The sequence below is a fragment of the Malania oleifera genome, chromosome 1, assembly GCF_029873635.1.
Source record: "Malania oleifera isolate guangnan ecotype guangnan chromosome 1, ASM2987363v1, whole genome shotgun sequence".
In the NCBI taxonomy this organism is placed as follows: Eukaryota; Viridiplantae; Streptophyta; class Magnoliopsida; order Santalales; family Ximeniaceae; genus Malania; species Malania oleifera.
The window spans coordinates 53,073,778-53,217,956 of record NC_080417.1 but is presented as its reverse complement, the minus strand read 5'-3'; the positions used below and the strand labels follow the sequence as shown (position 1 = coordinate 53,217,956).

At 35.6% G+C, this 144,179-nt stretch overlaps 3 protein-coding genes across 3 annotated transcripts; 1 reads left to right on the top strand and 2 right to left on the bottom strand.

The window, feature by feature from the left end:
• Window positions 1-47,200: 47,200 nt before the first annotated feature.
• Window positions 47,201-126,764, top strand: LOC131154277 (serine/threonine-protein kinase STY8-like). The gene is made up of 16 exons (XM_058106951.1): window positions 47,201-47,645; window positions 48,042-48,156; window positions 54,266-54,363; window positions 54,544-54,663; window positions 90,832-90,886; window positions 91,921-92,031; window positions 100,868-100,918; window positions 119,979-120,145; window positions 120,219-120,326; window positions 121,567-121,640; window positions 122,184-122,359; window positions 124,816-124,911; window positions 125,809-125,889; window positions 126,027-126,080; window positions 126,157-126,288; window positions 126,375-126,764. Exons 1-16 carry the CDS (start codon window positions 47,452-47,454, stop codon window positions 126,453-126,455), a joined length of 1,713 nt encoding a protein of 570 aa, XP_057962934.1. The 5' UTR covers window positions 47,201-47,451; the 3' UTR covers window positions 126,456-126,764.
• A 467-nt stretch (window positions 126,765-127,231) lies between these two features.
• On the bottom strand, window positions 127,232-130,738 carry LOC131162612 (proline-rich extensin-like protein EPR1). Its single transcript, XM_058119248.1, has one exon. It carries the CDS (start codon window positions 130,736-130,738, stop codon window positions 127,232-127,234), a length of 3,507 nt encoding a protein of 1,168 aa, XP_057975231.1.
• A 397-nt stretch (window positions 130,739-131,135) lies between these two features.
• LOC131162536 (protein IQ-DOMAIN 20) lies at window positions 131,136-135,934 on the bottom strand. Its single transcript, XM_058119175.1, has 2 exons — window positions 135,710-135,934; window positions 131,136-131,318 (listed from the first exon to the last, which is right to left on the bottom strand). Exons 1-2 carry the CDS (start codon window positions 135,932-135,934, stop codon window positions 131,136-131,138), a joined length of 408 nt encoding a protein of 135 aa, XP_057975158.1.
• Between the last annotated feature and the right edge of the window lie 8,245 nt (window positions 135,935-144,179).

Below are 144,179 nucleotides of genomic sequence, written 5' to 3'. Positions count from 1 at the left end.
TAGAAGAAAGAATAAGAAATAGAAATGCACATGAAATGAAATGCTAATGCCTCCTTCACGAAAACACCACAAAAAGTTAAGGACGCGACACATGTTTTCCACGTATGAAGATTCTTCAACCGTTTAATACCTCAGATGTATTCACATCAAGTTTGTGAATAAGTTGATCTAGGGTGGTCTCAGTTGGACATGGCGAGTAGGTGAGAAGATGTTAGGGCGAAGGACCCAACACCTCATAGATAGGCTAGATCCTTGTCAGACTAGTCCACTCTATATACTTGGCATTTGTTCCTTTCAATATGTGGGATGTTTGATCGTGACACTCTTCCTCACATATGACGAGTGGACTCATTCCTTTTAAGTGTTCTTAAGGGTATACCAGTTAGGCCGAGTCAAAGAAACCGTTCTATAGGTGTCCACTGGTATCCTAGGTATACTGAGTCACACACATCACACATCACACACACCTCGAGATTTTACTTGTTTAAACTCAAACTTATATGACCACATTAACTCTGAATTGTACCGCTGGTTAACTTCATGTGAGTATACTATTCTTAATTGCTATATAAACGATGAAACTTACATGAGTGACGTGCTTCGGAGTTGTGTGCACTGAATATGAACGAGCTTGTGTGAAATTTAGTTATATTCATGTATGTGAACGGTATGATCGTGTTGCATGGGCATTAATTTCATGTTTTCTAAAGTTTTTATTTTTGGATACTGCTGTTGAAATTCATTCACGTCATTTGCTAGAGACTAGCAAAACGTTAGTTGGGGAGTGTGATTACGCGCTTAAACTGCGTAATTAGGCATTTTAATTCATGCATTAGGGTTTATATTTTAAATTAAATGCCTAATTACTCTCAATATTTTATCAAGATGTCCTATTTATAATCTCTGGATTTTATTAAGCAATTTATGAATTTTTGGCATTTTTTTTATCGCAAGAAAATTATCGGTAAGCTTAAATCGGCATTAGTTGGTAATTCACACATAACTTATCCGTACGAGCTCCGATAAAGATGATTTGAAATCCTAAAGAAAGATGAGAAAATTATCTACAACTTCTGTGTTTTAAGCTTTTAGAGAAATGGACTCCAAAAGAGTCAAAATGGGCCTCATTCACAGAGAGAAAAATGACAAAAAAAAAAATAAATAAATAAAACAAAAATTGAAACTTGATGTGACCCGGCCATGCAGTCGGGTCGGGTGTTTTTTATTCAGGACTCGTGGCTGGTAGGGTAGCCCCTCCCCTCCCTATTTAATTTTCTCTTTCTCTCTTGATCTGGCAAGCCCCCGTGTGCACCCTTTTCTTCCTTCTTCTCTTCCCCTGCTTCCTCTCTTCCTCAATCCTTTCTCCTCGGCTCTCCTTCCTCTCAAACACAGTCCTGAGCCCCTGCTTCTCTTCTCTCTCTCTAATCCCTCATTCTCTATTTCCCCCTCCCTCTCTCTCTCTCTGTTTCTCCCCCCTTCTCTATCTTGCCCTCTATTTTTTTTTTCTCTCTGATCTGTTACTGAAAGTCCCCAGCCGAAACCATCCTCCTCGCTATCTAAAGCAGCCACAAGCCGAAAGAGCTCCCAGACCAGTAGAACTCCATCTTCTTGTCTTTTTTAATTACGTGTTAAAGTTACCATCTTTAGTTTCTATTCCGAAGTTTAACGTGTGGTTCGATGTCTACTTGATTAAACATAGGGTTTCCGTTTTTATTATTTAATTCAATGCATGTTAGGATTAGGGTTTAATTTGCGTGTTCATTTAATTTTGTCAAAAGAAATCTCACACAATCTTGAAAATCCTGATCTAAACTGAGTTCAGTAACTTTTTAATTTCGATTGGAAAAACATAAAATTTGATATTAAACTGCATTCCTTGAGGAGACGATCTAGCCTTTGGGCTGAATATTACACGATAGAACTCTTATACTTGGGATAGCTTTCGAGCTGCTCATTTTTCGAGTGGGTCAAGTTCATCGAAAAATCTTTTAAAACCTAAAATTCCCTGGCTCTCGAGATTTCCTCGTCGACGAGCACAAGGCACTCATTGACAAGGTTCTGCTGTACTACCCTTCAAATTTTCTTTCCTTCTTTCTTTTTTATTTATTTTTTTTCTTTTTTTTTTTATTTCTTGGGTTCGAGTTACTACATTCTCCCCTCCTTATAAAATTTCAACCTCGAAATTTTGCTAACCAATTATTTTTCACCAACCCAAAAGTTCATTAACTAACCACATCCACACAACTCAATATACTTTAACATGTGAACATTTGCATCACTTAAAATTAAATGAAACGTATTATTTATCCCAAACATAAATACGTTACCTGTGCCTTTAGCAGTATCTGTCTCAGTCAGGGTAAGTGTGTAAACATGCGCTGGTCCGCAGCAAGGCACCGGGTTGTTCCTCCGATTCTGATCAGGAGCGAGTGCATTGTTCGGCAGTCCCCAACAATCTCGGGTGATATGATTGTATCTACCGCATCTAAAGCACATAGGACCCTTGCCCAACATTCTCCCCAATGCCTCTAATTACATCGAACACATAGTGGGCGTGATGAACTCCCCCTATAGTCTTTATCAGTCCTATCTGACCTCTAGCCCAAAGTATCTTTGTCTCCTTTTCATGGACCATGTCTAACATCTGCATTGAAGTCGGGAGGCATGGATCCCTTCCTTTACTCTAACACCTCTATACCTCTCTGTAGGCTCAACTAAACTACAATGGTTTTATCCACCAGCTATGAAAAGTTCTGTATCTGCAAGACTGTCACGTGCTCATGGATCCTCTGTTTTAGACCCCTTTCAAACCTCCTCGCCTTTTGATATTCATCTAGGACCATGAAGGGAGGGAAGCAAGAAAGCTCCACAAACTTAGCAGCGTACTGCTGAACAATGAGGTGCCCCAAAGTTAGGTTGAAAAATTTCTCTGCCTTCATATTTCTGGTGGCGGCGGGGAAATACCGGTCATAGAAGACCTCCTTGAAATGACCCCAGGCCATCCCCATGGCTACTACTCGCTGCTCTTCTAACAACTTCACCGCTAGCCACAATCGCTCAGCCTCTCCTCTCAGCTTGAAGGTGGCAAAGAGAACCTTCTACTCCTCAATGCAACTTAGCACTGTCCGTATCTGCTCCATCTCCTGCACTTGAGTCTCAACCATCATTAGGTTAGTGCCACTCGCAAAAGTAGAGGGTTTCAGGTGAGTGAATTGATTGATCAAACAACCCTAGTTCATAGGTGGGCAGCTAGATCCCTCGGGGTCCCGCCAAATCTCTTCCCTGACTTGCTGAGCTAAACATCACAGCAGTCTAGAGATTTCAATCTCGTCCCCGCCGGAAGCCTCTAACTCATTCTCCCCTCCAACATCCACATCTTTATCTCTGGGCTCCATCTTGAAGATAGGACAGAGGCAAGTTTAGAATTTCCATATCTTAACATAACTGGTAAAGTTGTAAAGCAAGGAACTAATTTAACTTTCAAATCCTCAATTTAAATATCAAACACCCAAATGACCTCAATTATCTTATCCTTCGAGTTCAAATTTCAAGTTCCAATTTATCGGCTCAAAAACATCACTGTCGATGGATTTACAGTGGTTTTCTAAAGCCAGCTACTGCTATAAAAAAACATAGAAGACCATCAATGGATTTCTGCCCTGAGCTTACGAAACAAAACTCTAAAGTCCTAACAATATCCTGATCTACCTCGTTCCTATCCTTGCCCTAACTCGAACCTATACTTTAGTATTAATCCTCCTAAAGTCTGCAAGACCTAACAACCTAAAACGCTCTGATACCCCTTTGTAATGCCCTGAACCCGCCAGGTGGGGCCCAAGATGTTATGAGACCATTCTTCAGTCTTTGATACCATAATACTAATCACGCAGCAGAAAATAACAAATAACTACCTCAAATAAAATACCAGAGTATTATCTAAACATCCCAAAAAGTGCATCCATCCGTCCATATTATATCTCCAGCATTTAAAACATAAAATGTTTTTACGACCACCCAAAATTACCAAAATTCTAATCCCTGCCCCCGGAGTTTTCTATGCTCGATCACAAGAAGGACTTGAAAAAAAAATTGATAATTCCTTGGGGTGAGACACTTCTCAGTAAGGATGGAATAAATTATAACAGTGTGTGGCAAATGAATTTTAGTAAATATAAAATATAATCATTTGATAACCAACGTCAACTAAGAAAATGCATACCAACTATACTCACAAATACATAACTAATATTTATAGCGAAAGTTCTCGAGGATTGGGGAGATTACACACCCATACATGTAACGCCTCTTTGCTCTGATACCGTTTGTGACCTTACCTTTTAATTTGGGTGTGGCTACAACTGATACTGATCAGGGCACTCACCTTATTTAATAAGCCTTCGGGTGGAGAGTTTTACTTTGCCATAAATATTTATGCAGTTAATTTCACACACATTTATCACACACATCCAATATCATCATAGTCCAAAGATCCACCTATTTACGTATCATACATCATATCAGAACACATCAACATTCACAACACATTCATATCGCATGCTTGTACTCACGCCCACTGTAAACAATACATTTCAATCACATCCACATAGAATACTACACTCATATTACACTTCTATACTTCACTTTCGGTGATTCTTAGGGCATCCCTCCCCACTGTTCCCTCTACGTGCGTCCCTCCCCATCGTTCTCAGCACCTACTTCACTTCTGTCATGTTACACTTTCACATTGACCTACTTGTATTAAATCAATAAAACAACCTCCTCATGTCACTGCCAACATTTTAACCCCTTTCTATAAATGACAATATAATGACCTCCTCAAATCCTGCTAACGTTATATTGTGATTTATATCAAGGACAATATAATGAACTCCTTAGGTCTACCAACGTTATATTGTGAAATACCCAAATAACAACACAAAACAAATCATTCAGACACATCAATGCATTCACAACACATTTAATATGAAAAGTTAATCTTATGCCACACTGTTTTTCCCAAATATGATTTATATTCAAAAATCATCATTTTTCAATTCCCTAAACCGTTCAGAAAATCATACTTATATATATATATATATATATATATATATATATAAATTTACATACCCAAATTTAACCAGTTCAAAATTAATAAAAAAAACTGTTATAACTTATTCCCCTTACTTGTTCCTCGAAGTTTTGCCTAAAATGAATTGAAAAACGAAACCCTATATTCCAAAAATCCTAAGTTAATCAGTTCAACCTCAGAATGTCTAATATCCTAACATTTATAAGTCTAGACAGTCAAATAACTAATTAATCTAAAAAAAACCCCTTACCCTAGTTTTGGAGTGGTGCCCAAGAACCTCAAATCACAATTTCGCTTTGATTAACTTGGAGAGAATCACTCCTAGAACCTCATGGTAGCTTCTGATCGTCAAATCAGGCTGCAACCGGGCCAAAATCAAAGAGAGAAGGTAGAGAGGCCGAATCCCTAGAGAGAGAGTGTAAAGTGAGGAATTTTTTCACAGATTAAAATGATCCAAGGCCTATTTATAGGCTAATACTCATTGACGAGTATAAAAGGTTCGTCGACAAGTCAAAGAAGGACACTCGTCGATGAGAACAATGAGTTCAACGATGAATCTTTTAAAACCTGAATTCCCTACCTCTCGGGATCTCCTTGTCGACGAGCACAAGGCACTTATTAACAAGGCCCTATTATGCTGCCCTTGAAATTTTCTTTCTTTCTTCTTCTTCTTTTTCTTTTTTTTTTCTTTTTTTTTTTATTTTTTTTTTCCTTTTTTTTTCTTTTATTTCCTGGGTTCGGGTTACTACATTTCCTTTCCCACCTTCGCTACCAGGTGAAGTCACAACCTCTCTCCGTTTAAGGTGGAGTTCGTCTCTCTAACGAGAACAACCCTCTCACTAGACAATGATTCACAATACATGAATCATCAAAACAAAACAACCAAAGCAACAATTGGTTGTACAAGAGAAAGCTCCTCAAATGAGCAGATTAGTACACGTTAGAATAAAAAATACTTCAAATAAACAATATGAAAGTTGAAGCTTGAAAGTATATCACCAAAAATCTGATTTATAAGTGTAAGTTTTGAAAGAACAAATCAAAATTTCTTTAGTTCACAACAAGAACACAGCAGTAGTATAACCAGAAAAATGTGCATGTCATTTTCTTTTCCGTAGTATGTTCTTCTTGCCCTAATGTGCAAGAATATGTGTTTAAATAGTGCACTAGGGTTTCAAAACATTTCCCTGAAGTTTTCTTTTAATTTGGAAACCAATCAAGCAAGATTTGGAAACAATATTAGCGATATAACTCGTTTAAACATACGCATCAATCAACTATACTCGAAGGTTCAGTTGCCTGTGCTCTTTTAAAAATAGCGCATTCTGAAAGTCAGAATGGGGTTAGTTGACTGTGCTCGATAAGTCAGTCACCTATGCCTATTCTGTTTGCATATTTTCAAACTCAGTAGCACCACAGTCGCCTGATGAAGTGTCATCAGTCATCTATCCTTTCAGCAACACTTTTTTTTTTCAATATTTTTGGTTCTAAACTTAATTTTACATATTGGAAAACTTAATTCGGACTTTGAGAAAATATTTTCCATGTAATCTAATTCTAATGACATATTGTAGAGACTTGAAATAATAATAATAATAATAATAATAATAATAATAATAATAATAATAATAATTGGTTTGGTGCAAGACCAAACTGTTGACAATTTGGTGGAGCTTAGGAAAACCGTCGACAGTTTTGTCTAGGGCAGTAACCTATAAATAGAACCTTAACTTTTTTTTTTTTTTTGGAAGTTTATCTCTCTCTAGGGCTGCAGTTTCTCTCTTTCTCTCTCTTCAATTTTCTCTTTGAATCTCAACCAAATTGAAAGACAAACACCGTTTTTGGGTCCTAGCTCTTATCCTTAGCATTTTAACCAAAGTGGATTCGTCGTTTGGGCATCGTAGGAACCACTGCAAAAATCAGAAAAGGGGAATAGATTATATTAGTTATTTTGAACTATGAACCGATTAAATTGGTGTATATGTATACAGAAATGTTATATATGATTTTTTGAATGAATTAGGCATATGAAAATGAAAATTTTTGGTTATTATATACATATTTGGGGAAAACTAAAGTGAGTAAGGGTAATCATCTCCTTTTTCCTATACAACCTATAATATGAGTTAAATAAAATTATGAGATGATCATACCCATGTTTTTAGCAAAATATATTTTCCCCGGGTAGTTAATTATATTATGAATTATCACTTAAATCGTGTGGCATGAGAATGGCTATTATTGTATAACTAAATCGGTGGTGTTTATGGTATTATATAGACAAAGCTATGGTTTTATTTAGAGTTATGATATGACAGTTTTATACAAAGTTATAGTATGATAGATTTATACAAAGATATAGTATGATTGTTTTATATAGAGTTATAGCATGACAGTTTTATACTGATTTACGAATATGGCAGGTTCATACTGATTTGTGAATATGACGATTTTATACCAAATTGTGAAAATGAGATCATGTTACTATATTATTTTATAAATTGTATTATATGGTTTAAGAACCCTGATGGACTAGAGACGTAAAGGAAGCTTGGTACCATAGCAATAGAGATACATTAGTGTAGCCACACTGTTGTGAAAGTGTAGGAGGTTGATAGTCGATTTGGTCAGAGAAGAGTAGAGTACCCCCTAGAGTCCGGACAAACTGGGTAGGCAAATCGTACTTATAGATATAGTATGTTTGACTTAGCCAGGTGGTAGGTCAGTCATGGCCAAGACCAGTCTTCGAACCACACAACCCGATCATGTGTGATTAATACATGATATTATATGATTATCCAATCATGAAGGTTCTTTTATGCATATATGTAGATTTCTGTAAACAAAGAAATTAATTGAGATAAAGCATGTTTTGAGAAGAAAATGAACATTTTCAATTGTATAGGTGTGAGTTATAGTTATAAATGTTTTTTCATTCGAGTTAAATTAAGAGAGTATATTTTCTTACACTAAAACTCATATTAGCCACACACTAGTAATAATCTATTTCGTCTTATTGAGAAGTGTCTCACCCCAATAATTTTAACATTTCAGGAAATCCAGGGAGCTGAGCTTAGGGGCTCTAGGGCAGGACTAAATAGTTTTTGTTTAAAGTAAGAGTTTGTGTGACACTGATCTATATATATACTTTTGTATATTTTAGAATGTAATATTGTTTTTGGGAAATAATGATGTAATGGTGATGGTTTAGAACTCTGGTATAGTTTTTGAGGTTTGATGTCTTTCCATTGCATGTTTTATATTGAGTAATGGACGGGTCTACCCGGTACCCCCTGCGGGTTCGGGTTGTCATATTTATGGAATCAGAGATGTATGCATGGAGAATAGCACTCCGGGCCCCACCAAGTTCGGGGCACAACACAAATCCTAGCAGCTTCAATCATTCAATATTGCAATTTGAAGTACTTACATGAGACTTTCATCTTATTATTCTACCTAAGTCTTCACATTGAGAATCTTTAATATGTCTTCTGAGCTTTATGCACTGCTTCAACGAGTTTCATGTCCCACATAACTTTATATCCTTCATAATTTATGACTTTAAGTGTTCAAATCAATTAAGCTCTTCAAGTATGCTCATAAAAACAGTTAAGTCCTTAAACTCAAACTTAAATAGACATGTTAAGTAACCTTGATTTGTTATCATCAAAACGAGATTAAGCCTTATTAGGCCAAAAAGTTCAATTTCTTCTTGTTATGATCAAATTTGGATTTATCTCTCTTAATTTAATTTTTTCTACTTACATCTTAGATATCTTGCTAATCTTTGCTGATTGCAAATTTTATAAGTTTGTTATAGATTTAGCTCAATGCCCACCTCGCCATCATAGACCAGACCTTCATAAACCACAATTTTCATCTTCTTTGCCAATGCCTAAAAGAAGTGAATGAAGATTCAAAGCTACCATCTACAAAGGCCGAATCAAATTGGATGTATCCTTTAGAGAAATTTGTCATTGACGTTAAACAAAGCTTCAAATTGTTAGAAAAATAATACAAGAAAAAATCTATTAATTTAATTGTGAAAAAACATATACTTATCATTAAGTTGAGGCATGAAATGACCACTATCTTTAAAACCTATTTCACTCCTATGGAGAGTGTCTATTTGTGCAAACAATTGCTATGCACACGACTGATCCAATGTTAGTCAATAAGTTCAATTCTATATGCACTCACAAATACTAAAATTATATGAGTTGTAGTATTCAATTACCCAACAAAGTAAAAAAGAAGAGAATAAAGAATAGAAACGAAAAAAAAAATACAGAAGATAATGTAATACATTTTCTGGATTGGAGTAAACATTTTATAGGCAAAAACTAAATAATAGCCATAATAAATACAAAAAAATAAGTAAGTTTAAGCTTAATATTCTAATCAAAATCGATAAAACAAAAATATTAAAATTATATATTTAACTAAAATGAAATAACTATAATTATTCAATGTCTCATCTTTAGGATACCTATAATATATATATATATATATATATATATATATATATATATATATATATATATAAAATTTGAAGCAACCAAATACCAACCCAAATCATTGAAAAATATGACTTCAAAATGCTACCCAAGGATCTCACTTGACAATACACTTTTTATGACATGTTTGGTGAGGAGCACTTCAACATTGACCAGAATATGCTTAATTATAATCAATCATTTTTTAAGTCCTTGATCTTTAGTGCTTAGTTTTTGACAACATCCATAATTTGAAGTTTTCAAATTTTAGATATGTGACCGAGGTTGGCCGATGGGAGAAACAGTCTTGTCCTATTTTATCTAAAGGGGTTATGCCCATTCTTCTTTATCAATTTAGCTTTATTGGTGTAACACCCTAGAAAATACCTGCTGATGTAATAATAATAATCATAATAATACACCATCGTGACATCTCTGATACCATACTTTTACATTCCCATTTTTTTTTTCATTTTAATCACAACACACACACACACATAGAGATATATATATAATAACATAAATATTACATCTGCCCATTCACTGCCCGCGGAAGCAAAAATAGACCTATCCATAACTGTACATACCAGAGTACTACCTCCCGACCATTACTATACCATCTCCTCAGTCAGAACTATAATTCAAAACTCTAAACATTTATATACACAGATCCAGACTAACACTTACCCTATCTGTAATATCTATACCCCGTCCTTGAGCTCCTAGGTCTGGGTACCTGGTGATCCTGAAATGTTGAAATATTAACGGGATGAGACACCTCTCAATAAGACGAAATAAATTAGTGTCAGTGTGTGGCAATAAGTCTACATATATAAATGTATGATTTATCTCTTAATTACTGAAATGACATAGCAATTTACACTATACTCATACCTATACAATTTCATATCGTATATTCTTTTTTAGCTCATAACTTGGCTTAAAAGCCCTATATATATATATATATATATATATATATATATATATATATATATATATATATATATTACAAGTCACATGATGTGTACATGTATAAATTAATTGTTGAGATTGGGGTGTTTCGTACCGCCATCCCCCAATCAGCTATTCATATTCAATTCACAATTGTTGACTCTACAAGTCCAATCTTGTTTTGATAATGACAAATCACTTGGTATTTGATCTGTGCATTGAGTTTTTGTACAGGACCTATATTAACCATACAGGGAAAGATAACAAGTTATGGATGCATTCAAGTAAAGCCTACAAATCGTGGAAAGCATCTTGGAACTTAAAGAGTATAAGAAAGAGTATGAGAATCAAGATGCAAGCAGCAAAGTTCAAGAAACTCTTGGGAATGGATATTTAGAGCTTATGTATTTACATTGGCATATGATTTATTTTGAAGCTCATTATAACTTAGAATAGTTTTAAGATTCATGCATTTCATGCACATCATTAGGAAACTCTCATGGACCTTGAAATGCTTTCAAAATCATGAAAAATATATTTTATGAAAGACCCAAGAAAAGAAGCCAAGCATATTTTTAGTTAGAAATGAAAATTTGAGAGAATGGTGAGTTCGGTCACCTGAACTCAAACCTCAGTAGCCTGAAGAATTTCTTCGGTTGCCTGAAGATTAAGTTCAGTCGCCTGAAGAATTAAATGGAGATGATAGAACCTAGCCGAGGCTCTTCGATCGCCTAACCTTGGAACCTCAGGCGCCTGAAGTTGACAGTTTAGGAGCCTGAAGTCGAGTTCGGTTGCCTGAACTCACAGGAAAGCCTAAAAATCAGCTCTTTGTTTAAAAGACACACGAAGAATATTGTTGATCCAATGGCTGAGATTAATTCTAAGGGTAATATAATATATATTATGAATATCTAAACCCTAGAACATAGGCTAAGGGACACAACAAGAAATACATACTTCTCATTGCAAGATTTGAACCCTTGAGCCGGTTTTCTGCACTTCAATCTTCTTCCATATTTGTTTGGGAAAATCTCTACTCAAATCAAAAGAGCATTCATTCATCCAACTAAACTTTGATCTAGTATTAAGGTTTGATCTGTCAATTTATCATTTTTTTTCAAGAATCTCATACCTCTTTACTTGTTCATCATTAGAAAGAAGTTTTGATCTTGAGTGTGTATTCACATATAAAAACTGAATTTTGAGAAGATCATGTTTTGAGAAAATCCTGTTAGCTTGGTTGATTGATTTGAACTTCAAGAAGTAGATAAACACATATTCATATATATTGTTCATTGGGCTTCTTATTGAAAAACCTATTTTGATTAAATACGAATTTGTGTGTTGACACATAGCATACATCAAACGATTGTATCGTTTTTCATACATTCTTGAGCTTCAAGTTTTATCATATGTTAATGTACTAGAAAATTGAATTGTACTCACAAGCTTTTGTTTAGAAGCATTTTTTTGAGTGTTATTTTCAGATTTCATTGTAAACACGGTTCGGGTTGTGAACCGGGTGTGAGGAGGAAGTTGTACCTCTTGTGAGCAGCGGATAAGGAGGGTGTTGTACCTCTTGTGAGCAGCGGTTTGTAAGGGAAGCTCCATCCCACTTTAAGGGGTAGGGTTATTAGTGAATCCTTGAGTGGTTGCTCAAGGCGAGGACGTAGGCCAAGTCGGCTGGACCTCGTAAAATCGCGTTTGTCATCTCTCTCCCTTTTACTCTTTATTTTCCGCATTGTATTTAAATTGAGGATATTGCATGCATAGATAGGATTGCCACACTCACACAAAATTGAGCAACTAGAAGCATTTGGTGAACTTATAAGAAGTGTGTGAAACAAAAACTAAGTGGTTTAATTTTTTTTTAATATCCAATTCACCCCCCCCCCCTCTTGGGACTACACCTTAATCAACATTTGGTATCAGAGCGGGTGTACATAGCTGTAATTGTTAATTTGTAAAACGATCACATGATACACATTGGTGTAACTCCATTTGGTGAGGGACACTCATCCACTAGACCACCCATTTTTCTGTGGTGTAAATTACACCTATTGGAAACGTAGGATGAGCATATATCTACTGAATGTAGATTGGAAGGTTTGGAAAATTGTGACTAAGAGAAATCACATTCCCATGAAAGTAATTGATAAGATTAATGTACCTAAAACTGAAGATGAATATACTGAAGAGGATTGGAAGTTAGTTCAAATTAATGCCACTGCCATGAATATACTCTTCTGTGCACTAGATGTCAATGAATTTAACAGGGTATGGCATGTAATTCAGCTAAAGAAATTTGGGAAAAATTAGAAGTTACATATGAAGGCACTAAGGACGTAAAGGATAGCAGAATAGACATGCTTACTAATGAATATGAAGCATTTAAAATGACGATTGATGAATCCATACAATCCATGTACACTAGATTCACACACATCATTAACTCTTTAAATGCTCTTGGAAAAACTTATCCCTTTTATGAATTGATCAGGAAAATACTCAGAGGATTACCTCCAGTGTGGGAAGCAAAAGCTACTGCAATAGCTGAAGGGCGAAATCTCAAGGAGATGTCAGTGGACGAACTCATTGGATCACTCATCACCTATGAGCTGGCGATAAACGAAAGGAAAAAATGAACAAAGCAAAGCTAAGAAGGTCACTGCACTTAAGGCATCATCAAGCTACTCAAGTGAAGGAAGCGATTCCGAAACAGATGATGACATGGCCTTGCTAACAAAGAAGTTCGAAAAGTTCTTAAAGAAGAACAAAAAGTTCAATAGAAAATTTTGGAACTCTAAATCAGAAAGAGGAGAGCAAAGCATGAAGAAAAAGAAGGAGGATCCACCAACATGCTACAATTGCCGAGAAGTTGGACACATCAAGCCCGAGTGCCCCAAACTCATGAAAGTTTCCAGGAAAAAGAAGAAGGTGCTGAAAGTCAGCTGGGATACACACAGCACTAGCAGCTCAGAATATGAATCCAGCGACGATGAGGTTGCCAATCTGTGTCTAATGGCACATGATGACTTTGGGGGTACTATCATCTCATTCATCATCTTCATACTACTCTAGTGAATCTGAAAATGAAAATGATATGATGTCATATGATGAACTGAAACAAGAATACCTATACACTATTAAAATACTTGAGAAGAAAACAAAGAAAATTTTTGAGTTAAGAAGCCAAGTCAAAGAACTTTCAAATCTTGTTGAACACCAAAATGAATCTCACACATCTTCCATGAAGGATAAAGAGTTGAAAATTGAGGAATTAGAAAAGGACTTGAGAGACAAATTTGAAATTATTTGTAAATTTACCAAAGGACAAACCAACTTTGAAAAGCTCTTAGGATGTCAAAGAAATTCTCTAGAAAAAAAGGGCTCGGTTTTAATGGTAAAGAAAATATAAGGAAAAGACAACTTTACATGGGGTATTTCACAAAAGAATCAAAGTCATTTGTTCTAACTAAGAATCATTATAGATATACTACATGCTTCAAATGTAGAAGGTTGGGTCACATACAATTTGATTGCCCGTTCAAAAACAAAGATGTAAAAATTAGGAAAGTATGGAAGATTAAGGGTGAACCTAGCACTAACCCTCCTGGACCCAAGACAATCTGGGTACCAAAGCTAGTTGTTTAATTGTATCTTGCAGATTTGCTTAAGAACCACTTCTTCAAAAGATAGATGGCATATGGACAGCGGATGCTCACGTCACATGACCGGAGACAAATCAAAATTCACATCCTTCACACTTAAGGAAGAAGGGTTTGTTACCTTTGGAGATAATGCTAAGGGAAGGATCACAAGTGTCGGTAAAGTCGGTAATGATTCCACACTCATTATTGATGATGTTTTATTAGTTGAAGGTCTAAAGCACAATTTATTGAGCATAAGTCAACTATGTGACAAAGGGTACGAAGTATCATTTGAACATGATAAGTGCATAGTCGAACACAAAATTGATAATAAGATACTGTTCATTGCTAAACGACATAAAAACGTATACACCACAAGTTTTGATAACCTAACTTCACAAAGTGTAACATGCATGTCTACTATGAATGAAATAAGTTGAATTTGGCATAGGAGACTAGGACACACAAACATGGATTTAATTTCAAAATTAGTTATGAAAGAATTAGTTAAGGGACTACCCAAGAAAAAATTTGTGAAAGATAAAATCTGTGATGCATGCCAACTAGGAAAACGAGAAAGAACAAGCTTTAAGAAGAAGAAAGAGATCTCTACTACTAGGCCACTTCAAATGCTGCACTTAGACTTATTTGGACCAAACCAAATTCAGAGTTTAGGAGGAAAATCATACACTTTTGTCATAGTTGATAACTTCTCAAGATACACATGGGTACTATTTTTAGGTCATAAAGATGAAGCATGTGAAAATTTTATTAATCTGTGCAAGAGAGTACAAAATGAAAAGGGATACACAATTACCAAAATTCGAAGTGATAGGGGTAAAGAGTTTAAAATCAAGGCATGGAAGACTATTGCAACTTATTAGGAATTGGCCATAATTTTTCAGCTCCTAGAACACCACAACAAAATGGCGTAGTTGAAAGAAAAAATAGATCTATACAAGAAAGGGCTAGAACTATGCTTAACGAACATAGATTACCCAAATACTTCTGGGCCGAGGCTGTGAATACAGCCTACTATGTACTAAATAGAGTTCTAATTAGACAATCACTTAATAAGACTCCCTACGAGTTATGGAATGGCAATAGACTAAACATATCATATTTTCATGTTTTTGGCTGTAAGTGCTTTGTGCTTAGAGACAATGAACAATTGGGAAAATTCGATGTAAAATCTGATGAAGGTATCTTCCTAGGGTATGCCTTAGATAGTAAAGCCTATAGAGTATATAATAAACGAATATTAATGGTCATAGAATCTATTCATGTAGTGTTCAATGAGATAAATCCCTTCTCCAAAAGAATTGATGAAGATGAACCTGAATTAAACAAGGAACTAAAAGAACTATCAATTGAGAATGATTCAGAAAAGAAAATTGAACTTAAAGAACCATCCATTGAAATTGAAGAAACTATAGCTGAGGTGAATGCACCACCCAGAGAATGGAAATACATAAAGAATCATCCCATAAATCAAATAATAGGTGAACCATTACGTGGAGTATCCACTCGCTCGTCTCTTAGGAACATGATGAGTCATTGTGCATTTTTATCACAAGAAGAACCTAAGAATGTGAGTGAAGCTATAAAGGATGAATCTTGGGTGCTATCCATGCTAGAGGAATTAAATCAATTTGAAAGAAATAGAGTGTGAACGTTAGTTCCCAGACCAGAGGATAAGTCAATCATAGGGACCAAATGGATATATAAGAATAAGAAAGATGAAAATGGAATAGTTGTGAGAAATAAGGCTAGATTAGTAGTTCAAGGATATAACAAAGAAGAAGATATAGATTTTGAAGAAAAATTTGACCCTGTAGTTAGGATGGAAGCCATACGAATATTATTAGCATACGCAGCTTTTAAGGATTTCAAGCTATATCAAATGGATGTGAAAAGCGCATTTTTAAATGGCTACATAAACGAGGAAGTGTATGTAGAACAACCCCCTGGATTTGAAAACCATAAGAACTCAGATCATGTTTATAAACTAACAAAGGCCTTGTACGGTTTAAAGCAAGCTCCTAGAGTTTGGTATGAAAGGCTAAGCGATTTTCTGTTAGAAAATGGATTTACGAAAGGAAAGATAGATACAACCCTGTTCATAAAGGCAAAGAAAGATGATATTATCCTAGTGCAAGTATATGTAGATGACATCATTTTTGGCGCTACCGATAAAGAATTGTGTAATGAATTTGCCAATACAATGCAAAATGAATTTGAGATGAGCATGATGGGTGAACTAAATTTCTTCCTAGGACTTCGGATTAAACAAGCAAATCATGGAATATTCATAAATCAATCAAAGTATATTAGAGACCTACTCAAAAAGTTTAACATGGAAGACAGAAAAAATACTAGGTACACCTATGAGCACTTCATTGAAATTAGATAAAGATGAACAAGGTATACCAGTAGATGTCAAAGTATATCGTGGAATGATAGGTAACTTGTTATACCTGACTGCCAGTAGACCAGATATAAATTTTAGCGTATGTTTGTGCGCAAGGTTTCAGTCTGCTCCAAAAGAGTCTCACTTGCTAGCTGTTAAACGTATACTTAGATATTTGATAGGAACTGTGGACATTGGGTTATGGTATCCTAAGCACACATCATTTGAGATTCTTAGTTATTCAGATGCTGATTATGCGGGTAGTAAAGTGGATAGGAAGAGCACTAGTGGTACTTGTCACTTCTTAGGACACTCCTTGGTCTCTTGGTTTTCCAAGAAACAAAATTCAGTCGCTCTTTCCACAGCTGAAGCTGAATACATAGCAGCAGGTAGTTGTTGTGCTCAAATGCCTTACATGAAGCAACAACTGAAGGATTTTGGATTAAACTATGAAACAATTCCCATAATATGTGATAATACGAGTGCAATAAATATCTCAAAGAATCCCATATTACATTCACGAACTAAGCACATAGAAATACGACATCATTTTCTTCGTGACCATGTACAAAAAGGGGATGTAAGACTTGAATTTGTATGCACAGATGAACAATGGGCTGATATATTCACAAAACCACTTTCAGAGGATAAATTTATACAAATTAGGCGTGAATTAGGTATCACGCATAGTCGAGAGGTTGCTTAGAATCGTGTTAGATGATATAATTCAGGGGGAGCAACATTTCTTACGACTAAATCACTTGGAAGTGCATATTATTAATATTTGGTATCAACATTTTGACACATTCAAAACCTTAAGATCTCTAAGGGCAGAAGAACATAAGGTTGCGTCTACTCATACTTTATTTGTTTACACCTTTTTGTTGATGTCAAAAGGGGGAGCAAATCTGGAAAAGGCAAAAATAATAACATGGAAGCATATTTCATATTTTATTTGGATTCAGGCTAAACACCTTGTGTATGAACATGAGCATATTGTCATTCGTTGAATATTTGATGCATTAATTGAGGGGGAGCCTTTAGTTGGGCGTAACCCATTATATATTTTTGCTCGTACATTTGTCATCATCAAAAAGGAGGATATTGTTGACTCTACAAGTCCAATCTTGTTTTGATAATGACAAATCACTTGGTATTTGATCTGTGCATTGAGTTTTTGTACACGACCTATATTAACCATGCACGGAAAGATAACAAGTTATGGATGCATTCAAGTAAAGCCTACAAATCGTGGAAAGCATCTTGGAACTTAAAGAGTATGAGAAAGAGTATGAGAATCAAGATGCAAGCAGCAAAGTTCAAGAAACTCTTGGGAATGGATATTTAGAGCTTATGTATTTACATTGGCATATGATTTATTTTGAAGCTCATTATAACTTAGAATAGTTTTAAGATTCATGCATTTCATGCACATCATTAGGAAACTCTCATGGACCTTGAAATGCTTTCAAAATCATGAAAAATATATTTTATGAAAGACCCAAGAAAAGAAGCCAAGCATATTTTTAGTTAGAAATGAAAATTTGAGAGAATGGTGAGTTAGGTCACCTGAACTCAAACCTCAGTAGCCTGAAGAATTTCTTCGGTTGCCTGAAGATTAAGTTCAGTCGTCTGAAGAATTAAATGGAGAAGACAGAACTTGACCGAGGCTCTTCGGTTGCCTGACCTAAGAACCTTAGGTGCCTGAAGTTGACACTTCAGGAGCCTGAAGTCGAGTTCGGTTGCCTGAACTCGCGGGAAAGCCTAAAAATCAGCTCTTTGTTAAAAAGACATGTGAAGAATATTGTTGATCCAATGGCTGAGATTAATTCTAAGGGTAATATAATATATATTATGAATATCTAAACCCTAGAACATAAGCTAAGGGACACAACAAGAAATACATACTTCTCATTGCAAGATTTGAACCCTTGAGCCGGTTTTCTGCACTTCAATCTTCTTCCATATTTGTTTGGGAAAATCTCTACTCAAATCAAAAGAGCATTCATTCATCCAACTAAACTTTGATCTAGTATTAAGGTTTGATCTGTCAATTTATCATTTTTTTTCAAGAATCTCATACCTCTTTACTTGTTCATCATTAGAAAGAAGTTTTGATCTTGAGTGTGTATTCACATATAAAAACTGAATTTTGAGAAGATCATGTTTTGAGAAAATCCTGTTAGCTTGGTTGATTGATTTGAACTTCAAGAAGTAGATAAACACATATTCATATATATTGTTCATTGGGCTTCTTATTGAAAAACCTATTTTGATTAAATACGAATTTGTGTGTTGACACATAGCATACATCAAACGATTGTATCGTTTTTCATACATTCTTGAGCTTCAAGTTTTATCATATGTTAATGTACTAGAAAATTGAATTGTACTCACAAGCTTTTATTTAGAAGCATTTTTTTGAGTGTTATTTTCAGATTTCATTGTAAACACGGTTCGGGTTGTGAACCGGGTGTGAGGAGGAAGTTGTACCTCTTGTGAGCAGCGGATAAGGAGGGTGTTGTACCTCTTGTGAGCAGCGGTTTGTAAGGGAAGCTCCATCCCACTTTAAGGGGTAGGGTTATTAGTGAATCCTTGAGTGGTTGCTCAAGGCGAGGACGTAGGCCAAGTCGGCTGGACCTCGTAAAATCGCGTTTGTCATCTCTCTCCCTTTTACTCTTTATTTTCCGCATTGTATTTAAATTGAGGATATTGCATGCATAGATAGGATAGCCACACTCACACAAAATTAAGCAACTAGAAGCATTTGGTAAACTTATAAGAAGTGTGTGAAATAAAAACTAAGTGGTTTAATTTTTTTTTAATATCCAATTCACCCCTCCCCCTTCTTGGGACTACACCTTAATCAACAACAATTCATCACATACATTTGCTATGATACATATCAACATTTTTTGCATGATTTAGGTGTTTCGTACCGTCGTCCCTCAATCATATATTCATAATGTTGACCTTATAGGCCATATCCCATTTGATAATGACAAATATCTTTATATCTCACCTATGCCCTGAGTTTGTGTGCAAGATCAGTCTTACATTATATGGCGGCGCATGGTGACTTAAAGGAAATGAAGACCTAATTACTTTAATTTGTATTTAATGTTTTAATCATTTTTTGGTCTGTAATATATTATGGTCTGTAATAATGCATTTGCATGCATGATAGGGTTTAAATGCTCAAAATGTCATAGACTGACCGTTGGTAACCAAACCTGACTTCGGTCGACCGACGCCAGATTTTCGGCCTTAATTTAAAAGCCTAAGTCGTAGACTGAATCTTGGTCCCCAAGCACCTTATGAAAAATCCCCTATAACTCAGAAGTTATACTTATGTAGGGGTGTACGAAAATTACCGAAAAAACTAAAAATCGGACCAAAACCGAAGCGAAACCATAAACGGTTTGGTTTTTTGGTTTTCGGTTTCGGTTGCGATTTTCAAAAATAAAAATGTTCGATTTCAATTTCGGTTTCAGTTTTATGTTGAAACTGAACCGAAAAAAATTGAAAAATCGATTTATATAATATATATATGGCTAGTAAATGTAGCATGCAATATAGCCACATAACCACTATAGAAAATAAAAATCCTCAATAAATTTTTAAGAACTTTATGAAAAATAAAGGTTATTTTTGTTAAAAGTGCCCAACAGATTTCATTTTGTTAAAATTATGAGTCCCTATAAAAAATTAAAATGCTCAAAAAATTTTTAACAACTTTATGAAAAATAAAGGTTTTTTTTTTTTGTAAAAAAAATCGGTTTAAACTGAAAAACCAACCGAACCGCCACATTTTCCATTTTCAATTAAAGCATAATTTCAGTTCGATTTCAATTTCAATTCAAAAATCGCAAAACCAAAAATTTTGGTTCAGTTTTCGGTTCTGGTCAAAACCGAACTACACAAAATCGTGTACGATCATAGTGAACAAGGGTGACATCAAATAAAAATTAGAACCTAAAATGACCATTGAAAGGGTCTCGGTCGACCGAACCACTGTTGGCTAAGGAGATTAAGCCTCGCTCGACTGAACTTGTGCATTATAAATGCTATGGTCGACCGAACCGTACGAAAGTCAACATTTTGACTTCGTACGGTCAACTGTCCAGTTTTGAACACAGTGTCCTCGGTCAACCGAACCGCCATGTGCCTAACACCCCGTACACTCGGTCAACCAAATTTTTAGTTCTCTTTGGCCACGGTTGACCAAACTATAAGAGTAGCGGACCATCCTCTATGTTGGACGACTGAACCTCAAACGGTTCAAAATCGCCTGAATACAGTCGATCATATTCTCAGTTCAAAATCTTCACGGTCGACCAAACTTAGCAATATGGTCAACTAAACCATGAATATAGTTGACCAAAACTCTCGGTTTGCCATATTTTTAACCGCAGTAACTCGCTCTAAATAGGGGTTAATTGTTAATTAAACATTTCAAAAATTCCATCTGTGTCCCTAATGGTCTAAAATTAAGGGAATTCTATATATAGCCCTCATTTGTTCAGATTAGCACACAATTAGCAATATAATTAGACAAAAATTCTCTCTAATTTTTCCTCAGCCTACATTGCACATTTTTCCTATCTTCAAGCCTATACTTCATACTCTCATATATTTTTGCTTGAAAAATCTTTTCAAAATCAGGGAGTATTATTTGCTTACTCCTTTCTTGCAAACAAATTGCAAGTTAGAGGGAGTTTGGTTTTTTCACTTGCTGTGTGCCTACTTAGATTTATTCTTGAAGCTTGCTACTCTCATTTTCATGTATTGATTAATATTTTTCTTGGAGAGTAAAGCTACTGTTATTTCTTAATATATTTGATTGATAAATATCTTTTTGAAAGGAACTCTCATTAGCTTTTGAGTCTCGACATCTTCATTGCTAAATTAGAAAGTTTGTTTTTCGATAAAATACTTTTGAGCAAGCTTGAACCCTAATCTCGTTTGTGCTTATACTTGAAAAATATTGTGTTGAGATTTTCTTTTTGAGATTCAAAGTTCCTTTGATATATACTGATTTTATTTGTCTTGAATCAAAGGTAATCTCACTCACGTATACACACATATATACATAGTTATTGAGAGCTGAAATAGTGTTTTAGCATATCACACTTAAGCATTAGATCTTATCATTTATGAGTGCATATATTTTAGATCATAATATTGTACAAATCTGCTTGTGTTAGAAGCATCGAAATTGTACATGAAATTATGTTGATTATCTGTTGTATTCCAGGTGCGGCCTGAAGAGGTGATAATCTAGCCAGCAAGGATTGATTGTAAAGGTTGAGGTCAGCCCTGGGAATTTGACCTAGCATTGTATTCAATGTCACTCCACCCGTGAAGTGAGCTTTAGTGGAATCCTTAGGCTTTCGAGCTAGAGGCGGGGACGTAGGAAGTATTGGCCAAACTCCGATATCATATCGCGTGTTCCCTTATTTTCTGCACTTCAATTTCTGTATATGTAAATTATTATTTATTGTTTTGATTATTTTATATACATGGTTTGAATGGTTGGGAAGTACTAAGATTGGATTATTTGATTAAATATCCACTCAGTAGTTTTTTTGTGATATTGGGAAAAGCTTAGACAGACCCAAGGTTGTGTATTAATGTTGTTGGTTTAGCTGAACCTAGGAAGAATTTATTAAATTTCCAATTCACCCCCCTCTTGGGATTACACCAAAGTCATCACTTACTATGCTCTTATGGAGTTTGAGGCGTTTCGTATCACCGTCCCTCAAACCAGCCAATCATCACATACATTTGCTGAGTTTGAGGCGTTTCATTCCGCCGTCCCTCATACCTGCCATTTGTACTACTACCATGATGAACAACATTATGTTTTGGTGAACGTTTTCGTCGTATAGTTATATTTGCAATTGGGGTTGTCCTAAGTGTAATTTGTGCGTTATCATTTTTGTTATTACATGTTTCATAGTTTAAGATTATATTTTTCATGTTTTATAATTTGTCTGATTTAGGTTATATAATTTGTGTATAAGGTAAGGATTTCTAAATGTATTCGTAAGTAGTCCAGCTACAATTTTCCAATCATCCGCATGAATATAACAATCTATCATGCCACAGCTCTTGTATATAAAAACACTGTCATGTTAATGCTCTATATTAAACACTTTCTATAACTCTATTAAATTTTATCATATCATATCTCTATATAAAATATTGTCATATCACAACTGATCACGGCACTGGACTGGCTATACTGATTATGACACTGAGCCGACTATTTTGTCACGACACTGGGCTGGGTGTATTGATCATGGCACTAGGCCAGCTATACTGTCATAATATACCAAACAATATCATAATGTCTATAATATTCACAACCTTCTAAAATTGTTATCACACCATGCTTGTTCTGTGCAATCATAACATAATCCAACATACTTATATACACAGTAAAAATATTTATTCTCATGTCACACAATTTGAATAATAATTCACAATATAAAAACTGTCTGGGATAACTATATTATTGAAAATAATGGTATAATAAACTCCAGAGATTTAGTCAATCCCAAGATACCTATTTCCCACAAATATACTTATAACCATAATAATCCAAAATTTTCATATGCCTAACCATTCAGAAAATCACGTATAACATTTTGATATTTAAAATATCAATTTTAAACGGTTAAGCTACTGAAAATAAGTTGACCTAATTTATTCCCCTTACCTGATTCCTGGAGAAATGCTCGCAGGGATCCTAAAATAGTCCCTACGGCATTTGCACAAATCCCGGTATTCACACACCCTAATTTAATCGTTTCAACCTCGGAATAATTACTATCCTAACATCCCTGGACTCACACGCTTCGCTTAACCGATTAAATTCTAAAGAAAACGCAGTTATGATCCACTTTGCATATTTAAATGTAATTTCTAACATATTTAAAAAAACACCAATATATTCAAATCCATGCAATTTAACCTAATTCCAAAATATTCCTTAAAAACTCTATTTAATCAAATCCCAATAATTTAATTTAATCCCGGGAATATTTACAAAAATCTAATATAATCCAATCTTATAGTTTAATTTAATCTCATGAATATCTCAAAAAATCTGATATAATCAAATACTACAATTTAATAAATAAACCGTAATTTTCATACCCATAAAATTACTTAGAAATTCATATACAATATTCCAGAATTATATACCATGATTTAACAAGGTGAATTTCTAAAATAACTGACATAATTTTTACTCCTCACCTTAACCTTGAAGTGGTGCCTAGGATCCCCAAATAAAAAATCTGCTCCTATTAAATTGATGAGGATCGAAGTGAGGACCCTATGATGATGTCTGATCATCAATTTTCCTGAATATTGGGGAGAAATTGAAAAGATAGAGTGAGTTTATCTTATCCTAGGAGTGGTCCCTACGACACCCTAATCACAAATCCACTCCAGTCAATATGTTGGTGGTCGAGAATGGAACTCAAGGATATTTTCCGTTCTTTAATCGGTCGAGAATTAGGGAAGAAATTTAAGAGAGAGAGAGAGAGAGCTGGGCGCAGCTCTCTGTTTCAATCTTCCTAATTTCTTAGGAAGATTTGAGATGTATATATATATATATATATATATATGTATGTATGTATGTATATATAATAATAATAATATTATTATTATTATATTATTATATTATATTATATTATTTATTTAATAATAATTTTTAAATTAATTTGAGGTTGGTGTTGCAAATGCTTAGGAATAAAAGGTTGTATGCTAAACTAAAGAAGTGCGAGTTCTAGCTGGAGCAGATTGCATTTTTGGGGCACGTAGTGTCTAAAGAAGGTGTATTAGTGGACCCGAGTAAGATCGAAGCAGTAGTGGACTGGGCGAGACCAAAAAATGTTCAGGAGGTCAAAAGTTTTCTGGGTCTTACAGGTTACTACTGTCGGTTTGTGGAAGGGTTCTCCAGTTTAGCAGGTTCTTTGACGAGACTCACGCGGAAGAACGTGAGGTATGATTGGACAGATGAGTACAAGTTGAGTTTCTAGGAGCTGAAACAGCGATTAGCTACTGCTCCAGTTTTGACTCTTCCATCGAGTGAAGGTAGCTTTGTTATTTATAGTGATGCTTCGAAAAAGGGTTTTGGCTGTGTTCTAATGCAGCAGGGCAAAGTAGTTGCTTACGCTTCTCGTCAACTCAAATAATATGAGAATAACTACCCGACGCATGATATGGAATTAGAAGCAGTAGTGTTTGCACTAAAAATTTGGAGGCACTACTTGTACGATGAAATATGTGAGATTTTTACCGACCATAAAAGTCTTAAATATTTTTTCACCCAAAAGGAGCTTAACATAAGACAGCGCAAATGGCTTGAGTTGATTAAGAACTATGACTGTATTATTAGCTATCACCAAGGAAAGGCTAATGTGGTAGCTGATGCTCTGAGTTGGAAGTCTGTGGATGCGTCTGTTTCGGCAGTGGAGGTTCAACATCAGATCTGTATGGACCTAGAAAGGTTGAATTTGGAGATGGTAGAAGGAAACCATCAGACTGTCCTTGCTAGCTTGGTGGTACAACCAACTTTGCAGTAGAGGATCCATGTGGTGTGGAAGGAGGATCCTGAGTTAGTTAAGGTTATGGAAGGAATTCAGAAGGGGTTGAAGTCGGATTTTAGTGTCTCTGGTGATGGGATATTGAGATTTCGCGGTAGGGTTTGTGTACCAAATGAGACTATGATTAGACGGGTCATTTTGGAGGAGGCACATCGTTCACTCTACACTGTACATCCTATTTGAGGGAATCTTTCTAGTGATCCAACATGAAAAGAGAGATCGCCCGTTTTGTCGAGTAGTGCCTGACATGTCAGCGTATCAAAGAAGAACATCAGAGGCTGGCAGGATCACTTCAGCTACTTGACATCCCTAAGTGGAAGTGGGAGCATGTTTTGATGGATTTTGTGACTAGTTTACCTATGGCAGTGCATGGGCAGAATGCTATATGGGTTATAGTGGATCGACTGGCAAAGATTGCACATTTCATTCCAATCAGAGTCAGCTACTCTTTGATTAGGCTGGCAGAACTTTATGTGCAGGAGGTGGTACGACTCCATGGTGTCTTTATTTCTATTATTTCAGATAGGGATCCACGTTTTACATCTTGTTTCTGGAAGAGTTTACAAGATGCCTTGGGATCACGACTGACGTTCAGTACGTCTTTTCACCTGCAGATGGATGGACAGTCAGAGAGGACTATCCAGACGTTAGAGGATATGTTGCGAGCTTGTGTACTGGATTTCGGTGATAGTTGGATACGATATTTACCGCTTGTTGAGTTTGCATATAACAACAGTTATCAAGATAGCATAGAGATGGCACCTTATGAGGCTTTGTATAGTCGTCAGCATTGATCTCCATTATACAGGGATCAGGTAGGTGAGCGACAGATATTGGGTCCAGAACTTGTTCAGCAGACCTTTGCAAAGGTCGAGTTGATTAGGGAAAGAATCAAAATAGCTCAGAGTTGACAGAAGAGTTATGCTGATACTCATCGACAAGAGTTGGAATTTGAGGTAGGAAATATGGTATTCCTGAGAATTGCTCCAATGAAAGGGGTGATGAGGTTCAGGAAGAAGGGGAAGCTAAGTCCTCAGTATATCGGGCCTTTTGAGATCCTTGAAAGGATAGGTTCGGTTGCTTATCGAGTGGCTCTACCTCCAGCACTATCCAGAGTCCATGATGTATTTCACGTGTCTGTACTGAGGAAGTATGTACCAAATCCATCACACGTACTAAGTTACGAACCTCTAGAGATTAGTGATGCCTTATTATATGAGAAAGTACCAATGCAGGTATTGGATCGGAAGGTGCAGCAGTTACAGACTAAGGAAATACCTCTCATGAAGGGGTTATGGCGTAACTATGCAGTGGAAGAAGTTTCATGGGAATTAGAGTCTGAAATGCGCCAGAAGTACCCGTAGTTATTTGATAATACATAAGTACATAGTAGTGTAGATGGTATTGAATAAATGGTATGATCTTCGAGAGAGTTTTGTATGTGTATGTCATCTTACGATGTATATTTTTGTAACCATGGTATTCCTCCACCATATGTGAGGGTATGTAATGAATTTGGGCTGAAGTCGCATTGTAGGTGACTGTCGACTCTTTTGTAGAGTGGAATTATAAGAAAAGATTATGTTTAGCAACGGTTAGTAAATTTCGAGGACAAAATTCTTATAAGAAGGGGAGACTATAGAGACCCAAACCCGTATAAGCTGGGTTCATCGACGAAGGGGTCATGTTCATCGATGAAGTCCTTCAGAGCCTCGTCGACTAAAACAGAGCCTCGTTGACAAGCAAATACCGAGCGGGTCAAAGAAATATCTGAAATTGGGCTCAGCAACGAGTTGTGTGGCAGATTCATTGACGAAGATGCCGCCTCGTCGATGAGTTTGACTCGGTCAAAGGCCCTATAAATATCCATTTTGGTTGCTTAGAAGCTAAGTTTCTCCCAAAGCTCTCTCCCTCTCTCTCTAAACGAGTGAAAATCTTCTCTCTCTCTCTAAGATTCTTCGTCGTTCGACGTCTGTTTCTAAAAATGGAGGTTCCTGCATGGATCAAAGGAGGAAGTTCAACAACTTTAGCAGATCGAATAGTTGTTTTGAAGATTTTTGGGTTTTCAAAAAAATTGAGGTAAGGATCTAATTTAAATTTCGATTGAATATTTCGATAGTAGTCGAAATTATAGTAAGGTTATGTTTTGTGGTTTTTAGTTTTCAAGGATTCCAGGTTGTCGGTTTGGATCATTTTCGTACGTAATTTCGTTTCAAGTTTAAGGGAAGGGGAATTTGATTACAACAACATTCTTGGAAAACTAAACTGCTAAAAAGTTATTGTATGCTTATATGCATGATTTAACTACTTATTTACTAAATTACACAGAGTAGGAATGCCAGTTTTTACGATTTTTCGATTTTTGGTAAAAATATGGATGTTGGCGTATGGTCTCCAAACATTTCAAAACTTCTTTATTTGTATTATTATGTAGGTAGGAGATGCCTGAATCTCTTATTTTTATTTAAATGGTGTTTATTATAATATATGCTATATAGTAGATTTTTGTTTAAATTGGTGTGACATGTGGACGAAAGAGAACTTGTGAACATTTGATATTATTGATATGGATTATGGAAATGGAGTTCCAACTTGTTATACTGAAAATATGGAAAACAGAGGTCAATTATACACCGAGCTATATATGTAAAAAGGGTAAACCTAGAGGATATGTGTCAGTTTATACCCAATGTGATTATCTGAATTTGTAAAAATACTGGAATTGCACAGGTTACTATATTTTGTTATAAATTGTATATATAATACTGGAATCACAGTTTGTTACCAAAATAAATTAAAAAAAACTTCAGTGATGGGGTTGAAAAATACTATAAACTATTATAAGCACGATTCCAATGCTAGCAGTACAGTGCAACCACACATGAGGGATCAATGCGGGTACTTAAGATAGTCGGCCTGCAAGGAGTTTGTAATTGCTGGTAAAAATAAACCAGGGGGTGGTCGGACTATAGTAGATGCTTGGCATTGTCTATACAAACAGGACATTGTTAGAGGTATCGGTGCACAACTCGTGCCATGGGGGTAAACATGCAAACTTGTCATACCAAGCTGGTAGTTGTTCTGATATTCATATGCATGATTTAAATACTTGAATGTGCAGAAAAGCCTATATGTTATAGTATTATAAAGAAATGTTCCATATGTATGATTTTTTATGAAAATATGCATATATGCAGTCACACATTGTTGTAATACCTTCTTCCTTACTGAGAAGTGTCTCACCCCATTATACAACCTTTGTTTTCAGGTCCATTAGGTCATCGGTCCTCATAGCTAGAGGGACCTGGGGGATTGTTTTTGGTTTAACTTACGTAAGCGTTCAAATCATGTATTAAACTTAGATGAAGTTCCTTTTTGGAGGGTTGTAATGACAGGTTATATTCTATGTCTGGATTTATGTACTTGAGGATATAATAGTAAGCTCTGGTATAAGTCTAACAAAAATCCCAATGAATTTTTATGTTTTTCCGTAACATTTACATTGTAATTATGTATGGTTTACATCCGTATGTCCCTATTAGGGCGGGTTGTCTATGTATCTTGAATAGGTACAGGTATTTTGTATTTGGGTTAATGGTGCTGGTTCGTATAAAGGGTCGGGTCATTACATGTCCACATAGTCTTTTATTAATTCAAGATATTTCCTCTATCTCATATTTAACTCCTACTGTACGAAGAAGCACTTAAGACTGTTGTGGTCCATAAAAATCTTGCACTTACCATCATACAATTAGTGCCTCTAAATTTCAACGCATATACCACTGCCACTAATTACAAAACATGTATGGAATAACTCTTCCCGTACTCCTTGAGTAGCCGAGAAGCTTATGCTACAACCTTCTCCTATTACATCAAAACGCATCCAAGCCCTATCCAAACTACAACACTGTAAAACACAAAATTGTTTTCCCCTTAAAGAATTGTTAGTATTGGTGCAGTGATGAATTGTTGCTTTAGCTCCTAAAAATTGTGTTCACATTCATCTGTTTATTCATACTTCACATTCTTCCTTGTTAACTTATCAAAGAACCTAATAACTTAGAAAACCCTTCCATGATTTGGCAATAATACCCTATCAAGCCCAAGAATCTTCTAATCTCATGAATGTTCTTCAGTTTTGTTCAATCCATTGTCATCTCTATCTACTCAGGTCAACTGAATATTCTCTTGTCTTGACCTTCACCTGATGGTACCCTGTTCGAAGTTTAATTTTTGGAGAAGACTTGTGTTCCCAAAGTTGGTTAAACAAGTCATCTGTACAGAGTAGTGGGTATTTGTTCTTAACTGTCACCTTACTTGTTTCTCTATAATTGATACACATCCTCAACGACCCGTCTTTATTTTAACAAAAAAAACCAGTACTCCCCATAGTGACACACTGGGTCAAAGGAATTCTTTATACATTGACTCCTATATCTGATCCTTTAAATCTTTCCAATTTTATTGGAGTCTTAGAGATTGGTGTCAAGTTATTTTCCAACTTTAATTCCTCCTCCTTGCACTTCCTTCAAACAGGTCAGGTACCTTTGGCATCTCTCCAGAGGTGGCCTCCTCGCCTAATTAGCTAACAACATCTGTGGCGAGGCACACACGCACAACTCAACAAATTTGTACTCCTACTTCCCTCGTGGCCGGAATACCACTTCCTTCTTATAACAGTCAATATTGGCATAATTGAAAGTTAGCCAGCTCCTCCCCAAGATTATGTCAAATGCATGCATATCAAAAACCATCAAATTAGCAAGTAGCGTTGACCTTGGAATACTAATTGGATAATCCCTGAGAACCCTTGTACAAAAAAACCATAGTCCCCATCAATGTGACCATAGATAAATCTATATTTAACAGCTAAGCTTCCTGATAGCTTTGGTGTATTCCCAAGAGGGGGGTTAATTGGAATTTCAAACTTTCATAGGTCAAATTCAAATCACAGTTAGTATTTCCCAACCTAGGGTCTTTCTAACCATCAACCAATTCAACAGAATTCAAACTGAGCAAGAATGTAAAGCAATTGAAGCAATCTCAGTATTTATGAACCATTCACCATAATTAAAATGACAACAATCAAGTGCGTAAATTTAAGTGTGGAAATTAAATGCAACATAAGAAATGTTGTCGTGGTTCAACCAATACTGTCTACATCCTTGCTTTGACTCACCAGCATAAGGATTACACTACAAGCTCACTTAATGAGTGGAATGACACCTAATACAACCAGATCAATTAGCATAGGGTTGACCTCAACCTTGACAACCAGGTCAATTAACATAGGGTTGTCCTTAACCTTTACAATCAATCCTTAATTAGGCTGGATTACCACCCCCTCAGGCCACACTTGGAATACAACAGATTTCATAATACAAACAGTGTACAAAGTGTATGCTTCTTCAACAATTAGATTTGTACCAATGTCAATCAATCAATGCACATCAATAGTATAGGTAAATGTAAGCTCAAGGATGGGTATCTTTGTCCAAGCAACAGTCAACAAGATATGATAACAAGTATGCTCAAAAGTGTTCTAATCAAGCTATATCTTTGAAACAAGTTATATCAAATTTCAACAACAAATCAAAGTTTCATAGATGCTAATCAAATAATCAAACTACCTCAAAAGTTTCCTTTAATGAAATGAGTACAATAGTAGTTTGAAAAATATAATAGCTTATAGGAAATATTTTTGCACAACAAAAACAAAGCTATAGGAATCTTGCAATCACAATGCAAATATCCTTAAGCTTGCTAGTTTATCCCAACACAAGATTTATAAAGTTCAAATCTGTGATTTATCTAGTAATCACAAGCACAATTAATAAGCTCTCACACTACTAAGATGTATCAAGGGAATGAATATTTGAGAGTATTTGAGCAAAATAGGATTTTGAAATAGAGAGGATTTTGGTTAATTATTTTTTTCTAATCTCTATGTAATCCTCACAAATGAACTCATATTTATAGACAAAGGCCAAATTGTGACCGTTTAGGACATATAGGGAGTTATTAGAATTGCTTTAAAACAATTTACCAAAGTTAACCCCATTTAACAAACTTTTAACCTTGGTAAACAAATGTCCAACCCAAGAGCACCGGTCGACCGAACTTAAGTTTCGGTTGACCAAGTGACAGAGTTCGATCGACCATGCAAAAAATGAACTGAGAGTTCGGTCGACCATGCAAAAAATGAACTGAGAGTTCGGTCGACCGGACTAAGTGTCTTAAAGGCAATTTTCCCAAATCTGCATTGTTCAGTAGACCAATCTATTTTGAACTATGAAGTTCAGTCGACCGAGCGGTTGGAATCTCCTACGTGGGGGTTCGGTCAACCAAAGCATTACCTGTATAAATCAGGTCAATCGATCGAGGAGTCAAAACATTGACCCGATGGGAGTTTGGTCGACCAAGTTGTATGAACTTGGCAAGGTACGGTCGACCATACTATGGTCAAAATGTTGACCTCTGACCGGTCGACCAAATCCTTTTATACATTCCAGTTCGATTGACCGAACATGCATTTTTAATACATTTCGGTTCTAATCCCCTTATACATTCACCCTATTCATATAGACATATTTGTTTATGCATGCATGTGGGTCCTAAGGTCATTATAAGTCTTTTTGAGCTTACAATTTAACATATATGCAGGATATGCAGATAAATATTACAGATCTTTTCTCCTAGTTACTATTACAGGCCCTTATTGAATTAAAATGAATTACAATATGAAAATAGTCTTAGGGTCATTATTTTCTTCAAGTCCATGTGCATCATATAGAAACCTCCAATTGATCATGCATACAAACTCATCAAACATTAGGTACCAAGGTATTTGTCATAATCAAAATGGGATCTGACCTATATGGTCAATAGTTTCTCCTTTTTTGATGATGACAAATACCTTATACAAAAGTGGGTATAGCCAAGAAAGGCTCCCCATTAACCTATGCATAAGGGAAATGTAAAGATTTTAAATGTTCAAAAAATTCAAACACATTTTCCTAAGGTACTTAATTTTTCCTAACTTCACCCCCTTTTGGCAACAGCAAAAAGGGCTATAATAAGTTTAAAACAGATAGGTAAGGCATGGAGTATGAAGCATTTAAATACAAGATATGATTGGGAAGGCGTTTTTGAGAAATTTTGACAGCATGCTGTTTGAACATAGATCAATTCCCAAAACAATCTATAAAACAATGGCCTGATTGAGTTTAAATTTACAGTTATCCACAATAGCTAACTCAAACAATCCAATATGGATCAAATCGGGAAGCTCAATCATATCTTGTTGAAAACAGAAACTTTAAAGATCATGCAAGCCATAATTTTCTAGTGTTAGCATTTTAAGCATATTCATAATTTAACCAGATAAAAAAAAACAACCATATAAAAATTAGGGATCTCATAAATATAAATACAAGGATCATATGGCAAATAAATGATAGTGGTAAGATAGTCATATATTAATTTAATATGTTTAGGAAAGCATTTCATTTAAGCATATGTCACAGTGACGTTCAACATACATCTAAGTTGAGAATATTGGAAAGTATAGCATGATAGGAATTTTACATTTAGATACTCCCCCTTTCAATTTATAGCTTGGATGAAATAAGCTACTTATACTCATCAAGATTGATTTTACAAAGTATGTCAAGAGTATAAGCCACTCATTTTAAATTTCTTAAAGTAAGTATACCTGTAAGAATTAATTTATTCTTCTATGCAACCAGTAGAGCTATCCCTATGGATTACATATGCAAGGGAAGAGATATATAAAGGCATAGAATGATACTCATAACCTAGATCAAATTCATTAAGCTCTTTTCCTAGGGATGGAGCTAAGCTCCTCTAAAAGTCTAATGATTATGCTAGGATGGAGATTAATTTTCATTTAAATTTCACACATCCTTTCAAAATGTTTTAATTTGTATTTCATTATAATCATCAATGTACTTGTTTTATTTAAACAAATTTTTTAAAATTTCAGCAGCATTTTATCTAAAAATGTGATTTATCCCATAAAGAATTCTACCAATTTCAAAGTATTTAAATAACAGCTCCAAATGGTTCAAATTAAGAATGAGCCAGGTGCAGACATTTTAAAATCCAAAAATAGATTTTTCCTGCACATCCAATATCATTTTAGAAAACATTTTAATGCTTTTGGGGAAATGTCTACCAAAAATCCGGCAACATGCAGTTTGTAAACAGGACATTTCCCAAATTAACCTGCACAAGAAGATTCTCAAACAAACAATATATCACAAGTTTAGAGCATACAAGAACCTAATTATCAACCAGCATGCAATTTTAGATCCACTACATCCCCCATGCAGAAGGCATTCTAAACTAAACATGCAAGTAGGTAGTCAACAATTTATACATATATCATTCATCATAAAACATTAATGAAAAGAATAGAGAATGGAAACCGAATATATGCATAAAATCACATGATCATGAGAGCAAACAACACACATCAATAATGAACAACCAATGCTCCCCTTAAGCTAATAACTATAGATAAAAGTAACTCCACATAACCCAACTATCGGCATAAACCAAAATGGATAGTGGGTGTAAGTATGATGTAGTTAGTGAAAGAGAAATAAAGGTAATGTAGGCAGATTATAGATACAGACTAGAGAATAATAAGAATAATAATAATGATGATTTTCGATCCTGAAGGATGCTCTTCTGGAGTCTATATGTCGCCTCCATCATCAGTGCCATCACCCAAATCGAGGTCAAAGTCCATCATCATCCAATCTCGATCATCCTACAACTCATGGATGCGGTCATTTAGCTCACTGAAATTAACAGCAATGACCCTCTCAAGCTCCCTATACTTGTTTTCTGAAGAGATGGAGAACTCCCTGAACTCATCCCGAAGAGCTGAGTATTAAGCACTAGATAACAAAGCCATATCCCTTAGCTCCCTAATGTTAGACTGAATGGACTGAGTAACCTGATGCTATGAATCTCTGTACTGCGCAAATGAGTCCGTAAAACCAGTCATGACAGCCATCAGATCAGTATTCGTTGGCTACACTGGCTGTGAAGGCATCTCCTGTGGGGCTTGCTCGTGAGTTGCTGCTCCCCTAGCACCTGTGGGCAACCACATGTTTCCGGCCAACTCATACCCCATCAACCTCATGATAACTGAGGAGAGCATATCTGCATCCCTCCTTCTCCTTAGCATGACCACATTGATAAGATGACTTCCATCGCAAGAAATAGCCTATTCAGAATTCCTCCATACGGCATAATAATCCTCTGTCCAATTGTCTTAGCCATCATCCAACATATCATCAAACTAGGAAGATCAAGTTTCTTTCTCACAAACAGACACCACATAACAAAACAGTCGAGGAAAGAAACATGGACTCTAGATCCTGCCTTAGGTAGAATATTGTATGTGATCAAGTGATGAACTATCTTTGCCTCTAAGGTGAAGGATCTGTAGTTCAACGGGTGATTTGGACTAGCAGCAAGTGGATCAGTCATAGTCAAGTTTGCAAAAGTCTCAATAGTGTACTCCTGTTCATTTATCTAGGAGGTCATAGAGTCAGGGCACTCAAACTCACCACGCCCTATATCTAGAGTATTTGACAAATATTCAGCATCGAATCTAATATCAGTATGCAAAACCCTAGAGTAATACCCATTCTCATCATTGCCTAAGTTGGCGTAGAATGACCTAACATATATGGGATAATCTCCGCTAGGCTAATATGTGATAAAAGATCTCCACCCCTAGTATCAAAGCATGTCCATAATGTTGCTAAAATGTTGTTCCATAAACTGAAGGTCGAGAATCTTACCTAGTATAACTTCCTTGGGGGCAAAACTCCCTCATATATATGATCCTAGCACGCTCTGACAAAAACCAGCTATCCTTCGCGTAGGCGACATCCTAAGCATCAATACACTCATCTGGTCATGCCATGGATGTAGATGGAAGTGGTTTTGGTGCTGGATAGAGAATATGGGTAGTTTTCAAGGAAACAGTGGAGGAGCTCTTAATTTTTTTTATTTTTATTTTTTTATGAAAATGAGTCTTTTTACGTAAGAAATATATATAGATCTGTGAGGTTCAGTTCGGTCGACCGATGTTTAATATTCTTCCCAAAACGCTTATGTTCAGTTGACCGAGAGTATTTTGACCTAAAATGGATGGTCGACCGAAGAGGATTTGGTTTTGAATTCAATTGACCAAAGTGGATTCGGACAATCGAAGTTCATTAGTTCAAAATTCATCGGTCGACCGAAGAGTCAAAGTCTACTATACGGTTGACCGAAGAGGCTAGTTCATTTGTGGATGGTTGATCGAACTCGGTCAAATTTTCAATTTTCACCAAATTTTGACCTAAACTTTTCTTTAAAAGGTAACGCATAGCATTTCTACTTAGGGGGGGATCAATTTTGAGGTCTTCTAAGTTTAACTACCTCTCAAGCTGTCGGTTACATCTACCCCACTGAGTCCTATCTTATAGTTTAGTTTGATTTCCTCCTTCCTCTCTCTTGAGGAACTGACTACTAAGATTACTCACATCATTTCCTTATTTAAGCCTTTTGCACTTTTACACAAATAAGAAGAGCTAATGTGTCCTGGGTACCAATTATGTACATACAAACATGTTTGCTTATTTGTTCTATTTTGTTCAGAAGAGACGTTTGAGTTTTTATAACTGTGAGATTTGGAATATGAACCCTTTTTCAAAGATTTATTTCTTTTGATTCCTAAGGGTTTATCATTCTCTATTTCTTCCTTTAAAATGATAATTTTCAATATTTTCTTTATCTTTTTCTTTTCTAAGGTGGCATGATATTTTCTTAGATCTTTTAATTGTTTTTCCAACCTTCTATTTTCATTTTTCAAATATATTTTCTTTTTAGATACCTTAGGTAGAAGCTTATGCATTTTACATAAAACATTTTCTAGTTTATTATTCAAAAGCATACTTCCATCATGAAATACATCACATGATTCATTACAAAATTTAACACAATCATTACATGAATCATTGCATGTGGCAATTATAGTATCATCAGTATATGCATTACCATCAAAGCAATCATTAGAGGCAACTGCTGATTCAACATATGATATATCACAGGCTTCAGCATAAGAAACATCACATGTATTATTGCACAAATCAATGAATGAGGTAGAGTCAGAATCATATACCTCATCATCTACCAATGCAATTTGATTATGATTGTGGCTCGTAACATTTGGAGTGGCAGTCTCCTTTTCCTGAGTCACTCCATACTTCCTTTCGAGTTCAACCCAGATTTCCTGTGCACTTTTACAAACCACAAACTCAAGCAAGATATCATAATCTAAAGAGCAATATGATAAGTCCATGACATGTGAATTTTCTTGCATGACATTATTATCATTTTCAACCACAGGTATGCAAATTCCTTTATTAATCACCTGTTAGACCCTCCAATTCACAGATTTAATAAATATGCTCGTTCAAATTTTCCACTAGGTGTAATTTACACCGTAGAATAATGGAGGACTAGAAGGTGATCGTCCCTCTCCGAATGGGGATACACCAATGAAAGTCATTGCGAGCTGTTAAGCATAGTGCAACGAGGCTCTGATACCAATTGATAACTTTGGTGTATTCCTGAGAGGCGGGTGAATTGGAATTTCAAACTTCCCTAGGTCAATTTCAAATCACAATTAGTATTTCCCAACCTAAGGTCTTTCTAATCATTAACCAATTCAACAGAATTCAAACTAAGCAAGAATGTAAAGCAACTGAAGCAATCTTAGTATTTCTGAACCATTCGCCATAATTAAAATGACAACATTCTAGTGCGTAAATTTAAGTGTGGAAATTAAATGCAACACAAGAAATGTTATCAGATTTCGGCCAATACTGCCTACATCCCCGCCTTGGCTCACCAGCACAAGGATTACACTATAGGCTCACTTAACAGGTGGAGCGGTACCTAATACAACCAGGTTAATTAGCACAGGGCTGACCTCAACCTTGACAACTAGATCAATTAACACGAGGCTGACCTTAACCTTTACAATCAATCCTTACCGGGCTAAATTATCGCCCCCTCAAGCTATGCCTGGAATACAATAGATTTCACTATACAAACAGTGTACAAAGTGTATACTTCTCCAACAAGAAGATTTGTACCAATGTCAATTAATCAGTGCACATCAATAGTATAGGTAAATGTAAGCTCAAGGATGTGTATCTTTGTCTAAGTAACAGTCAACAAGATATGATAACAAATATGCTCAAAGTGTTCTAATCAAGTTATATCTTTGAAACAAGTTATATCAAATTTCAACAACAAATCAAAGTTTCATAGATGCTAATCAAATAATCAAACTACCTCAAAAGTTTCCTTTAATGAAATGAGTACAATAGTAGTTTGAAAAATATAATAGCTTGTAGGAAATATTTTTGCACAACAAAAACAAAGCTATAGGAATCTTGCAATAACAATGCAAATATCCTTAAGCTTGCTAGTTTATCCCAACACAAGATTTATAAAGTTCAAATCTGTGAGATAAAACTTAGCCAAACTCCCCAAAATCAATATCAAATAATCAATCAATACTATGGGAGTATTAATAATATCAGTATTCACAAGCACAATTAATAAGCTCTCACATTGCTAAAATGTATCAAGGGAATGAATATTTAAGAGTATATGAGCAAAATAGGATTTTGAAATAAAGAGGATTTTGGCTAATGATTTTTGCTAATCTCTAAGTAATCCTCACAAATGAACTCTTATTTATAGACAAAGGCCAAATTGTGACCATTTAGGACATATAGGGAATTATTAGAATTGTTTTAAAATAATTTAGCAAAGTTAACCCCGTTTAACAAATGTTTAACCTTGGTAAAAAAATGTCCAACTCGAGAGCACCAGTCGACCGAACTTAAGTTTCGATTGACCAAGTGACAGAGTTCGGTCGACCGTGCAAAAAATGAATTGAGAGTTCGGTCAACTAAACTAAATGTCTTAAAGGCGATTTTCCCAAATCCGTGCAGTCCAGTCGACCAATATGTTTTGAACAATGAAGTTCAGTCGACTGACCAGTTGGAATCTCCCACGTGGGGGTTCGGTCGACCCGAGCATTGCTTGTATAAATTTGGTCGGTCGACCAAGAAGTCAAAATGTTGACCCGGTGGGAGTTCGGTCGACCAAGTTGTATGAACTTGGCAAGGTACGGTCAACTGTGCTATGGTCAAAATGTTGACCTCTAACCAGTTCGGTCGACTGAATGCTTTTATACATTCCAATTCGGTTGATCGAACATGCATTTTTAATGCATTTCAGTTCTAATCCCCTTATACATTCACCCAATTCATATAGACATATTTATTTATGCATGCATGTGAGTCCTAAGGTCATTCTAAGTCTTTTTGAGCTTATAATTTAACCTATATGCAAGATATGCAGATAATTATTATAGACATTTTCTCCTAATTACTATTATAGACCCTCATTGAATTAAAATGAATTACAACATGAAAATAATCTTCAGGGTCATTATTTTCTTTAAGTCTATGTGCATAATATAGAAACCTCCAATTGATCCTGCACACAAACTCATCAAACATTAGGTACCAAGGTTTTTTTCATAATCAAAACGAGATCCGACCTATAAATTCAACACTTTTATCACACACAATTCGACATATTCCCAAGATATAGATGAGTGTGTTGCCCTAAAATCAAATAATACAACAACTTTATTTGGCAACAATAATAAAATATAACCTGTCACCACGTCATTTGTATTTTCTGCTTCTCCCAATGTAAGATAATTAGCCTACATCGGGGTGGTATAAAATATAACCTGTCACCATGTCATTTGTATTTTCTGCTTCTCCCAGTGTAAGATAATTAGCCTACATCGGGGCAGTGTTCCTCTGATAGTCATCTTGAGATGCCTAACTATATTCCCAAAATTGCCTAATAAGGATTGCGTGGATTGGCTGCGCATGACAATCTCATGCAATGTGGTTGGGCCGCACAGATAACATACATTCGTCCCATCCCGGCATTCCCCCAGATGTCTCCTTTTACACCTAGGACAAAGAGGGTGTAATGGATTACCCATCCCTGCTCGATTCCACATCTCAAATCTCTAGCCCATATTATTTTTGTTTCTTTTCCATGAACTCTTATTCGTATCAGCTTGGAAATCAAAAGGCACAGACCTCTTCCCTTGTCTCTTTACTCCTGTGCCCCTCTGCTGACTTGCCTATGCTACAGTGGTTTTATCCACTAGCTCTGAGAAATCTCGCACCTGCAAAATTGCCACCTGCTTATATATTTCCTGTCTCAACCTCCTTTCGAACCTCTGCACCTTTCTAAATTGATTAGGAATCATATATGGAGAGAAACGAGATAGTTCCACAAACTTGGCGGCATACTGCAGCACTGTCAGATGACCCTGAGTTAGATTCAGAAACTCCTCCATCTTAGCATCCTTGACGGAGGTGGGAAAGTATTGGTCAAATAAAATTTCTTTAAAACGGTCCCAAGTCAATCTAAGGGTACTGACCTCTGTTCCTCCAAGAGTTTCACCACCAACCACCATCGCTCGACCTCACCCATTAATTTGAATGTAGCATAAAGAACTTTCTGTTCATCAATGCAGCGTAGCACTATCAGTATCTTCTCAATCTCCTGTACCCAATTCTATGCAATAATTGGGTTGGCACTTCCTTAAAAAGCTTGGGGATTCATCCGAGTAAACTACTCTATGGTGCAGCCCTGATTAGCAGGTGGGAAACCTTGTCCCTTAAAGTTTCGTGTAATTTCTGCCATGACCTGCTACACAACACTACGCAGTACTAAATATGAATCACTGCCACCCCTGCTAGATACCCCCACGTTACCACTACTCCCAACATTTGCATCGTTATTCCCTGGGTCCATCTTGAAAATAGGACAGAAAGCAATCTTAGAATTCTAATACCTTAACGTTACTAACACAAATATCCAATTAAGAAAATAGTTAAACATCCATGTTTCCAAGGTAAGCCTTAATACATAACTCAGTCACAAAACCGTCGATGGTTTGTACCTATCACATAAAACCGTCGACGGTTCAACCCAAATCCCTTCACCATCCTCCTTCCTATATGCCCTTAGCCATTTTAAGGACCAAACCTTGAATCCACAGAAATTATGACCTATAAAAATAACTAACATCTTAAGTTCCAGTCCCTTTGCTCAAAAACAAAAATCGTTAATGGTTTGCCATAATTTTCTTGAAATCGTCATCTCAGGAAAAGCACAGAAAGACCGTCAATGGATTTTTTCCTCCAAGCTACAAGACAAAACTTAAAATTTTAACTTACTTAGGATATTCCATTTCACTATACATCCTCTACCAAATCCACCATACAACACATAACCTATTCCATTTCTATTCCCATTACACTAATTCCTATACTCCGGTAGTATTATCCATTAAAGTCTACAGAACCTAACAACCTAGGTTCTGATGCCACAAATGTAATGCCCTAGAAAATACCTGCTGATATAATAAAAATAATCATAATAATACACCATCGTGACATCTCTGATACCATACTTTTACATTCCCATTTTTTTTTTCATTTTAATCACAAAACACACACACACACACACATATAGATATATATATATATATATATATATATATATATGATAATATAAATATTACATCTGCCCATTCACTGCCCGCAAAAGCAAAAATAGACCTATCCATAACTGTACATACCAGAGTACTACCTCTCAACTATTATTATACCATCTCCTCAGACAGAACTATAATCCAAAACTTTAAATATTTATATACATAGATCCAGACTAACACTTTCCCTATCTGTAATATCTACACCCCATCCCTAAGCTCCTAGGTCTGGGTACCTGGTGATCCTGAAATGTTGAAATATTAACGGGGTGAGACACCTCTTAGTAAAACGGAATACATTAGTGCTAGTGTGTGGCAATGAGTTTATTAATATATAAACGTATGATTCATCTCTTAATTACTGAAATGACATAACAATTTAAATTATACTCATACCTGTACAATTTTATATCGCATATTCTTTTTCAGTTCATAACTCGGCTTAAAAGCCCTATATATATATATATATATATATATATATGTATATAAATTACAAGTCACATGATGTGTGCACGTATAAATCAATTGTTGAGATTAGGGCGTTTCGTACCGTCATCGCCTAATCAGTCATTCATATTCAATTCACAATTCATCACATACATTTGTTATGATAGATATCAACATTTTCTGCATGATTAAGGCGTTTCGTACCGTTGTTCCTCAATCAGCTATTCATACTATGCTCTCGCTGAGTTTGAGGCGTTTCGTATTGCCGTTCCTCAAATCGGCCAATCATCACATACATTTGCTGATTCTGAGGCGTTTCGTACCGTCGTCCCTCATACTTGCCATTCGTACTACTACCATGATGAACAACATTATATTTTGGTGAACGTTTTTGTCGTATAGTTATATTTGCAATTTGGGTTGTCCTAAGTGTAATTTGTGCGTTATCATTTTTGTTATTACATGTTTCATAGTTTAAGATTATATGTTTCATGTTTTATAATTTGTCTGATTTGGGTTATATAATTTGTGTATAAGGTAACAATTTCTAAATGTATTCGTAAGTGGTCGAGCTACAATTTTCCAATCATCCGCATGAATATAACAATCTATCATACCACAGCTCTTGTATATAAAAACACTATCATGTTAATGCTATGTATTAAACACTTTCTATAACTCTGTTAAATTTTATCATATCATATCTCTATATAAAATATTGCCATATCACAATTGATCACAGCATTGGACCAACTATACTGATCACGACACTGGGCCGGCTATTCTATCATGGCACTGGGTGGGATGTACTGATCACGACACTGGGCCGACTATACTGTCATAATATACTGAACAATATCGTAATTTCTATAATATTCATAACCTTCTAAAATTGTCATCAAACCATGCTTGTTTTGTGCAATCATAACATAATCCGACATACATACACAGTAAAAATATTTATTCTCATGCCACACAATTTGAATAATAATTCATAATATAAAATCTATATGGGATAACTATATTATTGAAAATAATGGTATAATAAACTCCAGAATTTTTCTCAATCCCAAGATACCTGTTTCCCACAAATATACTTATAACCATAATAATCCAAAATTCTCATATGCCTAACAATTCTGAAAATCACGTATAACATTTTGAAATTTAAAATCTCAATTCTAAACGATTAAGCTATAGAAAATAAGTTGATCTAATTTATTCCCTTGAGTTGATTCTTGGAGAAATGCCCGCAGGGATCCTAAAGCAGTGCCTGCTACGTTCGCACAAATCCCTATATTCACACACCTTGGTTTAATCAGTTAACCTTGGAATAAGTACTATCCTAACATCCCTGGGCTCACATGTTCCCGTTGACCGATTAAATTCTAAAGAAAACATGGGTATGATTCACTTTCCATATTTAAATTTAATTTCTAACATATTTAAAAACACCAATATGATCAAATCCCCGCAATTTAACCTAATTCCAAAATATTCCCCTAAAATTCTATTTAAGCAAATCCCAGCAATTTAATTTAATCTTGAGAATAATTCCAAGAGTCTAATATAATCCAATTCTGCATTTTAATTTAATCATAGAAATATCTCCAAAAATCTAATATAATCAAATACAACAATTTAATAAATAAACTGTAACCACTCCAAAAATAATATGCATGGAAATGTAAAAAAATTTAATTAAGATTAATAATTAATTAATTAATTTAATATTATTAAATTGAATTAATTAAATCAAGAAATATTATGGTTATACATATATAAGCATATGATATAATATAAAATTATAATGGTTAAAGTATATATATATATATATATATATATATATATATATGTATATATTGTAATCTAAAGCTTCTTTAAGATGCTTTTCAGAATCCAAATTCAATTTGGATTGCAGCACCTCTCTCCAGTATTCTTTCTCCGTATATATATATATATATATTATATATGTATATTGTAATCTAAAGCTTCTTTAAGATGCTTTTCAGAATCCAAATTCAATTTGGGTTGCAGCACCTCTCTCCAGTACTCTCTCTCCATCCCAACTCTCCTTCTCTCTCTTCTCACACCTTTCCTCTCTCTCTCTCTCTCTCTCTCTCCTCGATTTTCCTGACCAAATGTGCACCGATTGGAAAACTGAAAACACCCCCGGATTCCATTCTCCGCCACCGACATTTTAACTAGAGTGGATTTATCGTAAAAGCGTCGTAGGCACCACTCTTAGGATAAGGTAATCTCTCTCTCTCTCTCTCTCTCTCTCTCTCTCTCTCTCATCAATTTCTCTTAAATCTCCAACCAAATTGACGATCGAACACCACCACGGGGTCCTAACTCCGATCCTTGTCATTTTAATCGGAGCATATTTTTAATTTGGGTTTCCCAACCACCACTCCAAGGCTAGGGTAAGGATAGTGGCATTATATCCATTAATTATTTTTTAAAGTTTAATTAGTATTGGGAGTGGGGGCCTAGGAAATGTTAAAATAATTGTAATTTCGGGGTTGAGTTAATTGAATTAAGGAAAATAAGGTTTTAGGGTTTTGAGTTTCGAATGCCGCGGGCGTGGATTTAGGGGTTTTAGCAGACCTCTTAGTAAGCAGGTAAGGGGAATAAATTATAACAGTTATTTTTGAAAATTACTGGTTGAATAAATATGTGAAAAAAAGCATATGATATTTTTCTTGAGATTATTATGATACGAATATCAAATAAAATTGTGTGGCATATGATTTCTGCTGGAAATGTGTTTGAAACTGGGTTAAATGATTTGTACTGAGAATAAAGAGACTATAATATATATGTTGAAATATTTTATGCAAAAATGAAGATAATGGAAACCAAATATGTCTTATATACTGAATGGTGATGATATAAGATTTGAAATATGGGAAATGATGAAAAGTGGAATACATAATTGTTTTATTAAGAACAATGAATTGTGATATACCAATGTGTATTTTACTTAAAAATAATGGAATATATATATATATATATATATGTATGTATGTATGTATGTATGTATAGAAATGTTTTCTATGATAAAAGAGAAAATAAGAAATATCGATATGCTTTATTGAGAAATGTTGAAATACATGAAATGAGATCTATACTATTATGAGATGGAATGTGTATTGATATGATGAGAATGAAATAGAAAATTGTGAGAATATTTCTGATGTGATGAAATGTACCAACATACTGAAATATGAATATTGAAATGCGAAAAATGAGAACCTTGATGGACTGGAGTTAGATAGAGAGCACGGTACCGTTGCTAGCGAGGTGTTAGTGCAGCCACACGATCTTGTGGAGAGCATGGTGTGGCAATCAATTGAGCCAATGAAAAAAGTAGTTTTGCCACCTGGCGTCCAGACCAGGAGCGAGCGAGCCAATCGTATTATAGACAGACAACTTCCTTGTTTTAATCTAACCGGATAGGCCAACCGCGGTTAGGTTCAGCTTTCGGGCCGCACAACCCGGTCAAGAGAGGAAGCATGACGATGTGAATATCTTCACGGCAACCATGAGTTACAGACAAAATGTCTATTTGTTACTGGTGGACACTCATGAGCTAGTTTGTGAAATGAAAATGAGAAATGAAAGAGTGTGAGTTTAATTGCATAAATAATTAGGGCGAAGTAAAACTCTTAGCCTGAGGGCTTACTGAGTAAGGTGAGTGTCCTGATAAGTATCAGTTGTAACCGCACTTGAGTTAATCAGGCAAGGTTACAAACAATATCAGAGCAGAGAGGTGCTACATGTATGAGTGTGTAATCTCCCCTATCCTCGGGAACTTTAGCTGATAAATATTGGTTGTATATGTGTAAGTATAAGAAATGGTAACATAGCTTTTGAACTTATATTTTATGATTATGAGTATATGTTGGTATATTTTTTTAGATGATGTAATCACTTAATTGAGTATATTATGATATAACTAAATTCATACTGCCACACACTAAGAATAATTTATTTTGTCTTATTGAGAGGCGTTTCACCCAAATATCTAAACATTTTAGGAAAATGTGACAGACTAGTAGATAGAACTCCGAGATAGAGGGGAGCTGGTACCTTGGTAGACGGGGTAAGTGTTTTGTGTTAGGGATATGTTTGTGTAATCCCCTAGGGTACATTATGGATTTTTTTTTTGGGATATGTATGGATGTATAGAACTCTGGTTATTTGTATTCTAGATGGTTTGTAAATATTGACTTTCGTTGTTAGGTTTGTTTGTATAAGATAAACTGATTACTTAGTACCCATTTCAGATCAGGTTATGTTAGAATGGTATTAGAATTTTAGACATGTCAGATGTTTGATTAATATTTATTATTTATTTGAGACGAAAATGAAGAAAAAAATGGTATGAAAATCGGGGCATCACATATATAGTAATTTTCATACCTATAAAATTACTCAGAAATCCATATATAATATTCTAGTAATTATATACCATGATTTAATAGGGTGAATTTCTAAAATAATTGAGATAATTTGTATGTACTCCTCACCTTTGCCTTGGAGTGGTGCATAGGATTTCCAAATAAAAAATGTGTTCCGATTAAATTGATGAGGATTGAAGCCGGGATCCTATGATGGTGTCCGACCGTCAATTTGGCTGAATATTGGAGAGAAATTTAAGAGGGAGAGAGTGAATTTACTTATCCCATGAGTGGTGCCTATGACGTCGTGATCACAAATCCACTTTAATTAAAATGTTGGTGGCAAAATTTGGAACCCAAGGGTATTTTTCATTCTTCAATTGGCCGAGAATCGAAAAAAAAATTGAAGAGAGAGAGAGAAAGAGTGGTTGAGAAGAGAGAGAGTTGAGAGAGTGTGATGAGAGAGAGAGAGCTGGGCGCAACTCTTAGTCTCAATCATCTTGATTTCTCAAGAAGATTTGAGATGTATATATATATATATATATATATATATATATGATAATAATAATAATATTATTATATTATATTATATTAATATATTATATTATTTAATTAATAATAATATTTTGTAATTAATTTAATTTTAAATTATTATTATTATTATTATTATTGGGAATCACTACAATTGGTATGTTGCATCAATTATTATTGTGGAATTATGTCCTGAGATTATGCTCGCACATAGACACAATAAATACAAAAATTAGAAAAAAGTTAAAGGGAAAAGAAGAACACGAGTTTTTGTAATTTGATAATATGCATACATCCATGAAATTTTTTTGTAATTTTCACTATCAATGAAAAACTTGTCTTACGATTTCAACCTTTGGTTCCAATATTTATGTATTGTCTTATATGAAAATCATAAAATACCCTTATATGATATACAATTACATTACATCTTAACTCAAACATACTGTACCGTATCATGGGGATCCCCCAACTTATCTAGTTTAAATTGATGTGGAGGTTTCGTGTATTCCAATTTGTAACAGTTGTTAAGTGTATATCTTTAGGTATGAGTCATAACTCAATAAATATAATAAGCTAAAGACCCTTATTTTAATCTAAGCTAATCTGATTATTGAACTAAACACGCCCTTAAAAAAATTTCTAAATGAGTTGTTTTTCTAAACAAAATGTTGCTAAGACAGCCCGAAGCCAATCGTTTTAATTGCCGCGCCGTTGGGCTTCCTAAAAGCCAACGACAAAAAATCGCTGTCGGGGCCAATATAATATTCCCCGTCCAGCATGCCGTCCAGATACATCATCATGGGCCCACAATTCTATGGGCCCTCCGCCAGCGTGGCAATCCAGGATCCCTCTCTTGAAGGTGTAGGTGTAAGATGGCCCACAACTCCCCACGACCAAGTGCCAAGTACCAACCCTCGCCGTCCCTGGGCTTTCTCGCTCTCTCCCTCTCACTCGCTCGCCTCACTCTCCATTTTCCTCACAAATCGCCGATGCACGGGTGATCGATCCACTGTTCTCGATGATTCGTCTGTGCAATCTTCTCCATGGAGGCCTTCGATTCTTGAGGTGGTGACTTCTGCGTGTGCATATTTCTATATGTAGATATAGTTGGTGGTTCTTCTGGTTGATCTTTATCGCTGTTTTTGCAATGGCGATGGAAGATAACGAGAGTTGCGGTAGCAGAGCTTCGGATTCGTCGCCCAAACAGCTTCGACAGCACAGGCAGAAGCTCGAGGTTTACCACGAGGTGCTTCGACGAGTCCAGGAGTCCGTTTATGAAGAGGCCTCTCTCCCTGGTTTTGATGAGCAGCTGTGGCTCCATTTCAACCGTCTCCCTGCCAGGTACGCTTCTAAGCCCTAGCTTTCGCCCTTTGGCCCGGAATTTCCTATTCTTTTTAATATTTTGATTGTTTGATTACTTAATTATGGGGTCTAAGTTTGGTTTTGATGATGCGTCTCGTTGATGAGAAACTGGAGGAAATGAACTGAAAAGGAAAAAACGTTTGAAGTAATTTAGTTTCCGTTCTCGTGGTGCCGTAGAAAACAAAAAAAATTAGGTTAACTAGAAACTATTTTTGGTTCCAGAATTTAAGATCGAAGTTTTTGGATTGAATTTGTGTTTTTTGTCGCTGCAGTTATTTGATTTTGAATTAAATGCTTGAATTGAACTCCACGTGGTATGTGTGCACGATTGTGAGTGTCTCACTTGTGTCGAGGTATTTGATTGCTATTGTGCAGATATGCGTTGGATGTGAATGTGGAGAGGGCGGAAGATGTGCTTACGCACAAGAGACTTCTGTATTTGGCGCAAGATCCTGCTAATAGACCTGCATTTGAAATCCGCCTTGTGCAGGTTAGATCCTCAATCAAGTCCTCAACCACTCATTTCCAATTGTTATTAGCTCTGTTTTGAAGTTTTTTTTTCTTTTTTTTTGTCAACAAAGATGCTCTGCAGATGTGTGAAAGTCACTTTGACGGTCTTATATAATATATACAGCTGTTTGTCATTGTCCATTGCCTACCTAAGATCAGCTCCATGATTCAGTTTAGAATCGTTTATTTATTTAACCTTAAAATGGATGATAATTTCTGTTTAAGAACTGTTGATATTTAGTGTACTTTAATACTATGTTTTAAATAGCAGCTGCAACTGCTATTCATGCAAATACATTTGCGGTATGAAGCAAATAAATAAAAAGTAATGATAAATCAAATCAAACTATAATGAACCAAAATCACAAGCCACTTTATTTTAACAGTGAAAAAATCACTTTATATATTAATAATAAGAATTCACAGAATTTCTTTTGTCTTATTCTCCCTGTGATAAGCGTATGTATTTTCCAAATTATGACAAATCCAAGTCATTAACTTTTTATTTATTAAGATATGCCTTGTAACAAAGTTTTAGGGTTCCAATACTTTTACATACTTGAGTAGAGGTGGGAATAAAGATTATAACCATAGCACTGCAGCGGACCACTTTTCTGCTATGTAGTGGCTGGCTGGCTGCTATAGGTCTTTGTAAGGTTATTATAGACTCATAGCTGCTACAAGGCTGTTACAAAAATTATTATTATTATCATGATCATCATGATTGTCATTGTCAATACATACTTTTGTTGTTGTTCGCCGCCTCGACGCATTCCCTTCTCTCCCTAGCGTTGGCCCACAAAGAAAGAAAGAGAATTTTATACGTTTTCTTCCTTCCTGTCATTTTTCTTTTTGTAAATCAATCCCAGTTAGCTATGCAAGGAGGAGAACAGGAGATTATGATGAGGATGACAATGATATAGAGTTTATATATATATATATGTGTGTGTATATTCACTAGTGCATTAGTTAACTTTTTGAGCTGAACAATGTTTTGATAAGCAAATATTTATTATGTTAATATTAGTAATTTGGTATTTCCTCTCTATATTGTTCAAATTCGGCGTTCGTTTCTTTTGTTGTTTTTGTCTTGTTCAAGTTAATAATTTATTTTTTTAACTATAAAGTTTGTTATTGTAACTTTAAAATGTAGGTTATACAATCAAGGTCTTTAAATTTTGATTTCAACTAAAATTTCGAAGCTCAAAAAGTACAGAAATTTTGATGGAAATTTTGATTTTGATGTCAATTTCAATTTGAGAAAAATGATAAAAATTAATAGTAAAGCATGGAGTTCTTTTATGAAACTTTAGAAATGGTTAATAGACGCAATAATGTAAGTTCTAGGACTAATGATAACAAAATTAATCTTGTGTATGAGGTGCAGTAGTTGTAATATAACATATTCATAATATAGTATGTGTATGGAACATATTCGGTTAATACAAATGAAATTCCTTAAACCAATTAAATATTATTTATCATACAAATAAATATAATTTAGGCATGAACATTACATAAAATGTTGTTGTAAGTTTAATTTATTATATAATTTCAAAAACCCTAGTAATAATCTTTTGTTTCCATAAAAAAAATGAGATTAATTAGGATAGAAATTTCACTTTCTGTCCAAATCTTACATTTGACTCGCAAGGAAATTTCATTCTATAGTTAAAATTTTAAGAAGTTTCGCTAAAATTTCGAGATTTTAATATATTTTGGATGATTTGTTTAAATTTCGATGGAAAAAAAATTGCGTAAGATGGAAATTGATTGCCATTTTGATTTTGAGGGGTGATGGAAAGTGGAAATTTCAACAAAAATTTCAACAAGTTTGTGGCTTTAAGACCATGTGTACAATATAAGCAGCTGAGGTTGTACAATTTAAGATTTTGGTCTACATTTATTATGTTTTGTTACTTTACGTAATAAATAATGGAACTCGTTTAATTCTATTACGTCTTATGTTCTTAATGGATAAATAGGCACATATGATTAGATTTTTTGTATCGTGCTAAAAGCTAATATAGTTTATTTCATTAGTTTATTTATCATAGATTAATTTTTCTATCAATAGAATTTGAAAAAAAAAAATTTAGAAGAATTTACTGCCTTACTAAACAATGTGAATAACATTAATTAAAAATGAAAAATACATTAAAAATATTTTTAAGAAGGGCTGATGGCTTAATGCAAATATACCAAAATAGATAGGGTAAATCATGGGTATCAAAATCTCGATCTGGATCGTGCTATCCTTCAATCCTACGATCCAAACTTGCATAATCAATTCGGGTCTTAGGAAGAATCTTAAGCAACTAGGATCCCAGTAGTATCCTATTTGGATCGTTAGGATCTTAGGATTGTGATTCTACTTGGGATCCCACCAATCCTACTTGTGCAATGGAATATGGATTTTTCCTATTTAGGATTTTAAAGAAAAAGTTCTATATATATTTTTATTGACCCTAACACTCTACTTTTACAATAGACACAAAATTTGGTCTAGTTGTCCTAAATGCATTAGGATTTGGGCAATATAATGAGCAGGACCTAGGATATGCTCTATCCAAGTCAAAAGAGCACCATGCATCTCTTGAAAGCTCTATTCCGTTGAAATTGTAATCTCTCTAAGTGCTTAGAATTCTTAATAAGAAGATCCCGAGTTGTGCCCCGTTTTTGTAGTTTTTAACTTTCTCTTCCTCTTCTTCTTCTTCTCTTATTATAAAAAATCCAAAGACCTATCTATTTTTTGGAAAGCAACTAGCATATAGCTTTCTTTTTCTTCGTTTGTTTTTGACTGACAAAAAGTTCTTCTTTCTTTAACAAAAAGCTTTTCTTTATCTTCTTTTCTTCCTCTTCTTCCTCTCTTTCCTTCTTCTTCTATGGTTTGATGACAAAACCACCTAAACTGAGAAGCTTGTAGCAAAGAGCCAGCTGAAGGCTTTGAGATCAGCAAAGAGCTTCAACAAATAGGGAGTTGTACAGTGGGGCTGAGAGCTTTAAGTTGAAAGCTTGTGGCAGTTCTGCATTATCTTTGTAGTTTTTTACTTTCTTCCTCTTCTTCTCGTATATTATAGATAAGCTAGAGACCTATCTTTACTTCAAAAGCAAGGAGTATATAGCTTCTTTTCTTCTTTTGTTTTCAACAAACAAAAGGTTATTCCTTTAACAAAAAGCTTTTCTTCTTCGTCTTCTTTTTCCTCTTCCTCTTTCTTCTTCTTCTTCTTCTTATGGTTTGATGACAAAACCACATAAACAGAGAAGTTTGTGTTAGTTCACTAAATTAAGATTAGCTATTTCTTTCTTTTCTCTTCATACTTTTTTTACTTTCTTTTTCATTACTATTATTGAATAAACAAGCTAGCAATAGTCTACCCTTTATAGAGAACTTTGCAACTCAGACTCTCAGATTTTTTTAGGGTCAAATCTCAAAACTGTTGAAGAAAAAACCTACATAGGTGCTACCTAGCATGCTAGCTACATTCCTGAAATTTATTTCAATTTCTTAAACTTATTACCAACTTTTTAGGCTTATTTTATTGAGAGTTGTCATAAAGTGTCAAATGCACAAGGCCTTAAATTTTGATTTCGACTAAAATTTTGAAGCTCCAAAGGTACGGAAATTTCCATGGAAATTTTGATTTTGATGTCAATTTCAAATTGAAAAAACGATGGGAAGTATTAGTAAAGCATGGAATTCGTTTATGAAACTTTAGAAATGGTTAATGAACATAATAATGTAAGTTTTAAGACTAATAGGTTATAAATTAAATACATTTGTGTTGTGTATGAGGTGCAATAATTGTAATATAGTATGTGTATATATGTAAAATATTTGGTTAGTATAAATTAAATTCGTAAATCAATTAAATGTTATTTATTATACAAATAAAAAAATTTAAATATGAATGGTTAGATAAAATGTTGTAATTTTAATTTTTCATATAGTTTCACAAACCCTTGTAATAATATTTTGTTTCAATAAAAAATAAGATAAATTAAGAAAGAAATTCCACTTTGCGTCTTAATCTCACATTTGAATTCCCAGGAAGTTTCATTATAAAGTTAAAATTTTGACAAGTGCTGCTAAAGTTTTGAGATTTTTGATAAATTTAGGATGATTTGTTGTATTGAAATTTCGACAAAAATTATGTAAGACTGAAATCAACTGCCTTTGATTTCCAGGGTAATGGAAGGCGGAAATTTGGATAGAAAATTTGACAATTTTGTGAAAAATTTAAGACCTTGCAAATATTTAACTTTTAAATTTATTTCACATTGTAAGTAGAATCTAACGATCCATGATCTGATCCTACAATCTGTTCCTGTGGACCACCCCAACAATCCTCTTTAGAATCCTGATTTTAATGACCTACTTGTGCGTGCTTGAAAAAATTTGAGGCTGTTGCACTCACTTCCTGCCATTTGATAACTGCTACTCCAGCTTTCCACTACATTCATTACCATTATGCTCTCTACCAAAACTGCTGATTGTTCAAGAACAAACTTTTTAGTTGCTGAGTTCTGTTGAAAACATGCATCTTCATGCAAATAGCATAGCAATGAGCTTGTAAAAAAACTTAATCAGTCATTGAAAGGGCCTGGGAGGGAACTGAGAAATGTTGCTGTCTCTTTTCATATTTCGATTGGAATTGTTTTGAATGTATTGTGCTCCACTGGCAACCTCCTTAATTTTATGGAGTTGGTTAAATTTGAAGTTGTTGTTTGCCATGTGGGATGGATGGGATTTTGAGATGTGCAATCCTATTTTTGTCATGAAACTTTGCGCCATATTTGGGTTTGTGGAAATTTATCTTGATTCAATTGACTCCGTTACTAGTTTTTCTGCCTAGCCCAAAAAAAGTTACTGGGTAATCTTGAAGGGTTTAAGCACTAACCACTGAGTGCTTGCTAGTGGCATTGAAGGGTTTAAGCACTAACCACTGAGTGCCTGCTAGTGGCATTGAAGGGTTTAAGCTCTATCAACATGTTCTAAATCCTAAGCCTTTTTCTATGTCATTGTTATCACAACTGCATGGCATAGTTGCTGTGGTCTTCTTGTGTCATTTAGGTCTTCCATGAATTTGCTCAAATTTAAAAATTTTAAGTTTTGTTTTCATCCAAGTTTTAATAATGTTAAATGCTGTATGCTTGCCAGCGACCTGGTATAATCCCCCTTTCATTAGTGTTTGGAATATTGGAATCTTTGAGTATGCATTGGGATATTTTACAGGAGGTTATGTGGGTCTATGCACATTGATGGGACTTCTACTCAGGCATAAAGGTGATCAAGCATGTCTTTTATGGAATTTTTCTAAGAATAAATTTTTTATAGAATTTTAAATGTCCCATTAGGATTTCTATTTAACTTGAGGAATGCATTTTAGTATCTTCTTGACATCCTTTTTTTGGATGCACGTGCCCCTTCTAGAATTAAGCATTCAATACTCCATCATATGGCTATCTTGAGATAGGGAATTGTCAAGGTTTGTAGGCATTGTTAAAGTTTTATTTTGGAGATCATTTTAGAATCCCTACTTATGGCATGTCGTTTGTGGGACGTTTTTTAATTTCAGGTATCTTAATGAATTGAAGTTTAGAATCTATCATATAAACTAAAAAAGAGTCATATCTCAACTGAAAAAACCTATGTTTTTTTTAGTAAATGTGATTTACAATATTTAATTTTCCTTTAGTGAGTTAAGGCAAGAAAACTTGTAACTTGGGGAAAGGCATTGTCAACTTCATAGGGAATTTACTGTATAAATTTTTACAGGAACATAGAACTTTCTTTTTGAAATTTAGTGAGTGCCATTTCCTTGTCCTTCTCAATGTGTTCTCCCTCTCTCTCTCTCCCTCTCTCCCCAGCTTCCGTTTTGGATTTATTTTTTTGCACACCCACTTTTGTTTTGTTTTGTTCTGTTCTGTTCTTATTTTTTGGGAGGGAGAATGTGGGGGGTGGGTAGGGTTTGTTATTTTGGAATAATAAATGTGCAGTCAGCTATGCTGTTGATTTCATTCTGAGTACTATTTGTCTAAATTTTGATGCATGTGAATTGCACTCTTGTAATCTGTCTCTCACACAGGTTCATCCTTCATCCTCTGGAAATTCAGTTGATTCTTGCCATATAGATTCTCCATTGAAAGAAGATGCTCAAAGTTCATATTATTTTTGCAAACAAGGGTATGTCTCTTTGTGGTATCAGTTGTATAATTGTTTACTTCTTATTCAACATTCATTGATTTCATTTTCTTTTTGTTGGATTTTCTTGCCCTTATTCCTCTAATATTTTTAAATCTGATTTAATTGATTTAGCTCTCTCATGTTGATCTCTCTCTCTCTCTCTCTCTCTCTCTCTCTCAGTGTCCATCCGCCGCCTACTTTTGGATCATCACCTAACCTTGAAGTTTTTGCAATCCAAGACTCTGGATATAACGGTGAATATGGAGACCATGCTGCGAATTCCACTTCAAGTTTTACGCGGTAAATTTTTGGCAAATTTGGCATAATTTTTAATTATGAGGTTTATTGAAATTGCCCCTTTGTTCCCAAAAGGATGACCTCATTTTTTTTTGAAAGAATAAATAAATGAATTTTGCTCTTTGTACCAAGTTGTGTTAGAAAAAATTCCTCCTCTTTTCATTGCTTTCCCCCCCTATTGTATGCATGTGTTCCCATTGACATATGCATACGTGGGTAATTATGAAGAGCCTTCTTGTGTGTTAGACTTTTATTAGTTTAATAACATTTGATCAATATTGTAGTTAATCAGACAAAATTACAGGATTGTAATATGTTTCACTATGAGTCTGTGATGCTGGTTATTTAATATTGCTTTAGTAAATTATTAGCTATCATCTCATTATTTTTTTAATTTCCTCAATTTCAAGATGTAAAATTATAAAACTCAACCAATTCATAAAAATTATCCATTGAGAGAAATTTTTAAAGATTATGAGTGTGAGAGGGAAATTTGATTTTAGAAAGCAGAAAAAATAATAGTTATTCATACGCCTGATTTATGTGAATTTGTGAAGCTAATTTATTTATGATGCATGGTGGTATGATAATGTGAGTCTTACTTTCAAATTTGTTCAATCAACAAATCTGCTGTTAGATTCTAAGAATACTAAGTCATTTATGTAACATCTTAGCAAGGGCTAATTGTTAAGTGAAAAGGGGATGATGACAAGCATATTTTGTTAATTACCTTCCTAGGTTTCTTTTCAGTTGCCCACAACTATACCTGTCCTCTCCTAACCCATAAGCTTTTTGTCCTTAGGAATTAGGATACAATAGCTGTACCTTAAACTTCTAATATCTACTCTTTGAGACTACAATGAAAAAACGACATGATGTTATAGAAGATGAAGTAAATTTGTTACTATATTATTGGATTGGGCTTCAATCTCAAGTGCTTATTAATGGTGTATGCATGTGTTCATTGTGTTATAGCAGGGTTTGCTCCTTTTTTTTGTTTATTTTTTATTTTTGGACACTCCTACTCTCTCAGCAAGCTGTTGTGCGTTTATTCTCAATAATGATCTCCAATAGTTATGGTGGAGGATCTCCATCAGATAATAATTGAAATCAGAGGCAAGTCTTTCAATATGCAACTAGAAGATGCTGGTTGAGCTTCTTTATTTTTTTAAGTCGTGTTGGAGCGAAATCACCATGAATTGATGGATCAGGGTCTTGCTGGTCTGTGTCTGGTGGTTTTTTGAAGTGTCTTTCATCAGCTTTTGTCCATTTGAGCAATTTGGAGCAGGGGTGGAGTTTAAATGGAAGAGAGCGTTCGGGTTTTATTCCTAGGCATCTGAAATGTTCTCTATTGAGGGATTTTGCTGTAGCTTTGGCTTTGTATCCCATTGTGGATCTGGTGAAAGTTAGGAGTCTGGAGAAGTAGGTTGGTGTTTGGCCAAATGTGAAAAGAGGCAGTAGAGTGGAATGATGTGGTGAAGCATGTGTTACATGCATCATCTTTTAAGAGTGGCGATCTTCATATTAATTGTGGCCGTTAAATGTTTTTCTTTTGGCAAGCATTAGATCGTTGGAGAGAAAGATGGTTGGCGACTAGGGCTTTAAGGTGGAGCAGTGTTTGAAGAAGAAGGTTTGGCACTTTCGGGCTTGTAACTAGGGTTTATTGAGTGGGCTGGATATTTTATTGAAATTGATGAATAAAGCTTACTCATTTTTGAGTGAGGTCCATTAAGTTCTCAGGATGTGTTAACAAGGTTCTTCTCAGGCCCAACAGAAATCAGTTAAAGCCCATTCTGGGGGGAGCCCTTTTACAGTAGGCCCATGGTGATAGGGTTAATAAAAAAAATTCCAGGCGTATAGAATAGGCATTAGGAATTATGGGGGGTGTTTGTATTCTGCTGGTCAGGTTGTAATGCAGTTGGAGCAGCTGGGTTCTTGTCAGGTGTCTTCGTCCTCTTCATCATCAAAAGGCAGCTCTCCAGTAGGATCTGGGTCAGGTCAAAGGAATGGTGTTAATGGTAGGAAACCCCATCAGTCTCTGGGGTTAGTTGGGGATGGTTGCTTTAAAAGCGAGGATTGTATTGTGGCTTTCAAGACAAATATAGCAGCAGATATCTTTTTGTTGTGAACAAGTTGGAGGAGTATTTTTAACATGCAATGGATGGTGTTCAGGATTTGTCATCTTATCATGCCAGTGTGAAGAATAGTCTTGTAGCTAAGGGAACTGTGGTTAAATGCAATGTTTTAATAACTGGACCAGAAAGCAAATCGGCAGTCTAATTACTGGATAAACCAGTTCAACCAATCCGGATCAATCCGATGATGTTAGAATGACACCATAATTATATTATTATTTTATTTTTTTAAGAAAAATAAAAAATACCAATCCAGATCAATCCGATGATGTTAGAATGACATCATAATTATATTATTATTTTATTTTTTCTAAGAAAGATGAAAAATCGGAAAACCTTTAAAAAATATAAATAAAACCAGTAATAATGGCCTGCAATAAGGAGGAGGAGGCAAGCTCATCAATGGCCATGAGATCGCCATCAAACTGTCAAAGCCTGGTTTGAAATTGGGGCAAGAGACTTGAACCTGGTTTGAGACAGGATCTGGGTGGCCGGTCAAAACCTTGGTTTTGTAAAAGAAGGAGGAGGAGGAGGAGGCAAGCTCATCGATGGCCATGAGATCGCCATCAAACTGTCAAAGTTGCAAAGTTTGAAATTGGGGCAAACTGTCAAAGGGCAAAGCTTGAAACTGGGGCAAGAGACTGAAGCCTGGTTTGAGACAGGACCCCTGGGTGGCCAGTCAAAACCTTGGTTATATAAACCTGGAGGGCAAGAATGAAGCAAAGAAAGGGAAACATGAGTGAGATAATTTGAAATGCTCAGTAAATTATGGTAGAAAGAAGTTAAAGATGATTGTGTAACTCTCTCTCTCTCTCTCTCTCTCTCTCTGTTTTATTCAATGCTAGAACATAAAAATGAATGCCTGGGGCAAGAGACTTAAGCCTGGTCTGAGACAGGACCCCTGGGTGGTCGGTCAAAACCTTGGTTATGTAAACCTGGAGGGTAAGTACTTCATGCGGGATTTTTGTAAGGATAAAGCGAAGAAAGGGAAACATGAGTGAGACAATTTGAAATGCTCAGTAATTTATGATAGAAAGAAGTTAAAGAGGATGTTTGTTGAACTCAATCGTGTAATTCTCTCTCTCTCTCTCTCTCTCTGTTTTATTCAATGCTAGAGCATAAAAAAGAATTCCATATTACAATTTTTCAAGAATATGCAAAGTTCATGCCATAAATTCAACATAATAGAAGCAGAAATAAGCAGAGAAGGAAACAAAAAAACAGAAAACGCAGTGGCAGAGCAGCTCTGACTGAGAACTTCCAGAAAAAGACACTGTCAAACCAGATATTCCAGATAATAGAGTTGCAGAAATGCCAAGAAGAAGAAATACTTGCAGGAAAAAAATGCAGTGGAATTTCTAAATAAAACATAGAGAAAAGGAAAATCAAGTGGGGGCTCAGAGCATCTCTGACTGGAAGCAGCAGAGCAGTCTAGAAGAAGGAGAAAAGAAAGAAGAATACTGGGATCAGCATATTTGAAAATTCAGGAAAAATTATCAGAGTTCCCTATAAAAACCGAAAATAAATAAAGAAAGGGGTAACAGCTACTCCAACCGAGAGTAGAATAGCATTAGAATCACTGATTTTGGTTGATCAAGAAGGAAGAAGAAGAAGAAGAAATTTCAGGAAAGAGTAGCAGAAATTCCAAAAAGAAAAAGACTGCAAAGAAAAAAAAATAAAAAGAAAAACATGGGGGGAAGGGGAGGTGGGGGTTGGTTCGCAGCTCTGACTCAGAGCAGCACAGCAGGCCAGGAGAAGAAGAAGAAGAAAGACGAATACTGAGAGCAGCACGTTAGAAATTTCAGGATTAACTATCGGAGATTCCCTAAAAAAAAAACAGAAAATAAATTAATAAACGAAGGGGGTGACAGCAGCTCTAACTGAGAGCAGAAGAGCAGCAGAATCACTGATTTTGGTTGATCAAGAAGAAGGCGAGGAAAAAGAAAGGGGAGAGAGAGTCCCAGAATCATGTGTTTGATCTAGTTGCACCTGCTTTGGCCTATTCCCAGGATGCTTTTGTTGTAAAGTTAGATGAAATTAGGATGTATTCTCAAGAGGGGTGAATTGGGTTATTTAAAAATTGATTTGTGGAAATTTAAATACTTCAACCCTTAACTATGTTATCTTCCAATTCAACCAAGATTTCTATTTAGCTATACAAGCTATGCAAGGAAAGAGTCCTAAATATGTATGTGAGGATCAATGCACAATCTGAATTTACAATATGTACTAAATGATTAACACACTCAATTTGGCCCTTTATTTAAGATATATCTTTTAACTAGAATCAACAATGTATTCAAAAATAAACTCAATGATTCAATTATGCCTCAATGATATGATCAATGTCAAGATCTAATTTTCAGCGACTTACAGTATTTTCTTTCAAAGCAGATTTTGTAAAATACTTGCTTAACTTCAGCACATACACTTTATTCAGAAAATAAGTTTACAAAATGTTAATCCTCACATCATTTACTTTCAAACTCAAAGTTGTAAGCTTTTCTGGATGTTCAAATCAATGATTTAATCATACAACTGATATATATTTGATTTCAAACATAATATGTTCAGCTAGTTCAAAATATTCAGCAAGGTTCTTCTTTTCAACAAGTTTTTAAATAGTCCACACAATCTCAAGTATTTATCAAGATTCGATATTCAACACTATTCAATAATCAGAAAGATGATGATGATGAAAATAGATTCAAGTACGCAGATTATATCTTGCATAAAGTAAAGAGAGCAAGGAAGAAGAAGCTGAACACCGTTGTTCTTATAAGGTTCGGCCGCAGCCTACGTCCTTGCCCTAAGCAACCCGTTGTGAGGATTTCCTTTACCAACTTCGTTACCAGGTGAAGTTACAACCTCTCGCCCTCAAAGGTGGAGTTCGCCTCTCTAACGAGAATCTCTTCTCGCTAGGCAACAATTCAATACCTGAACCGTCAAACAATACAACAAACAACAAAGAATTGCTTGTAAAATGAAAAGCTCCTCAAATGAGCAGATTAGTACTCGTTAGATCTAAAAATAATACTTCAAATAAACAATATGAAAGTTGAAGCTTGAAAGTATATCACTAGAACTAATTCAAACGTGTGAGATTTGAAATATTAGATCAGTTTTCTAACAGAACTCAGCAAGAACACAACAGCTTTTCAGAAGAGTATGACCAAAAGAATTTTCAGAGTTTTTGCGTGCCGTTCATGTACTCTCTTACCCTAATGTGCGAGAATAATACGTTTAAATAGTGTACTAGGGTTTCAAAAACTTTCCTTCGAATTTTCTCTCAATTTGGAAACCAATCATGCAAGATTTGGAAACAAAATCAGCGATGTTAAATGTTTAAACATAAGTATCAGTCGCCTTTCCTTGAGGGGTCAGTCGCTTGTGCTCTTTTAAAAATAGTGCATTCTAAAAGTCAGAATGGGGCTAGTTGCCCGTGCTTTTTAAAAATAGTGCATTCTGAAAGTTAGAATGGGGTCAGTTGACTGTGCCCGATAGGTCATTCGCATGTGCCTATTCTGTTTGTATATTTTCAAACACAAAAGCACCATAGTCGCCTGATGACTTAACATTAGTCGCCTGCCGTTTAAGCAAAACTTGTTTCTCAATATTTTTGGTTCCAAACTTAATTCATATATTGGAAAACTTAATTTGGACTTTGAAAAACCATTTTCCATGAATAAAATTATGTATCTAAGTCCAATGACATATCCTAGGAGCTTCAATCAATCAATATTGAGTTTTGAAGTACTTACATGAGACTTTCATTTGACTATTCTATCTAAGTGCTTAAGTCTTCATGTTGTGAAGCTTCTAATATGTCTTCTAAGCTTTGTGCACTGCTTCAATGAGCTTCATGTCTCACATGACTTGAACTTTCATGTTTATCATGTCTCATAGCCTTAAGTGTGATTATCCATTCAACCTCTTCAAGCATATCCACTTGAAACCTTAAGATCACTTAAGTCCTCAAACTCAAACTCGCATAGACATGTCAAGTAACCTTGATTTGTTATCATCAAAACGATATTAAGTCATGTTAGGCCAACAATCTCCCCCTTTTTGATGATGAAAGATAAGGAGTAAAAATGAGAAAGCCTTAGAAGACTCCCCCTTACAATAAGCATACCTTTAACAAGTCATACACATATATCATAATATTTCAAGTGTTTAGAATATCATGCTTTCAACATTCATATTGTCGGTCGCGGACAATTAAGATTGCTACAAAATAAAAACTTTGGCAAGAAGCAAGTGAAAAATATCACATTAAACGACAAAGCAAATAATCCCAACAAATAACAAGATGAGGGAGAGAGAAGCTCAACACAGCAATTTTAATGTGGTTCAGCTCCAAGCCTACGTCCACGCCTTAGCACCAAGTCAAGGATTCCCAAATCCACTAAAGAATCTCCTTTCAAGCCATAGAAGCCTTTACAATAAGGGTAAACAACCCAACTGCTTACCAAGAGCCTCAACCCAGGTGCTCACCAAGAATCACCTTGACGAAAGCTCACCAAGAACCTTCAAGATACAAAATCAACAACATATGTAAAGATTACAAGATGATGCTCCTTCTTGAGTTGATGGTACAAGTAAAGCCTCACAATACTCTCTTTCAGCAAATGATATGTAAACAAGAGTAAGGAGCAAGTGAGCTTGAGAGCAATTATGAAAACCTAAAATGAATGCTCAATGAATATTCACAACAACTAAAAATGATTAATCAATCTTCAATGAATGCTAAAGGCTTATATTTATTGCCATGAAGACGAGCATGTCGCTGGCTAGCCGTTGGGCGTTAATGGAGAAGAGACAAGGCAAAAACTAGCCGTTATCGCGCATTTATTATAATCTGCTTGAGGCCATTAGTCGATGAGTCCATGGACTAGTCCACGAGTCATACACATGCATTAGTCGACGAGTGCCTTGCTATTGTCGACGAGTCTTCTTTGTAGGTCTCTGACCGATCTCGGTATCTCTTCATCAACGAGTCCCCTATTCACGTCAACGAGTCACCTTCATACACTAGACGACGAGTCCCCTATTCTCGTCGACAAGTCACCTCTGCAATCTCAGACAGGTCTTGGTATATCTTCGTCGGTGAGTCCCCTATTTACGTCGACGAGTACCCTTCATAAACTAGTCGACGAGTCTCCTGTTCTCGTCGACGAGTCCATTTGTTTTACTACTCAAAAAATCTCTAAATGTACTAGGACAAGTTCAAATGACATGTGTACTTTTAATTATGTTCCAACCTTGTTGAAGTGTAGTTTTTACCCAATGTAAGATGTCTTGTTAGTAAAACTCATTTTTGAAACTCATTTTGACATCTTATGTAGTGTGTGACTTGGTATGCATGTGTTAACTCGGTTATAAAGTTCTAAGCTACTATGAACTAAATACATATGCAATTGCTAAGCTCTTACAATGTATTCCAGAACATATCACACGCACAAGATTTACAAAGTAGTTCCTACCTCTCACACAACCTAGCAATCACACAAACATTGTAAGTTTTCATATATGCTTTGCTTGGTTGTGCCTCGGGTGTTCCATGCGTTGAACTTTGATAATGACTTTTTGCTCGTTGCTTCTTCAATATATGTCTGAACCTTGTGCTTACTTGGATGTTGTCCTGTCTACGTGAACTGGACTCGATAATATTGATTAGATACCTTGAGGGACACCCATGGGTTGAAATCATCAAAAGAAGTTAGAATGAGAAACCTTAGCCACTAGGGCTAACATTCTCCCCCTTTTTGATGATGACAAACCATTGGTGTTCTTTTGAAAGATTTTTTAAAAAATGCTCCCCCTCAAAATATGCATACATGTTTAAAAAATTGAACAAGTCCTCCCCCTTAATGTATGCACTATATGACCATTATATCATATTTTATTTTGGAAAAATTAAATAGAATTTCGGTAGCATGTTGTTTGTAAATAGAGCATTTTTCCATAAGAGTTATGTATACAATCCTGAATGAATTAAGCAGTTCAGTATACACACCATTTCAGCAAAATTCCATCCAACACAAGCAATCTAGTATACATGAGCAGTTCCAATATGTCCAACCACAAACAGTTCAGTATGTTCACCTAGACAAGCAGTTAAATTAAGTAATGACTATCAAAGATTAGAGAACGGTTAAGCACAACGGATCCTACAAAAAGTTTTGCTTCATTACATAGTTTTTCAAGACACAAATAAGTAAACACGCAAGTGTCAAGTGTGTTTAGCTAGCTAACAACAATACAAATTTCTATTGCCCCAAAACGAAGCAGCCATACAAAAAGTTCTTTTCCATACAAAAAGTGCTTTGTTTCCTTTCTGCAAACTTTCAAATGTAATTTCTTCTCCCCCTTTGCCATTATAAAAAATAAGGAGCTCCTACTGTTGGTGACGCAAATGGTTAAGGATGGTAGCGAGTTGAGCATCGAGGGAATCAAAACGGGCACGATTTCTTTGATCCATTTGTGCCATGGCCAACTAAATCCCATCCAGGTGCTCTATAACGGGATCAACCGGCTGTTCCTTAGCTACCGCGTCCTCTTCCATAGCGGCTTCCATTTCATCCACCGGTTCCCTACCCAGCTCTTCAGGTTTCATCCAAATGTTGGTCTGCTCATCCTTCACAAAGTGCATATGATGAAGAGAGGCCTCTGTGTATAAATCATCCTCAGTGGTACCACACTAGGTATGCTAGCGTGAGCAATATCAAAATGATCGAAGAATTTGGTAAGCATTCGACCATACGGCAAACACCCTCTTTGCCTTTTTAAGTTTTCTTTCATATACTAAATAATGATCGTCGACAAATAGATTCCCTTGCCATTCCATAGGCAAAACATAGCGAATATATCTCCCAGAGTTATGCCCAGTCTCTCCGCCCTTTCGCGGCGAGAGATTATACGTAATCATATGGTGTAACACCATGAATTCAACCATCAAGTCTTTGGATTTGGGTTTTGCCACTTATGGAATATCAGGGTTTCATGTCACTAGTTTCAATGCCTCATGGGGATTAAACCAGTCATAGCACGTAGGCCACATTGCCTTAGGAAGGCTTTGGACATGTTAAAATTCACTCAACAAGACCTTAGAAAAAAGCTGATTAGTTAATCGAATGGTTTTCCCTCTAACAATAGAGTATGCTGCACAGCCGCGAGCAGATGGAACAAAATTTGCATAAAATTCTTGAACTAAATCAACGTAAACAGACTTATCCAGAGAGAACAAAGTGTCCCACCCAACAGCTTGGAATTTTTCTAACATAGTGGGGAAATTTTCTTCAAGAAATTTTGAAGGAACTATCTTACCGTGAACAATAGTTCGCTTTGAGATGTCATTTCTGTAGTGGAATGCAGCTTCTGAGGACACAAATCTCCTTTTTGTATCTTCGGCACTTTTTCGTGGTTGCTCGGAGGTAGGGTTTCGAGAAGAACCCTCGCCGGTTTCAGTTTTTTGGGAAGAGTCAACAACTCTTTTCTTGGAGCATGGTGCCATGGAATCCTTAAGGCTTTAGGGTTTGAAGGGACAAGATGGATCGAGCACAGAGGGATTGGAGGAGAGGTGTCGCGAATGGGGAGAGAGGAGTTTGGGCTCAAAAGAGAAATTAGGGCTTCAAAAAATGGAGGTTTGTTTGTTGCGTTCTGAATTTAATCTCCAGGAATCGTCGATGAGTGACGTACACACATCAACGAGTTTCTCTTTATAGATTGTCAACGATAACCTCTGGCTCATCGACGAGTGTAGTTGAGATTGCACCTTTGTGATTTTAGGTTTTTGAGCCATTTAAGATCAAAAATGATTTGGGAGTTTTAACATTAGTCCTTTGGAGTGCACATACCCAACTCATGTTTAATTTTACTAAATCCTTCGTCGTTTAGGGGTTTAGTCAAAATATCGGCTAATTGATTTTCGGTATTTACATATACTAATTCAATGTCCCCCTTTTGTACGTGGTCTCGAGTAAAATGGTGCCGGATTTCAATATGCTTAGTCCTAGAGTGCAAACACAGGTTTTTCGAGATGTTGATGGTGCTGGTATTGTCATAATGGATTTGTGTACCCTTTACCAAAATTTTAAAGTCCTCGAGTTGCTGCTTCATATATAATGCTTGAGCGTAACAACTATCGGCTGGTATATATTCAGCCTCGATGGTTGAGAGTGCAGCGGAGGTATGTTTCTTTACAGAATCATGATACAAGAGAGTGTCCAAGGAAGTGACATGTTCCACTAGTATTTTTTCTATCGATTTTGCACCCCCCATAGTCAACATCTGAAAAGCAAGTGAGATCAAAAGGAGCATTCTTAGGGTAAAAGAGCCCTAAGTCATGTGTTCTTGCTGGATACCTAAATATTCTCTTAATGACATTAAGATGTGACTCTTTGGGACATGATTGCAATCTAGCACATAAGCAAACACTAAACATAATGTCTGGCCTACTAGAAGTGAGGTAAAGTAAACTACCAATCATCCCTCTATATAATTTTGGTCAACATTCTTTCCTTTTTCATCACTGTCAAGCTTTTTTGTTATGCTCATAGGGGTTGCTTTGATTTTTCCTATTTCAAGTCCAAATTTCTTGAGCATGTCCTTGACGTACTTGGCTTGATTAATGAATATTCCTTTTTTCATTTGTTTTATTTGCAAGCCAAGGAAGAAGGTTAATTCGCCCATCATACTCATCTCAAATGTTTCCTGCATAGTTCGGGCAAATTCTTTACACATGTTTTCGTTTGTAGCACTAAAAATGATATCATCTACATAAATATGTATGACAAGCATATCATTTCCCCTATGTTTTAAGAACAAGGTAGTATCAAATGTTCCTCTTGTAAAACCATTTTCCAAGAGAAATTTGCTTAAACATTCATACCATGCTCTTAGTGCTTGCTTGAGTTCATATAGGATTTTTGAGAGTTTGAAGACATGTTCAGAGTGAGTATGACTCTCAAAACCTGGGGGTTGCTTGACATAGACTTTTTCTTCTATGAATCCATTTAGAAAGACACTCTTTACATCCATATGAAATAATTTGAAGTCTTTGAAGCATGCAAAAGCAAGTAACATCCTAATGGCCTCAAGTCTAGCTACAGGGGCATAAGTTTCATCGTAATCAATTCCTTCTTGTTGATTATGCCTGTGTGCAACCAATCTAGCTTTGTTTCTCACAATGTTACCATCTTCATCTTTCTTATTCCCAAATGCCCATTTTGTGCCTATTATCGTTGTGTTCTTGGGTTTAGGAACCAATTCCCATACTTTGTTTCTTTCGAATTGGTCAAGTTCTTCTTGCATGACGATGATCCAATTCTCGTCATTTTTTAGTCTCTTCAAAGTTCTTAGGCTCTATTTGGGACACGAAGGCTATATGATTACATCCACTTCTCAAGTGAGACCTAGTACTAACTCCTTGGATTACCTATGATGAGATCAGTTGGGTGATTTCTAATGAATTTCCAAGCTCCAGGGAGTTCTTGATTTTCTTCTTCAGGTCTTACAAAATCTTTCTTAGGTGATGACTCTTGATGATCATTTTTTTTTTTCTTGGGAATTTTCATTTTGTTCATCATTTATCTTAAGTTGCTCAAGTTCCCTTTCAACTTTCATGGTAGTCACTTGTTCATCCAAGTCAACTGTTACTTTGGGTGCATATGGGTTAGTTTCATAAAAAACAACATGTGTTGACTCTTGAACAGTTTGGGTCCTTTCATTAAATACTCTATAAGTTTTACTGTTTATTGCATACCCTAGGAAAATCCCTTCATTTGATTTTGAGTCAAATTTTTCTAAGTGGTCTCTATCATTTAAAATAAAGCATTTGCATCCAAAGACCTTGAAGTGGGAGATGTTTGGTTTTCTACCCTTCCATATCTCATATAGGGTTTTGCCTATTTTGGATCTAATAATGACACGGTTACTAATCATAGCAAGCTGTACTAACGACTTCAGCCCAAAAATATTTTGGAAGTTTATGTTCATTAAGTATTGTTTTAACCATTTCTTGGAGTGTTTGGTTCTTTCTTTCAACTACTCCATTTTGTTGTGGAGTTTTAGGTGCGGAGAAGTGTGAATAACCATTTTCATTACAAAAGTCTTCTAACTCTTGGTTTCTAAATTCTCTTCCCTTATCACTCCTAATGTGGACAATGTGCATACCTTTTTCGTTTTGTACTTTTCCACAAAAGTGAATTAAAGCATTGCATGTGTCACTTTTGTTTGCTAGAAAAATAACCCATGAAAATTTTGAGAAATCATCAACAATAACAAATGCATATAATTTTCCATTTATGCTTGCAACATCATTTGACCCAAATAGATCAAGGTGTATTAATTCTAAAGGTCTTGATGTGGAAATCATTTTCTTGGTTTTGAAAGGCGATTTACTTTGTTTTCCATATTGGCAAGCATCACACACTTTGTCTTTAATATAGTTGTCCTTAGGCAAGCCATTCACTAGTTCTTTAGAAGATAATCTATGCAAAAGGTCCATGCTAGCATGACCTAACCTCCTATGCCATAGCCAACTAGTTTCACTTGTTACGGCCGAACATCTAATATCACAAGAATTAATATCATCAAATCAACGGTGTAGATGTTTGATTCATGCTTGCCCACTAAGATAGTATTTCTATTCAAGTAAGTTATTAAGCATTGTGTAGATTGAAATACAATATTTAGTCCTTTATCGCATAGCTGACTAACACTCAACATGTTATGCTTAAGTGTATTTACAAGTGCAACATTATCAATAGATAGAGATGAATTACCTATTTTACCTTTACCGATGATTCTTCCCTTAGCGTTGTCTCGGAACCTTACGAGCCCTTATTTCTTGTAGGAAAGAGAAGTGAATTTGCTGGAGTCTCCCGTCATGTGCCTTGAACACCCACTGTCAATGACCCACTTGTTCTTCATCAAAGAGGTCTTCAAGCAAACCTGCAAATAGAATTAGGTGATTAGTTTTGGTACCCAATTTTCCTTGGTTCCTATGGGGTTAGTGTTCTTGATCACCCATTCGTACTTCTTTCCTTTTCCTCTGTTTCCTCTAAAAGGACAAGTGAAATGTACATGACCATTTCTTTCACAATATAGGCAAGTTTTATTAGCATGCAAAGGGTTTGGTTTGGGTGCTGGATTTTTGTTTGGTAATGAGTTTCTTTTGACACATAGATTTGTAAAACCAATAGATTTGGATGATGAAAAGCCATAACCTAGACCTTCTTTGAAAATTCCAAATCTTTGAGCCCCAAGCAATTTGTCAAAATTCTCCTTTCCATTTGTAAACTTGTAAATAATCTTGCTTTGGTCCTCAATTTTCTTTTTCAAAGACAAGTTTTCCTCAACACTTTCATTAATTTAATTTTTCAAATTTTCGATTTTGTTTTGGAAAAACTCATGATCTACTCATGATCTATTCGAGAGCTTTCATTAAGTTCTTCAATTTTTGTATTCAAAGAAGCATTTTCTTCCTTTAAAGCAGAACAAAAACATACTTCTTTACTTTTTCATTTTGAGTTTGTTTCTTCAAGATGTTTATTTCTCCTTTTAGTTGCAATTAATTCATTATAAAGTTTTCTACAAGTTTCTTCTAACTCATCATATGAGGGAGAGTAATCGTCATCGGAATTTACCTCGTCTTGCTCATCCGCCATGAAGCAAAAGTTTGCAACTACTTCTTCGTTTTCTACGTTGGTAGAAAGTCCATCGAGCTCGTCCCACTCGGTTGCGTTCATGGCCTTATATTTCTTTTTATCCCCTTGTTGATTGTTGCCCTTTTTGAATTGGGGACATTCAGCTATACGGTGTCCGGGCTTCTTGCAATTGAAGCACCTTATGCTTGATTCTCCTTTGTCCTTTTGCTTACCGACCTTTTTGTTCAATAAAAATCTTCTAATCGTCCTAGTGATGAGTGCTATTTCTTCATCATTGTTGCTCTCTTCTTCTTCCACAATCTCCTTTTTGCTTGCTGTCTTTAAAGCCATATTCATTGTCTTTTTCAGCTTTTCTACTTCAGCTGTAGCATTCTTCTTCTTGATCTCATAAGTTATGAGAGACCCGATGAGTTCATCAAGAGTGACCATAGACAGGTCCTTCGCTTTTTCAATTGCCGTAGACTTTGAATGCCCCGACTCGGGCAATGAACGAAGCACTTTCTGCACATTGTCTCCCATAGAGTATTCCCTACCAAGTGCTTTCAAGCCATTCGTTATATGTGTAAATTGCGTTAACATGGAAGTAATTGACTCACTTTCTTCCATTTTAAACATTTCATATTCTTTAACCAACATATAAATTTTTGACTTTTTTAACTTGAGACGTACCTTCTTACATTACCCGGAGCTTTTCCCACATCTCCTTTGCGGTGTTGCATCCGCAAATACGGTTGTACTCTTCATCACTTATGACACAATAGAGAAAATTTTTTGTTTTGAAATTTAGTTGAACCAACTTTGAGTTGGCGTCCGACAGCTTCCCGATTGGTATGAGCTCACCTTTGTCATCTTTAAATATGTAATCTCCTTCAGTGATCACATTCCACATTTTCAAGTCATATGCTTGGATGAAGATTGTCATTCGGTCTTTCCATGCTGGATAGTTGCTTCCGCTGAATTTTGGTGGACGATCAATAGATTGTCCTTGGGCAAACATGTCCGCCATTTGATCTTTGCGCTCTAGATGTTACTCCAAATGTCTAGCGACTCACTTTGATACCACTTGTCGGTGCTAGTTGAGTCTAGAAGGGGGGGGGGTGAATAGACATTTTTCGCAGACAATTAAGATTGCTACAAAATTATAACTTTGGCAAGAAGCAAGTGAAAAATATCACAATAAATGACAAAGCAAATAATCCGAACAAATAACAAGATGAGGGAGAGAGAAGCTCAACACAGCGATTTAACGTGGTTTGGCTACAAGCTTACGTCCATGCCTTAGCACCAAGCCAACGATTCCCAAATCCACTAAAGAATCTCCTCTCAAGTCGGAGAAGCCTTTACAACAAGGGTACACAACCCAGCTGCTCACCAAGAGCTTCAACCCAAGTGTTCACCAAGAATCACCTTGACGAAAGCTCACCAAGAACCTTCAAGATACACAATCAACAACATATGTAAAGATTACAAGATGATGCTCCTTCTTGAGCTGATGATACAAGTAAAGCCTCACACTACTCTCTTTCAGCAAATGATATGTAAACAAGAGTAATGAGCAAAATAGCTTGCGAGCAAATATGAAAACCTAAAATGAATGCTCAATGAATATTCTCAACAACTAAAAATGCTTAATCAATCTTCAATGAATGCTAAAGGCTTATATTTATTGCCAAGAAGATGAGCATGTCGCTAGCTAGCTGTTGGGCATTAATGGAGAAGAGAAGGCAAAAACTAGCCGTTATCGCGCATTTATTACAAAGATAAAGAAATTGTAAAGAACTGTAAACAACTCAAATAATACAACTTAAAGTAGTTAAAAGTTCAGAAAGCTAATTTTGATTTCCATCATCTGAGTTAGTGCTTTCCTCATCATCTTCAACTCCAGAGTTTGTTTCCATAGGAGCTTTGCCACGTGATGAAGAACTTTCCATATATTGTTCAATGCGTCCAATATGCTGATCCAATGAATTACAACACGAGTGAAGTGAACTAAAACTAGTACGCACTTCACCATAAAAGACATTCTGTTGTTGCTGATAAGCTACAAACCATGATGGAACATCATCAGTTAGATGAGCATCGTGTTGGGGTTCAGGAGCCTGTTGAGGTCCTAGAGCTTGTCTACATTCCCTTCTGCCCTTTGGCAACCAACCATGTCCTTCATATTTTTTGTAACCCATTTTCTTAATGGTAGTAGACGAAAACATGTCATAGCGGGTACGAGTTATGAATAGGGTAGATGAAGTGGTAACTCCTAAATGATAAAAAATACGATTCAACACTCCTCCATAAGGTAAAATAACTCGTCTAGCCTCTTCTCGTGTGATCATCCATTTTAAAATAAGTTTCCTTTGAGCAGAAACCACATCACAAAACAGTCGAGGTAGGAAATGTGATCATGTGATCCTACCTTAGGCAGAATATTGTACGTGATGAGTTTCTGTAGAATTTGTGCTTAAAGGTTTAACTGATGATACAGTGGAGGATTACCAAAATAAACAGGAGCTTCTTTCATTATCAATGGCACAAATTCCTTAGGTGTAAAACCTTGTTCCATTATCCAAGATGTACCAATAAGTGGACATTCAAAATCTCCATTTTGAATTCCAAATCTAGCGGCTAAAGATTGTGGAGTGATGGCAAATAATTTATCCATAATCTGAGTGGAGATCACAGTTTCTCCCTTTATCATGTTTGCATAGAAAAGCTTAACCTGATTAGGATACATTCCTCTAGCTTGATAGGTTATGAATCTCTCCCAACCCAGATCATTAAACAATGGTAAAATATCAGGAAATTCATCTATAAAGAATTCGAGATCCAAAACCTTACCGAATATGGGTTCGGTAGATCGAAGATGCTTCCTATATATTTGCTTTGCTTGAGGCATCATCAACCAATTCTCAATATCGTTGGAATCATCTTTCCCAGAAAGGGGATCTTGATTTGCCGCGTGCTTGGTTCTAGGCATATTCTTGAAGAACCTAACCGGTGAAATCCTTGGAAACGAAGTGGGAATTAAAGATTGAAGGATCTTTGAAAGATTAAACGATTTAATCTTCGAGAAATATGATGTGAAGACGAAAGAGAGAGACTTTGGGAGAGTGGGGGTATATGGTCAGTTGACTGAGATGTGAAAAATTGGGGTTTTTACGAATAGTAAATATATATACCGCCGCAGGTCAGTCGATTGTGCTTGAAGAGTCAGTCGCCTGACATGTGTATTTCTTCGAATTTCACAAGTTAGTAGTGAGTCAATCGACCGCACCTAAGGAGTCAGTCACCTGATGAGCCTAAACCTGAAGTACTTAGTAAGTCAGTGTAGTTTCAGTCGATTGATACTAAAGTGTCAGTTGCCTGTCCTTTAGGGCTTATGACTTATATATTCTTTTTAGCTTATCTACTCATACACAATAAAGTATTTTTCTCAAATCACCTCTCTACTATGCAATAAACCTAATTCTCGTCGTATTGAGATGAACCTATGCTTTGAAAGAGGTTTAGTGAAAATGTCAGCCCATGTTCATCTGTATTTATGAATTCAAGAATTATATCTTCCTTTTGCACATGATCTCTAAGAAAATAATGTCAAATGTCAATGTGCTTAGTTCTTGAGTGAGAGATAGGTTTCTTTGAAATATTTATGGAACTTGTATTATCACATTTGATCGGTATGGTCAGATATTCTAAGTTGAAATCCTTAAGTTGTTGTTTCATATATAGAGCTTGTGCACAACTACTACTTGTTGCAACGTATTCAGCTTCAGCAGTAGACGATGCCACATAATTCTGTTTCTTGGAGAATCAAGACACCAGAGAAGGTCCTAAAAAGTGGCAAGTACCACTAGTATTCTTTCTGTCTATCTTACATCCGACATAATCTGCATCTGAATAGCTGATCATTTCAAATGCTGTGTCTTTAGGATACCAAAGACCTAAGTCAATAGTATCTATAAAATATCTCAATATCCTCTTTATAGCTATTTGGTGAGATTCTTTAGGATCTGCTTCAAAGCGAGCGCACATGCAGATACTGAACATGATGTCAAGTCTACTAGCAATCAAATAGAGTAGGTTGCCTATCATGCCTCGGTAGTATTTTATATCTACGGGCTTTCCTTGCTCATCTTTATCAAGACTAATGGAAGTACTCATTGGAGTTCCTAATGGCTTTCCACCTTCTATGTCGAATTTCTTAAGCAAGTCTCTTATATACTTTGACTGATTGATGAACGTGCTAGTCTTAGCTTGCTCGATTTGAAGACCAAGGAAATATGTCAACTCACCCGTCATGCTCATCTCAAACTCGTCTTGCATGCATTTGGCGAAGTCTTTGCATAAATCCTCATTAGTAGCACCAAAGATAATGTCATCAACATAAAATTGTATGATGAGCATATCATTATCTTTAGACTTAATAAATAAGGTGCTATCCATTTTCCCTCTAGAGAAACCATTTTCTAACAGGAAGCCACTTAATCATTCGTACTAAGCTCTCGGAGCTTGTTTCAATCCATATAGGGCTTTTATTAGTCTAAATACATGGTCAGGAAAGTAAAAGTCTTCAAACCCTAAGGGTTGTGCAACATACACTTCTTCATTTATGAATCCATTTAGAAATGCACTCTTTACATCCATTTGATAAAGTTTGAAATTCTTGTGGGATGCATAGGCTAGCAACATTCTTATTGCTTCCATTCTAGCTACTGGAGCAAAGGTCTCATCATAGTCTATTCCTTCTTCTTGATTGTAACTTTGAGCTACTAGTCTAACCTTATTACGGATTACAATTCTGTTCTCATCCTTGTTATTCTTAAATACCCATTTAGTGCCGATTATAGAATGATCAGCAGGTTTGCAAACTAACTTCCAAACCTTACTCATTTCAAATTGATTCAATTCCTCTTGCATGGCAGCTATCCATGATTCATCATTAATTGCCCCATTTATGTTCTTGGGTTCCTCTTGAGACAGGAATGCACAGTGATTTCACAAATTCTTTAATGATGATCTAGTGGACACCCCTCATGAGGGTTCACCTATAATTTGATCCATGGGGTGATTCCTTACGAACTTCCACTCTTTAGGTAATTCAGATTGACTGTGAGAGTTATCATTTGAAGGTGTGCTCATTTCATTACTCTCATCTTTAATTTCATGAATTGTTAAGTCTTCTAAACCTTTTCTTACTTCAATTTCATCAACATTAATAGGTTTAGGAGAAAGTGGATTTGCCTCATCAAATGTTACATGAATGGATTCTACAATTGAAAGAGTCCTTTTATTGTAGACTCTAAGGCTTTGCTATTTTTCAACATATCCTAGGAAGATTCCTTAATCTGATTTAGCATCAAACTTTCTTAGGTCATCTTTGTCATTTAGGACAAAGCACTTGCATCCAAACACATGGAAGTAAGATACATTCGGTTTTCTTCCTTTCCAAAGTTCATATGGAGTCTTTTCTAGGCTGGTCCTAAGTGAGACTTTGTTCATTACATAGCAAGAAGAGTTCACTGCTTTAGCCCAAAAATATTTAGGCAAGTTATACTCGTTCAGCATGGTTCTAGCCATCTCCTGAAGTGACCTATTTTTCCTTTCAACAACTCCATTTTGTTGAGGTGTACGGGGAGCTGAGAAGTTGTGTGATATTCCATGTTCAGCATAATAATCCTCAACATCTCTATTTTTGAATTCTCTCCCTCGATCACTCCTAATGTTTTGAACGCCATATCCCTTTTCATTTTGAAGCTTCTTGCATAAATTGATCAACATCTTACACGCTTCATCTTTGGAGGATAAGAAGATCACCCAGGTAAATCTGGAGTAGTCATCAACAATAACAAATGCATATTGCTTCCCTCCTTGGCTTTGAGTTCTGGTGGGACCAAATAGATCTAGATGAATAAGCTCTAGTGCTCTACTAGTAGAGATATGCTTTTTCTTAAAGCTTGTCTTGGTTTGCTTCCCCAGTTGACAAGCATCATACACTTTGTCCTTAACAAACTTAATGCTAGGTAAGCCCCTGACTAAATTTTTCGTTGCTAATTTGGACAACAGATCCATACTAGCATGTCCTAATCTCCTATGCCACAACCAACTGCTCTCATTCACGGCTGTGAAACATTGAACTTCTTGAGATATCAGGTTTTTAAAATTAATGCAGTATACATTATCAACCCGATTAGTAATAAACAGTGTTTTATGCGTTTTACTATCTTCGACTATGCATTTTTCTTGTTTGAAGGTTTCTTGAAAGCCTTTATCACTTAGTTGACTAATTTTAAGCAAATTATGTTTTAACCCTTCAACTAACAACACATCATCAATCTCCAAGGATGGTTTCTTACCGAATTTACCGATGCCAATAATTTTGCCTTTAACATTGTCTCCAAGGGTGACATATCCACCACCATCCTTTAATGTTAATGAGGTGAACTTGGATTTATCTCCGGTCATATGCCTCGAGCATCCACTATCCAAGTACCATTTATCTTTTGTTGGTGTGGACCTAAACCATACCTATAAGAAGGGATTCAAGGTGTTACTTTTGGTACCCATGCCTTCTTAGGCCTTTTTGAATTTGATGTATTTCCAGTTTTTGCTCTCCATACTTTCTTAATTTTAGCATTCTTTCTTTTGTATGGACATTCAAATTTCATGTGCCCCTTTTCCTTACAGAAGAAACACATAGTGTTTTCATATGTATTGACTGAAGATTTATCAGCATAATTGTTGAAGGCTTTTACAAAGTACCCCATATAGAGGATTTTTTTCTTAGTGTTATTAATTCCATTAAAACCTATTTCTTCTTTGTCCAAGGACATTCGTTGAACTCCAACAAGTTTGTCAAAGTTATCCTTTCCTTTAGTAAAGTTGTATATGATTTTAGTGTGGTCCTCAACTTTACTTTTAAGACTACAAATTTCTGAGTCTTTTGCACTTTCACCATTTACTTGTAGCTGAACTAGTTCTTGAGATATCTGATTAATTTTACCCATGTGTTCATCAATAGTTGAGTCCTTTTCTTTTTCAGTTAATCTAGAAGATTCTAGTTGGTTCACAAGTGTTTTATTTTGTTGTCTTAGAGCTATATTCCTCTTGGACACTTTTATGAATCTATTATGTAATGAAAATAATTCAGATTGGATTTCCCTATATGAAGTCATACTTTCACATGATTCATTACAAGATTCATCACTAGTTTCAGAAGATGAGGTTGAATAGGAACTTACCTCGTTGTCTCTCCCTGTGAAGCACATGCTAGCCATCTCATGATCACTTGATTCACTCTCCCCGAGTCACTTGAACTTGAGTCATCCCAAGTTGCTTTCATTGCTCTCTTTTTCTTTTTCTTGGCAACTTTCTTTAGCTATGGACAATTAGGTTTTATATGTCCTACTTTCTTTCAATTATAGCAGGTAGGGGGTTCATTCTTTGTTTCTCTCTTATTTGTCTCACCCTTATCTATTTTTAATCCTTTGAATTTTCTAGCAAATCTCTTGTTCTTATTAAAGAATTTGCCTAAGCGTCTAGTGAACAAGGCTAGATCATCGTCATCTACCTCATCATTCGCTTCCTCACTGGAACTATCCTTTGAAGCTTTTAGGGCTATTGTTTTCTTTTGTTTATTACCCTCAGCAGCTCTTCCATTGATCGTCATCTCATACGTGAGAAGCGAACCTATTAATTCATCTAAGGAAGTTGTTTTTAGATTTCTACCTTCAATTATGGCAGTGGCCTTAGGTTCCCAAATAGGAGGAAGTCCTCTCAAAACTTTCCCAATCATCTCATAGGTAGAATAGCTTCTAGTGCATTAAGGGAGTTAATTATATGGGTGAACCTAGTGTACATACTAGTTATGGATTCTTCTGGGTTCATCCTAAAAGCCTTATACTCGCTGGTGAGCATGTCAATCCTACTGTCCGTAACATCTACAGTTCCCTTATAGGTAACGTCTAAATTGTACCAAATTTCTTTAGCTGATTTACAACTCATAACTCTATTGAATTTGTTTGCATCTAATGCACAATATAGCGCATTCATTGCACTTGAGTTAATTTGTATTTGTTTCATGTCTACATCAATTAATTCCTTTTCTTCTATAGGGACTTCTTTGTTGTCTATAGTTTTAGTGGCGACCAAGTCACCATGTGTGACTACTTTCCATACTTTATAATCCATGGTTAGCAAAAATATCCTCATTCGTTGTTTCCAGAAGGTGTAGTTTTCACCGCAGAAAATGGGAGGTTTAGATGAGGATTGACCTTTGCCAAAAGGGGATACTCCTAACTTTGTCATAGGGATCTTTATGTAGCTACTTGTTAGGATATACTGCAACCTACGCTCTGATACCAATTGAAATTAGGATATATTCTCAAGAGGGGGGTGAATTGGGTTATTTAAAAATTGATTTGTGGAATTTTAAATACTTCAACCCTTAACTATGTTATCTTCCAATTCAACCAAGATTTCTATTTAGCTATACAAGCTATGCAAGGAAGGAGTCCTAAATATGTATGTGAGGATTAATACACAATCCATATTTACAATATGTACTAAATGATTAACACACTCAATTTGGCCCTTTATTTAAGATATAAGTTTTAACCAGAATCAACAATGTATTAAAAAAAAACTCAGTTATTCAATTTATGCCTCAATGATATGATCAATGTCAAGATCTAATTTTCAGTAGCTTACAATATTTTCTTTCAAAGCAGATTTTGTAAAATACTTGCTTAACTTCAGCGCATACACTTTATTCAGAAAATAAGTTTACAAAATGTTAATCCTTAGATCATTTACTTTCAAACTCAAAGTTGTAAGCTTTTCTGGATGTTCAAATCAACGCTTTAATCAATACAACTGATATATATTTGATATCAAACCGAATAAGTCCAGCTAGTTCAAAATATTCTGCAAGGTTCTTCTTTTCAACAAATTTTTAAATAGTCAACACAATCTCAAGTATTTATCAAGATTCGATATTCAGCACTATTCAATAATCAGCAAGATGATAATGAAAATAGATTCAAGCACGCAGATTATATCTTGCAGAAAGTAAAGAGAGTAAGGAAGAAGAAGCTGAACACCGCTGTTTTTACAAGGTTCGGCCGCAGCCTACGTCCTTGCCCCAAGCAACCCACTGTGAGGATTTCCTTTGCCAACTTCGTTACCAGGTGAAGTTACAACCTCTCTCCCTCGAAGGTGGAGTTCGTCTCTCAAACGAGAATCCCCTCTTGCTAGGCAACGATTCAATACTTGAACCGTCAAAGAATACAACAAACAGCAAAGAATTGCTTGTACAATGAAAAACTCCTCAAATGAGCAGATTAGTACACGTTAGATCTAAAAATAATACTTCAAATAAACAATATGAAAGTTGAAGCTCGAAAGTATATCACCAAAATTGATTCAAACGTGTGAGATTCTGAAGATTAGATCAGTTTTTTTAGAGAACTCAGCATGAACACAGCAGCTTTTCAGAAGAGTATAACCAAAAGAATTTTCAGAGTTTTTGCATGCCGTTATGTACTCTCTTACCTTAATGTGCGAGAATAATACGTTTAAATAGTGCACTAGGGTTTCAAAAATTTTCCTTTGAATTTTCTCTCAATTTGGAAACCAATCACGCAAGATTTGGAAACAAAATCAGCACTGTTTAATGTTTAAACATAAGTATCAGTTGCTTGTCCTTGAGGGGTCAGTCGCCTGTTCTCTTTTAAAATTAGTGCATTCTGAAAGTCAGAATGGGGTCAGTCGACTGTGCTTGATAGGTTAGTCACCTGTGCTTATTTTGTTTGTATATTTTCAAACATAGAAGCACCATAGTTGCCTGATGAGATAACATCAGTCGCCTGTCCTTTCAGCAAAACTTGTTTCTCAATATTTTTGGTTCCAAACTTAATTCATATATTGGAAAACTTAATTTGGACTTTGAGATATCATTTTCCATGAATAAAATCATGTATCTAAGTCCAATGACATATCCTAGGAGCTTCAATCAATCAATATTGAGTTTTGAATACTTACATATAGTCAATCAATATTGACTATCCTATCTAAGTGCTTAAGTCTTCATGTTGTGAAGCTTCCAATATGTCTTATGAGCTTTGTGCACTGCTTCAACGAGCTTCATGTCTCACATGACTTGAACTTTTATGTTTAACATGTCTCATAGCCTTAAGTGTGATTATCCATTCAACCTCTTCAAACATATCCATTTGAAACCTTAAGATCACTTAAGTCCTGAAACTCAAACTTGCATAGACATGTTAAGTAACCTTGTTTTGTTATCATCAAAACGTGATTAAGCCTTGTTAGGCCAACATTAGATATGGAGAAGAGAAGAATAGAATAGGAGAAGAAGAGAATATGTGAAAGAAGAGAGAAACATTGGCAGCAGTTTCCTGGAGCCTGAGATACACTCTAGATCTGCCCTCTTATATATTTATAATAGAAAAACATGGAAGATTGAAATGCTCCACTCACACCATTTAATTACTCCAACAGCCTATTATCTTATAACAGTACCCCTCAAGCTGGAGGTGTATAAATATCATCTAACCTGTGCTTGTTACAACGAGGTGGGCTTAGATAGAACATTTGTGAAAACATTGTCTTGCTGATTTGAGTTTTCAAGACCACCTTCAGCACAACATTCCTCACAAAATGACAATCAACTTTAATGTGCTTTGTCCTCTTATGAAAAAGTGTGTTGATAGCAATATAAATGGCAGCTAGAGCATGACAAACCATACCTATGGTCTTTGAAACCAAGAATCCCGTCTTTGACATAAGAGATTTCAATCACATAAGCTCACTCACAATAGCCATGGCACGATATTTTGCTTCAAGTTTCTTGCTAGGCTTGGTAAAAAGATTACCTACCAATAGTAGACTTTCGATCATCAATCGAGCCAACCTAATCTCCATCAAGAGTACTCCATTCTTATAGTTTCTATACATTTGTACGTCAAACATTTGCTAGGAGAGCCTTTGAGATGCTGTAGAATCCTACAAATAGCATCTCAATTTGGTTGTTTGGGATTTTTCCATAAATTGACTCACCACCCCCACAACAAAGAATATGTTAGGTCTAGTGACAATTAAGTATATCAATTGGCCAGCCTACTTGTATTGATGTTTTGTTGGCCCAAGTGCAACTGAAGAGGAGTGGGGAATTGGGTTTAATCAAAATTAAATGCTTGATTACCAAATTTAAAACAAATTAAACAAATCAAGCAACTACACAAATATAAAGCAATTTAAAGTAAAGAGATTTGGGAAGAGAGATGCAAATGCTTTATAGTGGCTCAACTATGGCTGCCTATGTCCACTATCTCAAGGCCAACTACCTTGAGGTTCCATTACTCCCCTTGCTTTAACGGAGGCAAGGACACCAATACACCCCTTGTTTTATACGTAGACAATTAAACAAAATACACTAATTGCTTACAATAGAAAATATCCTCACAAGGATTGGTTTACAATTTGAAGCTCAATCAATATAGCTCTCAAAGAATATACAAATGATGGAACTAGAGTTTTTGGTGCTTTTCAAGATGAGCAATTTTCAAGCACAAGAATGATTTAAGAGAGAAAAGAAGGTTTGAGTACTTAGAAATTTAGTATAGATATGTTCTCTAATGTTCGTTGGGCTTTGGGGCACGTTTAGAGTTTGCAGAAAAGCTAGTTGTTTTTTGCCCGTTAGAGTTAGTTCTCTATTCAGGCCGGTCGATATGGGTCACAGGCTAGTTAATCAGACATCATCTATTAGAGAGAAAAATTGACCATTGAATTCTTTGAGAAGTAAAATCGGTCAACCGCCTTTTTAGGCTAGTCGACTATTGGAGCTTTTTGCCTAGGCCAGTTGACCTACCACTAGGGGCGATGGACTGCCTGTGCATTCTACCTAGATTGTTTGACTACCCCTTCTGGCTGGTTGACTACCCTGGCAAGGTAGCCCAAACATTTTCTTAGTTTTTGTTTGTTTTTGCATGTTTAAGTGCCTTAGTGCCATGGCCTTTATATTCTTAGAGATACATAAGATTGAACACATTATAATTCGAAATGAATGAATACAAATACATCAAATAAAGTCTTCAAATCTTCTCTCAAATTTTTATAATCCCAATGGATTGAGATCCTGTTAAAAAACAACTTAAACATGAATCCATCAATCCAAAATAGTTTGTTATCATCAAAACCAGGTTACTGAAACTTGGGGCTAACAATCTTCCCCTTTTTTATGATTACAAACTACTTACAAAAATAGGAATAGATTTAGGAATAAATTTAAGTTCCTCTTTTTCATATCTCTCCTCTTTTGACATCATCAAAACCAATAAGTGAGGGGTGAAGATATCAATTGCAAGGATTCTTCAAATTACTTCCCTTTTTATTTATAAAAAAAATTTAGGAAAGGTCAAATAAATCTTCAATGAATTAAGCCAAAATGTTCCACACATTAAAATAATTCAAAAGTTTTGTATGGACAAAAATTATGACAAGTAGATGATATACCAAAGGTTGGACGGTCACAAGTCATTTAAAAAAATTGATACAAGGTGTTGCCGATCATGAGTTATTTAAAAAAAATCGATACCAATTAACTTAAAACTTTAAAACTTTTTCATGCTTAAAATATTTCTCCCCCTTTGGCAATATCAAAAAGAAAAGGTGAGGGGTATGAATTTTGGAAAAATTTGAAGATCAAGCTTGAACCAAGATGTTCTAGTTTCCAAAAAGTGCAAACTTTCATAATTTCACTTTTCAACAAAGACCATGATTTTCATAGATGTCCAATTTTCACAATGGTCAAATATAGCATTCATTCACAAAATTTTTCACAAGATGTTGAAAAATTATGTTCATATTTCACAAAGTCTCTCAAGGTATACAATATCCTCAATTTTCATCAACAAGATACTCAATAAGCTCAATTTCAAAAATTCAATGTTGTCAAAAAGACTATCATCAAAATCTTCAATATGCTTGATTTTATAACAAGTTCAATATGCTCAAATTTTCTCAACCACAAGATATCCAATTAAGCTCATTTTTCTTTAACAAAATATTCATTTTAGCATGCTCCTCCTAAAAAATGCATATATACTCAAGATTTAAGTATGGGTTTCATAATGAACATTTCAACATTAAAAAAAAAAAAAGATATTTAAATTTTCATCAACATCCTCAATATTCAAAAAAAATTTCATTTATCCTTAAATTATCACAACAATCACAAAATTTATGTCATATCAAAGAATAGTCAATAATTTGAATTGCACAACCTTTTTATTTCAAATTTTAAGGCTAACACAAGTTTGAAAATAAATTTATTCCCTTATTTAAGATGAAACCTTGGGCAAAAAATAATTAATTTAAAAAAAAATAACAAATTTGAATTCAAAAGCCCAAATGGTCATTTTTCAATGAAAATCATTTTCAACTAAGTTCTAAAGTTTAAGGTGTTTTGCAAATCATTAAGAAAATTTTTAGGAGGAGCTAATTGCCTCGTCTTTGGCCTCAATGGTCTTGAGGTAAAGATTTGTCATTTATTTGTTGGAGTTCGAATCGAAGTCGCTATCTTTTCATATTGTGTTGAAGGCCTTCTTCTTTGACCTCCTTTTGTCTTTCTTTGAGATTTTGGACATTTGGATCAAGGGTACCATTTGCGGTCTAGTACACAATGCAAAATGTTTATAGCTTTAGAATTTATTTGGTCATGCATTTTTAATTGTCACTGACTATTTCTAAGTTTTGGTGTGGTCGCCCCATCATCCACAATGGTTAGGGAGGGAGTGTATCATATTGGATAACATCCCAAATTTCAAAATCAAGAGTTTAGAAAAATGGTTCTTTTTTTCCAATAAGCAAAATCTTCTCCATTAAAGAATGGAGCTTGAATGGTGGAAAATCCCTTAATTCTAATGTTGATGGTTGTCATGGATCACTCAAAGACGGTTAAATCTAAAATTTAAAAGAAGAGCTCTTGCTTTAATACCAATTGTTGGCACAAGTGCAGCCCAAGAGAGAGGGGGGGGGGGGTGAATCGGGTTTAATGAAAATTAAATACTTGACAACCAAATTTTAAACAAATTAAAAAAATCAAGCAACCACACAAATATAAAGCAATTTAAAGTAAATAGATTAGGGAAGAGAAATGCAAACGATTTGTAGTGGTTTGACTATTCCTACCTATGTCCACTCTCTCAAGGCCAACTACCTTGAGGTTCCACTCCTTCCCTTGCTTTAACGATGATAAAGCCACCAATACACCCCTTGTTTTATATGGAAACTAGGGCTGTATTTGAGTCGAGTTGTGTTGACACAGTAAAATACTCGAACTCGACTAGACTCAAAAATGTTGAGCTCGAAACTCGACTCGAACTCGATTGATTTCATAATTGTTATACTCGAACTAGACTTGACTATAAGTTCATAAAACTTGAACTCAACTCAATTAAACTCGACTCGATTATAAATTAATATTAAATACATATATAAATTTTTATAATGTATATAATATATTAAATATATTTATAAAGTATATACTATATGATATATATAATATAAAAATAATAAAATTAAAAAGCTCGATTAGGCTCAAAACTCAACTCAAGAACATTTATTGAGCTTGACCTTGATTTGTTAAAATACTCGAGTAGTCCAAACTCGACTCGAACTCGAGTAGAACTAAGTTGAGTCGAGTTAGGGGATGAGTTGAGTTCGAGTAGCTAGAGAGTAAGCTTAACTCACACACACCCCTAATGGAAACAAGGAAACCAAATACTCTAATTGCTTACAATAGAAAATATCCTCACAAGGATTGATTTACAATTTGAAGCTCAATCAATACAACTCTCAAAGAATTTACAAATATTTAAGCACAAGAAGGATTTAATAGAGAAGAGAGAGTTTGGGCACTTGAAAATGCAATATAGATTTGTTCTCTAGTGTTCCTTGGGTTTTAGAGGGCATATATATAGAGTTTGCAGCAAAACTAGTCGTTTTGTTAGAGTCAATTCTCTATTTAGGGCGATTGACCTGGTTCATAGGCCAATTGAGTGGACACTAGCTGTTAAAGATAAAAATTGACCATTTAAATCTTTGAAAATCAAGACCGGTCGACTACTTTCTTGGGCCAGTTGATCACTTGATCTTTTTGCGTAATTTGATTAACCTGCCACTGGGGGCAGTCAACCGCATAGGCGTTTTGCTTGGATCGGTTGACTGCCCCTTTTGGCCAATCAATCGCCCTAGCAAGGCAGCCTGGAACAACTGTTAGTTTTTTTTTCTTCATGTTTAAGTGCCTTAGTGTCATGACCCTTGGATTCTTGGAGATATATAAGATAAAACACATTCCAATTTGAGAGGAATGAATACAAATACATCAAATGAAGTCTTCAAATCTTTTACTGTAATGACTTGAAATTCTGTTAAAAAACAACTTAAACATAAAGCTATTAGTCCAAAATAGTTTGTTATCATCAAAATCAAGTTAATGAAACCTTGGGACTAACAGATTTGTCTTCAATGTTCGGTCTAACATCCCTAGGTAGCTTCACATTAGTATCAATAGGAGTATGAATTGGTTTAGCTCCCAACATTAGGGGTGTAATCGGTTCTTATTTGGGAAAAACTGATAACCGAACCTAACTAATCGAATTTTAAATTATTCAAACCGAAACCAAACCGCACACCAACGGTTTAACTTAACCATAAACTGATCTTTTCCGGTTTGGTTCAGTTTTTCCTAGTTATTAATATAAAATTTTAAACTTTAATTGGCCAAACTAAGGCCAAACAAAAGGCCAAAATATTTTATGCCCAAAAGTTAGGGGCTTTAACTGCCACAACCCAAGAGAAATGGGCTTTGAGAGATTGGCCCAGGTACTCCAATTAAATAGAGAAACTTGGCCTAGTAAATTGGAACAGTTAGAATGCATACATCCTAGTCCATTCAGATATGTTTTTATAGGAGGGGGAAGGGTCTTCCCTTCTTCCTCTAGACCAATGTGGGAGAACCGTTCCCAGCACCCCCCAACACCTCACTCTACCATTAAAGCTCTAATGAGAGCTTGCCCCACAATTCTGAGCACCCAATTCACCAAAATCCCTGGAAAAAATGTTGCATTTTCATCCAAGAAGCAATCCTTCTTCATCTTCTCCCTCAGCATCCTCTGGTACTCTTCCAACATCAGCATCCTCCTCCTCAACAAGTTTTCTTGCTCTCCAATTACGGCTTCAGCTTCCTAAACTTCCTCACAATGTGCCATATGTCTGCGTGTGCCATCCTTAGCAACATCTCAATTGCTTTGCTCAAGGTCATCCCTCTCTAGGAGGTCAAATCTAGCGCTCAGTTCCTCAAGAGTGCCACTTTGAGCATCGTTTTTTGTGGGTCTGTTGTCGGAGGCAGCATTTCTCTCAAGTTTCTTTCGGTGTCCTTCAATCAGGCCTTTGGCACCACCATACCCTTCTTTTCCGCTGTCTTTATGTACATGATGACCTTCAAGAGGGAGTTGGCTTTCATATGCTGCTCTTCATTCCTCGGTCCTCTCAACTTTCTCAACACTCTTAGCATCTTACTCTTTACCCTTCAAAGTTCAATCACTTGTCCTACATCGAAAATATGAACTTGGGGGGGGAGGGGGTGGCTACCTTTGCGTCCCTATAAATATAACTGAAAGTTTATTTTATTAGAAGAAAAACTTTCAAATTATTAATAGTATATATCATTTTTGAATATAAATATATATTATTAAAATTATTTTCATATTTATCGGTTTTTTGTTTCTTTCGGTTTTGTTTTCTTATAAAACCGAAACTGAAAATCAGTTTTTATAAAAGTCAAAATCGAAATTGAATATCAAAATTGAAACATCGAATCAAATTGTCAAACGGTTTGGTTTCTGTTTTTTGGTAAATTTTTTACACCCCTAAACATACCTATCTCACTTAGCAAGTCCAAGGTATATTTTTCCTCATATAGGCTCAACCTTTTCTTATACCGTATAAATTCAAAAACAATGACGCAACATGGAGTATCCAAGTCCTAGGTTGGAAAAATTTCTTTAAGCCATTACTTTAATTTTGCAATTTCTAGGGTTATGCGAAAAACGATAACTAATCTCTTTGTTAATAAAGTGAAATATATTTACTTATCATTCATTAGTAGGAGGTGAATCTTATGATAAAGAAGAGACAAACGAAACCAAATACAAAAGCATATGCTTTCAATTTATATATATACATATATGTATGTATGTATGTATGCATGTATGTATGTGTGTGTATATATATACATATTTATATGTATGTATTTTTGTATGTCTGATCACAAAGCATGGAAAATAAAAAAAATAATTGATGAAATGTGTGGATGTGGCTTGTGATGATTATATCATTAACAAAAACTACTTAAAGTACTACACCTGTCTCCTTTTTGTGGAATAAGACCGGATGATCATAAGATCAAATGTAGAGGCCATCATATTAAAATTTTCAAATCAAGCTCGAGGAGATTGCATAAAACCATAGATGGTCTATGCAACTTACCTAAGTTATCATCCATCTCTGAAGCAGCATACTGTGGATGTTGCTCCATGTATACCTATTCTTGCAAACCTCCATGCAAGAAGGCATTCTTCACATCAACTAGTATAAGGACTGATCAAAATTAACTACCAATGAGATCAATACACGAACAAAATTTAGTTGAACAATAGAGCCTTAGGGGGCCTTTTTTTGCTCTGATTGACGTCTACATAGAGGTTATTTTTGAAATGGTTCACTAAATAAGTGAATTAGTTGGACATCAATGTGTTTGGTGGCAACTCTAAATTTACTTAGAATTCCTTTGATAGAACTAGACATGGAAATATATTTGATTTAGATTCAAAGGTCCCTTTTCCAATTTTATCTCTTATAAAAAATGAAAATGATGAAAAGCTCAATACCCAAGTGATTAAAATTAAAATAATAAATTTTATGTCTGTACAACAATAAATCATATCATTTTCATTTATAATTGTTAATTTGATATATGACAAGAAAATATCATTATGTTAAATTAAAAACTTTAGCTTAAGTAAATTTTACCAAATTTTTATGCTCCTAAGCGTTCAGAAGGTTTAAGTTGAAAAACAACACATATTTAAATATTAGATATCAAACAGTTAAAATAATTCATATTTTAAATTCAGTGAGTGGTTCAAGTTTAGTTGAGAATTGGTTTACAAAACTAGATTTGAATTTAGTGTTTAGCACTTAACACTTAATTTTACTAAATGCCCCCTTAATCATGTTTATGTACCCCTTGGCTTTGAGTCTTAAGCAGATGCATAAAGCTGTTAGGAAAATTTTTGATGGTGTAGGCCCAACAACAACTAACCAACTCCTTTCCTGGAGGAGATCCATTGAATCCCATGTCCCATGAGTGGTCACGACATCCATTGTTACATCCATTGTATGCTTCCACCCATGTTTAACAAGTGCTTCATATGTGAGGAAGGGATAGAAACAAAGGAAATAGACAAGGTGAAACAATTCATATGACTAGGAAGGTGAAGAATTGGAACATAATGAGCAAAAGAATAAGCAACTGAGGAGTGTTGAGTACATGTTTAGGTAACTTTCTTATGACAATTGGCAAATTCCAAGTCATTTTGGGATGAATCTCCAGAATTAGAAGTTAAAACTGGGAATAACCTTCAATTGTTAAGAACAGAGGATCAACACATTGGGGGTGGGATCATAAATCGTTGATGGACTCAAGAAATTCATCCAATGAAGACCCAACACTAGAGAAGTATGGTGTCCCCTAGAAAAAGGCAACATATGCACTAACATATTTTTTGTGAGTTTTCCTTTTTGAGTTCTTGAATACCCAACAATGACACATTTAATAGCAGAAGGAAAGAACACATGAATGTTTCTTGGTAGACGATAGAGAAGGAAGAGTGTCCTCTTAGAACACTGGAGGGCAACTTGTTAAGAAAAATATAGGTTGTATGAAGAGCATGCTACTCCATTCTCTTGAGATTTGTTGAATAATCCCTTTGGCCAAGCACAAAGATTGAAGCTCATTTTGAACAAGTTCAAGTGCATTATTATATCGAAAATTTGAATCTAATGTCAAACTAAATTTTTATTTCTTTATAGAATGAGTACATACATTCAGAAATTTAGACCTCTCTCTTATTAGGTAAAAATTCAAGTAATAGGCCAAAATTCATCCATAAAGGACACAAAATATTGGTAACCAGTTAAATTATCGACTCTAAACGGACACCAAATATTTGAATTAATAAGAGAAAATAGATATTTACTATGAGACTTGACTCTAGCCCAATTAGATGTCATAATATGTTTTTCTAATTGGTAAGCGGAACAATCAAAACAAGACATATACTTCAACATGGGAAAAATTGGTTGCAATTTTTGGATGACCAAACTGATCATGCCACTGTAGAGGAACACCATGAGTAGAAATTGAAGAAGCCCTATGACGAGAACTCGATCTTCCCCCACCACCATCAAAATAGTAGAAAACATCCTTGTCAAGCAAGCCCTTTGCCAAACATTTTTCTTCATTTGGAGATCTAGAATAACACAATTAGATGGAAATAAGAACATGGAACAATGATTAGATTTAGTTAATTTTAATGAACAAATAACATTTGCCATGGAAATTTAGGCACATTTTAACATGGAGTAAAGAGGAATTGAAGGAAAGGAAAGAATCTTGCCACAACTAGTTTTTAGCCATCACCAAGTGTAACCTTAGTGTGTAAAGTATTGAATTTCAAGAATAAAATAAATTAGGGCTATCTGTTATATGGGAGGAATCTCTACTGTAAGGAGGATGAGGTAAGAAGTGTGGTTGTACATGAATGGGCCATGGAAGTACTAGATGTAGAAGACTCTGGAGTTGTTGAACCATGTGGGTAAGATTGTTATACTCCTTTTGGGACATGATAGATAACGTACTCAACCCCCAGTGGAGTGGCTAGATGCACTTGAAGTGTTAACACTAGAATCACAATTGGCAAGAGAACATATTGGCCGAAGTGGGTTCCCTATGGTGATCTCAACAATGATAAAGAATATAATTGCCCTTGCCACAATATTTGCAAATGTGAGAATTGTCAATTCAAATTCCTTGTCTTGACGCCTCAACTACGAGCACATCCCAAATCTTGTCTCCCACGCTTCCCATACGGCCATACCATGGTTAGAGATAGTGCTAACCATGACATAGGAAGAAGCTTGAGAAGAAGATTTGGAGCCATATTTGGTGATTTATTGGATGCTAGCATATGCTGAATCATGGATGATATGAATTCATTAGCTCAAATGTGATCACGGATATGCTGAAGCTCAGGACTCGACCTAGACCAATACTTGAAAGCCAAAAGCTTTGTCTCTCGCCTCTTAATCGTCTCAGTTTGGTAAATAAATAGTTGATAGATATTGTGTTCCTTCCACATACCTTTGAGAGTGCTAAAATACTCTGTGATGGACCTATCTTCTTTGTTGTATTTGAGGTAAAAAACAGGAGTTTGAATTTTATCTTTTGAGAAGCTTTCATGAAGATCATCCCATACAGCATTGGCTGTTCTATAAACATCACATTCACTGCAATTCATGGCTCCATGCTATTCTAGAATCTCACAAGCAATATGTCATTCTCGTTAATCCAACAGTCACCAACCTTTGAGTTTGGAGACAGGGGAATGCAATCGATACTTTGACTTCATTTGAGTTAATATATGTATGCATGCATTGCATGAGACCACAAAAGATCCAACCAATTTGATGGCTCTTTCTGTAGAGGCCATCAGAACCACCCCCACTATAATCAGCACATAAACCACCTTGCAGCAGGTACAAGCATTATGGCTGGCAGCAACTAGAAGCGAGTGTAGACAAGAACAGGAAATAGTCATTGAACACCAATTGGAACCAACCAGAAACTGATACAAGATTGCAAGCAATCAATCCTGAGCATATGCAGAATGGCACAACCAGCCAGTGGAACATTAGAACAGCAGCGGTATGCTGGAACCAGTATGTGATTGACTCAACATCAGAAAACTACGACAACACATGCAGAATCCAAACAAGATGCTGTACATCCTAACAGAGAGGAAGAGTGTCCCTAAACAACTCTCAAACCAACCAAACGGTCAGATTTGAGAATCAATTAGGGAAAGATGAGAAAAAAAGAAAAACAAAGTATCCAAAAGGAAGTACAGGGTGTCCAAGATCAGCCCAGATAAATCAGATTCTGGAGGAGATCAGTGCTGTGCTTCCCTGTAGTAAAGCTAGAGATGGAGAAGAGGAGAAGAGAAGAAGAGAATAAGATAAAGAGGAGATAAAAAAACTGGCAGAGTTTTCTGGAGTCTTATGTACAGCTCCAGGTCTGACTTTTGATATATTAATAAGTAAAAACAATTAAACTTGGAAGACAAAAATACCTCTACTCACACCACAGTGACCACACAAGTACTAAAAGGCCTCTTCTCTTCTAACAACTGTTTCCATCCAAGAAGAAGAAGAAGAAGAAGAAGAAAAGAATGTGGGTTGGCCTTCAATCAAAGCTTGAGAGTTGCCCTTGGGAATCTAGTGCCGGCCTTGGATCAAAGCTCTATGCTGAGAAATGCTGAGTTGTTGAGGGTTGAGAGACATTAGTTGCAACCCGCAAAATAAACTATCGTATTATCTTGTGGTTTTTTCCTTTTTTTTTTTTAAAATAATCATGCACACAAATCAGATGATTGATATTAAAAGAGAAAAAATACATAGTATAAATAAGGTACACATGCATGAGGTGCACCACATAGTGCCGCGATTGAAGATAGCCTTGCCTCAACCAAGCAACCCAGTCAAATACGTTTGAAATTAAATTGTAAAAAGATGAAATTACGTAGATAACATATTTTGAATTTTAAACTAATTTCAGGTTGCAGTCATGACATTATTCTTTTCCTTCCTCTCTCCTATTTTCACTTTTTTGAGGAGGGAAGCATTGGTGGTGGTCTTAGTCCTCATTCCTCATGTTCTTACCCAAAATGCATACTCAACTTTTAAATGTAAATGTTTTTTTCTCTTTTGAATCAAGTATCATCTATGTTAGCTTCATTTGCCTTGAGTCCTCGACAATTTGACAGAGATATAAACTCCTGCTAAGGCATTCGTCTTTGAGAGTAAGAAGTTCGATGTTATTTGAAGGTTGTGTATGTGTGTGTGTGTTTCATTATTGTATTTTAGTTTTACATCTTTTATTTTGTAATAGGTGAATCATGCAAGCCTATATCATATATTTATTGCTAATTTTTCGTTTTTGAATCATGCAGGCCCATGCATGAGATAACCTTTTCAACAGTTGACAAGCCAAAACTCCTTAGTCAGGTAGTCCACTCATTTGTTTACCTGAGTACATGGAATTTGTTGAACGAAATATATAACATGGTGGCGTATTGTGTTTGTATGTTCTGCTTGCGCTTCCTGGTCATAAAGTGAAGGTCTAACCAGTGTAAGCTTGCTATCAAACCATGTCAATTAGAAAGCTTACATAAAGATTCTTTCACCTCAGGCAATTGCCTTATTTGAACATTTTTACAGCTCTTAATGTTACTAAACATTTGAAGTTTCCTACTGGAATGTTCCTCTTAATATTTCTTTCATGATATTCTCAAGTTCACATATCATACACATTGTGCTAGGAAGCAAGTTTTAGCAAACTCCTTGCATATGGATCATTTTGGACCGACCTGATATGCATTTAGAATCCTTATTTATTTAATTTTTTGAGTAGCAAGGAAATCAACCTATGGATGCATAATCTTTGTAATGGAAGGCATTGATTAGATGACAATGTTGATTTTTAACATATCTGAATTTAAAATTTTGAAACAATGCATAATATTGTTTTATGTTCTCATTGGTCAGGGGAAAAAATTCTACAATCTGTGTATCCTGATAGAGAAAATACAGAAACTAAATTCTGTATAATGTTCACAACAGGTTAAATTTCCTCCCCTTCTTTTCTTTGTCCCCCTTTTCACATCATCTTGATGAACAGAAGGGTGGCATTTATCTAAGAAGCGAACAGAATATATTCTTCTTGGGATAAATGATTTTATTGGTATATTTTAGTCAGGGCATGGACCATTTCCATATTTTGGTCTCTAGTTGCATTTAATTAAAACATTGACAAATAAGACAAACTATGTGCACTCTTAAATTGTAGATGTTCTAAAAATGTCCAAGGTACAGTAGTTGTTGGGTGTTTTTTCTTGCTTTCTCGTCTTTTGTTTATTAATATTTTCTTGTAAAATAACTTAGCAGGCACATAAAAATCTCCTCAGGCCATTTTTGAATAACGTATCCCATGTGGCACATCTTATTTCGCAAATTCACTATTGCTTATGTTAAATTTCCAGTTGACTTCCTTGCTTGCTGAAATTGGATTGAACATTCAAGAAGCTCATGCGTTTTCCACTGTTGATGGCTTCTCCTTGGATGTTTTTGTTGTTGATGGTTGGCCTTATGAGGTACGTTCATAACATGCTTCCATTGATAGTTTTCTGATTGTTAGTTTGGAAAATAAAATGTTCATTAATGTGTGACATTAGATTGCTGCCTCAATTGAAAATTCTGATTACAAATTTCTTTCAATATGGATTTTTGAATGGAGAAATGATTTCATTATTAACATAATCTCATGGTCAAACAAATATCTTACTGATGCTTGAAAAGAATATTGTGAATAATTTAATTTTGGATAAAAATCAATTTGCAATAAATAAAGAGACAAGTGGTGGGTTACATTTTAAAAGGGAAAATTTTGAGTAAGATTTGCAATTGTTAACAGCAACAACAAACCAAGCCTTAAGTCCTACCAAGGGGGTCGGCAATTGACTACATGTGGTGGGTTACATTTTAAAAGGGAGAATTTTGAGTAAGATTTGCAATTGTTAACGGTAACAACAAACCAAGCCCTTAAGTCCTTCCAAGGGGGTCGGCAATTGACTACATGAATCATTTTCTGTCAATTTACATGATTGTAGCAATTTCTTCAAGCAATTGAAGGGCTATTAAACCCGTACTCACTATCTCTTTCCAAGTTATTTTAGGCCTACCCCTACATCTTATACCTCCACTGACAATAACTAGCTCACTCCTCTTTGGTGCACCATTTGGCCTATGTTGCACATGCTCAAACCATCTAAGCTACCCTTAATTTTACTTTTAATGTTATACCACTCATCCGCCTCATCTTTGATACGAAATGTAATAGCTTCAGGCTTGATTATGGTGAAGTATTGTCTGCTTTAGTCTACTAGCATCATGGTTTTATCTTATAAGAGACACCTCACATATTTTGAGCCTCCAAACCATTCTTAAAGCCTGATATTTCCCTAGTACACATTCGGTGTGGGACTATGACATTCTCTTTTGTACAATCTCTAATCCTCTCGTTAAACTACTTCTATGCAGGCTCCCATATGATAGTATCCCCAGTGTGGCTTTGATACCAAATGTCATGGTCTTGGACCCAACTCTAGTGAAGTATTGTTTGCTTTGGCCCACTAGCTCCATGGTTTTGTCCTTTGCTTTGTCTGCTTCTAAGGCAGATGGTTTCAATTTGACTATCTTTCAAGATTGTTGGGCGGTGGTTAAGGATGACTTGCTCAAGGTTTTTAATGAATCTTATTGGAATGAGATTTTAAGCAAGCGTATCGGTTCTACCTTTATAATTTTGGAGCCAACGAAAAGTAGGTCTATTAAGATATCCGATTATGTACCTATTAGTCTAGTATCCGGTGTTTATAAAATAATCACTAAAATACTACTTAAAAGGTTGAGCGTGGTGCTTGATGAGACTATTACTAAGGCCGAAAATGCGTTTGTGGTGGGGAGACAAATCATGGACGCCGTTTAATTGTGAATGAAGTCTTTGAGGACATTTGGAGAAGAAAGAAGAAGGGGCTCATTTTTGAGCTGGACTTCAAAAAGGCATATGATAGTGTGAGTTGGAACTTCTCAGATAAGATTTTTATAAGGAAGGTGTTGATGCCGGTCTCTAGAGTCAGGTGATCGATGGGAAGTAAACTGCATGGTGAACTTAAAAGAAAAAGGTGAGCTTGTTCAAATACACATGCACAGAGTCGCAACTTTATTTTTTTAAATAAAATAAAATAAAAATAAAGAAAAAACCTAAGGGAATGAAATTCTCGGGTTTGGGAGTTCATTTGTGCATAGGGAAGCTAGTTGAATAATCATTCAAAAGATGATTATCCAACTAGAACCCTTGATGGCAGCCATTCGAAGAATGGTTACCGCATTTATGTGTTTGTGTGTGTGTGTCTTCCGTTTTTGAAAAAGGGATTCCTCATGAGACCTATATAGTGGAATAAACCCCACCAAGGATTCATTGCTATTTCCTCTACTTTTTGAAAGAAAAGTTAGTTTTATTTGGGTGATTTTTTTTTTTCTTCTCTAGACAGAACTTACCCTTTTGGGGTGAACTGCCTATGTACCCGATGATCGGAATCAAGTTGATGCATTTTGACGAAAATGATTTTTTATTTTGAAATGAATCTTTTTAGGTGAAAATTTCAATTTTTGGGAAAAATGGCAAGATTCATTTCCATGCTTGAGAAAAATCATTTTTGAATTGTTTTTTTGAAAATAAATCTTTAAAGTGGAAATCTAATTTTGGGAAAACTAGGAAGACTTGCTTTCATTTTTGAGAAAAAAGGATTTTTAGAAACTTTTATTTTGAAAATAAATCATTTTAGTGGAAAGTCCAATTTTGGATAACTGGATGATTTATTTTCATTTTTGAAAAAAAAAAAAAAGATTTTTATTTTTGAAAAATAACTAATTTTTGTGGAAAATCCAATTTTGGGAAAATCGGGGTGATTTATCTTCATTTTTTAGAGAAAAATGGTATTTTGAAATTTTTTATTTTCTTGTTTTCTTTATTGAGGCTTTCGTGGGATCTATATAGGGAAATTAATCTTGTGGAGGTTTCATTACTTCCTTCACACATTTCTTATTATTTTTATTATTATTTATCATTTATTTATTTTCTAAAAGGGAATAAGAATAATAAACACTATCATATTCACACACATATGTACATCTAGGATCCATGGACATGAAACATATTAACCTACATTAAAATGTATGCAAAAGATCATAATTTGAATTAATGTAAATGCATGAATACAAAAATGTACATATATAAGCTAACATGCAGGAGTAGATATTCAAATATACATCTAAGTTGACTTATAACATGGATATACAAGTATGCAAATATAAACTAACTTGCATGGATTTTCAAATAAATACACCTAAGCTAGCATGTAACATGGATATACGAGTATGTAAAACCTAAACTAACAGGAAAATATAAATGAGTCTATATACTAAAATGCATCCATATGGATGTATAAACCTAAACTACACGCAAACATATATAAGTCTAAGCTAACATGCATGCATGGATTGATAAACCTAAATTATATGCAAATATATATGTCTGTACTAACATGCATGCATCATGGATGTATAAACCTAAACTACATGCAAACATATATGTGTGCATGTGTGTGTGTGTGTGTACACATACACTAACATGCATGCATGGATGTGTTATCCTAAACTAGCATGCAAATATATATAAACTAACATGTATTCATGAAAATCTAAACTAACATGCAAAGATATAAATCCAATCTAATATGAAAATACATAAATATAAACTAGCTTGCATGCATTTATTTACAGAAAAATAGAGAGAGAAATATAGAGTGACAGAAAGAAAGAGAGATGTTGATAAACTCTTCAAATTTCCCTAATCCTTCCTGGAATACCCCAAGCCTGTAGTTTTTATAGAGAGAGAGAGGAGGAGGAGGAGGAGAGAGAGATAGTCATGGTGGTTCGGGGAAGTTTCTAGGCATTAAAAGAGCACTAGAGGGAGTTGGAAGGTTAAGGGAGAGTGGAGAGGGTTTTTGGGGGGTGGTTTGTGGAGAAGGTGGCTGGAAATCATGGGGAAATAGGGCTCACTGATGGTTTCTCATAGGAGGGAAGGTTGACGAAGGCAGGGGGCCAAAAACAACATCATTTTGGAACCTGTCCCCCCCCCCCCCCCCCTCCTTTTTAAAATGGTGTTATTCCACTAGTCTGGGCAGACTTATGCACATACGTGTCCTTTATTGTTTTGACCATTTCACCACAAAACAATGTCGTTTTGGTTTGACATGTGCTTGCATGCACTAGCGTGCGGACAGCCATGTACAAGTGTATGCTACCATGTGCTTGACTGCTTTTTTTATATATTATGTTAAATTATTTAACTTAATTAAATATTAAATATTTATTTCTTTTGAAAAAATTGACTTACCAAAATGAAAAAAAAAAAAAAAAGCACACACAACTAAGGATTGGGAAAAATATTAAAAAAATATAGAAAATTTAAGAAAGGGTAGAAAATTGCATGAGAAGGGGAAAAATCCCAGAGATTGGGGTGATTCTCAATTTTTGTGCAAAAAGCTTGAAACTCTCTTCGGTCGCTCCTAACCATTTTGGACCATTATGGTATGATGTTTTGGGATTTTTGACTATTCAATCAAAAATGATTGTCAACTAAAGGGCTTTGGAGAGAAATGGCGTAGTTGGATGAAAGGATGCATGTCTAATGTGAAGTATTCGATCTTAATGAATGATGAGCCTAAATCTTGATTTAGGGTTGTGAGGGAGATTTAAAAAGGGGATCCTCTCTCCCCATTTTTGTTTGTTTTCGTGGTTGATATTTTGAGTAGGATGGTTGATAGGGCTGTGGATGGAGGTTTAGTGAAAGGATTGGGAGTGGGAAGGGTGGAGGTAATGGTTTTGGAGCTTTTGTTTGCTAAGGATATTATGTTTTTCTTAGAAGATCATAGGCCTTCTTTTTTTGAATATTTTGGGGCTTCTCATATTTTTGAAAGGGTGTTGAGACTGAAGATTAATATTGGCAAAAGCGGTATTGAAATTACTGTGCTTATTTAGTGTGTCAGGGAGTTATTCTTAGAGATAGGATGCGTTGTGTTGGATTGGCCGTTGTCCTATTTAGAGGCTCCTTTGGGGGTAGCCCTACATCTGTTAGTTTTTGGGATTTAGTTGTCGAGAGAGTGTCTAAGCATTCACATGGGTGGAAGGGTGCTCTTTTTTCTTTGAAAGGCATGATTACTCTCATTCAAGCTTTTGTTTCTTGTATCTCGTTGTATTTTCTTTCTATTTTCAAAATTCCTGTGGAGATGGTTGTAAATAAGGACCGCAACCAGTACATAACGTCGTTATGTAACAGTATTTTGGGTTATCGATACCGTTGCACACGGCGAAATCAGTGGGAAGAAAATCATGGTCGTAGCAGCCGTTATAGACCGTGACCGTTACATAAAGGCCGCTATGATTGTTATGTAACCGCTACGGGATTGTTACGCCAAAAAGAATATTTTATTATTTCTTCTCACTTTTGCCCCTCTTTCATAAACCATTCTCATTATACTATGTGGCAAGAGGGGGAAAATATTATAATGAGGATGACAATGATTCAAAATTACTCATTTTTTAAATCCTCACAAGAGATGTATTAATTAACAATTTGAAAATAATAACTTCTTAGGAAAATATTTTATTTTGATAATATTAGTAATTTGATATTTATGTTCTATATTTTTCAACTTCAACCTTATTTCTTTTTTAGTTATTTTATATTTTTATTATTTGTATGTCTTATGTGTCTAATAAATTAATGGATTGTAATGTATTTGGTTTTATTAATTAATTTAGCACACATAATAATTTATCACACATAAGTAGTATAAATATGCACGCACACATAATTGTTTCTTCAATGGTGGTTTAAAACAAATGTAAACTTCTTGCCCTTACCAAACAACTTAATGAGTTGAACTAAAGGGTCCAAAATACACGAATACTCGTTCTAAGAAGGGTTAAAAGGTTAAAACATGCAAATGCACTAATATGCACAAGGTTGTGCTTGCTTGAAAAAAAATTACGGCCGTTACACCCGCTTCTTGTTATGTAACATCTGCTGCTCCCACTTCCTGTTACACACGTTACTTTTACGTTACATCACCCGCTACCGCGATTTAGAACCATGCCTGTGGTAGTTGCTAGCAAGATTGAGAGAATTATGGAGATATCTTGTGATTAGGGATAGGGGGCTTTGTTGACCATTTGGTGAGATTGGAGGTGGTTTGTAGGTCTAAATGGGAGGGGGGTTTGGGTCTTCAAAAATTTGTCTAAAAATATGGCTCTCTTTGCCAAATGGTTTTGGCGGTTCCCACTAGAGGATTCTTCCTAGTGGCATAGAGTTGTGAAAGGCAAGTTTGGACTTAATGAGAATGGGTGGGTACTAATTTGGGTTCTAGATGTTCTTTGGAAAGTTATTTTTCATATTAATCCTTCTTTATTTCCTATACTAAATTTTTGCTGGGCAGGGGTATAAATCCATTTTCAAAAAGACCTTTGGTTGGGGAATGTTATTTTGTTCACATCCTTTCCTCACCTCTTTCGTCTGAGCTCAAGACATAATGACTCCATTTCTTCTTTTATTGTAGACCCGGGTAGTCCTTTATCTTGGGATTTTTACTTTTGGAGATCCTTGATTGATAGGGGAGGCGGAAGAATTATCCTCTTTGTTATTCTTGTTGAATGATTGTTAGGTCTCTTCGGAAGTTGATAGTTGGTCTTGGCCTTTGGATTTCCTCAGGGTTTTATTCTTGCAAATCTTTTTGTGAGTTCTTGACTAGTACTGATTTTTCCTTTCTGCTCTACAAAAATCATTTGGAAGGGCCAAGTCCCCCGCTAAAATCAAAGCCTTTTTCTCTGGTTGTTTGTGTTTAATAGGATCAACACTAATAACTTGTTGCAAATTAGGAGGCCTTTGAAGGCTCAATCTCTAGATGTCTGTGCTTCGCTTTAACTGCTCAGGATCTGTTCCGCACCCTTTCATACATTGTGATTTTTCTTGGAGGGCATGGAACAAGTTATTCAATTATTTTGGAGAATGTTGGCTTTTTCCAGAGACAGTGGAGGAGTTTTTGGCAATTTTTTTTGTCAGTTTTGGTAGGAAAAAGGAAGGAATAGTATCATGAAAATGTGCTTTATTTCGCAGTATTTTGGGGTAGGTGGGAGGAACATGACACTCATATTTTTTCAGGGAAGAAGTTATTGTTTCTGTTGGTGTGGTAGAATATTCATTATTGCTTTTCTTTGTGTGTGGGTAATGGGAACTTCAAGGGGGTGTGCTCTTCAGATATTCAGCATGATTGGCATTCTTTTTTAACTTGTTAGGGTGTGCTGATTTTTCTGGACTGTTCTTGTGCCTTTTGTTTTTTCCTTTTTGTTTTGTTTGGGGTATGTGAGAGTTTGTTAAGGAGACATGTTTCTCCTGATTGTACATTCTTAATCTATCAATGAATTTCTTTTGCTATAAAAATATATAATTTTGGATATGTAGTTTCTTAGCTCCCAATGTTTTGATGCGTATAGCATAGCTGGTCTTATAGCCATGCCATAAAACCATTGTTTAATTTTAAGGGTATTCTACTATCACATAACATGCTCAAAGAACTTCTCTATTTTACCCAAGTTGCTTTTAACTCCATGTATTACATTTTCTTTGATTTCTTCTTCAGCTTGCATAATATATTCAAGGTATTGAAATCTACTAATGTTACTAATTTCTTGACCATGAAGTTTAGTCTTTTCTCTAGTATTCCTCCTACTTTGATTGAGATTACGTTTCATACATTTTGTCTTATTTCAACTTATGCTAAAACCTCTAGATTCTAAAGCTTCTTTTTTCATAATTCTAACTTAAATTGTACTCCATCCCTAGTTTCATCAATCAAGACAATATCATCGGCAAACAATATACACCATGGAACCTCATTTCGGATACTCCTAATAAATTCATCCGTCGCTAATGCAAAAAGATAAGGGCTCAAAGCAGATCCCAGCTAGCGTGATTGGAAATTCCTTAGACTCTCCGCTTATAGTCCTAACACTAGTCATTACTCTACCGTACACATCCTTAATGACATTAGTATATGTACTGCATGCTCCCTGTTTTTTTTCCTAGAAACCACCGCAGAACTTCCCAACCTACTGCATACTCCCTTTTTCTTTTTTCTAGAATCCACCCAAGAACTTCCTGGGTACCCCAGACCTTTTTTATGGCAATGAAAACCATATGCAAGTCCTCGTACGTTCCCCTAAACTTGTCCATTAATCTTAAAATATATTTAGCTTTTGTCATCGATCTCCTAGGCATAAGAAACCAAATTGATTTTTTGAAACCCATATTTCTAACCTTCCGTGCACTGGTCTGCCCCTTTCTTTTTTTTCGTTTCTAGCCTTAGTATTTGTTCAATTACCTTTTCCCACAGTTCCATTGTATGACAAGTTCCATGATAGTTTTTACAATTTTGAGCCTCTATTTTGAAATTTCTTAATCCAAAATATTATTGTTGAATACATCTGAGATCCTGACAGGAGCTCCAATTCTTACCACCAGGAAAGCATGGTGATTATTGATTAATGCTTGTGAATCCCGATGGGGACTGAAATTGTGTTTTGAATATTCCTCCACTTATTGAGCATTTTAATATATAATAATTGTCTTGTTAATAAGTAGTAGAAGGATGCAGTTTACAAAATGTATTATAACAGCGCATTCAAAAGCATAATAAAGGTGCAGCTTTGTACTATCAATCCCCAAGGTTGTGCTTAAGGGACAGTTTTTCTATTATCAATTGCCAAGGATTGTGCTTTTGAGTTTACATTGCCATCATTTAACTTCATTTGGAGAGCAATTCATGTTCAGCAAAGCGTTTAGCACTTGGTCAATATTTTTCATTTGTGCATCCATTTATTTATTTTAAGATAAAAGAAGAAATTTATTAACGAGGAGAGAGGGAAAAACAAAAAAAAAACGTATGAGAAAGATGATGAGACCCATTCCAAACACAAAAAAATAAGGGGAAAAAAAATGCAACAAAATTTTCCAATGCCCCAGTAAATATCAATTAAGTGCATTCCTATTAAAGCTTCCATTTGTCTTTCAAATTCTATCCATGCAATATGCTTGTCGTGTTCTCCTTTAATATATCTAACACAAACTCATTTTGTTTTATGTTTATAATGTTAAAATTTAAATTCATATCAGTAATTCTAAGACATCTCAGTTTTAGTGCCTTCTATATTGTCTTGCATTTGAAGAGTAAATGTTGGTGCATAATATCTCCCCCCTCCCCAACACTTCATTCAATAATTTATGGTACTTGACATGCCTGTTAAAATTTATAGGAAACTGAGCAGCTTAGAAATGCATTGGAAAAGGAAATCTTAAAGGCTAAGGTAGGGTTTCTCCATGCTACTGATTTGTTATCCTGTCAAGTTTTTGTGAAACAAGAATGATATTTGAAAAGTCTTGTGTTTGTATGGACTCTATGTGGATTATGCTACAAAATGCCCTTGCCATTGCCAAAATGCTGATGAATTTGATCCTTTTACTCGATTGGTAACTTCTGCAGTTAATCTAATGTGCCGTGATTGGTTATATGGATTATTGTCTACATAACGTCCAGGTGACGATGCTTGATGTGCTATGTTTATTGCTAAAAACGAGTTTCAAATAGCGAAGAAATTTAACTGTTACTCAACAGCTGCAACTTCTTGCTTTCTAGTTTCTAGGTTGCTGAAATGGACTGTTGGATTATATGAGTTATACTACTAATCAGTGTTTTAAAAGGCTCAATCGAGGCTTGCCTCAAGGCAAAGCATGCTTAAAACGGCTTGAGGCTCAATCTAAAATATCAAATTCCAAAAAGGCTAACGCACTACATGCAGAGGCTTATGCATTTTTACAAAAAGCATGCTTTTTGCGCTTTTTTAGTTGAGGCTTACGCATTTTGGGTGTGTGATTCTCAAGTTAGAATTGGTTAGAAAATTTTAACTACATGTTTGTATAAAAGAAATGTCTTAATATGAGTTTATTTCTAAAACTCTTGAACGTCAACCTTTCCAAAATGACTGAGAGTTGTCTCTTGCATCATTAAAATAGTTTGAACTTTGTGATGGCATAGCTATCTCGTCATGATTTATGTCATGTGATCCATGTATTCAAGTTAGCAATTTTTGAATGGCCAACAAGTAGTTTGTGAAGTACATCTAATTTTTCTTTTCTACATTACATTTGTGATTTTCTTAATTTTTACTTTATTTTAAATATATATAATTTATTTAACGAATTTTTATCTTAAAAAATAAATTCTCTTATGGCGCCTTTTGAGGGTTAAAACGCCTCGCCTTACACTTTCGCCTTTTAAAACATTGCTACTAATCTTTTTTAATGGGAAAAGAAGAAATACAATCTTTGGAGAGCAGGAAATCCTCCCAGAGGAAAAAAAGAAAAAAGGCAAAAGGCAATTACTACTAAATTGCAGCTCTGTGATTTTGATATCAGACAAAGAATTCCCCCAATAAATCCCTAAAGCATGTGCTGAAAAAGAAGCAAGGAAAACATTTCTATGTCTCTATCCTATAACAAATGGGAAGATGTTGATTTCTCATAAAAATCCATGCATTTTACTCACACCACTGTGTCCAGCGAACAGCAAACACTGCACAGTTCCACAAAATCCTCCCTTTTGTTTCTCGCGAAACCCCAAAACTGCATCATCATAAAATCATGAATAAGTTGTGATGTGTCCTAATGTGTTACCAAAATCAGAGAAGACATCAGCTCAAGGCTAGCAAGCTACCTGACAATGAAGAAAAGCCTCTGCATTAGTCTCATTAAACTCTAAACACATAATGCACATATCTGGACTCTCGGTGAATGCCCTAACCTTAAGAGGGTCCTCGTCTGTCCAAATTACTTTTTCAAAGGAAAGTAACACAGCATACATGTTTCAACAAATGAAGAAAATATTATTTAGGAAAAATATTGGACATTAAATTCTTTGTTAAAAAATGTGGAATCTTAGTGACATGTCGACAACCATATCAAAACTGCCTTGAGTACAATTGACTTATGGTTGTTAAATATTTATTTTCCTTTTAATTTCTTTGATGATAAATTTACCACCTTCTATTAGTTATCCAAAATATTTTCCCTTTTTTTCTTGGAATTTAAGTTATTGCTTCAACAATCAAGATAGGCTTGGCCTCAAAGGTGTGAAGACAATAAAAGGGATTTTGTATTGATTGCGTGAATTAGCTACGTTACTGAAATGTTTTGGTTTGGCCCATAGTCAACTGGGTCACTGTCCACACCCTGGAACCGTGATCTGAATCGGGCGAGGACGTAGGCTGGATATAAGCCGAACCTCGTAAAAATCTCCGTCTCACTCTCTCTTTCCCTATTCTTTATTTTCAGTACATATTTAAATTGCGTAGATGATTTAAATTGAAAATCAAATATACGACGCATATTTGGAAATCAAGTAAACTTAAAGATTAATTTGATTTGGGTTGTGGAAACTGAAAGGGAGTACGTTGGTGAAACCATATCTTGCGGAAACCATATGGGAGTACGTTTCTTGGTTAAACACTCAAAGATAAATTAACTGAAAGTTTATTTGAGTCTTGAATATTTAGAAAGAGTGATTGAATGTTGTATTAAACATCATATTAAGCAAATCCATATATACAGGGCTTGATTAAAATTTATATCTAGGGCTGACTACAAAAGCTTTATTGTGTTTGTGAAAGGATTGTTGAATATTAAATTACATTCTTCACAAGGTTTTCAAATTCATAATCACGGGGCTTATATAAACAAACAAACAATCTCAAGATCTTATATTACCAAAGTGCTGAATACCTTATATCTTGGTTTGGTTGTTTGATGTTTAACTTGTACTTGGCAAATAAATTGATTGTTTGTTTGAAGATTGTGTTTAATTGATTGGTTGTTTAATTGTGTTATTGATTGGATAAAAGAACTAAGTTCTTGTGTGATTGGTGAAATTAAACAAACAAGTTAAAGAATTGGTTAAGTGTTTAAAGAAATTAAGCATTCTTAAAAGAAGTTAAAACAAATTTTTAAAAGCCAAGTCACCCCCCCTCTTGAGAAGCTATTCCTAATTTTACACACTTATGAAGTTAGGGATTCACAACAAGAAGACAACTGGATACTGCTTAATCCTGTGCAATTGATAGCAATAACTAACCCAGTTCCTAGTAATTACTTCAAATTGAAGCACTAAAATGGAAATTGGAATATATATTGTCGGATTTTTAGGGAATAAATTAGGAAATTCTATTTTTTAAAATCTGAAATTACTATTTCAGTCTCTAGTAGTTTCAGTTTCCTGTTTTCTAGCCTAGAGATCTGCTGATTTGATTTGCTGATTTTGTGGTGATTTGATTTACTGATTTTGTGGCCTTCCTAATTTGGTGGCCTTCCTCTACTATTTATCTTCTAATCATGTCTCTTGAAATTCAATAAGAATGGTTATTCTTCTTCTAAAAAATCTTTCATGGTATCAGAGCCTCGTGCTCTTTTCTTCTAATGATGTCGTATAAGTCGGTGATGACTGGCCCCAAAGAAATCCTACCGGCTCTTCCGGTACTTTTGAAACCATTCCACCCAATCCCACTATTCCTCCCATGTCTGTATCTACTGATTACTATTCCCAAAATTCAGCCCTTTATCTCACGGTTACAAACTCAACGGGCGTAAGAAACCATGGTGTGAGCATTGCAAAAAACCGTGGCATACAAAGGAGATGTGTTGGAAGCTTCATGGTAAACCAGCAAATTGGAAGCCAAAATCCAAACGTGGCAATCATGCCTACCAAGCCACTGCTGAAGAGACTTAGGAGCCTTCTACCAACTCAGATGCAGTCCCTTTTACCAAGGAGCAATTAGAGCACCTGTACAAATTGTTTCAATCTCCAAAACTGTCCTTAACTCCATCTTGTTCTTTGGTACAGAAGGGTAACTCTCTTGCTACTGCGTTTTTAGGTGTTATTCCTAATTCAGCTCATTCTTGGATAAATGATTCTGGCGCAACTGATCATATGACCGGTTGCTCCAAATTGTTCTCATCCTCCGTGTGCAGGCAATAAAAAGGTCAAAATTGCAGATGGTTCACTCTCGTTAATTGCCGGGATAGGAACTAGCAAACTCACTTCATTGTTAACTCTCCATGATGTGCTCCCCGTTCCAAATTTGTCTTGTAATTTGTTGTCCATCAGTAAAATTACCTCTAATCATCAGTGTCAAACTAATCTACTCTTCTTATTATGAGTTTTAGGAATTGACCACAGGGAGGATGATTGGTAGTGCTAAGGAAAAAGATGGACTCTATTATTTTAATGATGGACCTAACTCGAGTAGACGATGTCACAGTACTTGCTTAAATTCTGTTCTGTATTCAAAGATAATGATATCACATTATGGAATTATAGGTTAGGCCATCCTAGTTTTCAATATTTAAAATACTTGTTTCCGAATTTATTTCTGAATAAAAGTCCCATCTTCAATGTGAAGTTTTTCAGTTTGCTAAACATCATCGTGCATCCTTTTCCACCCAACCCTACAAACCAACTACACCATTTACAGTGATTCATAGTGATATATGCGGCCCATGTAGAACATCTACGTATTTTGGCAAAAAATGATTTGTGACCTTTATTGATGATCACACGAGATTAAGTTGGGTTTATTTGATAAAGGAAAAATCTGAAGTTGAAACAATTTTCAAAAATTTTTACACCATGGTACAAACACAATTTCAAAAAAATATTCAAATATTGAGGGCGATAATGGTTAAGAATATTTCAAAAGCATTTTGGGCCAATTTTTTCTTGAAAAAGGAATTGTTCATCAAAGCTCGTGTCAACACTCCACAACAAAATGGTATTGGCTGAAAGTAAAAATAAACACTTATTTGAAGTAGCTCAGGCATTGCTTTCTACCAATCAGGTACCTAAATATCTTCGCGGTGAAGCCGTTCTTATTGCTACATATCTCATAAATAGAACGCCTAAAAAGGTTTTAAGCTTTGAAACACCTTTTGATGTTTTTCATAAGTTTTATCCAACAAATCGGTTGTCTTCTTATTTATCACTAAAGATATTTGGTTGTACCACTTTTGTTCATATTCATAGTCATAATCGAGGAAAACTTGAACCCCAAGCCACAAAATGTGTGTTTGTTGGTTATGCTCCCACTCAAAAAGGGTATAAATGTTTCGAACCCATTTCCAAAAAAAAATGTTCATTACCATGGATGTTACATTCTTTGAATTACATCCCTATTTTACGCCTCATCTTCAGGGGGGAACCAAAACAAAGATTCAGCTATGTTTCATGCTTTTTTCCAAACTGAAGAGTCGCAAAATGATCCTTCTCCAACTTTTATTATTCAACCTGAAAACCCAAGCTTTATTATACTAGGAGAAAGTAAGTTGAGTTTTTTAGATACTGAAAAGGCAGGTCTTCCTACAGTGCCATCTGATGATGTTCATGATCCTATAATGACTAACAAAGGAGAAAAAAAAAAAAACCACAGCGTTGGTACCATTTGACATTGTCTACTCGTGACAGAGGACAACTCAAAAGAAAGGGTCTTCCAATCCTTTACACTGTCCAAAATCCATAAATCCTCCAAGTAATGTCCTCACTGAGCCTTTACCTCATGTTCAGTCCATTCCATCTTCGAGTTTTGAGTCCTCTAGTTCAGAACCCAAGTCTGGTTCCAATCTTGAGTTCGATGATTCTGAACTTCCCACTATTGTCCGGAAGGGTGTGAGGTCTTGCACCCAACATCCATTTTCCAATTATGTGTCATATGAAAATCTCTCACCTGTTTTTCGTGCTTTTGCCTCACAATTGTCTTGTATGGAGATTCCTAATACAGTGCAGGATGCTCCGAAAGTTCCGGAGTGAAAGGAGGCTGTCTTCAAGGAGATGGAAGCTCTTGAAAAAAATGGCACGTGGGAGTTAGTTGATCTACTAAGAGGAAAGACAAATGTAGGGTGCAGACGGGTGTTTACAGTCAACTATAAATCTGATGGTTCTCTAGAACAGTATAAAGCTCGATTGGTCGCCAAGGGATTCACTCAAACCAATGCCATTGATTACTTGGATACATTCGCCCCAGTCGCAAAACTAAACTTTTTAAGAGTTTTTTTGTCACTTGCAGCTAATCGTGACTGGCCTCTGCAACAATTGGACATAAAAAATGTATTTCTTAATGGAGACTTGGAGTAAGAAGAGTACATGGATGCACCTCCAGGATTTGATCAAAAGTTTGGCACAAAGGTGTGTAAATTGAAGAAGTCTGTATATGGGTTAAAACAGTCACCAAGAGCCTGGTTTGAGAAATTCACTCAATTTGTTGAAAGTCAGGGGTATACTCAAGGGCAAGGTGATTGATGTGTTCCTCAAATATACTATTTTAGGCCCCCATTTACCTTTGTTTATCCTCATTTATGTTGTAGGTAATCCTTTGTTATCATTGTTCAGAGTTACGCAAGGTTTATTTGTGTTTTCAAGAAAAACAGGTTAAAACCAAAGAGTTAAGGGATACGAGAAGTCAATGGAGAATTTGGAACAATTCAAGCTCAAACCAGATGTTCAACCAACTCCCGAGAACCTCGAAGCATCAAAAGAGAAGAAAACTTTGTTTGACCATGTGGTGAGACTAGCAACACAAGGGGCGACTAAGTCATCCATTGCAACTCCAAAGTTCAGACTGAGATCGAATTGCTGCAAGGGTCGACCAATTGTTCGACCATGTGACCCTCAAAGGCGACTAGGGCGAGCTGCTGAAGCTTACTAAGCCAAGAAATACCGAGAGCATCGACCAAGTGGTCGACCAAGAGACCTTGAGGGGCGACTATGTTGAGTTCTTGAGATTTCCTGAAGATCAAGATCTTGCAAACCTCGACCATCAACTCGACTAGCAAGACCCAATTGTGCGACTGAGTTGAAGAATATTGCAATTCAAATTCCTACTTTCCCGGGAGCTTCGACTAGGGCGCGATCAAGGGAAGCATGGGTGAGACTTGGTTGACAGCGACAATCTGCCGCGTGAGATTTCCAGCAAACTTTCCAATTTTGAATTTTAAACTTTGTAAACCCTGTGGGATATAAAGAGTAACTTCGAAGATGTGCTATGGGTTCCTCTTTGGCCGATTTTAGGTTAGTGACAAACTTAGAACACCAAGAGAGTCAACTTGTAGATTAGCCATCATTCACTTGTAGGGGCAGTCGTTTGTGAGAGACGACTCGAATACGAAGGGCTTGATGTTTACATGCTTTGTTAGATTAGGTGATCATCCATTGTTAGGACAGGCATTAGTGACAGATGACTCGAATACAAAGGATCGATTTTTACGTGCTTTCAATTTACTGCTTTATCTTCCCTGCTTTCATTTATCAGCTTTCATTTACCGCTTGATTGTGATTGTGTCCTAAGAGATAGGATAGCACTTCTACAGCTTTAGTCAGGCACGCGTAGTAGGCTACGGTCTCCCATAGAGGTTCTCGTGATCGTTGTGATAGAGGATACTCCAGTTCCCGACCGTGCTCCATACGATTGGTGCACCCTTGCTACCCTATACCATCGAATGGCTCCTTGGACCATTTAGTCGATTCTCGGTTAGCTTAATACGGTAAACTGACCGGACTTAGATTATGCACACGACATCCTAGGTCAGATTCATGATTGAGCACTGCTTTGTAGGAGTACGGTTAACTCAGATTTTACATGCTTTCATTACGACTATTAGAAAAATCCCACCTTTACACTTCTTTTTATACAAAGCTTTAATAAACTAATTTAGAAGTGGTTGATAACTCACTCTAATCACCGTGGATCGATACCTGACTTCCCCACTTTCTACTGAACTAGGGAACAGTTAGGTTTTATAAATATTATTTTTGGTAGTTAAGGACCCAAGTCCTGGCGAGCCTACCAGTGATCTACGATGTTTATAAGACATTCACATGATGGGAAGATAGCGATACTGATTGTGTATGTAGACGATATAATTCTCACTGAAGATGACATACTTGAGATGAACCGATTGAAGACTTCCCTCTCATCAACATTTGAGATCAAAGACTTAGGATCTCTGAGGTATTTCCTTGGAATAGAGGTTGCTCGATCGAAGAAAGGGATTGTTTATGTCCTTGACCTCCTTAAAGAGACTAGGATGAGCGGTTGTAGGCTAGCAGACACTCCAATAGATCCCAATCAGAAACTTGGAGATGATAAGGAAGGTGATCCAATGAATACAACTCAGTATCAAAAGTTGGTGGGAAAGTTAATTTACTTATCACATACATGACTCGATATCGCATTTGCTGTGAGTTTGGTAAGCCAATTTATGCATTCACCCTACAAGAAACATCTTGAAACGGTATATTAGATTCTCAGATACGTGAAAAGTACATCAAGCAAGGGTTTACTCTTCTAGAAGACCACACAATAGAACATAACGGCATACACTGATGTAGATTGGGCAGGCTCAATTATTGACAGGAGATCCATGTCAAGATACTCTCATAGTAATCAGAGGCGCAAGGCGAGCCGAGGCGCAAAGGATATTTGAAGCTGAGGCACGAGGCGAAGGCGCATGCCTCACAAAGGTGAGGCACACAACTATTAAAATGTTGAAAAATGCCTATTTGGGGTAATTGATATATGAACATATGAATATCTAGTAATATTAGAATTTAAAATGTCAAAACATTCAATAGCAAAATTGGAAATTTAATGAAATTTCCAAGGCCAAAAGCATCAACAAATCAACATAGTTCAACATCAAAATAAAGGAGCACAATAAAAGATTTCAAAGTCTAAAATCTAAATATCCTCCTCAATCATCACTTATCACTCATCATCAACTAAGTCTACCAAGATATCATCATCTTCCTCTTCATCATCAGAATTGTTTTCTCCAACATATTTTTCCTCTTCTGTCTCCTTTGCACTATCCACTTGGATTTCATCCTCATCTACAAGTTCCAACATTGTGGCTCGGCCACTAGCACTGACTACACCACTAGATGAAGCTCTTCCTCTAGACAATGATGACATATTTGCACTTATTCTTGATCTAGTGTGATGCGGGGGTGTTATTTAGTCCAACAGCTCTAGCAACAGAATCCCAAGTCAAAATATCTTCAAACACAAGTTCATCATCCTCATCGGAATCGCCATTCATCCTACCAATCAACCACTCATTACTATCATCAATGTCCTTTAGGAGGATGGAATCAATGGTGTCACGCTTGTCATATTGACGCCTCAGAGTTCATTATTTTCACAAATACCAAATCATTGAAGCATTACTGGGATAGCCGATTTCTCCTTTTACTATGAAATTGCAAAAGGTTTGAAGTAATATGGTAAATAATGATTCTAAAAAGCAGTAGACTAGTAGTTCATGTTCTTTAATAATTAATCCACGATATACTAATGATTAAATGTTGGAATATGCTCTAATTTCTTTCGCAGCCAGTAGCACTACACGCGAGACTAAGAATTTCATAGCAAACTTTTGCAAGTTCGTAGTCGATGATCCAAATGACATCCACCATTGCGCTGTTATAAAATAAAATTTCAATGAATACCTACTAGGTAAATAGCAAAAAAAATTTTAAAAAGAAAGAGGTAGTAAAAATGCCACTTTACCCGATGCTTGTATTTTCCTTTGTTTCATTGCCGAATTAATTCCAAAGACGCCCCTAGAGCTATTATATTTTGCCAACTCATGTACAACTTTATCTTGCATTTCAAGGGTTGGCAGTAACCTTGCAATACATTTGTACAAACCCGCCATAATTTCATCATCTTGCAAAAATGTTGGGGTTTGTATAGAAAAATTTCAGGTTCAAGTAGAGTGCAGCTACATGCAACGATCGATGGAGTTGGCATCCCCACCTCGTATCAATAATTTCAAATACCTCCTTGAATTTATCCTCTCTCTCACCGAAAGCATTAGCTATGGCTTCCTTAGCCATATCCATTGTTTCATAAATGTATCCCATTGTAGGTTTCTTTTCCCCATCAACCAAATGGAGTACACAGACAAGTGGGCCTGTCAACTTAAGAGCATAGACAATGGTACTCCAAAAGGTAAGCATTAAAACAATACTAGCAGCTCTTTTTCCAACTGGCTCCTTTACCCATTTAGTAGTATTCCAATCTTCAGAAGTAAACATCTTCTTCAAGTTGTTCTTTTGAAGGTAGATTGACGAAGGGTCATGAAGGAAGTTGCAAATCTTGTAACTACAGGGCTTAGTAAGTCCTTTCCTCCAGTGAACTGTCTCATCAAGTTCACCACACCAACACGGTTATAAATTTATTCATTCAAAAACATTGCCCTTTTCAAAAGTTGTATTAATTGAAGGCATCTTTCCAATGTCCTCCAATGTTAAATCGAGGCAATGGGCAGCACACGGTGTCCACTATAAATGCGTCCTCTTTGCTTCCAACAATCTCCCTACTGCAACATTATTTGAAACATTATCAGTTACTACTTGAATCACATTTGATTCTCCAATTTCCTCTACCATCTCATCAAGTAATTTGTACATTCTATTTGCATTCTTGACAAGATTAGAAGCATCAATAGACTTGATAAACACTGATCCCCTTGGAGAGCTCACTGAAAAATTTATTATGTTCTTGTTAGCAACCGAATCTCTCCGACCATCGGACATAATCGAGCAGCCATATTTTGCCCATTCCTCCTTATGGACCTTCAATAACTCTTTCATTTGACTAAATTCTTGCTTTAGGAAAGGAACTCTCACTTCATGATAGCTAAGTGGCTTTATTCCAGAACCATACTGCCCAATCGATTCAAGTGTCATTGCAAAGTTGCTCAAACGTACAACATTAAATGGTATACCAACATCATACATCCAACTAGCAAAATCTGCCATTACCTTTTTTTTTAATTCTTTCTTGCACGCCTCATTTATTGATGTTTGCTTCATCTTCCCTTTTTTTTTTTTGAACTTGAACTGCTTTCTTCAAATCAGGAGTAAAAAACAAGTCTATAGTCTCCTTCTGTTTTAGTTTCTTCAAGTTGGATTGGTATGAACTTTGACTTCGACTTCTACTTCCATCAGTAAGTACTCTCTTGTCATGAGTGTCAATTTCATGAACTACATCTTCTTCATAATGATCTATGTCATCAAAGTCGGGCAATAACTCATTTTCCTCCTTTTCTATATCTTTTTTCAACATATACTCCTTAATCTCCTCGCGTACATGAGCAGGGCACTTAGAGCATTCTTTTACATTTCTAAATCCTCCGACAATATGTTGTTTTGCTAGAAATAATCTTCCCCTTGTGACTTTGCCACAAAAATTGCAAGCCAAATTATTTCTATTTTTGTTATCATCCCTAGACAATATATTGTTTTGCCAGAAATATTCTTCCCCTTGTGACTTTGCCACAAAAATTGCAAGCCAAATTATTTCTATTTTTGTTATCATCCCTATGTGCATACTTCCATGCAAGATCTTTCTTTGCAGAGGTACAATTTCCACTTAGCTAAATTCAGTTAAAAAAAGTATTATGTATATTGGTTATAAACTTGCATTAAACTACATATTTAATTACATATAATATTACAAGAAGTAGCAGGCAGCAGAAAGAAGCAGCAGAAAGAAGAAGAAGAAAAAGAACTGAAGAAGAAGAAAAAGAAGAAGATGACTTACGAAGGTTCGAAGGCTCGAAGACAAGCTCGCTGCTAGTTCGAAATGTCGAAGACAAACTCATGCTGCTGGTTTGAAGGCTCGCAGACAAACTCGCGAAAGCTCATGCTGCTTCGAAATGTGGAAGACACACTCGCGAAGGGTCATGCTAGCTCAAAATGTTGAAGACGAACTCATGCTGCTGGTTCAAAGGCTCGCAAAGGCCCCTGCTGGTTCGAAGTGTGCAATAGTGCAAGACGAACTCGCAAAGGGTCGTGGGGCTTCGAAGGGTCTAAGAGGGCTAGGGCTTCATTGGTTCGAATCGAATGTGAGCTAGGGCTCTGGCCTCTGGCTATTTCTTTATTTAACAAGCTCAAAAATTTCAAGGTGCACCTCACGTCGCTTGATGCCCCTCTACGCCTCATCGCGCCTTTTCCTCGCCTTGCATGGGATAAGGCGCTGACCTCCTTGCTTCTCTGCGCCTCACACCTCAGACGCACTTTTAACGACTATGGATATTGTACATTTGTACTTATGTCTTGGGAAATATGGTTACATGGCGAAGCAAGAAACAGAATGTGGTTGAAGGAGCAGTGCCGAGGCAGAATATAGGGCTATGGCTAACGGAGTTTGTGAGATGCTATGGCTGAAGAGAATTCTTGAAGAGTTGCGGATGCTAGTGAACATGCCAATGAAGTTGTATTGTGACAACAAAGCTGCCATAAGTATTGCTCAAAATCCAGTACAACATGATCGTACGAAGCATGTAGAGATTGACAGACACTTCATAAAAGAGAAGACTGATAGTGGAGCTGTTTGCATGCCTTTTGTTCCTACTACTCAACAAATTGCCGATATCTTCACCAAAGGACTTTTCAGACCTAGTTTTAAGCCCTTTGTAAGCAAGTTGGGCATGATAGATATCTACGCTCCAACTTGAGAGGGTTGTCGGATTTCTAGGGAATAAATTAGGAAATTCTATTTTTTAAAAATCTGAAATTACTATTTCAGTTTCTAGTAGTTTCAGTTTTCTGTTTTCTAGGCTAGAGATCTGCTGATTTGATTTGCTGATTTTGTGGCCTTCCTAATTTGGTGGCCTTCCTCTACTATTTATCTTGTAATTGTGTCCCTTGAAATTCAATAAGAATGGTTATTCTTCTTCTAAAAAATCTTTCATATATATATATGGGTCTAAGGTGATGACAAGATGTGGGAACCATCAATTAGTAGGAGATGTAACCATTGGCTATAATATCTAGGTCCACTTTCATTGTTAACAATTACCATGCCAAACATTTTCATTTCACAATTGTTTAAAATTTTGGCACTCACTAGATAATCCATTCAGTTACTTTGAGAAATGTGCATAACAAAAGCATTATAAATATTTTTTTTGTTAAGGAATAGATCATAGGGTTTTTTTATCTAAAACAAAAAATTGGCAATACAAATATATCATACAGTAAATTCACACTTATATACACATTGCTGCGTCCTTGTATCAAGATACTCCTGCATGTGTCCAAAATCACTTGCAATAATTGTGGAGGAACATCCATTTAGAAAAGATACAAATTAAAAGATTTTTGGATGCACAACGACGAGAAATCATGTGGATAACTTCCAGTATTGTTCATATAGTCATCCTAGAAAATGCAAAAGCAAACAATGAAGTGCTTAAGCCATCAAAACTCCATATGCACAACATGCTAATGTTACTCCAGCTCAGCATGAAATTTATACATTTTCTGACGACAGCATCTGTGCTGAGACCTAAACATGCATTCTTAATGTCATTAAAAACCAAACTTCTCTAAACATAATATACATTAAATGACCAAATTCAGTGTGAAGAGTAAATTAAGGTACACTTACATTTGCTAGAAAGCCTAAGAGCCTGTGTAGTTGTGGAAAATTGTTTTCATTGTCCATTTTCAGTTTTTCAAAGAACTATAAAAATGCCACCTTATTGTCCAGTTTCCTACATTTGTATAGAAAAGCAAGAAAACAATATTAAACAGAAAAAAAAAAAAAAAAAGTTGCTTTCCTACTTTATTATAGAAATGTTGGATACTAGAAAACAAGTTGGAATTTTTGTAATTTATTGGAAAACAGGAATGGAAAATAAAACCGTTTTTCACAGCCATATTGCCTTTTGTTTGTTTAGCAAGTTCAGCATCATTGTAGAGGTACTTCAGCAAAGCATGCATCATGCTTAAGCTGTGAGCCGAAAACATATATGCAAATAAAAAATACACCTAAATAATATTGACCAATTCTGTTAAGTTGGACTGCTTTACCAATATTTTAATATGTAAAACAGAATGCAAAAACATAGGAGACCCATATAGGAATATAAATTGATTAAACAGAAATTTTAAACAATCAGCGTCTGCAGTCTGCACAGGCAAAAAATTAAATCAACAAAGCCTTCAACTGTGATTTCTGGCTTGGTTCATGACTGCATAAATCCCCAATAAACTCTAAGAGGGTTCAAATCCTCCAATTACTTTTTTGCTGTCATGTATTTTCCCACTGTCCCAAACACATTCGTATTTGCAAATGGCGACCCACTTTTTATATCATATTCAATTTGAAGCAAATAACCTCTCCTTCAGCCCTTTGTCTAATTTTTGCAGAACTAAACCATCTAAGATAACTTTTCTTCCTCTCATCCTTCACTGTTGTCCCTTCTAACTTCAAAACACATTCATCTTTTATTGTCTTCAATTCCTGACCCCATCCACCTCAATATTAATCTTTAAATTTTATACCTAGTTCTCTTATATTGATTTGTGTTACCCTGTCTCTTCCATTTTTAATATATGTGTGTGTGTATAAATATCTATATATATATATATAACTCAAACTATATACTATGTAGTTAAACTTTCACTTGAAACAACTTAAAAACCTTACTTGATAAATACCCTCCTAGTTAATAAAAAATCTATTTAATTGAAGGTTATTAATTGTTCTCTCTTCCTAAAGCATGTATTCATTGCAATAAACTCATATGACAAGGCAAAGTCAAAGATCATATCACTAGACTCATTTTTATCTCCATATCCATGTTCTCCATGTATCTTCTCAAAAAAGGAAAAATTTTAGAAGACAGTCACTAGGGACTAAGATGCTGTCAGAATGTAGGTTATTTAAAAAAAATTAAAAAATGAGACATGAAAAGAGTAAGTCTACTCAGTCAAAGATGGTGATTGGACAATAGGTCATAGTGTAGACGTAAACACTCTTTGAAGTACAATAGCTAGCTCTATTTAAAAAATAGTGATAGACTTTAGGTGAATCTAAAGGAGATTTTAAGCTAGTAAAGAAAGTTAGTGATGAAAAATAAAGATATTCAAAAAGTCAAAAGAAAAAAAGAGTTTGGTATAAAACATGACAAAAATATAGAAACGTGAAAAATTTTGAAGTGTGTAAAGAGGCAAGAAAAGATGCAAATAATGCCCTTAGTGAAGCTAAACATAGATCATATAATAACTTATATACAAGATTACATACAAAAGGAGGTGAAAGAAACATTTAAACTAGCTTGAACTATAGAAAGAAAGAGAAAGGATTTAGGTAATGTTGAGAACAATAGTGTCACGGTTAAAGAAGACGACATAAAATAAAGACATTAAAGAAAGATAGCAAAGTTATTTTAATAAACCATTTCATTAAAACCAATTAGAAGGCTTAAACCTAGAATTGAAAAATGAGGAAAAGGCTAAAAATTTGAGATTTATTCGCACTATTAGAGTTAAAGAAGTTAAGTTTGCATTAAAAAAGATGAAAAATGGAAAAGCTATAGGATTGGATGACATCCAAATTGAAGTTTGGACATACCTAGGTGATATAACGTAATTATAATATTAGCTAATTAATTTAACACAATTGTAGAAACTAAGGAAATATAGGAACAGAGAAAATTCACTTTAACACTTGTATGCAAAATAAAGGAGATATTCAAAATTTTCATAACTAGTGTGGAATAAAACTTATAAGTTATATAATGAAACTGTGGGAAAGGATAATTGAATAAAGATTAAGACTAAGGTTATAAATAAGGTCTCAAAAAATCAATTTGTTTTTATGCCTGAGAGATCAACCACAAAAGCTATGTATCTTTTAAGAAGATTAATGGAAAAGTTTAGGAAAAAGAAGAGGGACTTGCATATGGCTTTTATTGGCTTAGACAAAGCCCACGACAAGTACGTAGGGAAGTTCTAGGATGAGTTTTCTAGGAAAAAAAATATATGGAAGTATGCTATAGGTATATCAATATCATTAATAATACGTATGAAACAGTAATGACTAGCGTGGACCGTGGAAAGTTTATGGAATTTCCTAACACAATAGATGTAATCTTTTTTGAGCCCTTCTCTTTTTGCACCAATTATGATTTAACTTACTAGTAGTATCCAAAATGAGGTTCAATGTTGTTCCTTTTTTTTCAGATGATATTGTCTTGATTGATGAAACTAGGGGTGGAGTAGAATCTAAGTTATTATGGAGAGAAGCTTTAAAATCTAGAGATTTTAGGATAACTAGAAGTATGACAAAACGTATTAAATGTAATTTCAATCATGGTGGGAGGAATATTGAAGAAAATTTTTAACTTGATAGTCAAGAAATTAATAGCACTAATAGATTTCAATAACTTGGATCTATTATGCAAGTTGAAGGAGATATCAAAGAAGATCTAACACATAGAGTTCAAACAAGTTGGATAAAATGGATAAATGCTTGAAGTATGTTGAGTGATCATAGAATACATTTGAAATTAAAAGGAAAGTTGTATAGGATGGCTATAAGACTAGCTATACTATATGGATCACAATGTTGGGAAACTAAGGAACATCATATCCAAAAAGCAAAACTTGTTGAAATGAGAATGTTAAGCTGGATGAGTGGAATAATGTTAAAAGATAAATTAGCTAAAAAGCATATTCACAATAATATAGGCATAGCACTTGTAGAAGATACGATTGCAAGGGGAAACTAAGATGCTTTGGACATCTGCAATGTAATCCAAATAGTACACAAGGAGTGAGCTAGTTCCTATTAGCAATAGTAGAAAGGATAGGAGTAGACTTAAAATAACTCAAAATGAGATAGTAAGGATTTAATAGACCACAAATTGTTGGAGGAAATTGTCTGCAATCTATGTAAATTGGCAGAAAAGGATTCATGTAGCCGACTACTTGTGGAGCTTAAGGCCTGGTTTGTTGTTGATGCTGTACATGCTAAAAATTCCATAATCACACAAAATTTCAAAAATGTTTCTCCGTTCCATTCAACTTTCTCAAATTCGATGGACAATTTCCTCCCGTTACAGCTACTTGGACTAAAATAATGAAAATTTGTCACTTATTAATGTTTCTTTGCCATCAACTTTGTTTGATAAAAGTTGCATTCTATTCCTAGTGTAATAAAAGGATCAAATGGTGACCCTTGATTTAGTCTATTATAGGTTACAAGTACAAATATAAAATATGGAATTCAGCACTCACATTCTATTGGCCAAACCATAGTTACCTGCAGCATGGTGCATTTTGGGTTGTGGTATGGGTTAGAAGAACATGGTACGCTACTTAAGTGGTATGCAGTTCTTGGGGTTGTTAGACCTTTCGGATCACTGTACGCATGTATTTGGTTTGATTAGTCGATGCATTGTGACGGATGTTTCGAGTCATTTACCTAGGATGGAATAATTACCATCTGTACTCAAATAAAATTCTCCCTCTCTATCTTCCCCACCCCCACCCACTGATCAGTTTGAATCCATCCACCATCGCAGCAGCAAAAGCCTTCTTTTCTCTCTCTCCCACAGGCTTGCAGCAGAAGGAAGCTCTCTTCTCTCTCATTGCAAGCTTGGCAGCAGCATGAAGCCCTATTGTTTCTCCCATCGCAAGCTTCGCAGCAGCACAAAGCCTCTCTCTCTCTCTCTCTCTCTCTCTCTCTCTCTCTCTCTCTCATTACAGGCTTTGGCTCTCTCTCCATAGCAGACTTCTCAACAGTGGTGAATACTTATGCATGATTTTTTATATTTGTAAATAATTTCATAAGGTTTTTCATTTGAAACGGTTAACAAATCCGGGTTTCCACTTTTGGGGAATTGGATCCCAACCCTCATTGATCCAAGATGCTATTGACCCACGAACTAGTGCCTGGCAAACCACCAAAGGATTCACTAAACCTGTTCCGTTGACGGGTGGAACAAAACCGATTACAACATTCCTTGGTTAAGGCTAGAGCCTACCTTCTCCAAACGATATTCCCTCGTTCGGTCACTCCTTACATACGCTAGAGTCCGTCTCTCTAAGCAATATTCCCTTGCTTAGCCAACGATCCAAACACATTGGAACGTCAATGAATTACAAGAAACATAAGATAAAATCTGCGTACAAGTATACTCTCTCAAATAGCAAGTTAGTACAATTTCAGCACTATATACTTAAATGTAAAGTATCAATAGGAAATAAAATGAAGTTCAAGTGTAGAATTCACCAATATCCTTCTTAGAAGAGGATTAGCAGTAGGAATTCAAAGGAAGAAGGATCAGCACTTCAGAATTCTCAGCAGAAGAATTTTTCAATGAGTGAGCAAGAGAACTTAGGAAGAACAAGAGTACTTTCAGCTCCTCAAAACAGATTTTTCAATTCTTAGAATTTTTATTTGTTTTGCAAAACCATGTATTTATAGGCTTTCAAACTTGCAAAAGTTTCCTTAAAGAATTTCCCTATTTATTAGAATATTTAAGGTTCAAACGGCTATAATTTAAAACAATAGAATTTTAAAAATTTGCCCGTTGAACAGTTTTTAAATGTATGACAGCAGTGACCCCGTTTCAGTGTTTTGGCCATAATTTTTTCTGTATAACTCCAAATTAGGTGTTCTTGGTGTCAAAAGAAAGTTAAGAGAAAATCCTACAACTTTCATGTTTACCACTCTTTAAAATAATGAGCGTTTGATAGAGAAAAATTCACCTCAATGCGGCTGTATAAAAACTGACAGCATTTGGGAAAAAACTCTTTTTGGTGCTCTTTATTCCAAAAATGATTCTAACCTTTTTAAAATAATTTTTGACCTTATAAAAATATTATTTAGGTATTTTAAAAAGTATCTAGGTCTAAGAAGTTAACCTAAGAGCTTCAAAATATTTCAAACGATATTTTAAACATTAAAGCACTTACATGAGACTTCTAAAATATTAACATTCTAAGTTCTTGAGTCTTCATGCTTTGTCCTTGGATTGAATCCATCTTTTCTTCAAGCTTCCATATTCTTTAAGCTTTCTTACTTTGCCATTCTTTGGATCTTTTGACTTTAACATGCCTTGGCTTTCAATAACTTATTCATGTCCTCATGTTCTTCAACAAGTAATTCATGTCTTAGCTCATTTAAGCTTCATTTGATCCTTGTGAGCACTTTGACCTTGCTTCCATCATATTTGATCCTTGTGTGCACTTTGACCTTACTTTCACATATATGAACCTTGAAATATCATTACTCACACAAATACATTAAATTTCACTTGTTTGTTAGCATCAAAATAAGATAACAAGATTTTAAGCCTTGTAAGGCCAACAGTGTGCATTCCAATTTTCACAAAAGTCACCTGCTGTAATGTTGGACAGTTTTTAATTGTGCTTCACTTACTGCACTCTTAGTTTTCTCATTCTTTCCTTCATTTTATCATGAACTTGGAATATGAGTATTATATGTTGTAACTTCTCTGCAGGAACAATTTTGGTCGAAACAGCTTCTACCGTCGCATGTGGGTGAGCATAACCACACTGGCTTTCCTGATTATGTAAAAATTCCAACTGATGGAACTGATGTCTGGGAAATTGATGTCAATCAGCTGAAATTTGAAAATAAAGTTGGATCTGGGTCTTATGGTGATCTGTAAGTTGCCCTTTTTGAGCCTGTGTAAGATTGTGTACCTGCTCTTAATTTATCTATCATTTAACTTTTTCAGGTACAGGGGCTCATACTGTAGTCAGGAAGTGGCAATTAAAGTTTTGAGGCCTGACCGCGTCAATGCAGATATGCTTAGAGAATTTTCCCAGGAAGTTTACATTATGAGGTTTTTCTCTCTTTTCTTATTGTAATTTGTTGCTTTATTAGAGAATTTTTTATCCTTGGTTTTGTGTATTATTTTCACTATTAATAAATATTTGTTTTTTCATCTAAAAAAAGCTTCTAGTTTTGAGTGGCATTAGTTAACTTTCTAGAATTTATTCTCAGCCTTTTTTAACATTATATCAATGCATTCTTTCAAAATTGTTTGATCTTGAAAGGAGCATGCTTTTCTGCTTATGGAGTTTGTGCCTTAGAGATTATGTTGCTTGTTCTTGATGGTTGTTCAAAGATGGCATTTTTATTTTCTTTCTTATTTACTATGAATGGGATTTTTGCTGGCAGATTTCTGCCTCGGGGGGGGGTGCACCTATCCTTCTCTTCTCTGTCTTGTCTGTTATATGCCATGATTGGAAATTATTGCATTTTGGAGCATTTCCATGAATCTGCCACATTAAGCTGGCATAGAAAAGCTTAAAGGGCGTATTTATCCTTTGGAAGCAGGAATGTTGCAGCATTCTTTAAAATGCATGCATTTTCTTACCTCCCTACAAATCAGATGCATCCCTCTTTGAAGCCTGGACTTTGTCTAGAGGAAAAAAGAATAGGAAAAGTGAATGGAAGGAAAATAAGATTGGTCAATCTAGGTGTCTTTTATGAGTTGCACATTTCACTGTATAAAGCAAAAAAGAGAAGTGGCATGAGCTCCAGAATAGGTTGTTCACAGCTTCCAAAGTCTTTTAAACCCCTAAATAACATATTATTCCCTCTCTGGAGGAGTCTTGATTAAAGTACAATTGGGATTCTGATAAATTTAGTTTGAGATGCAAGGTTGCTTCTCCATTTTGTGTGTGCAGCTACATGCACCTATGTGCCATCTTTAAAAATAATATAGTCATGCTTGAAGTCCTTTTTTTCCTCTGTATTTACTTTCTTTTCTTTGTAAAACATGTTCTTGTTATTTTTGTTTAGAAAATTACATCTACTCTTGAGCACAATATTTTTCTCGTACTAGATGATGTTATTTTATCATGATGAACATGCATACAGAGGTGGTTCCAGTGCTTTTTCTTAATTTATTGTTCACTCCCCTAATACATGATTCCCTTAGCAGTGTGTCTTGAACTCATGCATCCCTGTATTATGCGTCAGTTTCAGTGAATTGTGTTCGACTTGCTTACATCCTCTTTTTTATTTTTATTTTTCTAAATTCTAGTTCTCATAATGAAATTTCCTTGTCTATGCAGGAAAATCCGGCACAAGAATGTTGTGCAGTTTATAGGTGCATCTACGCTATCTCCGAACTTATTCATTGTAACAGGTAATCCCTGTTAATTTTATGTTTATGATGCAAAGTACTTGTCATACCTTTTTTAACCTTGAGATCAAGAACAGTTCTTTGACTTACGGAGTTTTTCAATATTGTATGGGGTGCATGCTCACATTTGTGTCATGCTTCCACTGCATTTCTTTTTTTTTTGCTGAGTTGCCACATGAATGACTTATTTATCAATCTGTTACTAGAGCAAAACAATTCTGTTTATGGAGTAACTAATTGAATTAGCCCAAAAAATGCTGTCTAGGATTTATGATATCCACTCTTCAACAAGAAAATGAGTTGGCCTTATTCCCAACAATTGGAGTCTGCTACAGGAATCCTTCTTCCCAGTTCAGCTTTATTCAAGTCTATCCTATCTGTTTTATTGAACTTCATCAAATCTTATTGTGATGCATGTCATGTGTTGCAAATTTATCAGTTCTGCAAATGTCTTGGTCCCTTAGAACTTAGAAGCTAATTATGCATTCTCGTTACCAAGAAAACTGATTGCTTCACTTTGTAATGGCTATTTTCCTATTTTACCAGAGTTCATGTCTAGAGGAAGTGTGTATGACTTTCTGCATAAACAAAGGGGCTCGTTTAAGCTTCCATCTCTACTCAAAGTAGCAATTGATGTTTCCAAAGGGATGAATTATCTGCACCAAAATAATATAATCCACAGGGACCTGAAGACTGCCAATCTTCTAATGGATGAAAACAAAGTAAGAGAGTTTCATATTCTTGTATTTGACTGGTTCTCACTGTTTCCTGCTCTTCCTTTATGTTAATGCATACATGGATTTAGAAAGTTTTCTGGTTCAGTTTCTTAATTTCTTTTAGTTCTGAAGCTGAAACTGTTCTAACTTATCACTTATTAATCTTCATTTAATATATATATATATATATATATATATATATATATATATACTGGTAAAAGTAAGCAACTTATGTTGACAATGAGGGATTAAAGGCAAACTGCCTTACATAGAGTATATCTTGTTGCAAAAACATCACAAAGTTACTAACTACATTCAGCTGAAACTGAGTTTAACATCCATTGATATCTGCTACATGATAAGATTCTGATTTGGAGCCACACCTGTATAGATGAAGTCATTTCTCATTCCAAATGTAGTATATTGTTGTAGACTTATCAACACTGTCATTTTACCTCTTTTGGATCTGCTAGAGATTTTAGCCAAGCCAGATTTGTATTCCAGTCATCTACAGCTCCTGAAATGCACCATTCATTATTTGCCTTTGAATAAATTTGACTAGTGCAAAGGGAAAAAAAAAAAAAACGGGTGGTTTCTAGATTCAGTTCCAGCTTTGCAGGCGGCCTGCATACATTGATATTAATCATTTTCCATGCAGCTAGTTTCTCTGATGTTGAAAGCCTGTCAAGTGTAACCATCCAACATATGAAGCTATGCCTTGGAACATTATATATTGCCTAAATCACAGGAGCCCAATCAACACTGTTTTTCTTGTCTCTGATAGCATTATAAGCAGAAGCAGAGAACTTTCCACTTTTTGATAATCCCCATTTAGCAGAATCTTCAACAGATGAATTTGGAGAGAAATTAATATGGTTTATCATATCTTGCACATTTCTGGATAAAACCTTCACTTAAAGAAATCATTTTTTTTTCTAGGAAAATCTCTCCCTCCCTCCCATGATTAGAAAAGCTGTGAAAATTCTGTCTATCTCATTTTTTGTGGTTTTTACATATCCATGGATCCTTCTAATGGAAAATAAATCAGTTGTTTTTGTGGATTGGTTTATTTTTACTATTGCAGGATTAAAGGTAAACTTCAATTGATGCAGCCAAAAATATGTAATGAACAGAAAAGCAAAGAACTTAGGTTCAAAGCTTCAATTGTCTGTTCCAAGTTTGCTGGAGTATTTGTTGGTCTTGCAGTCACTCAACTTTGTATCATAAGTTTTTGAGGATGATCCTAAATTTATAGACTTTATCATCTCCAAATTGAAACCCACGATATGACTGAATAAAAAAATTTTGGTTTTTGCTGAAATATTCTACCTAGCAAACCAGTACAATTTATTTTTGTTCATTAAGAAGCAGATATCAAACAATCATTTAAAAAATGAAATTTTATTTGGCAAGAGTTTTCTTTAGATGAGTGAGTTTGTACATTTAAGGCATTCTGTCGCTATGATAAACCTTTTTTCCCTACTAATATTTGTTTAGATTGATTAGGTATCAGGAGCCACTTTTTTGAAGCAGTGTATCTAATCTATGATTATGGTTATAATTATGAGTGATGTTGATTCCAATTCCCTTATATCCGCACTAAGGATTGCATATTGAAAGGCTATTCCAAGAAAAGAGAGGCCTCTGGCATGGTTATACCCTGTCAAATTTAATTTGAGCCCCCTGATTACTTATCAGCATACCAATATGCTGACTTTGCATCCATCATTTCTGTTGCTGTCTTGGATCCTAAATAAACTAACGGCTCGTTTGGTTAAACATAATAGCTATTCATTGGACTAAGAATATAGTTTAAATTTTGGGAATCAAGGGAATAGTTATTACTTTTATATTCCTAATTATTTCATCAACATGTAATAAGAACGGAATAAACAACCCCATAATGAAATTTGGGAATAACTATTCCTTGTCTATTCCATATTATGGACTCAAGATGTTTCACATTGTTATTTGCTTTATAGTAATAACGTAATTTCTTGTATAATTGATTGTAACTAACCTACTAAAACTAATCTATTCCTGGAAATAAGCATTCCGCAATCCAAACATAACCTAAAATATCATTGGCTAATGTTGGTCGGTTGGTCTTTCCAAGCAAGGGCTTGGGTAAGGTGAGTTAGATATACAATTTTGGCATCAATAATCTTTCACGAATTTGCTGCTCTCATGAATCATGATTCAACATTTGTGCTTGAACTTGGTCGCCCAAGAGTTTAAGCGCTACACCAAAACTGCTCCTAATGAAGTTTCAAATTTGCAAATTTTGTATTGTTGACAAGCTACTATCTTTCTAGTGTATGGGTATGACAGTAGGTTGAGGCTGATCGAATATAGTATTTGTTGATGATACAGCTTGTTTTCCTGTCTAAAACTAAGTTGAATATTTAGAACTTCTTACTCAATACCTCAATTTTCCTAAGAATCCTGTACTTCATTGACAGGTTGTTAAGGTTGCTGATTTTGGAGTTGCTAGAGTACAGGCTGAATCTGGAGTTATGACTGCAGAAACTGGGACATACCGTTGGATGGCTCCTGAGGTATGCAAAAGTAACTTTTTGAAGATGTTCCATTGACCTTATGTTATTGGTTTCAACTAATTATGCATCATTGACTTCTAAAATTATATATTTTCTATTTTTCTTTTGTGGAGATGTTAAGCTCCAAGCGTGAGTGCTACATTTGAACATTTTTCATGGAATCCTCTTTGCAAAACAAGGTTGCCATTCCTATTCTGCTTTGATTACCTTGATAACTTTTTTAGTTCAATGATATCTAAACTGCCCGGCATCAACATTTGTCTTTGGGTGTGTACGCACGCGTGTGATATGTATTTGGGTTGTGGGCTTGCTTAGGGTTGCGACCTGGAATTGTTTTAGTTATCCATTTGATGTTGTTTAGTTTAATTGTCTGATTTGGAGGTTGCGAACTGTTTAATCAGGGCAAAGATGTTGCTTACATGAACTGCATATAATGTCTGTATCATGCACAAATGGAGCATTCAATTGGCGGCCCTTTGGATCTCATGTAGCAGTCATCAGGCATATTATGTTAATTATTTAATCTAGTTCTTTGTTTCACTGCTGATTTAAACAGATTGATTTGGCCTGATAGCTGCTGTTCAGTTTATCTCATTCTTATAACATTATCAACTTATTATTAATCTCAATTTTTGTACATCATTTTTCTGATTGGTGTATATCTCTTTATCTTTTTATTTTCTGCATGTCATTCTTATTAAGATTCTGTCCCTCGAGTATGATTTGTCATTTTTCATCTATTTCAGCTAAGACTATATCTTGGTGAATAGTATCTTTCCATGACTATCAAAATGTCGGGCATAATCATATGCCTACACCTATACTCATTTTGCAAAGAGGAATGTGTGTAAAAGTTGGATCATTGGATTTTCTAATGGTAGTTTTTATGCATTCAAGGTCATTGAACACAGACCATACGATCACAAGGCTGATGTTTTCAGTTTTGGAATAGTATTGTGGGAGCTTCTAACTGGAGAAGTAAGCTTTCTTGCATTTTCCTGTAGCAAAAATATTTGTTTTCCTTGCCTTCCCATTGATCTGTAATTTGTGTGTTACTTCTTTATAGCATAAATTTCATTACTAACCATCTCGATATTGTATGACTGAGATGCCAGCTCCCATATGCGTTGTTAACCCCATTACAAGCAGCGGTTGGTGTGGTTCAAAAGGTATAGGTTCATTCTACTTGAACATTAAAAGTAATGCTATTAACTGGCAATTCACTCCATTTGACATGGCTTTTAGGGTTTACGGCCTATGGTTCCAAAGCGAACACAGCCAAAGCTTGCAGAACTACTTGGGAGATGCTGGCAGCATGAACCAACTCGAAGACCCAACTTCTCAGAAATTATAGAAATCCTGCAGCAAATAGCTGAGGTATTTGCATATACCCTTTACTAAATTTGACCCCAACCCGAACAATTTTGTGAAGCCGGATATTGATTTCCCAGTTGTTAAAACAGATTGAGGGAGAGGATCACCATAAGGATAGATCACCCGGAAGATTATTTTCAGCTTTCAGAAGGGGTCATCCTGGAATTTAGGGTAAGGAGTTCTGTATGTATGATCCTCTGATCTTCTGGGCAATTTCTGATCATGCATTTTATTGCATTGTACAAAATTTTGAGGCCCCCCCCAGTCCTTATGATCTGAATGTGTGATTTCCCAAGAAGCAGAGTGGCCACTGCTATTTTTTTTTTCCCATATCTTTTTTTTCCCTGCTCTCTGGCTGGACTGTTTGCCCCCACATGACCTGGATTCTGATGGATTGGAATTAAAAACTGCTGCATTTTGGTGCAGGATTCCTGTAGCCCTTGCATATGTTAATCAGTTATCTTTCTTCCTTTCCTTTTTAATATTTTGTGGTGCACACATTTCCTTTTATTTTTATTTTTTGAAAATGTTAATTGGCCTGGAAGTATAGATAGTTTGTATTAATGGTGAAAATTATACTACAACCATTGTGGTGAAGGAAAAACCAAATGCTTGTGTTTTTGGTATACAACACATTAATCTCCTGTTCAAGCACTGCATGCATATGAAGTGGGAGCATGTATATATGGAAGTGGTATAATGTGGATATATGAAAACTAAATTTTATTAATTATAGAATAAGAAAGCTAAATTTTATTTACTATAGAATCAACGAACAAATATGGGAACATTCTCAATCTAAAATAAATTTCCCTGAAAAAAAAAAAGAAACAAAAACATGCACCTAATGATGTAGGACGCTGATCCCGATCAACTAACTAAAACGTACTGGAAAAAAAAAAAAACAAATCATACTAGCAGCAGATTATGCAAGTAGGGATTATAATTAATTATTTTCACAATGTCGCCTGATATCAAGAGGGAAGATTGGGTTGATGTTGGGAACAAATGGATTTGCCAAGCAGTAAACTTGCATCCATCTAATGGCCGTACAGCAGGCTCTTCCAAAATTATAGTCTGGATCCGCAAATGCGATTGCAATTTCCCACCCGCATTGGGCCATGGTATAAATGGCAGAATTGCATTTCTGCATGTGTTCCAAGGAAGGTGGCATGTATCCATTCCCTGTTTGTGGCGGATTATACCTTGATTGTGGTGGGTAATACCCTGCTTGTGGCGGGTAATATCTTGGCTGCCATTGAGTTGGTGGTGGCCATGGGTACCTTGGCTGAGGCGGTCGTTGACAAGGCCGTGGCTCTTGAGGGCATTGGTACTCTGGTGTACATGGAGGTGGTTCTGGGCACCTACAATTTGGTGCTTCTGAGGTTGGTGGTGGCTCTACTACTGCCGGTGGTGGCTCTACTGCCTCCGATGGTGGTTCCACTGTGGTAGCTGGTGGCTCTTGAGGGATGTTAGGGCTTTTGGAAGGGGGTGGGGCAGGATTTGGCATTGGCTGGGTTGGTGGTGAGGGCATTGGGGCCTCTTGAGTTGGTGGCTGAGCAGCAGGGCTATTGGCAGGTGGTGATTTTGGTTTTGGTGTCTGCTGATCAGTTGGTGGAGAAGGGGGTGGTGGCTGAGTGGCAAAGCTATTATTGGGAGGCGGTGCTGCAGGATTTGGTTTTTGCTGAATTGGTGGTAAAGGCGAAGGAGGTGGTGTCGGCTGTGGCTGATCAACAGGGCTATTGGCAGGTGGTGGTATAGGTTTTGGTATCTGCTGAGTTGGTGGTGAGGGTGAAGGAGGTGGTGTCAATGGCTGATCAGTAGGGCTATTTGCAGGAGGCGGTGTAGGCTTTGGTGTCTGCTGAGTTGGTGGTGAAGGCGAAGGAGTTGGTGTCAGTGGCTGATCAACAGGGCTATTGGCAGGTGGTGGTTTCAGTTTTGGTGTCTGCTCTGTTGGTGGTGAAGGGGTCGGTCCCTCCTGACTTGGTGGCTGAGCAAGATAGCCATTATTGGGAGGTGGTGGAGGAGGTGGTGTTGGCTGTGGCTGATCAACAGGGCTATTGGCAGGTGGTGGTGTAGGTTTTGGTATCTGCTGAGTTGGTGGTGAAGGCGAAGGAGGTGGTGTCAATGGCTGTTCAATAGGGCTATTGGCAGGCGGTGTAGGCTTTGGTGTCTGCTGAGTTGGTGGTGAAGGCGAAGGAGGTGGTGTCAATGGCTGTTCAATAGGGCTATTGGCAGGCGGTGTAAGCTTTGGTGTCTGCTGAGTTGGTGGAGAAGGTGAAGGAGGTGGTGTCAATGGCTGATCAATAGGGCTATTGGCAGGAGGTGGTGTAGGCTTTGGTGTCTGCTGAGTTGGAGGTGAAGGCGAAGGAGGTGGTGTCAGTGGGTGATCAACAGGGCTATTGGCAGGTGGTGGTTTCAGTTTTGGTGTCTGCTCTGTTGGTGGTGAAGGGGTCGGTTCCTCCTGCCTTGGTGGCTGAGCAACATAGCCATTATTGGGAGGTGGCGATGTAGGATTTTGGATCTGCTGAGTTGGTGGGGAAGGCGAAGGAGAAGGTGTCGGTGCCTCTTGACTTGGGGGTTGAACTGGGCTTTTCTTAGGTGCTGGTGGAGAAATTGGTGTCTGTAGTTGAGGTGGTGTTGGTGGTGGTGTAAGACTTGGTATCTGTTTAGTTGGTGGTGAAGGCAAAGGCAAAGGCGAAGGTGTTGGTGCCTCTTGAGTTGGTGGCTGAACTGGGCTTGGTGGTGTAGTATTATTTGGTGTTTGTTGTTTAGCAGGTGGTGCTGGCGGCAAACCTGCTTGTGTTGGTGGCTGAACTGGGCTTTTCTGGGGCGGCGGTGTAGTATTATTTGGTGTTTGTTGTTGAGCAGGTGGTGCTGGCGGAGAAACTGCTTGGGTTGGTGGCTGAACTGGGCTTTTCTGAGGCGGTGTAGTATTATTTGGCATTTGTTGTTGAGCAGGCGGTGCTGGCGGCGAAACTGCTTGGTTTGGTGGCCGCACAGGGCTTTTCTGGGGTGGCGGTGTGGTATTATTTGGCGTTTGTTGTTGAGCAGGCGGTGCTGGCGGTGAAACTGCTTGGCTTGGTGGCTGAACTGGGCTTTTCTGGGGCGGTGGTGTGGTATTATTTGGCGTTTGTTGTTGGGGAGGCGGTGCTGGTGGCGAAACTGCTTGGCTTGGTGGCTGAACTGGGCTTTTCTGGGGCGGCGGTGTGGTATTATTTGGCGTTTGTTGTTGGGCAGGCGGTGCTGGTGGCAGAACTGATTGAGTTGGTGGCGGAACTGGGCTTTTCTGGGGCGGTGGTGTAGAATTATTTGGTGCTTGGTGTTGAGGAGGCGGTGCTGGCGGCAAAACTGATTGAGTTGGTGGCTGAACTGGGCTTTTCTGGGGTGGTGGTGTAGAATTATTTGGTGTTTGGTGTTGAAGAGGTGGTGCTGGTGGTGAAACTGATTGAGTTGGTGGCTGAACTGGGCTTTTCTGGGGCGGTGGTGTGGTATTATTTGGCGTTTGTTGTTGAGGAGGCAGTGCTGGCGGAGAAACTGCTTGGCTTGGTGGCTGAACTGGGCTTTTCTGGGGTGGCGGTGTGGTATTATTTGGCGTTTGGTGTTGAGGCGGTGCTGGCGGAGAAACTGATTGGGTTGGTGGCTGAACTGGGCTTTTTTGGGGCGGTGGTGTGGTATTATTTGGCGTTTGTTGTTGAGGCAGTGCTGGTGGCGAAACTGCTTGGCTTGGTGGCTGAACTGGGCTTTTCTGGGGCGGCGGTGTGGTATTATTTGGCATTTGTTGTTGAGCAGGCGGTGCTGGCGGCGAAACTGATTGGCTTGGTGGCTGAACTGGGCTTTTCTGGGGCGGTGGTGTGGTATTATTTGGCATTTGTTGTTGAGGAGGCGGTGCTGGCGGCGAAACTGCTTGGCTTGGTGGCTGAACTGGGCTTTTCTGGGGCGGCGGTGTAGAATTATTTGGTGTTTGGTGTTGAGGAGGCGGTGCTGACGGTGAAACTGATTGAGTTGGTGGCTGAACTGGGCTTTTCTGAGGCGGTGGTGTGGAATTATTTGGTGTTTGGTGTTGAGGAGGCGGTGGTGGTGGTGAAACTGCTCGAGGTGGTGGCTGAACCGGGCTCGTATTGTTTTCAGAAGGGGGTGGCGTATTATGAGAGGAGGGTGGAACGGTGGGTTTGTTTGTTGGTGAGGGAATAGGAGTAGCAATTTGAGGAGGAGATGGTGGTGGACTGGGTTGGTGTGGTGGGTTTATAGGACCACGACCAGGTGGGGGTTCACAGATGCATCGACAAGAACAAACCAATTCATTCCCATATTCATACCACCTTCTATCAGCTTGGCAGCCTGGTGGACATTCGCAATCGCAATCAACCACAACATCCGCCAAGCCATGATTCACCAAAGCCCCAAAACACCATGCCAGCAGCAAAACTCTCATCATATTTTTCACTCTCATTCTCAATGTATATTTTGCGTAGATGCAAGCTGAGCTTTATTGCTTCAAATCTTTCTATATATATATATATATAGAGGAAGGGTTAATTAGAGATTAGTTAGAGAGGAGAAAAAGAAGGTGCGTACGTGAAGGCAGATACGGGAGAGATACAATGTCATCTTTATCTCAACCAATTCAAACTCTGACGAATCATGTGCTTACGTATACAACTATCATTTCAATCTTAATTTACCAGTTTATTTTGAATGGTGCATAAATGCATTTTGCTCAGCCTTACTTTATTTTGAACGGAGCATTTCAGTATGTTCTTTGATCAGTTCCGAGGGCTGCGGATAAATGTACATATAAGAAGATTAATTAATCAATTAATATTAATTAATTGATTAATATTAATTGATTAATTAATTAAAGAGGGGTGGGGGGAGAATTGTAGGAGCTGCCTGGCTCGAACCCTGAGTTGGAGACGGAGGAGGGCATGCATGGAATGCAGGGCAATACGAGACTGCCTCCTCACGCACACTCCTCGAACCAATGCCTGCAGCTTCACTAGGCTTTTTAATGCTCCCAACGCCCGCCTTGCCTACATATTATTCATTCATTCTCATTCATCAATTTCATATTTGTTTATTTATTTATTTAATCAACTAACATATTTGGACAGCTTCTGAGTACAAACATTGTAAATTAGATACACTGCTTTTAAAAAATATTTAAAAAAACATTAACATTTACTTTCGAAATTTGAAAAAAAAAAAAAAAAAATCAAACTTAAATTAAGAATCGGAATCCGGCGTGGATGCAGCAGGCTGGTAGATCAAGATAAATTTGAATTCAAAATTTAAGCGAAAAAATAACACCCAGGTAAAGCAATAATAACGGAACTTCAAGAATTCAATTAATTTGAATCAGAAAAAGTTGAATGCTGACGTAAGTCAGAAGTTAATAAAATTTATAAAAAATATATATATATATACTTTTGATCCTCCTTATAGTTTCTGTGCAAGCTGATCAACAAAGATCTATTATTTCACATCTACATCTTTATCATAGTATTTAATATTAGGCTATTTAAAAAGAGAACGAGTTGATCCATTTATGAGTATCAATTCGTACCTACGTAGTACCATAGTACTAATTAATCACGGAATGACAAGTACCATTATTTTTATTAAAAAAAATAAGTCTATATTTCTATGAGAGAATGTAGTAGAAAAGAACTTGAAAAAACAATCTATAAAGTCATTAGAATTATGAAAACTTAAAGAAAAATAAATAAAAATAATTTTTCCTTATTCATTTATCTCTCTCTCTCTCTCTCTCTCTCTCTCTCTCTCTCTCTCTATATATATATATATATATATATATTTGTAAATACTGGGAGAAAATAAGCTTTTAATGTTATGCTACTCATGTAGTAAAAGTGACTTTAATCTTTAGATGGGTGATATATAAAACCATTTCATGACATTTTGTGTACATTGAAGACGATTCGAAGTTCATTTAGATTTTTGTTCTTACCATCTACTTTTAAAACAAAAAATCTCAATCCTATATATGATATTCCTCATAATTATTCCCATTTAATACACTCAAGAAAAATGACTATCATACTATATACACGAACAAATATATACACACAAAGACACTAACTAACTAGTCAATCATTTTAATTTGCATGGATTGCACAGGAGTGATTGAGTGGAAGGAATATTAAATACAGTAGAGGTTATTGTGTTCAAAATATGAGGTCAAAAACCAAAATTTTGAGAAGTATTTAGGCTAAATGATCCGTATATAGTATGTGTGAACATCTATTATCACAAGATTCTATAGTATATAGTATTACCAACAACATTAAATTAACTAAAAGTACATTTATGAATTGTGGGTGTGTGCAGATATAATATAGATCTTTATAGTGCAGTTGTATAAGTAATGGAATTAGTGGTTTTTTAAAAAATATTCTCAGATAAAATTTAATTTATTATTCGAAGATATACTAATTTTATTCTTAATGTTTGTCTTTTACAACTCAAATTACTGATCATCTATATGATATTATAAAATTTAAATTACAATAATTTTAAAGAGACAATTTAAAGGTTCATTTATTATGTAGTTTTTAATAATATATTTTCTTTATTTTAAAATTTTATCATACTATTATTTTATTGGCTAAATATAAATTCGCTTTCATTCTTTAAACTCAATAGGCTTGCAAAATGCAATTTTATTTTATTTTGATTAAATTATTTTTTAAAAATATTTTTAATATTTTAAAGATGAGAATATTTGTGTTCAATTTACAATATTTATACTTTTTTATGTGGTGCAGATATAAATATATATATTGGTAAGAGATATTAAAGAATTGTTTAAATTACAGAATATTAAAACTGCAATAGTTAATTGGCACACAAGAAGATTTAGGTAGAATTTATTTATTTATTTTAAATTATGGTGTCCGAAGCCCTGTGACACTTCAATGATTTTTACTATGCAATTTTTATATGTGTTCATTTATATTTATACTAGCAAAAATCCCATGGTATGGATAGGGTATGATCTCAAAAATAGCTATTAAATAAAATTATTAAATTATAATATTACAAATAATGCAAATATAAATTTTGTATTTTAAATCACAAAATTTAACTATGTAATTAGATATAAGTCAAAAAAAATTATAATATTGTATATATTTTAAACATTTTTCTTAATCTCAAATTTGGTAGAAACCTTAAATGGGTGTTTGGTTTGCAACATCTTTTAAGATTTTCCGAAATATGATGTCATAACATCTCATTCATCTCATTTCCATATTTGTTTGAGTGCGGCGATCTGATGTAACAGGCATGTTTATATTCTTGAAAATGAAAGAATTCCAATGAAACATGCCCACCTATATGCATGGGTAAGTTTTATGAGAATTTCATTTCCATGATAATCTTACTTCTTTTTTCTTTTTTTTCACCTAATTGCTCTCACTATTTTGACTTTTGCACAATAATGCCTCTGCAATATTTATATATAATCTCATTCTATCATTATGTTTAAAATAATAAATTATTAATAAAATAAGAGAAATTTTTAATTAGAAAAAAAATGAATATAAAATAATAATTAAAGATATAAACTATTTTTAAAATGGATATTAAAAGTGTAAATATTTGTGGAAATTAATATTTTAATTGAAATTTGCAATTTATTAAATAAATGCAATATTATTATTGTCTTATAAAAATTTAATATAATTATTAGTATTCAAACACTATTACCCTCAATTGTCTGGTTAATCAACTATTAAGTTTTAAATCTTTTAGATTTATACTTGCTGAAAATTTAGGATATTGATTTAATTGAATATGTGTTTTTGGTAGGTTTTGGGTTGAAGAATATAGTTGTTCTTGACATATTGGCTACGTACATATCAATGATATAATGATCATTTTATTAAAATACCTACCAGAATTCACATGTTAAATTAAACAAACATGGAGATGAGAATCTTGTATACATTCTTAAAAAATTTTACATGTAAACCAAATTAAAATATTTGTATGAGTCAAACATTTTATTTTCAGGAATGACACTCCTAAAAGTGTTATTCCATGGGAACACTTTTGACACCATGGACCAAACGGTCCCTAAGTGTTGAGTTATTTATTCAAAAATATTTCTAAAAGTTTGTAATTAACCAATAAATTTATAGTTTAATAAGTTTATTAAAATTTTAAACTCTCATAAATAAAATTATCAATCTTTTGAAATTTTAATTTAAATTTTGTGACAACTAATATTAACAATTGGATATCTCAAAGGTTCCTATAACTATTAATCTTATTTGAATTAAAATTTATTACCATTGGTGGTTACAAAATTTATTAATTTGATAATTAATATTTATTTGCAAAAAACATTATTTTAAATATTCTTAATAGCAAAAGAAATTAAAATTATAGGGGACTAACTAAAAATATTAATTCAATTATTCATTTACTGATAGTGGTTATAAAAAATTATTTGTTTAGTTAGTGTTACATTATAAATTCAATTACTAATAGCAGTTAAGAAAAATAAATTACAAACTTAAATAACTTACAAAATAAATTATATCAATTATTAATAATTACTATAAATATTAATTCAATTATTTATAACAAAAAGCATTTCTTTAAAGATGAACATATCTTCATGCGTTTTCCCAGCAATTTAACAATAAGAGTCTTATATATGCCAAGCATCCTGAATTCCCTGCCTGCTTTTCATCTACAAGTCTATATTTTGAAAGTTAAATAAGAGTCATCCTCATCGAAGATTTCTTCTCATGTAGGAACATACTCTAAATTATCTTGACACATACCGCTCCCAAGATTTGAACCCATAATTTTTGTAGACCAATTACATTGTTCTATTCATATAGTTAGTATATATAAATTAGAAAAAGATGATGTTCATATTGCATAATACTCATGATGAAATAGTTTTAATTGATGTGATTCACACGTTGATATACATAATTCACAATTATAACAAACACATAAATCATACTTATATATACAGACTATTAACTAAGTCAATAACATAAGTAATGATGATAATTTTCAATCATTTTTTTCTTTCATAATTTATTAACATAATATAATTTTTAACATAATAATTTTAATTTTCTATTATAGGAACTATATCTGTAAATTGTTTTCGTATTTTCAGTTTCCCATTCCTCCGAAAAACTGGTTTTAGGTTGTGGAGCTTACACACTGTGTATGTCCACGCATGAATTTATACATAGAAAGCTTATCTACAATATTAATTTATAATCACTTAGTTAACTCGTGACAGTTAATATATATATATATAGCAGCCCATCTGGTAAAAGAAATTAGTAGTCTTCAAGTTAATCAAATAAAAGGAAAGTAAAATATATATATAAGTGATGATGGATATCAGCAGCTGGTAGAAGGAACGTACAAGATGTCCCCTGAAAATTGCTTGGATCTTGGTGGCGGCAATGTCTTCTTTGGAGAAGTGTTTGATCTTCTGATCATCAATATTGTTATTTGTTGGGGATGAAGATGACGATGAAGAAGAAGCACGGAGAACAGCGATGCTTTCAGGAGAAGGTGATGATGATGATCTCGCGAGGAGGAATTTTCTTCTTACCATTGCAAACCATTTCCTGGATGATATTCCCATTATGTGGTTTAGTTGAAAAAATGTCCTTCTTCCCCTTCTGTCTCTCTCTCTCTCTCTCTATAAATTTGTAGCATGAATGTCGCGTAAAGGCAGAGCATGATCCATGTGTGCAGCATGTTAATTTAGAGAGAGAGAGAGAGTTTTCTTTCTCTCTCTGTTTTATTTTTTGGGGATGGATTGGTAGGAGGACTAGTCTATATTGATGAGAACGTGAAGGGGTGAACATTGTTGGATGCGCAGCACGCACCGGCCGGCCACCACCTACAACTCTGCAAGCGGTGTGCGTTTCAAGCATTTAATATTCCAATGTCGTACGCTAAATATTAAGCTAACTCAAGAAGTAGGCCCCCAGCATACAGCACAAGCAGCAACCCTCTCTCTCTCTCTCTCCCCCGGCCCCCTTCTTCACCGCTACCAGGTCCACCACGAAGAAAGCTCCATCATGACTTTTCTCTCTCTAATTGCTAATTCTCAGGCAGCAATTATTTTTGTTTATCACAGGATTGAGTATACATGGAGCATCTTGCTCCTCCTGCACATTGAAACCCAAGCCTCGCATTTCAAAGCTTGAAATCAGTATACTAATAAGAGTTCGTATTTGGTTATCATAATTAGAGTTTGTGGACTTGTGCGTACATGCTTTAATTTGAACAAGAGAGCCGCTGCAAGAATTTTTCCTTTTCCTTTTTCTTTTCCTAGTGACAATACTAATACCGTCCACACCCGTAAAATTTTTGTTGGCAAATTAATTGTTTCAAGGGGACAATTTATTCATTGTTAGCAGTTTGTGGGTACATAAGTATTGGTTTTAACTGGTATTATCACTTTCTTTTTCTTTTTTTTTTTGAGAAGAAATAACAGTAATATATGGTTAATTTCCAGCAGTTGTTTGTTTTGATAGAAAACGTGATTCCTAATTTCCAGTGAATTTATAGTGGCAGTGTCAATATTTATGTTGGCAATATTCAAATTTCGGGGAACTAATCGCGGCTGCAGATTATCGTGGAAATAAACACACCATATATGCCTGCAATACGATCAATTTCTCATTTTTTTGAACGATCTCCACGTTACAGGCGAAACAGGGCACTAAGGGCGTATCAGAAAAGAACAAAACAAAGGGGCAGATAATCCGATGCAAAAGCCAATTTCCCCACAGCGCCAGAGAGAGAGAGAGAGAGAGAGAGAGTTAATGGCGGGAATGGTAGAGAGTAGGAAGGAGGAAGAAGAGGGTGGATGCGGTTGATTCTACGAAGGAGAGTAAAGCTGAAGAAGCCATGGTTTTCGGGAAAGAAGCTTGAGATTATTCTCTGGTGGTCTCGGATTCCAACCATTCTCGGCGCCAACGCCTCTCTCTATATCTCTGTCTCTCTTTCTCCTTGAGCATGTTCTAACGGTTTCCCAAACCGCATGCATTAAATGTTAAATTTATCATTAACTCTTTTTAGCGGTTGAATATATTTTAAACAATAAACAAATAACAATATATTTAGCTCAATGGTTTCTTACCTGACCTCCTTTGGGCAGGTTTAGGGATCAAATCCCTTTGATGAGAATCCTCTCAAATTTTAGAATAGCGAGCAGGGTTTAGAATGAATTTCTTCACAAATTTTAAGTGTCGATAGAAACCTTCAAGGGATTATACTATATTAGGGTCTCATAAGCAAATTGAAAAAGGAATCACAACTATAATGGCATTATGTGAAGGAGGTTTTTTTGGATTAGGAATTGTTGTGGGTCTCAATTGATTTCAAGATTTGAGGTAGACTTTGTAAAGTAGTTTTCCTAGGTGAATTGGAGGATGGATCTTCTACTCACTTATAAAGGAATTTTGGGTTCTAAGGGTCAAGGACAAAATATGAATCCCTATGAAGGATGTTCGCATGCCTCTAGTGTGAATTCCACTTGCACCTCTAATGAATCTTTCATCATTGTTGGCTGAAAATACCCTAGACAAAGGACTTAGTGTACTAAGGGCTTTGCCCCATAGGGTGACTACTACAGATGCCTTTTTGGATCTTGCCCAATATGGCATTATGTATTATACATCTTTGGGGATCAAGCACTTCAAATATGATAATGTGTATGACTTTCAAGATAGTCCATCTTCCCTTAATCTGTACTAGGCTACCCAATGAATTAATTTTTTGAATTTTTCCTTATTATATTTTAAGCTCCCTTCCTTTAGATACCCAGGTATGGGATCTATCTAGCTTGAGTTCTATCATATCTACAAATGGTGATTGTTTCTAACACCTTAGTGCTTCATTGTGTTTTACTTTCTATTTTAAATGTTCTCTTTATTTTTTTCATGGTGGTTGTCGTCAACTTAGGCAAGTGTCATCCTTGGCATTCCGTTCTAGTACAGTGGTCATTAACTAAAATCACCTAAATGAGGTGGAATCCTTATAACCTTCCACCTTATACTACTTTATGATGGGGGTTATTGGCTTCGAATGCACCAAGGAGTTTGACCATAAATTTGGCCATCATCCCCCAACATATGAGTTATACGTAACCCTAATATAAGAGGTTCATATTTTACTTTGTTGTTGGTGACATTGAAGCCAAATCGAAAGGCCAACCCAAAAGTTCCTTGACAAAGGGCAGTGATCACTACCCTAGCACCTTCCGAGTTCGCAATTGAAGCTTTGATAACATAGAGCTTCCAAGCTTGAGGGGCCTATACCTTGTCATGTTCTAGAGTTATGCATACAACGATGAAATCAACATGTACTTGTTCTTTGATAGATTGTCAATGCTAGTACTAGATGTCATATTGGTTAAGCTCCACTGTTCTCTAATCTCTTTGGTATCTTTGCTTTCTAGAGTATCTATTTGAACGTACAGTTGATCAATTAGAATCACTATGAGTGTGCCTAAAATAAGGCTTGGTTTCTTTAAGGCTAGGACCAAAGCATAACCCAACTTCTTCATCCTTGAGGTAATTGAGCTTAAGTCTCTTCAATAGGTGGCTAATATAATAGACTTGTTTTTGGAATCGGGCATCTTCTGAAATGATGATTGCCTTGATAGCCTAGTGAGAAATTTTAAGTAAATTAGCACCATCTCATCATCTTTAGTTGGAGAGCACCCGGTGCTAAGGAACTTCTTCAACTCCTTGTAATGAATCCAACCATCGATCCATCCACTAGAAACTAGGAATTTTACTAAAAAAAATGCTTGGCACTTTTCTACCACTTGAGAGATGACTCTTCCTAGTACAACAAACCTAGCTCCTAGTTTGCTTCTAGGTTTTTGAATATTTCAATGACCCTTAGGCTGCTAGATCTTGGATTTTCCATGATTTCACCTTGATCCACTAATTACTCACAAGGAAACTATGAAATTTACTTGAGGGAACATAAAAGGTGTACTTGATGGCATTGAGTTTCATGTTGTAATTCCTTGAGACCTCAATGGCTTTCAGCAAGTTTATGCTATGCATGATCCATTCAGATGGAGCTCTTTTTGAGTGAGTTTTCCAATAAAACCTCCATATTTCTACCTATTTTGTGTTGGAAGATTTGAATTTATAGCTTCTAGAAGTTTTCTCTAGCATTTTTTTAACCTGAACAACATTTCTTGGTAACAATATATTCCCTATGTGATGAAATATGTCTTCTCCTTCTCTTTAGGTATCGTCAAGATATGATTGTACTATAATGACCCAAAATTCATACCATTTTTTTTCATAAAATATACAGCAAAATAAAATACTATGATACCCCTATATTATCTGCTATAACATCTCAGGCCCAGGAGGGCATTGAGGAAAATCTTGTTCACAAAATAACATACCTATGTAGCGGAACACATAAAATCATCCATCCATGTTTACAATACCAAAATCCAGTATTTTCCCAAAACATACATATATAATTACACATCATCCCAACATCTTCTACCCAAAACTCATGAATGCTACTCAAAAAACAACTCCCTGATAACACTTACCCTACTGACAGGGTAATGTAGACAACCTCTCTACCTGCAAGTCTGATCTGTTCATCGAACTGGATCACCTAAAAAATGTTAAATCACTGCGATAAGATAACGCTCAGTAAGATGAAATATGCTATTACCAGTATGTGGCAATTGAGTTCACATAAATAATATACTGATAATTTATTGAAACTAAGTTAGCTGGTAAAACAATATACAATACAACTGACACCTATATAGTTTAAAATACAACTGTAATATCTGAGTTTTCTATTTATTCATACTTCTAGTATTATAATATATTTGCTATTAATCTATAAATTTGTAAACATATCAATAACTGTGATAATTACCCTAGAAAATTGTAAGTCATGATTTAACCCCTCATGACAGAATTGTGCGGCCCGTAGGCGCGACTTAACACTGGTTGGCCTACCAGGTAAGTCAACTGAAACTCTACCAATCATTAGACCGGCCAACTACAATCCATCCAAGGCACATATCTACCTCGTCAAACCGACCTCCTCAACCCAACCTTCTAGGGAGCCTGCTATCCCTCTATAAGCACGGTAGACGAAAATCCACACACTATTTGAGATATGTGGTTGCACTCTGATCTGAAATAGCTATGGTACAGTGATCTGCTAATAACTGATATGATTCATCAGGGTCTGATACTGTATAATACTATAATATATATTATCTTGTTGTTTTATCATGATTCTGATATATCTGAAATAACCATAACATTGTAATAACTGATCTGAATATGTTGTATAATCTGAATAACTGAATACTGAATAACTGAATGTTATGATTTTGTAATCTGAATGTCATGGTATATCTGAAAGTACTGTAAAATATCTATATGAATGTAAATTGTAAAAATATTTGTTTGTATATATATATTATGTAAAATATGATATATGTAAACTGAATAAATTTCATACTGAATCTGATACTTACTCATGCCACATAATTAAATGAATATTAAACTCATTTAACGAAATCTGGATTTTTCTTGATAATAAAAGTAATTTATATCCTGTGGAAATTTTCCATGTAATACACATATTTTCTTATAACATTTCCAAAATTACTAGCATAGCATATTTCCCTTACTTGACAAAATAGACTCATCTACTAATTCTAACTCACACCCACAATGTTCATAATTCCATAATCCTTAAATTATATACATACATATATATATATATATATATATATATATATATTATATATTCCTATCAAACAACTGAATTCTCAAAATAATTTCCATACCTACATTACCTAAATTATAAACTATTCATCATCTTACCTGGATTCCTGAAACCTACAAACCAAATAACCCTTAAATAATCTACTTACCCTAATTTTGGGATGGTGCCCAAATTTCTCAAATTGAAATTCTGTTCCAGTTAAGTTGTAAAGAATCTCCCCAGAATCAACATGGTAGCTTCTGATCATTGAATCGAGAAAAAACGGGATCGGATTTGTAGAGAGAAGTCAAAGCAGCCAAAATTCTAGAGAGAGAAACAGTGAAATAAAGGTTTTCTCGCCAAAATCTGATTTTTCGCGTATTTATAAACGACTTGACACGTGGCTTCGTTGACAAGGCACATGGCTTCGTTGCCAAAGTGAAGAAGGGAGTTCGTCGACGAAGGTAAGGATTTCGTCGATGAACCAATGGGTCCAAAACACCCCCTCTTAGTATCTATTCGTCGACAAACACTAAATTTCGTCCACGAATCCTTTAGGTAGTTCGTCGACGAAACTAGGGCATTCGTCGATGAACCCTGTTTTGCCCCTTTAAATTTCTCCTTCATCTCTATTATTTGATTATTATAATTTCTAGGTCTTCACATTCTCCCCTCCTTATAAAATTTCTTCCTCAAAATTTGCTATTTGTATTATAAATCATCCTTTAAGAAAAATTGGCTACTTATTTTATTACTTACCCTCACTTATGGTGGAGGAATACCGTGGTTACATTCAAGGTTTTAGATAATTACAAATATATACATAAAAAAAAAACTCTCCCAAAACCAAAAACACTATCCATCCTATAATCTAACATACAATTCATACCTTAACTATTCTGCACTGAATTTAACATTACTGATTCTATCTAATTTATTATTCCTAACTACTACCGATCCCACCAAACAGGTGCGGGTATTTGTGTCGTATTTCCTCCTCCAACTCCCACAAGGCCTCTTCTACTACATGATTCCTCCAGAGGACTTTTACTAGAGGAATTCTTTTAGTACGCAATTCCTCTTCTTTTCTGTCTAGAATATGCACTAGCATCTCCTTATATGCTAGTATATCTCTGAGCTCTATCCCCTCATAGCTAATCACGTGGGATGGATCTAGGATGTATTTCCTTAACATCGAAACATGAAATACGTCGTGTATTCTGAATAAGGCTGGTGGTAAAGCTAGTTTATAGGCGACTGGAGTCACTCTCTCAAGTATCTCGAATTGGTCAATAAACCTAGGGCTCTGCTTACCTTTCCTCCTAAATCTCATAACACCTCTCAACAGTGTTACTTTCAAAAATACCTAATCTTCCACATCAAACTCCAATTCTCGGCGGCGAGTATTTACGTAGCTTTTCTACTGACTCTGAGTTGCACTGATTCTATATTTAATTAGTCAGACTTTAACGTACGTCTATTGCACTAATTCTGATCCCAAAACTCACCTCTCACCCATTTCATCCTAGTATAATGGAGAATGACACCTCCTACCATACAATGCCTCGTAAGGTGTCATGCTGATGTTGGCCTGATAGCTGTTATTATACGTGAACTTAACCAGTAGCATATACTGGGTCCAGTTACCCCTGAAATCCAACACGCATGCTCATAGAATATCCTCAAGTATTTGGATCATCCTCTCTGTCTGCCCATCAGTTTGAGGATGAAATATCGTGCTGAATGATAACTGAGACCCCAAAGCCTCCTACAAGCTCCTCCAAAATCGTAATGTGAAACGTGGGTCACGGTCTAAGACTATAGATACTGGAACTCCATGTGGTCAAACCACCTCCTAAATGTAGATATCTGCCAATCTGTTCATAGGGTAGCTAACTTTAATAGGTAAGAAGTGGGCAGTCTTCATCAGCCGGTCAACAATCACCCAGATAGCATTCTGACCATGTAGCGCCGGTGGTAAACCTATGACGAAATCCATGGATATATGGTCCCACTTTCACTTTGGGATGTGGAGTTCCTGCAACTGTCATGCCGGCCTCTGGTGCTTAGCCTTTACCTACTGGAACGTCAAACACTGCTACACAAATTCAGTTATCTCTTTCTTCATACCGCTCCACCAAAAAGACTCTCAAAGATCCCGATACATTTTAGTACTACCAGGATGAACTGTGTACAGGGAACTGTGAGCTTCCTCCAAGATAGTCATCCTAATCTTAGCATCTGTAGGAATGCACGGTCTGGTACGGAACCATAGGACTCCATCATTTGATATACTGAACTCCTCCCCCTGACCGTCCTACACTTTCTCTATCAACTCTACCAACTTTGCGCCATTTCTCTGAGCATCTTTTATTCTCTCCTACAACGTAGGCTACATCACCAGGTTGGCAATGAATGCCTAGTGACCTTCCTCTACTAGCTCCACACCTAACCTCTCCAAGTCCATCTGTATCGGATGTTGTACCTTCACTGCTGACAATGCTATACTCACTGACTTTCAGCTCAGCGCATCAGCTACCACGTTTTCTTTCCCTAGATGATATTTGATCATACAATCATAATCCTTAATGAGTTCTATCCATCTTATTTGCCTCATATTCAATTCTTTCTGGGTGAAAAAATACTTTAAACTTTTATGACCAATGAAGATCCCGCATTTCCCACTATAAAGATAGTGCCCCAAGATCTTCAAAGCATACACCACTGCCGGTAACTCTAGATCATGCACAAGGTAGTTCTTTCAATACTCCTTAAGCTGTTGAGATGCATAGGCAATAACCTTTTCATGTTGTATTAATACACATCTAAGTCCCTTTAAAGATGCATCACTGTATATAACAAATCCATCCTCCCCTAATGGAATAGACAATACCGATGCAGTGACCAATCACCGCTTTAACTCCTATAAGCTCTGCTCACAATTATCGATCCATTCAAACCTCATATTTTTCCTCATAAGTTGTGTCAGTGGACCCGATAATCTGGAAAAACCATCTACAAAGCTTCAGCAGTAGCCTACCAGACCCAGAAAACTTCTAACCTCCTGGACATTTCCCAATCTCAACCAATTCACTACTGCC

Bases quoted from the DNA above. Each gene is read 5' to 3' on its own strand.
- LOC131154277 (XM_058106951.1), top strand. From the start codon at position 47,452: ATGGCGATGGAAGATAACGAGAGTTGCGGTAGCAGAGCTTCGGATTCG. The intron at 121,641-122,183 runs GTAATCCCTGTT...CTATTTTACCAG, and splicing joins GAACTTATTCATTGTAACAG to AGTTCATGTCTAGAGGAAGT. The intron at 126,081-126,156 runs GTATAGGTTCAT...CATGGCTTTTAG, and splicing joins CGGTTGGTGTGGTTCAAAAG to GGTTTACGGCCTATGGTTCC.
- LOC131162612 (XM_058119248.1), bottom strand. From the start codon at position 130,738: ATGAGAGTGAAAAATATGATGAGAGTTTTGCTGCTGGCATGGTGTTTT.
- LOC131162536 (XM_058119175.1), bottom strand. From the start codon at position 135,934: ATGGGAATATCATCCAGGAAATGGTTTGCAATGGTAAGAAGAAAATTC. The intron at 131,319-135,709 runs GTACGTTCCTTC...AATAATATGTAG, and splicing joins CAATTTTCAGGGGACATCTT to GCAAGGCGGGCGTTGGGAGC.